This window comes from Stigmatopora argus, chromosome 10 (assembly GCF_051989625.1).
Source record: "Stigmatopora argus isolate UIUO_Sarg chromosome 10, RoL_Sarg_1.0, whole genome shotgun sequence".
NCBI classification, from domain to species: Eukaryota; Metazoa; Chordata; class Actinopteri; order Syngnathiformes; family Syngnathidae; genus Stigmatopora; species Stigmatopora argus.
In genome coordinates this window covers 8,408,576-8,527,828 of record NC_135396.1, presented here as the reverse complement: position 1 = coordinate 8,527,828, position 119,253 = coordinate 8,408,576, and the positions used below count along the sequence as shown (strand labels likewise).

Here is a 119,253-nt window from a genome sequence, read left to right as displayed (position 1 = left end):
TGACTTATGGTGCATTCGTGAGCACTGCGAGCTCAGTGCAGATGCATGAGCAGCAGTGGTCAACAGACCTTTACTCATAAACAGGCAGCTGCCTCAGATTCTGCAATACTGTATTTATGTAGTTATTTAGCATAACATTAGACAGACAGACGCAAACAATCTGTCCTACCTCAATTCCAGGGCTTGGATCAAGTATAAAATGGGAGATTCTGAAAGTGAATTATCAAATAGGCTCCCAAATTGTTTATCTGTTTTATTTAGGGGGAAATGTAATTATTTATGTCTCTTCTAATTGAATTACATGAATAAAAAAACTAAATCAAATTGCCATCGCTATGATGCGATGTAGTGCATTTGGGGAAGTGGCAGAATTGAGTGACACACACTGTGCGCCGGCAAGAGGGCATGACGAGGCCGCAAAGTCACTTTTGGTCTTTGCCCTATCGTTCACATTAAAGTCACGGCTTGTCATATTCAGAACTCGTCAGGTAATGATCCGCCTGCCTGCTTTGATGGATGGATGCCCAATCCCTGTCAAATTCCCTGTGAGGAGTAATATAGCAGCAGTAAGACTTTGGGTATTGGCGATATTGTAGGAATTATGTGTCAAAAGAGGCAAATTACTATTGTGAAAGATTGGGAAGACAACCTAGATAGGGTTCACTGCTACTGATAAAAATCTAACCTATTTTAACTGGAAGGGCAGACAATGTTTTTTGCACTGTTTAAAATGATAGTGATGAATCTCAGAGCTTGAGTAAATTCAATCGACTCTTTACGAAGGCTTTTATAGCGACAGGCAGCGATAATTATGCTCCATGGTGACACACAAAAGACTCTACAGGTTTCTCAAATATCCATGGCAATCACAGCATGTTTGGAAATAAAGTGGAATTGATGTAAAAGGGTAGTGATATAGGGTTGAAAAGCATATGTTTATCAAAAGAAGGCTTCAAGACCCCCCTCTACACCACACTCACAAATCTATTTTTAACATTGTGATAATTGCAGCACACACCACACCTGTGAATTTACAGCTTTCACTCTCCCATTTGACATCACGTTGCATATTTGGATAGTTGTTGATTTTGCTTGTTTGTCTGTTTTTTTTTCTTTTTCTAAATTGAAACTGATTTTCTTAGAAGGGGGAACAAATGAGTAATTGTTGCATTTAGTGCCTCTACAAGACCATATAAATGCTTATTTAGGTTGCTGACATTTGTATTCTTTTATATACTATACTTCTAGCTCGTGTGATACTGTAAAACCATTGGATAGTATATGTTGCCATAGAAGCAAAGGAAATGATGCACAGTCGTGATCCTGGATTGACACCATTACAAGAAGGAACTCAAGCTTCAAGCTGTGCTAGAAAAGGGAACGGGGATTTTTTTAGATTACTATACTCAGTTACATGCAGAGTGGCATTATACAGTTCATCCTGGATATGGCCAAAAACATTTGGCGCAGTTAAAGTAAAACATTTGTGTATGCCGCCACCTATTGGTCATAAGATGTTACGAATATACAATTACATCTACCGCTTTGAGAAGTATATAAAGGCAAAATCATATATATAATATTTTTATACAGTCATCTAAATTATAGATCATGTGAATATAACTTAGGGACCCAAAAGTCCCAATTTGTTTGAATAATTCACTTTAGGAGTAAGGCAGTTATCACCGTTGATTTAATGATATTAAATTGAGATTTATTGTTATTATTTTGCTCAAATTTCAAAGGTATGCATTGTGATCTTCAAGCACATTGTCAAAAATGATGAACATGCATTTTCTGTCCATCTTCCGCCCTTATGCCCTTGTGCGCATCCTTCCACTCTTCCTATTTAGCCCTCTTTGCAATCTGAAAGGCACATTTCCACATTTCAAAACCGCTGACCATTGTTTGTCGTCAAGGGCTTTTAACACATTTGTGTGTGTTTCTCATTCTATACAAAAATGGCATAATTTGAACACTTTTGGGGCCACCCAATGATGAAGTGGTTCTTTCACCTGACTTGGTTGCGGGCAGCCTAAGTTCAATTCCCACTCGGGGATGGTGTGATTGTCAGCATGTGGCTGGCAACCAATTCGGGGTGCCCTTGGTTGGCTGGGATAGGCTCCAGCATCCCCCGCGACCCTTGTGTGAATAGGTGGTACAGATGATGAATGAATGGTCACTTTTAAATAAATGATTTAGTTGATAGGACCTTGGAACAGATTAAGTTAGTAAACTCTAATTAGGAAAATTTTAAGTTACAAAAACCATTTCAGGAACCAATTTATTTCTTAAATAGAGGTGGCACTGTATGCACTCGCAATTTAGTAGTTTTGCTTAATCCATCAGGTGCTCGGATCCTGCAAGACAACGTGCGGGGCTTAAGCACTATCCACTGTAGCTATGGAAACTGGTTGCTGGCAACATCCACCAGCCCTCTTTTTTCTCGCTCTCCCTTTCTCTCTTTCTGTGTCCCCCCATCCTCCTCGTACCTTGTGCGAGGTGGCGACACTGGCGAGCGTGCGTGCGGCCACGAACGACAAATGAGACGCTGCAAGATGGCGATTGTGCGACTGGTCGCGTGTTGTGTGCTGTGCATCAACCTCGGTAAGCGCTCGATCCATATCGTGCATACGCGCATGTCGCCTCTACGCCGCCGCAGCAGCTGTTCCTCCGGCTAACATTCCGAGCAGCTGCTGCCGAGTTAGCTTTACGTAAACAGGTTCAAAGAGATGAAAGACACGCTGGAATTGTACGTTTGATACCCTCTGATCGTACGTTAATCAAAGAGGGCAGTGACGTAGCCTTTCTTTATAGTGAGGCTGAGTAGTGGTAGTTGGAGCAGTACTCCCCAATTAGGTTCATAGTATAGTTCCTCGCTGCTGATTAAGAGAAGGGAATTCTCACTGTTTTATTCATATTTTTGGCACGCGACGTGTTCCGATGTCAGCTACTCTGTCGTTTGGGATGGCGAGAAACAGGAGGACAACATCTGCTTTGTGCGCGGCGTCACTTTGTGTTGTCGTGTGCGCCTTCATGTGTAAGTACATCAATCCTCCATGCTGCTTGGTTTCACTATTATTGTAAATATGGATGTTTAAGTTAAGGACGAGGCTTACGCGAGTTGCTTTTTTCCCAAATGTGTTGTGAGAAAATAAGGGGGTGATGTAAATTTTTCAGAACGGTAGGTGCACCTGAGGAATTGGAGGAGAATGATAATGATGCCCTCACTGTTAATGTTGTTCGGTTGTTTTAGGCGTTTACTTGGTTGATGAAGTCTCCTTCAAATTCCGTTCAGAAATCGTGGATCAGTGGTCATGTATTGCATTTGGAATGATAGTGAACAGCAAGCAGATCACAAAATATTTTCCTTTTGTTCAAAGTGGTTAATGAAGCAGTTAATGAACTATTAAAATGTTAATAACTTCAAAGTAGATTGATCATTTTTTTCAAGGGTGCTATGAAATTTGGTTTGGAAAATGAAGGTCTAACTGATGCAATCCCTTAAAATGTTCTTTGATCAGTTTAAAAGATATTTTCTTTCCAGGTCCGTAGACAATGGCCGACAATGTGCTCTGGCCACTCCCAGTTAAGGTTGAAACAAAAGAAAGTGTCTTAGATGTGTATTAAAAATGACTTCATTGTCGACTATCTTAGTGCTAAAACCTATTGTGACATCCATAAATATGTAACATAATGTAGACATGATCGATAAGCCACAAACCAATCGCTATCTGAACACGGCGAGGCATTATGGATTATAGAGAGAACATTTACCATCTCACAGTCATATATTTTCATAATATTATCTTTAATATTGGTACAGTATACTAAGTCCGTTTTTTAGTTTGATTTAAATGTGGACATTTAAAATTGTGGCCATCATGTGACTAATGATACAGAGGTGAAGCAATCACAACACGGGTGGTGAGGTCTCATCTACCTCGCCGAGAACAACCAGGCAATGAATGTGAGTGGTATTGGAATGATGTGTCTGTATGTGTGCGGTCACCTTGCTGAGTGAACGCCTGTGGTGTCTTGCCCGGCGTCTATAAACGCTAGATTGCATCCGTACGGTTGAAACCTTTGACCTCAGTGTAAATCAACACGCTCACTATCTCCCACCCCTGTGGCTTTCCATTCGTTTTTGCATTCATGAATAATACAGATTAATCGATAATTTGCTATGTGGAATTATTGTCCACCAAGTTTTTAACTAGGCGTACCTTGTTTTTAATGAACTTGTTGCTTGACCAATCCATTTTAACTAGGAGGAATGGCAGTGCCAGTGACTATAAGGAACATTCAATCTAAGTCTCTTTCAGTCAATAGGTTTGAAGTCTAAAAACAATGCCAAAAGGCTCCATAATAGACAAATTAACATGATTTCAACCGTAATTACCAAAAAAGTGCATATAAACCCGGCTAGTGTTGGCTATTGTTTTATTGCATTGATATTTGTGTTAAGGTTGTAGTGAGTGACTCATCGCACCAATATAGATGTCCCCAGGAATTAATGTTTTTAATGAAGTTTATAGCTCTTGAGGGTAAAAAAAATACTCCTTGCGAATGACTTCATTGTTTCAAAATTAACTATTGCATTTTAGTTAGAATGATCGGCTGAATTAAAAGAATAACACATGTTTTCTCATCTCCCTCAAGATTTTAAGATAACAAACACATGGTCAACTCGCTAGTTGTGATACAGTATATCCCAGCGGCCCTGTTGCTTGCAGCATGTTTTCTAAGGAAGTACTCCATGGAATGTCTGGGAAAGGTTTTTTTTATAGCTGCGTTCATATTTTGGTGCGTAAGAGGATTGCGGGACATGACTACTGGAGTGCACATTTCCACAGACAGCAGAATGCCTATTGTATGACGAGTAAATGGAAGAAGACGGATTAAGGCGTGCTGGGATTATTGTCATCATTCCCTAATATATTGTCTTTAGGTTGACCCGCATTTTGACACAGAGGCTCCATTGTCACCTTTTATTTTAATTGTCAGCTTCATTTAACATTTCATTTCTACATTGTCTTTTTGCATTCCCACGGCCTACATTTGGTTAGGGTGACAACCTCTATAAAACAGCGCACTAATTTTACAGTCACTGAACAAATAAGGGATGGGAATTTAAAAGAACACTATTTCCTTGATCACAGAGCTCTCTGTGAATGTTCTGATCTCCTATTTCAAATACTGGTGTTGTGCTTAAACCAATGCTGTTAAGTTAAAATACAGATACCCTTCAAAATGAATGGAAATTTCATTAAGATGTTCTGCCTTCACCCCAAAAAATATTTTAAAAGTAATTTCACCCATTATGCTGTACTATTAGGACATACTTGTGTCAAAACAAGTCACAAACATCACAAAACATTGAGGTGTAATAGACGAACACCTGACAAATACTGAACCGAAACAGTGAGGACTTGTTATATGCTTTGTTCTCGTAATATTACAACAATTAACTCTTTAATTTATTCCATGGAATTATTATTGACCTGCAACAGATGATCCCTACTAGATTATCTGTCAGTTTCAAGCCATGGAGTGTAATTCAATGTTTATTTCATGTGTAGAAGGTACATAGTATGGTGTGATGTTATAAAAGCACTACATCCACAAATGTCATGCTTTGGATGTGCCTCAAAGGGGTGGGGGGTGAGGGTGGAGGTGAGGGCAAGCACTCATGCCTTTATAGCCGCTCTTTTACTGAGCCATAATACTACACCTCTGGCCTCCCTGCCTCGTACGAAGCTGTTAAAGGATAATCCACAAGTTGCGAGGGATTGTTTGCTGGACAAATTCGCCTTGTGTCTGTCCCTCAGGATGTCCAGACACAGCTGGAATAAAAAAAATAGCTCTCAACCCCCACCAACATGTGCAGGGTGGGAAAAGTCAGCGAGGGAGACAGAACCCGAGCCCTGGGAGTCATGTCTCATCTTCACACGATGGGGCCTTGATACGGCTTGATGCTCAGGCAGGAGCAGTGTTTTTATTGCTTCCACAGTCCCTCTGTGTGGGCCTGCGTGTGTATGTGTGTATGCGTGTGTGCACACGCAAGTTGGCGGCATCCTCAGAGGCAAGCGGACTGATGTCGCGTGGTAGCGGGCTGCTTTGAATAAAGACCTCTGAATTAGTCAGAAAGCTGCAGGGGAACAAGGAAAGGGGCATGTCTTGTGGTGTGCGCGGGTCTTTTACTTGTCTTAATTTCAGCCTCCATTTTGGAGCCTTTTATCCAACCCCCAGTGGGAGTGTGGAAACCGTCTTGACCCAGCAAGGGGTTATGTCCCATGTGTGGCCTTCTATTAACTAAATGAAAAGCATCAGACATGAATTAAAAGGCCCAGTGGATGATGAAAACATTCAGTGTAGCAATCAAGATTTTAAATGAACAGCATTTAGGGATAACACGTTGTCACCCTTGCCTAACTTCATATATTAAAGAAGTATGATAAGAAAATGATTGTCATATACTGTAAATAACTACGATTGCAACAAAAGTTGAGGTTTTAGGAGAATAAAGTAGAAACGGGAAATGATAGTAAACTTGGAACTTTTCATTTTACAATCGGTATAATGTACAAACTTATGACTCGAGTAATTTTATAAGAATAAACAATATTAACAGTTTTATAGCGCACTATGACTATCTAAAATGATCTAAAATAACTCGAGTATGTGAGTTGACCATTTTCTTCCTCCTCCTCTTTAATTTGATAGCAAAGCAGCCGTCTATTTAAAAGGAACTGGCATTTACTTAAATAACACAGATTGCTTTGAGGAGTCCACTCAAGCAAGGGCTGCTAAAAACTTAAGTTACTGTATGCTCTGTGTGCCCCAGGGCAAACAAGAATGATGATTAAATATGCAGCACATTTAAGCATGGTTAGGTAATTTGCGCTTCTGCTTTTTTGCGGCGCCCACACTTTTTGTTTATTGCTCAAAATCTACATGAATTTTAAACGAGAAGGACTTTACCTGCTGAGAAAACTGCCATTGTTGCATTTTAAGGCGTTAAAACAACAGCTGACACAAATGTATTATTTAGCTGCTTCAGTTTGTCAAGACTGCGCACCTGTCAAGGCGATGATACGTAATGGTTGCGATAATGCTCTGCTTTGAAGTCTTCTCATGTCATGTTCCAACATTGGGCTCGGGATCCTTTTTGTGGTCTTCTAGCTTTCTTCCTATTCAATATTAATAGACCGCACGTTACGTTGACTGTGGCTTTCCAGCATGCTGCACAGTCTCATACTAATAAAGAGCAGACCTTGTGAACTTAGACCTCAAAGTCTTGTGAAGAATTCTAGATTCATTGATAAGTCAGGTGTCTGGACATGATTTAGAAAAAAAAATGGTAGCTTGAGCTTTTAGCATATTTACCAGAACATCTTTACTCATACGACAACATGTACAACAACAACGTTGGGGAAATTTTATTTCCCTGATTGCCAGTTAAGCGCAGAGCACAAAAAGACAGTCAGCTTGACAGAGGGCAAAACCATGTGCTTTAATCAATTGGAGAAGCCAACTGCATCTGAGTGTGAAACACCACAGATGCTTTTATGAAGGCATGCCAGGACACAAGACGGTGCAAGACAGTCTGCATTTTAGCAGTCTAGAGAACCAGTTTTGATTCTTACAGCACATCACCAGCACTATCAAGGGCACTAAGAACATATCTATCCTGGCGTGTGACTGTTTCATGAAAAGACCGCTTGGGGCACGCTCCATTATCAACATCTGCTCATCAGCTGTTCAGAGCTGGAAGGCAAGTGAATGTCCATCAAAGTAGGCCGTAGAGCATCTGTGTCACTCTTAGTACACAGAGCCCCAAGCATACTGGTCAACACAGGAGAATCAAAGGCAAGAACCAAAATGACCAAGAAGACAAAGCCTCAAGATGATCCTGAATCTGGAGAGAAGGTCCAAAATGACAATGCAAACTGTGAACATACCAAGTTGTGACCAGACCGGAATGAGTTCGTATGATGCTGGAAAAACCAGAGAAGACAAAGAGACAATATTTGTGTGTGTTTTAGCTGTGAAAACCTAACAATATTATGTAGGGACAGACGCATGCTATTTTTATAACATCTAATGAAGATAAAGCTGTTATGTATCAATAATTCATCTGCCCAAAGATTGCGATGCATTATTTTTCCACACCTAATGAAGATTATATCAGTCAATTTGGCACTGCCAAGTGGTTATTAAAGTAATTGTCCAATGTATCATAGTGAGAGCAACTGTATTTCCACTGCTACTTTGTAGGGGTAGATGAGGTGACCAGAGTTTGATATAGAACTTCAATTGTGCTGGGGAGTGCTTCTGTGCCCGTAGCTAATAAATTGACAAATCAATGCCCCCGTAAAGCTCAAAGTCAGCACTCTAACCTCCGCTTGTGTCTGGAAAAAAGCCAGAACAATAAAAGGCCGTCACTGCTAGAATATTTATGGCCCGGTTCCATATCGTTATGGTTTTATGAGCAGCAATTGAACATTCGTAGCGTCCCCTCTCGTGACCCACCGTCAGCCGCATTATTATCCAATTAACCATCATAAAGGGAAGTGAGCGACAAAGTGGAAGTGAAGCTATGTGTATACCCTCCTTCGGTTTTGGGTTAATCTTCTCGGATAGGAATAGGAAGCATTTAATACTTCTCCTAGCAGGGAGCTTGTGTGTGTGTTTATCATGATAATCCGCTGTTTATAAAGCAAGCTGCCCAGCTGCTAATGTCTGCTAATGAAAATTCCATCACGGTGACTCAGCTTTAAATAATTTTTCTCCTGTCTTTCCACAGGCCACATCCCGTCATCGGTCGCAGTAATCCTCCGGACTACAGACAAGATTGTGTGGGCAAATGAGTTTGAGCGTAAGTTGCCGCAACCTATTTCCCCCAAAAAAGTAGCTTTTCATTCCCTCAATTTGCATTGCACCCGCCATCCCACCCACCTCTTTTTTTTTTAGCCGTTGAGCTGACCTGCTTAATAGAGTCCATCTCCACCAACAACCCGAGGATTGAGTGGAAGAAGATAAGGAATGGCATCCCGAGCTATGTTTACTTTCAAAGGAAGATATCAGGTATGGCGGTCGGTATAAACTGACGAGAATGAATGGCACTCTTCAGAAAACTCTGCTCTGGATTCCGTTCGTGACCTGACCCGAGCCATGCTGTGTTTTTCAATCAGCCATTGTAAAGTTTTCCCCACTCTCTCCATTTTTAAGGCGACTTGGAAAACAGAGCACAGCTTAGAGAGCCAGCCAACATTCTGATCTTCAACGCCACCCGCACAGACACGGCCGAGTACCGTTGCGAGGTGGCTGCCATTGACGATCAGAGGGACTTTGATGAGATTCTAATCAGCCTGGCTGTGAGAGGTGTGTGAAATTAAACAACTAAATAAACATGGCTGCCTTTAATACTAAAGAGTGTTCGTAACTATGCTACTTTGAATGCACAATTTTTCACAATTTGTCTAATTTATACAACACAACCGTCAAAAGTAGCTAGTAACTATCACCACGCAAAGATGTTCACAAGTCTGGAGCACAAATTTACACCAAATTTGTATTGTTGTGCACAGTGAAACCCGTGGTGCCCCGATGCAGCGTGCCTGAAGCAGTCACGGTGGGCACGTCGACCGAGCTCCGGTGTCTAGAGAATGAGGGCTTCCCGACACCCATCTACCGCTGGTTCCACAACAACGAGGAGCTTCCCCAGGATCCCAAGAACACGCCCAAGTTTATCAATGCCACATACACCATTAACACAGACACTGGAAGCCTGGTACGTACACACTTTTTTTTAGTCTATCCAACTTTGTGGGAAAGCACATTCCCTTTCCTTTTACGGCCTCTAGTCTTAATACTTTTGTATATGAAAACAGTCAATATTCAGATGTGAGCACCGGAAACAACATTTTAACATTTTGTCGACATTGCACTAAAGTCACTCAACTAACTTGACATTTTCTCTTGTCAGAAATTCCGCAGGGTAAGGAAGGAGGACGCGGGGGAATACTACTGCCAAGCCAAGAATGATGCGGGCCACGCCCAGTGTCCCTCCCAGTTGATGGAAGTTTGTGAGTGACATTTTATTGCATGTGCACTTTTGTCTACTGTAAGGAGAATGTTGACGTTTAGTACGTGAATGGCATTGTATACATTTAAAAGACAGCAGAATTAGGATACTGCGGATGATTGCAATTCTAAATGGAACTCATAATTCAGCAGTTTGTCACTAGGAAGAGCAGCCACACTCCTAATAGCATTTTCATACACATTTATGAGGTTGTTAGCATGAATGTGAATTTATGCCTGTTGAAGAAAGGCTTGCAAGCCAGCCATCCTCACGAGATAAGTCATTAAATAGGCCAGTGCCACTAATGTAAGTTTTGTTTAGTTAACAGTCCCAAGAGGACCAAAAAAAGTTTAAAACATGACCTGATGAGCAAAGTGCTTACTATATTCGTTAGATCAGAACCCTAATGTAAGGTTTACGCAACAGCCTAGTAGTTTTTCTAACGTTTAATACACCAGCATGTAATGTGTGCAATGCCGAGAACCAAAATATAAATGCAAAACTTTTGGTATTTGATCCCATTTGTAAGAGGCAGAAATCGCAACTCCCTTGTGGATGTACACAGATGGCTAATTTCTGTAGAGATGTTCCCATCATTTTAGAGTAGCATTTTATTGTGAGCAATCAAAGTTTGAGTCATTTGTAATAATAAGTTCTATTAATCAATATAAAAATTCTAAAAATTCACAATGTCACACAACTTTTAAGGAAATCTTGGAGGGTACTCTTGACGTTCATGCGGGCCACCAAGTGAGGTGGCCTCCGTAACAGTTAACACGCTGAGATATAAATGACCATGACAAATACCTCATAAAACTGGTTTGCTTAGATTGATTGTATATTTTGAAATAAGAATATCTTTCTATTGTTTACAGATGACGTTGACATCCTCGACATTGTCCTCAAGTCTATCGGTGGCGTGTTAGCAGTGTTCCTTGTGATCGGCTGCATTTGGCATTGTCTTTTACGCGCATTTTCCACCAAAAAAGGCCACAATGAAAACGAGTGAGTTACTAAAAGTGTAGTCTATTTTTCCGTGTAATGGCAACATACGCATTTATTGTGTATTTATCTTTTATTGCAGATTTAGTTGGCCGGCACAGAACGACGGGGTTGAATATGGCGATGCAGATGAGGTAAAAAAAATTAATCAAAATTGTTTTATTTTATTAAAGAGGTTATACTAATTATGTAAAATTTTAATAGTTTGCAGTTTGACTGCCGATTTTAGCAAGCTGTTTAGAACTTGCATTTTCGGGAAATATTTATAATGTGTCCTTCATAGCTGAAGTACTATTTTTTTTCAGGGACATTTTCGCCACAAGTCATCGTTTATCATCTGACAACCTAGGACGAAGTGGCGACAAAGGTTAACATGCAGCAACAACGGCACGGGTGGTTAAATTTAAGCTGTACCATGGCACACTCTGTTCTCTAATGCACATTAAAATAAACCAACTTGCCAAAGTAATGCTATATATGGGTTTGTGGCCCTAGTTCACTGTTTTATAGCGTCAACAGATTTTCTATTTTTTTGACTATCCAGTGTTCCTTTCATTATCCACCTTGCACTTTTAGAACGTTTTTTCCCCCCACGCATTTTTACTTGACGCATCATTCACTACCAAGCTGTGACATCTAGCCAATTGATGGTGGTGAGGCATGTGTTAGAACAGAATTCCATCACCAATTTTGGAACAAACTCTTTTTGTAATGTTTTTTAATACACTGAACTTGTTTTACAGAAGTCCTCTTGTGTTTTGTCTGTGATGATATAAGAAACACTGTTTTCTTCATTAAAGTTGGCAAGAGTTAAAAGCGGTATTGTTTAATTTTTTTTCTTCTTCCGAGTGGCCAAGAGATGAAAAGCGGTATTTGTACATAGATGTATGGGCAATAAATAGCTGACTGAAAGCAAAGGATAGATAATATAAGGTAAAATGGGGCACAATTTATCCACCTTGAGCGTTCAGTAGGAAAAAATACATCAGATGTTACATGTAAAAGTTACCCGGTGGATTTTAATATTATATATCCAACTTTGCTGCAAATTCAGTATTTACTTTAAAGGTGGCAATGTATGACTTACAGTGCTGTTTGTGTATAAGTGACCTTCTGTGTTTTACTACTGTTTTGGTTGTAGTTATTGGACATATTGTCCAGTTTTGCCTCTATATTGTACATTGATGCTAAAATGTTTTCCCCCAGTACCTTATTGTAAATAAGGCCATATGTAAACTGATCAAAAGGAAAATTTGACAGTGCAGTAATTACTGTCTAATGTTGTTTCAAACTTTTTTTTCTGGTCTTCATAATTTGTGTAAAAACTCAGGAACTGTTGTACAATGTCCACTATTCATGGTTGATTTTTGTCATGATTAAAATACATTTGAAATGTTGACATTGTGTGTGTCCTTTTAATGGCTTGTAGAAAGTATTACAAAAATGTGGACTGGGATATATGCTTATTTAGTTTTTATATTTGAATCTTGATGCTCAACTAAGTAAAAATATTTAACTAATATTTACTTTTTTAAACTGCATATTACAGCTTTGTGTTCAAATTCAATCGACCTACCCAAAAATTCTGATTTCTACTGTAAATAAAACCATTTTTTAAACAAAACTGCATTACCCAAATAGTATGCTTTTGTTTGCGCCACACTTCCGATACGCAAACGACGGTCCGTTTGTGTGCTCTTATTTTGTAGTAAAACTGACCCGGATATACTAGTGTCAAGCCAAATGACTTGCATCGTTAATATTTGACAACATTGGCGACATTCTCTTAACGGAACATAACAAACATGTAATTTTACGATAATCGAGTCGTGATCGAGTTTTACATGGCTAAAGATATTCGACTGCAAATGAACGGGAAAAATTGAAGGTACACTTTTTTTTTTAAATCGATGGGCATTTAGTTTTTTTTTCTTTTTTCTTGAGGCGCACGTAGCGTTGCTGTTTTCAGCTCCGTCGCTGCTGCAATCGGGCATGGACATTTAAAACGTGTTTGTATTACAAATACGTCTGCTATTTAATAGCGTGGCGTGCGGCCCTCGAAAGGAGGGAAATTTAACCTTTGGGCCTTCTTCTGTAGCTCTATAAGATAACAACAATGAGCTTCTTCAGTTTCGGACAAAATGCGGAGATCGACGTGGTGCTCAACGACGCCGACACCAGAAAAAAAGCAGAGCACAAGACGGAAGATGGCAAAAAGGACAAGTATTTTCTCTTCTACGACGGAGAGACCGTCAGCGGCAGGGTCAACGTCACACTCAAGAGCCCCGGAAAGAGGCTGGAACACCAGGGCATCAAGATTGAATTTGTCGGACAAATCGGTAAGCAAATGTTATCTATTCACCCATCTAGAATACAAGAGATACCCATCAGAAACCTGCGAGCTCCTTTACCCCACATCTCCCCATCTCATGCAAGAAGGAAAAATGAATGTGATTATTGGAAAATCTTGTCTAGCATACCCGCATGCTGTACAACAAGTACATTACAACCTACCCAATGCAAATAACCTACATAGAGGAACATTTACAATACATAGTGAACACCCTCTCAAAATGCGGTTGTAATTGCATATCAATGCCACATGATGGCGGCAATGAAACTAAAATGTATAAAGTATTGCCTTTACCACCCAGCTACTCTAGAACCTATGTTTCATAAACGGTTGTACTAAGTTGTAAAAAATCAATAAGCAAAAATTTACTAAAAAAAGGACTTAAGGTAGACTCATCAATAGTAATACCTAGTTTACTAGCTATATGCATTCATACGGTAGGTCTTGACACTCAGCCACTTAAAAAAAATGGCTGTTAAGACCTACCATATGCATGCATGTACATCTATCTATATGTATGTATATATGTGCTTATATACATGTATGCATGCATATATATACATATATATGTGTGTGTGTGTGTGTGTATATATGTGTGTGTATATATATATGTGTGTGTATATATATATATATATATATATATATATATATATATATTAGGAACACGCTTATTTATTTATATATTTATTCATGTATTTATTTATTAACTTATTACCTATCTATTTATGTCTGAAATGCCTTTCCTATTTCTGCATCCTCACCCTCTTGCTACTGTGACAACTAAATTTCCCGAATACGGGATGAATAAAGTTATCCAATCCAATATAATATGCTGGCACAAGCAGTAGTGCTACCAACCCAAATGTCGGTTTTCATTCTTGAAGATAGAGGAAAAACTGTGATTTTGCCTAAGATGTACTAAAGCGTGTCAAAAGGACTAGGATGGGTCAACATATGGCTTTTTGTTCTCAGAGCTGTATTACGACCGAGGGAACCACCATGAGTTCGTTTCCCTGGTTAAAGACCTGGCGAGGCCCGGTGAGATGACCCAATCGCAGACTTTTGACTTTGAGTTTACCCACGTAGAGAAGCCCTACGAGTCCTACACCGGCCAGAACGTCAAACTCAGGTAAACCTTCAGAAACTATAGTGACATTTCAACTGTTGAAGTGGACAAGCTACAGAAATGTCTACCTGGGTGCAGATACTTCCTTCGTGCAACCGTAATCCGAAGACTTAATGACATCAGCAAAGAGTTGGACATTGTGGTGCACACACTCAGCACTTATCCAGAACTTAACTCTTCTATTAAAATGGAAGTTGGCATCGAGGACTGTCTCCACATTGAGTTTGAGTACAACAAATCCAAGTAAGGATTAGTAACTTTTGCATTGTGGGCAAAATGTGGGTAATATAGATATCTCATTGGATTGTGTGGTACCTAATGTTGTAATGCAATTACTTTCTAATCCTTCTCTCTAACAGATACCACCTTAAAGATGTAATCGTTGGAAAAATTTACTTCCTCCTGGTGAGGATTAAGATAAAGCATATGGAGATTGACATTATTAAGCGCGAGACGACTGGGACGGGCCCCAGCGTGTACCATGAAAATGACACCATTGCCAAGTATGAAATTATGGATGGAGCGCCAGTCCGGGGTAAATACTTTTTTTTTTTATTATCTAACTTTGTTGTTGTCCCATTGAACTTGTCTGGAGGTTTGCAGCCCTGCTATTATATTTCCAGTCAAATTGTTGTAAACTTCAATGTGTTACACAATGACCAATGAGAGCTTTGTTCCTACCAAATAAACAAACAGGTGGGCAAAAGCAGATTTGATCAATTTATACATGTTTCAAGAGAGGTAGAGCATTTTACACTATAACTAAAAGAAATTAAAACTACTCGGGTGTGCTGCCATTCCCCCAAAATACTTGACAGAAAACCTATTTTTCCCCAATAACGAATGAACATAGTTCCACAATGTGTTGCTCGAACTTCATTCAGAAATATTTTCACTGTTTGCTCCTTTTAGGCGAGTCCATTCCTATCCGGTTGTTTCTCGCTGGCTACGACCTTACTCCCACTATGCGAGACATCAACAAGAAGTTCTCAGTGCGCTACTATTTGAACCTGGTGCTCATTGATGAGGAGGAAAGACGCTACTTCAAACAGCAGGTACTGCAGCCGTGCATGTCAAAGCATTACTATGACAAATATTTCCACTCTGAGGGGCTGAAGGGGGGGCTCAATGTGCCAAATAAGGAAAATGCTTTTCAATGTGATTGTCAGCTGCTAGGATCAGCGTTCAGCACTTTGCTTGCCTGGACGGGCAACTGGGTCACAGAACATGTCATTTATAATGCAGTGCATGTGTAGACCTCAACAGAGATGATACAGATGCTAAATGACTCATTCTATCGCTCAGTTAAATTGCCAGCGATCATTTCCGGCTGGTATTGTTATATAATTTACTCATTTACAGATGGGGGAGGCTTCCATTAGGTTGGAAGCCTTGATTTATACTAAGGCGTTAAACAAGTATATCAAAATTTATGTCATGTGAAAGTGGAATTTTAACTAGATAGAAGTAAGATTGAAGTGACAGAACATAAGAAGAAAAGATTTTTTCCTGTTGAGTAAAACATGACTTTTTGCTGGAAAATTCTTATACGTATAGAATTGGTAATTGAGAAATCATTTACAAATCAGGCACTTAAATTACCTAATTACCTGATAAAGTGGGAGGCTGTCAGAGAACACAAAACTAATGGTTGCAGTTTTCTGCAGGTATAATATGTATTCATTTGACATATATTTGCAGGAGATCACACTGTGGCGTAAAGGTGACGTGGTAAGAAAGAGCATGTCCCACCAGGCCGCCATCGCCTCCCAACGCTACGAGGGCTCGGCCGCCTCAGAGAGCGCGTTGGAGCAGTGCGCCAAAGAGGAAAGCGGGTCCGAGCCTCGCCTTAGACTGGATCGGGGGTCTCCATGAGGCGAACATTCATACCCGCGAGAGGAATTTTAAGGGAGACTGGACTGAGTTTATCTTCCCTCGCTTTGTTTTACTTGGATTTTGTTCGTCAGCGGTAAACTCAAACTAAAGCACCTCCCGCGTAATAATTCCTCCGATTTTCAAGCTAACGCCATTCCGTGTGTACTCCTAATGCTATTGCGGCTAAATGAGTTAAAACTTTGAATAAGCGACATTCCAGTTATAAAGAACTCAGAAATGTGAAATCTATCCAAGTTTTATTCTACGCATGTAGATGTGTAAATAAGAGATTCAAATCAGCATTGTGGCGGCTTAACTAGGTCGTCACTTCCTAGTGTTTCATTTGTTTAGACAAGTGTGTCCTAATACGCCCAAACATGATTTAAGTCTTTTAAAGCAGAGTTACGTTAGAAATATTTAGATCTTTTTGCAAAGAAAAATGTTTGTCCTCCGATTGTCAAATAAATTAATGCAAAATAGAAAAAAAGCCACACACTTATTTTGCATTTTGGTGTCTTATTTTTTTCATCCCAAACATTTCACAAAGAAAAGGGTCACTATATATCATATACTTACTTAAATGTACGTAATGAAAAAATGATTTCAACCCGTCGCAAAGTCACAGTGGTTCTTGTTCCTCCAAGCTTAGAAGAAAGTCAAATTCTTCTGTCGGGATAATAAATAGGCAAAGAGGATGTTGCCAAGTTTGAAAAGATCCAGTGACTAGATACTGACTAGATTCTAGTGAATTACCACTGGTGAGTGGCTGGACAGACAGCCTAGGCCGAGTGAACAGCATTGCATTCTTCAGAGGCCCCCCTTTGGTGCTATGCTGCAGGTGGTACTTTTTGAGTTCGCCAAGAGGAAGAAAACGCTTCAACATTCTTTGGTATTGCACGTCCACCTGAGAGTCAAAAGCTTTGTCATCCTTCCTCACCTATTGCTATCCTGCATTTGCGGTTGTTCTTGTGTTGTTGCCAGTTTTTGTTCGACAGCTATGAATGATGGGCAGGTATCTTTACATGAATCTTTACTTTTAAATGTGTTTTTTTAAAGTGCAATTGGTATTTTAATTTAAAATTGCATTTTAGTAAAAATGATAAATCTAATTTTCAAAACAAATTCAGATGTTATAGTTTAATGATAAAATATCCCCATTCAGGTGGTAGCAGTTTCAAGAAAAATAATTGTAATATATTTTTATTTTATTAAATAGATAGGACCTTTTTTTATTAAATCCTAATTATACATTTAGCCTATGTTGTCAAATATTTGTTTTAAACTAAAACTAATTTAAATTTGCATACAGGGTTAGATGTCAATCAAACCAAGTTTCAACGAGTTTGGGCGCCATACCAGTTCAAGTGATTTCATTTCCGTATTTACCGTAATAACTTAAAATTGACTTCCTTTTGTTCCCACCTTTTTTAACACTTATTTCCAATTTCATTTCTGTGCTTTGTCTTACTTACCATTCTCCATTTGGGGTTTTCTGTCGTGCTGCTGGCATCATAATGAACATCTTTCTTGTCAAATTGAGTGTGGTCCACATATGCTTCCTTCACTATCTGACGAAAGAAAGAAGCAACAAGTTTTAATAATTGTAACATGAAATCATTACAATCAGAGTAATGCCTTATATTAGCATTTGCATGAGTAATTTACTGAGAAAAATGCAATTCTCACTACAATTTATGGCTACACAAGCCATCATGTGATCTTACTTTAATGAGTCCAGCTATTCCAGGTTCTTTACAGTTGCTGTGGTAGAAGAATGCCAGCTGGCCCTCTTTCATCTGATGCATAAAGTTCCGTGCCTGAGAAAAATGCAGCAACAGTTGTGTGTTAAGGTCTCCAATTTTTTTTGTTCTAGTATTTAGACAATAGGAGCCTAGGAGTCTAATTTACCTGATAGTTGCGGACACCGTCCCAGCAGCTTGTCTGACTTGGTAAAGACTTCAGATCCTCAATCCCAAACTGTAGACATTTTGATGATATAAAATAAGATTACCAAATACATACAGAAGTAGTCTTCTCATATCGTACCTTGACATCAATGCCGTTCTCAAAACGGCTTTCCGGCTCAGATTTCATAAGCCAGTGGTTATACTGGTCAGTGCTTGCCTCCTCCGAAGTCTTACTGGAAGATGAAGTCTTCCGCTTGACGCTTGGCTTTGAAGGAGAGTCAAGGTTTTTTTCAGCATCTTGGCCTGTATTAACCACAACATGCTTTTTAAATGTGAATTGGAAGAAAAAAATCGTAGTCCATAACAAATGCTGCTTACCTAAATTTACTGTTTTTCTCGCTCGTTTCTTTGGTGGCATTGCTTCTTTACTGTAAGGAACACAATTTGTTTTAAAACAAAATAATAGCAACTATAAAAACTTAAAGCAGAGATAGTCACGGATGGACTAAAAGTACTAAATTTGTTAGACTTTATTCCAAACATTTAGTGGAAGGGAGAGGAGCAGTACATTAAGTGTTTAATCTGACCACTTCAAAAAAAGTATTATTTCAACTTTTGGGGCTTTTTAGAGCAACATTTTTTAATGTTTATTTGACTTTTTCTGCATCGGAAACTGAAAAAATGCATTAGATGTCCGTGTATGAGCGTGACTTTGTATTAAACAATACAAAACCATGTTCTTTGGAGGAAAACCATGGTAAACTCGACTAATAGCTCTTAGATTTGTACCATGTGATGTGATTGTTTGAACGTGTATTTTCTTAACATAATTTGGACGCCTATGTGATTAAAAAAAGTCAACTGTATTCAGTTAGTAAGCTGAATTGAAAAGAATGGGAATAAATCATACCTGTACGTCTGTATGGCACAAAATAAGCGGCCACTAAAAGCTGAGGAAAAGCAGCCGTGACACCGGAAGTTTTTTTGTGTTTCAGAACTACATCTCCCAGCAGCACCCACTGGTTGATTGTGACGTAACAATATAAACATGGCGGCTGCCTGGTTGTTCAGAGTTCCACAGCGGCTCACAGCGAACATCTGCAAAACCCAACGTTTAATCACCAGTCGAAGTTCGCAAACTCGAGGAATAGCTTCGTGCATTGACCGTAAGTTCCAAGGAAAAAGTATGCATGAGTTTTACGAAGATATAAAAAAATTAAATACATTTTCTGTAAGTATTGTGAAAGATGGTCAAGCTGATATCTTACAGGTGGATGAGGTCGCTGCATTTTAAATATACTTTGACTTTACTCAACTGTCATTGGACAAAAAGCCTCACACCCATCACTAACACCGCCCCCTTTTTCCTCCCCATTCTAAAGGATATAAATAAACAAGCGAAAGTAGTCATGCATTGTACATAATATAAGATGAATAACACAGATTGTGAAAACATTTGTCTTGCTTACTTATGTGTTTTTATAGACCAAATTACTTCTCAAATATGACTTGCTCTTGTCATATTTGACTAAAAATGTGGTCCATTCTTTCTACATGTAGAAATATACACATTTCTTTTAAACTATCTCCTTTTTTGTTTTTACCTGATGTTTATGATGTTACGTTACTATTTTAGTGATGTACCCCAATTTGTGAGAATTCACTCCTCTGTAGTCTAGCACTATGATAGGCTTACTCAGTAGAATGGTAATTATTACAGGATTTTTTTATGATATAATTTATATTTTTTATTTTCATATCATTACTTCAGCTTCTCATGGGCTCACAGATGAACAGAAAGAGTTCCAGAAAGTGGCCTTTGACTTTGCAGCCAATGAAATGGCTCCACACATGGCGGAGTGGGATCAGAAGGTAAGTTTGACACCCTTCAATAAGTGTCTCCCCCCTTTTATTATTATTATTATTATTTTTTTAAGGTATTAACTTTACGTCAGTTCACACATTCTTAGTGGACTCAAAAATGATGAGCAGATTTCATACCAAAACATTCCATAAAATGAACATAATTTCCATTCATCTCAAGGAAATGTTCCCAGTGGAGACCATGCGCAAGGCGGCCCAGCTGGGCTTTGGGGGCATCTATGTACAGCCGGACGTCGGGGGCTCCGGTCTCTCTCGCCTGGACACGTCCGTCATCTTTGAAGCCCTGTCCACTGGATGCGTCAGCACCACTGCCTACATCAGTATCCACAAGTATGTCAGAACTTTATACTGTGTATCCTCACTATTGTGTGTTGTTTGTGATGGTGCAATAAAACAAACTTTTTAGAAAAAAAATCAAATTCTGGCAAATTTATATAGTTATAATGAATTGCAAAATTATAGAAGTTGATCATGTTGCAGCATGTGTGCCTGGATGATTGACACCTTCGGAAATGAAGAGCAGAGGCAAAAGTTCTGTCCTCAACTTTGTTCTATGGAGAAATTTGCATCTTACTGCCTCACGGAACCTGGTCAGTCATTTATTACCCCTAGTTGAATTCTACGACTCTATTAAATGAAGGTGTCCTTGTTTATTTCAGGCAGCGGGAGTGATGCCGCATCGCTCCTGACAAGTGCACATCGCCAAGGTGACCATTACATCTTAAATGGCTCCAAGGTAAAACTTTTAATACATATATAACACCTTGCTCTGCGTAGTAAGGTGGGGATGAGGGTAGATATCTTCCCCATTTTAGGTAATGGTGTGACAAATAATGATCATTTTGAAATTCTTTTGAATGCAGGCGTTCATCAGCGGAGGAGGAGACACGGATGTTTATGTGGTCATGTGTCGCACAGGCACCAAAGGTCCAAAAGGCATCTCATGTGTTGTCGTAGAAAAGGGAACACCTGGACTCAGTTTTGGCAAAAAGGAACGAAAGGTAGCCAAATATGTTGTTGTTGTTCATGTAAGACTCCATAGCTCCACTAGATGTCAGAGCGGTGTCACAGAGACGTTGGTATGGAGCTGATTGAATGTACTCTCAGGTGGGGTGGAACTCACAGCCCACCAGGGCGGTCATATTTGAGGACTGCGCCGTTCCTGTGAGCAACTTGCTGGGACATGAAGGTCAAGGCTTCACAATTGCCATGAAAGGACTGAACGGTGGCAGGATAAATATTGGTGAGTGACCAGTGGAAATAATGTCTGCATACACGTACATATTCCTGTTCAAATCAACTCTGCTGAATATCAATCAGCGTGATTATACATCATTTAGACATTTGCTGGAAAGCAATAACATGCAGGGAAAAGGCCTGTCCTCATCAATTTTTGTTTCTTGTACTTTTTCAGAAAAGACAGAATTGGACTAACATTAAATTACTGGTATACATTTTTTTAACTCATGAAATAATTATTATAATTCATATTTGGTTATCAAAACTTTCCTTTAAAAAGAAATAATCACCAATTGTATACTATGCTCATAATACTGAGTAGTTTTGGAGCTCAATGTAAACATTTAATCTTTGAGTTTGGACATTTCATGTACCCTTGAACAGCATCGTGTTCTCTGGGTGCGGCCCACGCCTCCGTACAGCTGGCTCGGGACCACCTGTTGGTGCGTAAGCAATTTGGAGAGACACTTTCTAACAACCAGGTTGGTGCCACAGAACTGCCTTTTTTTCTACATTGGTTTATTAAAACTGACTTGCCACGTGTGTGTGTGTGTGTGCGTTTAGTTCCTGCAGTTCAAATTAGCAGAAATGGCCACAGATTTGGTGGCCTCTCGCCTTGTAGTACGCCAGGCCGCAGTGGCGCTTCAAGAAGACCGAGCAGACGCCGTGCAGCTGTGCTCCATGGCGAAGCTCTTTGCCACAGACCACTGTTTCAATGTGAGTGATGACAGTCCAAACTATATCACATTTCACTAACCATTTAGTGAAATGGGCCAGAGTTGTTACATGGCCCTTAGCCTAGTGCTTTTTTTTTTGCCAAATAAATTGAATTGAATTGAATTGAATTTGATGGTTCTTCTGTGTCCACTCAGATCTGCAACCAGGCTCTACAGATGCATGGTGGCTATGGTTACCTGAAGGACTATGCTGTGCAGCAATTTGTCCGTGACATCCGCGTGCATCAAATCTTAGAAGGTCAGCCATTATGTCATTTTCAATGTTCCTGATTGCACATAATGCTAGATTGCTCATTTCTCTACAGGAACCAACGAAGTAATGAGGATGATCATCGCGCGCGATCTTCTGATGGAGTCCTGATACTTGCATTTTAAACCGGAATTTTCTTGTATGGCAGTACTGTAGAGAGACTGGGGAAACAATTAGAGTGGATTGGATTGGAACATTTTGTCAACAAATCCAGACCAGTACAGTCACTCTGTGGAGGAGTTCTGTTACTAAAGCAGGTTGGAATAACAGAAATGGGTTAATCCTGTCAATATATGTATACATATACCTTTATTTGGGCTAGACAATGTTTATATCATATAACTGTAACCATTTTTCTTAAAGTGACTTTGCTCAGCTTTTTTTTCTTGCTGTTACTCCATTGTAATTAAGTATTGTATTTACATTATGCAAATATATTTGGCTGTGACACTCCAAATAAAATCTCAAACCAAAATGCTAAAATCTGTCATTAACTGAGAAGATCTGGAGAGACAACTGATGTACATATTCTTTTATTGAAAAAACAACTTCTAGCAATCAAAACTCAATTTCAAATGCTACATTTAGCTGCTTAACATTTTAAATAACATCATATTTATATGTACAATTATATCTGTCGTATAAAATCCCGACACAACCAGCATGGCCTATTATGGGATGTATCCTCGCCCTCTGTAATCAAGAAAACGAAAATGTCCAACACCACACACACACTGTGCTCATTTTTTTTTGTTAACAAATCTGTCTACCATCAAAAGCAACACATCAAATGCTCTGTAACCATTCATATTCATAGAAAAACCTGAATTTTGGTCTACTGTTTTTTGTTTGACTTTGCGCTTCATTGCCGCTTTCTTTTATTTTTTTTAAGCCTGAGAGACATCAATAGGAAATGTGTGAAAACTACTCCAACTAAGCCATTTTCTAATCAGAAAACTAGAATATTCCATTGTAAAAAAAATGGATGAGTCAGTGAGATGAACAAACAGCACATCCTTGCAAGAAGTCACGAAGAAGTCCCATTACAAGCAGAGAAATGTCAGACACCACCCCCTTTCTTCCTGTCCAATCACAGGCTAAACCAGGGAGCCCGCTTGGCTCTGCGCAGGCACCATGACAGCCACCGTGCCCGCTCGGGTCAGAGTGGACGACGAGCTAGCTCGCGTGGATGCCGTGAAGGCGGGCGGCGTCTGAGGCTGAGCCCCTTCGGTCCTGGCGGGGGGCACGCGGATGACCTGGGGCGGGCCCCCGTTGGCAACGGGAGGCCGCTTGTGTTTGCGCGACGGCGTCCCGCCTGCGTTGTAACCCGGCAGACCCCGCAGGGTGTTGGCTTCGCCCGGCCGAAGTTGATAAGTGTTGATGACGGAACCCGTGTCCGTGGTGGATGACGGCGAGTAGGGGTAGTGGTAGGCGGGCTGCTGTTGGTGGTCTGTGGGCCGAGGGCTGGTGGCGATGGATGAGAGTGTGCCGTTTTTGGACACAATATCCGAGCCAGTGTTGCTCTTGGCCCATGATACTCGTTTTGGAGCTTGAGCGTCCTCCCTAAAGAGAAATAAAACTAATGGTGACTTTCGGACGTAAATATTAGAAATCCATTGACAGCGAATGACGGCTGATCCATTTTGACAGGTTCAAATGAATTAGACGTCTATCGCCGTCAATGAGTCGACAGCCTTCTCACTTGATTTCGTTGGCAGTTTCCTCTTCAGTGTCCCGCCTCTTCCTCAGGACAAATAAGAGGAAAAGCACCATGGCGACCAGTCCAACCATGGAGCCCAGTGTGGCGGCTGCAATCATGCCCGCATTGGAAGCTGCACAAATAGCATCAAGATTCACAAGGTGTTAATCACACCAGCTGGAGTGGCAAGTGGGTTTTGAAAAGTGTGGGTGAGTGTGTGTGTACTCACAGGTGATAACCTCCAGGTTAATGGAGCAGCTGTCTGAGCCAGCTGTGTTGCTGGCCCGGCAGATGTACTTCCCTGACATGGTTTTGGTCAGGTTGCTGAGCCGCAGGGTGCCTTGCCTCTCGTCTGCAAATCAACATGCACACACACACACGCACACACACACACAGTCAGTATCACTTGTTCACACAGACACAATTAGAGGTAACACACCTTGACTACTGCAACACATTGGATATAGTGGCTCCTAAAGGAACTATGAACTGAAAAAGCAGGGTGCAAACATCAAACTAATACCCAATGGATTAACTATATGTGTTATATTTGAGTATTTTTGCATATTCCATCATTTTTGTACTTTCTTTAAAAGGCACAAGTATATTTTCATAGTGTGTATACATAATCGGGCACACACCCTCGTCGTAAAAGTGTATTTTCAGAAGCCAAAAACTAAAAGCATGTTATAAAAGAAAGGAAATACTTGATCAAAAGGCTTGGCCATTGATCTTAGTCTGAAACCACATCCATTTTGTTTTAGCATTTTGCATTTTGCTCTTCTGACAACTCCCTCACTGTGTCACAACAGAATAATTTTGTTTATATGATGCTCGTGTCGACTCATTAGTTACTGTTTCCTGCCATTAATCTCTCATTTAATCCACCCCTGGTGTATTTCCAGCAGCCAGGTTGGCAGCACACATACACACAGCTCCACATCGCACGAGTCTGTTCTCTCACCAGATTTTCTTTTCATATTTTCGCACACAAAGGTCGCAACGCCGCGGCCAGCTCGCATATCCACCGCGCTGCTTCCACAGTATTACCATTCAATTGTGTAAATGTGCAATAACTGCTTGTAAAACGCCACCATAAAAATAAATGAACACCATACTAGGAAGGACAAATCCTGCCGCGATTCAATTTAGGGCGACAAATCAAAGCATGTTGTCATCTTGCGTTATTTTTGTAAAACATGGCATATATGCTTTGTCCAATCTAATGAAAGTGAAGGCAAGCAAGGAATCGCACAATGAACCCTGGTTGACACCGGAGCAGATGACCCAATCAATTGCCTAAATCAACTGAAGAGGGCCCTCGAGATTTGATTGACAAGAAAGACGTGAGAGACAGATGTGTTGTAAAGAAAAAAGAATCGCAGACAACAACAAAATATATATACATCATTAACAATTTTGCTAGGGCGGCCCAGTGGATGAGTGATTAGCGCGTCAGCATCTGGGGTGCTGGTTTCAAACCCAGGTCGGTCCTCCTGTGTGGAGTTTGCATGTTCTTCCCGGGCTTACGTGGGTTTTTCTCCGGGTACTCCGGTTTCCTCCCATATTGCCAAAACATGCATGGTATGTTTGTTGAACACTCTAAATTGCCCCTAGGTATGAGTGTGAGTGAGCGTGAATGGTTGTCCATCTCCTTGTGCCCTGTGATTGGCTGGCTACCAATTCAGGGTGCCTGAAGTCAGCTGGGATAGGCTCTATCATCAAAACTGATAATTATTTTAGCACATTGTAGTATATAATGCAAACATGCAAGGAGAAAATAGGCTGTTGTGCAACACAGTTGCCTTCATGTATTCATTCCATATTAAATAAACTACTACACTTGAAACTATACTAGCCAATCATCAATCTGGCCTTGGAGCTAACAGGATGACCAAACTGTCTATATCAGGGGTGTCAAACCGGTCCTCAAAGGGCCACAGTGGGTGCAGGTTTTCATTCCAACTCAACAAGAGGATACCTTTTGCAAGTGTAATCAGTTAATTAAAGTCAGGTGCCACTTATTTTAGAAGACACCTGATTGGTTAAAATGTCAGCACTGGATCGGTTAGAACAAAGACCAGGACCCACTGCAGCCCTCGGTGGAATCGGTTTGAGACCCCTGGTCTACAAGGTCTATAATACACGGAACCACAATCTTTAAATACAAGTTGATAATTAATACAGAGCAGTGAATCAACACAAGACATACGGCAGTAGACAGTTAAATATTTAAAGGAGAAAATTTGCAGATTGTTCTTGTATCATCAAGAATCATCAATCAAACATGTGTGGATTTGATTTATGAAATAGAAATCTCAGTATTGTGATTATCCTCTAAATTGACATACAACATTGGGTTTCTCCTTTAAATCTTTAAAAATGAATCTATATTCAATCGGATTTGAGACAGGGGTGAAATAAATGCGGTGAAACCCTTACCCAAAAAACCCAGGACCAGTATAGGCTGAGGGCATGGCCTCCATTCTTTTGGGGGTGTTAGATGTTATTATGAGAAAGAAAACAAGGAAGAGAGGAAGCGAAAATAAACAAGAATGGAACAGTGTCATGCACGTGAGATGGGAGGGAGTGCAGAGATGTTCTCAGGCTGGAATCCAACTACGGGCTCTTAGAGGGGGCTGATCAAGTAATGACATGGGGCTTGTTAGATTAGGCACAAAACAAGAAACAAGTGTAGCAAGTGAGAGAGAGAGAGAGAGAGAGAGGGAGAGGGAGAGAGAGAGAGGGAAAAAGAGGGAGGCTGAACGAAAAGATAAGCAGTGTCAAAGGAGAGCACCCGTACATTAAAGTGCTGCTGAAAGGATGACATTTGGACTCAAGTGTTACATTTTTCAAGATTGCAGCCAAAAATAAACAATGTCAGTCAGAGCAGTAGCTTTCATTTGCTAAATCTAAAGACTTTAGCGTCTAAAGGGATGAACCCATGCTTAGTCCTTTTTGTTCAGAAGCAGATGGCCACAAATGGAAATGCAAGAACAGATTTAAATGCATTTGTTTTTTTTTTCATATTTCCGCTTTCAGCATTTGTGCCGAGGCAGCTAAAGTCCCGGAGCACTGCATCACCTCCCATTTGTTTGGATTTAGATAAAAAAGGATTTTTTTTCCCAAAAAGTTGCAGTCATGAAACTAACATACAAACATAAAATCGTTAAGAAGGCTATGATGACAGTGCTTTTTTTTCTTTTTTTCAATATACCACATAAATAGTATAAAAATAGTCTAAAAGGTATTCTTGGGGCGGGTGTTGTGAACTAAAAAGAGGGAGAAAGGTTACACCAGGATGTGATGTTGACGATACTGTGAGGGTCCTGACTCAACTAAGCTGTTAAGGGGTCACTGGCGAGGTACTATGTGACATTTACGACAGCACAACACAACTATCGCACTTCATGTTTTCCATTGCTTTGACACAACACACGCTGTCATTGACACTAAACGATTCATATACATTTGACTATCTATATAGTATATATTATTACTCTAAAGTCAGAAAATAACATGTAAAAGAATTAAAATGTTTAAGAAATTTAAATGGATTCGATAATTTTCTGACTTTAAAATATGAAAAATACAAATGAAAGCAAAATGTATCAATTTGAATGATCTGAAACTTTCAATTAAATACAAGACATCATGACATATGTGTGTAAAATAATGTGTGAAATAATACCAGATTGTTTAATACAAGAATGTATTATTTTTCATTGTTCATCATTATGATGATATAATATTTTTGCACATTGTTGAATATTCTGTTGTTGTGACTGTGAATATATGAACATGAGCCAAATCTGTAAATAAAAAGGATGACAGCCGGTGACTGATGCCAACAAACAAGATGAAAGCTCTCTAATTATCATGTCCATTTGTTTCATCCTCTTAAAAAAGCGGGTAGTTTTGACATATTGAATGTTATATCAGCTTCACATCAAATTTAAGCCAGGTTGATTTGACAAAATGTGTAGGGTGTTTTTGGGAAGCAGACCGATTCTGCTATGCAATAGTAGTCTCTATCCTCTTCCGTCAGTATGTTTATATTATTTACAAGCCACTGTCTAGCCAGTCCTTTCCACATATGATCCTCTTAAATCAGGCTTGTAGTCACTCTGGATACTCACCAAACGTTCACAAAATATTAATAGAATAAAACAAAACAGTCCTACACTGTTATCTTCTCATTCTAACTGCCAAACAATTGTCCGACCAATGGCTGCGCAGCATTTTTAAACCCCACGACAATTTTTTTACAGATCATGGAGCGCGGGTGAGAGGATGAATCATCGTCACGTTGGTCGGTTTTGGGGGAAAGTGACCTTTTTGGTGAAAACCAGTTGTCACTCACAAGGTTGCGATTTGGACAAATGTATATATAGACTTTTTTTTTCAGTTAAGATTCGACATAATCCCACAATTGCATTTTTGAAGACTGATAAGCCATTTTGTCCTAATACTTGCGTGACATCCATATCCGTTTGCTAATTAAATGATGCTTAATGAGTACTCACTCTGCATGGGGGAGAAAAAGACTTCCTGCATGGGAGCAGTCTTGGTCCACTTGTACTGAGGAACAGGCTTTCCATGAGCGGACTTGCAACTCAGTGTCACATTGCCATTGACGACGGGCTCACCCGTCATGGTGCACACTGGAGGCGATGGTGGGACTGGGAAGAAAAGATGTCACCGTGGACGATGTTAAAGGATCCACCTTGCGAAATGAGGAATTTTTTAGGTGCTTGTCAAGTGATGTTGAATTAAGTGAACGATTTCTATGGTGATGTTGGGGATGTGTCACCTTTCACATTAAGGTGCATTTGTCCAGAAATGCCAGCGCCTCCGGGTATGATGACATCACACACATAGCGCCCCGAGTCGGACTCTTGTGTATTGTTGATAAAGATGGAGAGGTTGGTGGAGGGCATGGCAGCGCTGAATCCTGCACGCTTGCTGAAGTCGTTCTGGCCGTAGCCCATCTCCCCAGAGCTGAAGTTGATCACCTTTGAAAAAAGGTGTACTCATGTAAGAGTTAACTTTCCAAAACCTGTTATACAACCCTAATGTCTCCAATTTTGTAAAAGTAATGGAGTGACTGAAGCGTGATACTAACCACCTGTGGTAATTAGTGAAGTGAATTACATAGCGCATATGATAACTTGATATTCTAATTACATTGGCCGTGGGGCATATTTGGTGCTGCAGATTAAGCATATAAACAGAAATGGGCGTCCGTTATAAAGATAATCCTGATGTGTGCAGATGGCAAGCGGCGACTTTTCTGATTTCTGTGCGAGATAAGCTGCCAGGCATCAGACACTGAAACTGTTTAGATTATATTAATCATACCAAGACTCACGCACATATACGCACATACTCTTCGCTAATATGTACAGGGGAGATGAAATATGTCGGTAGGTTTGCTTGCTTCCCGTATGAACAGGTCGTCAAACATGTTGCAAGAGTAATCTCTACCAGGGCAAGACCTGTGACACCCAAAGACGAGATAGAAAGTGCAAGTTATACTCCTACTTGATTTTATAGACGAGGGCTAAATAATAATCAATAATAAAAAAGCAAACCTGAAAAGTCTATATTATGATTAAACTCCTGCACTGCCATTAACAGACTGACTCATTTTGACTGTGATCATTGAATTTATCAAGTGTGAACTGGAAACGAAATCATTAAAAAAAATAAAGCCTAATGTCACAGATTTGAGATAGGAATTAATATGAAAAATTCAAGAATCAAACACACATAATGCCTGTATTACTGTTTACTGCATTTGAACAATAATTAAAATAAAAATACATTTTCATCACAGATGTATGAGGTGCTGGCATCATCATTTATTCTCTTTTTTTCCCGTTAACTTATTTGCTTTGATTGGCGTCGACAGATGTCCAATCCATGAGAACTGTCCAATCCCAGTTCAAATGGCTTCAACAGCAGCCAATGAATGCTCGCTCTCCTGTTCCAAAAGTATCACATTATTCCTACAGTAGATACCACTCATCTCTTCTTTAATCCGACTAAAGTTGATCACCATTGTCAAGTGGAGGTCAGCATTCGGTCATATGACACAATGACACAATAGTATTGTTTTCTTTGTCAGCCTTCTCACCTGTTTGGACTCATTCCCGGTAAAGTGCCAAACAACAGTGTTTTTGGAAATGTCCGAGTTGGGGCTGTACCAGGCGTGGAGCACCACCATCTGGCCCTTCACCACCTCCATCTCCTCCCGTGGGATTTCCACCTTGTTGCTGTCACCTGTTATTGGGGCACAAACATATATTACCGGTATGTGTATAAATATAGCTTGCCCTTTCAGATACTTACCATAACCCACAATAGGGCACGCATGGGAATACTGTAATTATATATAACATGGCCAGAGTTTGTTTCAGTTTTTTTCCGTATTAGCTTGATTAATTTTGTTTTTGATTCATATTTTGTTAATTTTTTCTTAGTATATTCATTCATTCATTTACTGCTTACCCTCACAATTAAAAGCACTGGGTGGGAGACACTCTGAATTTTTGGCCAGCCAATCGCAGGGCGCATTCGGAAGATAAATATTTAAAAAATGAAAATATAGTAATATTGATTTATAATAGACATATGTTCTTTATTATTCATAGTGTGGCCAACATAAGCCAAAATGAGTTTTTTTTTGTAATTAACAAAAACAGTTGCATGCTCTAAAGGATTTAAGGGACATTGAATGGGTTTAAAATTACGGCACGTGTTTGCAAATTTATATGTAAACAATGATGTTACTACTATTATTATTTTGACATATCGGCCACATCAATTTTCAAGCTGTCCGAGTGATGCTTTACTTTGGTGTCTCCAAATTGTGATTAATTGGAGTATTTCATTATTTCTTTTTTCTAATTTTCCTTTAATACATTTACACTACAAACTGGCATAGTTTAAGGTCACGACATTCAGAAATTAGCCAAAGTGAATTTGCAACAGTCATTTGATTCAACTTAATTCAAAGCATGTTAGTTTTATGCCTTTTAGATTTGGGAATCAATTTTATTAGAGTTATGTTAATTAGAGAACTGAAGAAAAATTGTGTAAAAAAAAATCACAAGACAAGAGAAAGATTTCTCAAAATGTGAGCGCATTTATAAGAATGAAAATCATAGTAAGGAAATTTGTAGTTTGTACTCAAATTTATTCATTTTGCTGCTGTTTCTTTTCAATTCAAATTTAGCATATGTGCACTTCCATATAACCAAAACACTTTATTGTCATATAGAATAACGAGATGGATGGAGCAACTCACAGGGTGCCCAGTCACCAGAACCAGACAGCTGGAGCTGGATCAGCTGATCCCAGCAGTCGGAGTCAGAGTGCGTCTCCAGTTTGGAATTTTAGGGATCGAAAAGCGACCCAGAGGAAAAAAATACAGGAAAAAAATCAATTCCGCCGGAAATCTTTGACGAGGTTAGCACTCAAGGGAAAATGGTCAATCAAGACCAGGAGAGCATTGTGAGCCACAGATGAACAGCTGGAGCGTCTACATCTGTTCAGGCAGGAACGTCTTTCCTGTTCTGCCTTTCCCTTGCATGTGCAGGGGCGGGGGAATTAGGAGATTGGAGCTGGCTGGGCTGGGCCGAGTGAGGATGTGCACATTCTGGACAAGTTGTTATTTTGACCTGAAAAAAGTTTACTTGCAGTGACTTGCTATTATTGTTTCTGTGCTGTCCCTGAGGGCAAAGTGACCTCTGCCTCAGTGGCGCTCTTCTTCCTTAATTTCTCAATCTGCTAAATCCTGTTGACTAATCCCCGAACAATCCGGAGCTCAATCCTCTCACCTCACGTGAGGGAAAGAGCTCAACGAGCCATGGATATGATGTAAGGGAACTACACACACACACATACACACCGTCATACTCGATTCACAAAATATTAACATGAGCTAATCACATTGCTTCTCATGATCTCATCACACGTCAGGCTATCTTGGAATGGCCTGTTTAGGAAGAGTCCTACTTCCTGGATTGTTGTCATAACAACAAAGCATGATGTAGGAAAGACCTGCCTATGAACGGAGGTTATTTTGAACAAAAAGTAGAATTGAAAAAACTATTTTGGTTACCTGAAATAGATAACTATGATAACTAACTGAATCTCTGCCATCTGTGCACAAAACTAACAAAAACACCAAAAATGCACTACTACTAATCCCTTGTTTTTCTATTTATCGCTCCTTTATACAAATTTAGTTTAATCAGTAAAAGCCTTAACATTTTTTTGCATTGCACTTTAGAAGAGGGATCAAAATAAAACACATTGCAAAAAAAAACATCGCTTTTCACAAATATTTTTGTCCTACTCTGTTACATATAGACCTAAATATATGTCAAATAAAATCACTTTGTCAGGTGATAAACATTATCAACATTTCAGGTAAGATGTATAAATTTTCCCTATGCTTGATGTCAACTGAAATATCCTCCAGCACCCCCGTGAACCTTGCCAGGGTAAGTGGCAAGTGAAGCTAAAAAATATATATATATCAGGTAGAAAATGTTATTTTTGCTGGTTGAGCGTTTCAGTTTGGTGTCATGATTTTCTTTTTGTTCTCCTTCTGTGAAAATGGCTACGTGAAGGCAATAGACGATCGAATGATCGCTGCCCCTCCTCCCAATTCCAATAGATTGGACACCTGCTGTGGTCAATGGCACTGATACATAAGCTGCCGTTTCCCCCCCTGTATTCAACCTTTTTTTTTTCTTTTTTATAAATCCTGTTAGCAATCCAATTTCATTTCCAGCTCCACCTAGTTCAAACCAATAAACAACCTCGGTTCTGCTGTAATATTATGTACCGACAAAATACAAATAAAAAAATAAAGGTTTTCCGAATGAGGTCGTCTGAAATTTCATCCTGAATAATCAACATGGTGCACACAAATCGGGGAGGATGATCAGGTGGACTGATGGCGGATGGTGTTATGATGATGAAGATAAAGGGCAAAGGATAATACTCTGGTGTCTGCTTCATTGAGCAGGTTTAGTGTGTCATTCACTTGTTTATGAAACGGAGGAAAATCTTGATTTAATCCATGGCTGTCTCCATCTGGGACGAGAGCAGACAGAGATGCTCCAAGATTGCAGCTCGAGAGCAATCTGCTAATAAATGTCGCCAGTCTATGCAACCTCTTTTAAATATCGTCCTCAATTCCACTTCACCCAAAAGGGCAAATTACACTTAATGTATGTTTTACTTTCCTGTAAACAATTGTTTGGAGTAGAAATGTTCGAATATTGACATACTACAATGAAATATGAAAGAAACAGACATGACTGCATATTTTTATACAAAAGAATTTCATAGTTTTGTGCAAGTAGTGTCAACGTATATAGGTTGTGAATCAGAATGAACATTTTAATTAGCATAAAGATAAATATTCATATTTTTGTTCTCAACTGTTACATAAAATATTAAATATATACTTATATGTATGTATGCACTCCTCACACACAAATACCACTATTGATATTTTAACCGGTGTGTAATTGTTTTAATTGAACTTTTATTAAACATTATTGAACACAAATTATAGCCTGAAGTAGTACCACATATTGTCCAAAGGAGGCAGCACATTCCTATGATACCACAGGGGGGGCTAACGAGGAGATTAGATCACATCATCATTAAAACAGTAACAGATAGGATCAGATAAATGGCAGTAAAATGCACATCAAGAGAGTATGGGCTTTTTTAGATCCCCCCCAAAACAGGTATGTCATTGTGTCATGTGTGTATTTAGCTCACTCTGTGTGTGTGTGTGTATATGTATGCGCTCAAGAGGAGGATAAAAAGTGTGTGGCTCAGTCAAAAGCCCTGAGGGAGCCATGTAAAGTCCTGTGTGAAGATAAAGTGATCCTCTTTAAGCGGCCCTACTCTATCTCATGCAGTAATCTCGGCTGCTTCCAAACCTCCTCCTCCGCTTCACCCTCTCATGTCACTTCCTCTCCTCGGAGCCAACTCTTCAACTGATACTCAAAGCAAGACTTACTATACGTCCATCTCTACATCTCTAGTTATGACATTTACCTCAATATGAATGAACACTGTCAACCCTCCCAGTCAAAATGGAGTTGACATGTAATGTCATCAATGGCAGCCAATACTCTTCAATGTGTCAAGAAACTCTAGCTCCCATTTTTTAATGTAGGAAAGGATGCCACAGAAGTTCCAACTCTTTCTTCGGATGACCTCGTAAATGCAACGTCACACATAGCAAACAAAGGGATAATACATTATTCAAGCCCCGGATTTCTATCCCCTTGTTATAATCTTTCACCAAAGCAGCCCAGAAATTGGGGTGACCTTAAAATTTCCACATTTTCCGAGAAGAACAAAAGAAGAACCGTTTCTTCTGGAGGTTTTTGACAAACAGGAAGGAAAGTGGAGAAATGTAGGACAACAAAATAGCTCTCTTGGTGTTAAATGGCGTGTTGGACTAACCCTACAGGCTTCAAAACAGATGGCACCTCAATAATAAATATTTGGGGAAGGCGCTTTTAAATTGGATTACATTAGTATAATCTCTGCAGCTATTTTCAACTATCTCGGCACACTGGCTTTAATCCCTCTTAACTTTTGATTGTGTTTTAAATTGATTCTCCTTGCACCCTCACACACACACACACACAAGGATATAAACATATATATATATATATATATATATATATATATATATATGCACATTTATAGTCATCATCATGAACAGGATTAGATCCACTGTCACAGCTGGGATTCATATCAAATGCTCCATATATAAAACAATAAATTGCATCATTTTAGGCAAGATACTATACAGTACTATATAATTGAATCTGAGGAAGGTTGACACTACTAAATGTTTACTGCAAGTACTGCAAAGCAACATTAATTTAATAACTAATAAAATCATTTAGTGTCATTTTAACTATAGGGCACATTGCTTTATTTGTTTTTTATTGATAGCAGTTAAAAAAAAATCAGTTTACTGTTATACAAGTTTGTCATCTATGTATGATCAATACCGTTATTCATGATTAGGGAAATCAGATATGATTTAAGGTTGGCATTTATTTTCCCAGGGTTAATGAATAAGCGAGCAAGTAATTGGGACACAGCAACTAACAGAAGAAACACAGCAGAATTTTTGTCATAAAGCATTAATTCTGTATAACTCTAGTGCAACTATTTACACGAACTATTTATAGCGCAGGAATGTGAAGTCATTTGAGACATTACTACCTCCATCTTCATCACCCGCTCCTCGTTATAATCACATTATTCACTCTGGAATTGACTACATAGGCCTGTCCTCTTTCTTTGTCCTTCACCTTTTTTGTCCAATCTTTATTTACAAGCGGGATGATGCAGAAACTGCAGCCATGGTATGTAACGCTTGTTTCTGTGTGTGTGTGTGTCGCTTTTGTGACGCCTGATGCCTGGCGTGTCTCTTGGCGCCTTTTGACAAGCAAACACATTTAACACAATGCCCGCAGAGCTGATGCAAACATGAAACACAAGAAATACAAATGGGGAATAGGGAGAATCTTGGGGGGGTGTCAGAGGGGGGTTCTTCTGGGGGAGGCGGGTAGCAGAGAGTGTGTTGGGTTTGCAGAAAAGCATGGGGAAAGTGGGCTGATGCTTTGATCACATGCAAATAGCACACACTGGGGATGTAGGTGTTTATATGGGAAAACAAAGACTGCTATTGTAGCCTAACTTTGCGAGAATGTGCAAGTTTGAGAATCGAATATGTGTTTGTCAGTGTCAGGTCATCTGTTGTCAGCAGGTCAATCTATTAAGTATTACTACTTTCAAATGAAAGATATGAAAAATACATTGCTTAACTCAATTTCTGCCATTGATGGAAACAGACACCCTATCAATTTGAACTAAGATAGCACTTTTAAATGCATTGAATGTTTACCACCTTCATTGGCAGTCATTGATTTAATGCACATGTAAACAAAGAAAAAACTACTGAACGTCACTCAGTAATAGGAAGTATTTTTTTTCACAGAATAATGTTAAATTGGGTGTCTACATAACATTTTAGCAGTTTGCTAGTATTCAGCATATGTGTAACCGGCCTGCCACCGGGGATGCAATCCGTCACCCTCCACCGGGTCAGGACTCGAACCCACGCAGGAAAGCAGCAGCATAGCTGCTAGCCTCTTTAGTCTCTAGAAGGCATCTAGACGGGGGTTGGCACAGCACGCAATGCATGCGATGCACCATTACATAAGCAGAAGACAAAAAATCAAATTCAGGGCTCAAAATTAGTATTTTCGGGTACTCACCAAAATGTCTGCTCACTAGTAGCAAATATTTTTGCCCTTCCATAATTTTAAATAAAATACATACAAATCAATGTCCTGCGATCGACTGGCCACCGATTCAGGGAATTGGCTCTAGCACCCCCCCGCGATCCTAATGAGGATAGAGCGGTTCAGAAAATGAGAATGAGAGAGAAACACCTTGTCAAGACTCAACGGGCTAGTGGAAACTGATTTCCTAACATAAGTGGAGAAACAGACAGACATTAAAAGTAAACAGCTTCAAGTGATTGACTCATAAGGTGTAACGATACATATATAGGACTTTAAAATGGGCAATTAGAGCAGGGGTTATATTCTTCTTCACTACTGCCAGTAACTTTGGATGCTGAGTTGGTCAGTCAGACTCGAACCAGCCATTGCCAGCTGTTTCTTCATCCCAGCTGTCGATCATTCCCAAATTGCCTTCCCTCACCAACATTTGGGCAGGCAATGAAAGGCAAAGTGGCAACTTAAATAGGTCTGCAATGTTATGCCACAACAAGCCGCCTGGTGTCTTTCAAGGAGATATTTATAAACCATTAGGGTGGCGCTCCACTGATTTAACTGGAGTGGCAGCACCCGACGAACCAGCTACATAGCCTCCGCTCGGCCGCTCGGAGGGTGACGCCGAGGCTTTATTGCGCTGGAAATGGTAATTAACAAGAGGAGTGATCTGATTTTAGATTTCCACTGGGCCTTGATCAGAGAGAACTCACAGGATGAGTTTTCTAATCTGCCTATACGGCATCAAATAATCCAATGACTCCAAAGTCGATGGGGGATGTAGGAAAATCACAGTCAAAGCCCAAACGTGCTTTGTACATCATGTCGCGTTATATCCTGTCTACACAGGGTATTTGAACAACCAGTATAAAAGAATTGAACTTATCACAAGCGTGATTTCATTTAGGTCCAGTTTGAAAATAAAGCAGAAAATGGTGTATTTTGAGTTAATGGTATGTTAACCATATGCTCTCTCCATGTTAAATTAATATACAGAGCTAAAAGCATTCCTACTATAGTAACATTTGAATCCAAATGAAAGCAGGCAAAAAAGCTCAACTGTGGCTTGTTAAATTCTTAATAACTTAAGATCCATTAGCAAATTAAATGTAAAAAATGTACTTGTATGAAAAATATAACATTATAGGGATAAAGAAAAATGGGTCAGATCTCTCTCATGATTTTTATTTACCAATTTTGCCTTATATTGACAGGCTTCAAAGAAACTGGCAAGTAAATAAGCATGGGGAATAAATTTGAAAATGTTTGTTTCGGCCCAACATATAATGTGGAGAGAATACTCATGATAAATTACAGCGTGCTACTTTATCTGATCACATTATGGCACGCCTGAACCTTGCTCTTTACCTGCTGCACTGAAATTAGCTGTTGCATAATTAACAAGATGTTGCATTGGTGAAATCAATATTTAAAATAAATATCTAATAATAGTGTGTCATTTTAACATGTATTTAGGACATGACAGTACGTAAAATGTCAGGAAGGAGTGTAGAAAACAGGCAGGTGGGGAAAAGTGGGTTAAAGAAGTTGATAATTTAAAAAGAATTCTTAGTTACAATACTACAAACGTCACACCGGAAAAGTTGGAAATGCGGTTATAAAATAAAAATGACATTGAAAGCTCCAAAAACATCCAAGCAAAGCAGTGATAGTGAAGCATGGGTGAAATGAACACACAAGGAAGCCCTCAATTTAAAATCAGTATTTTTTCCCAACAATTTTAAACACTAATAAGAGTATTTGTTGCCTTCTGCTGGATTCTCGCCGAGCCTAGATGACCGTGTCACCCCTAGAGTAATTTGCCAGAATGGCAATTATTTTGTAAGTGAATGATCACACTAAGACTTCCCAGGTCAAATGGATTTGACGTCAACCGCCGTCAATGGAAGCTAATGAGTTAATGAGTGGCCTGGCACTTCAGACACACAGCTATTTGTGTACATGCCATTAGGACGTTAAGACAGGTGTGCATCAACAGCAAATAACAAAGTATATGTCTGGACTCGTTCAGTGCAAGGACACATTAAAGGGCCAATTCGCACACACACACAACACCCCCACTTAACCTTAATTTCCTGATCGTTTTCCTTAATTGCATTTTCTGCTTGTAGCACCGTGGTCACACTTGCCATCCTTCTCCCCTCTGACCGAATATGTCACTATTAAGAAGGACCATCATGAGTAAAAAGGAGGGGCCACCTCATCAGTTATTAGAATGTTTTCACAGAGAGTAAATACTTGTTATATTAGTTGTTATATGTGCAGCTTGACCATTTGCCCTCAAATGTCCATCAGATACAGTTGGAAAACTCCAATTTTCATCAATAATCTTCATTTTATGTTAAGTTGTCAACTCCTTACTCTAGTATAGAATGGTGGACAGGTTTTGTTTCATAAACCAAGACATATAAAGCAAAGACATCCAAGCTCTGTGGATTTATACACGTAACCTTAAATGCCATTTGAATAAAATCAAGTAGTTATTACACCACCAGCTCTGTGCATCTCTGCAGCGGTTCCCCGCCGTCGCACGCAGCCCGTGTGACATTTAGCGGGGAGCGGGAGCTGCACTCATCTGTTAGGCACGCTCACAAATCAGAGGCATGATTAATATGGAGCAGCAATTTACGCAGGTAATTCTGCTCCCGCTTTGCCTCCCTGTTGTACATTAGCTGGCTAATGTGACGCTATATTGATCTCTGTAGGGGAAATGTTCCTTTTGGCGAGCAGGTCTAAGTGCAGATTCCGGAGGGCCGTTTTAAAAGCGGCCACGCAGCGAGTTGCTTGAGCATTCAGGGTGCTATGGAAGGATGCTCCGAGCCGACATCTGGGCTTGAAGGGTGCTCTGTGGTATGATATTACTGACCGTTTGCTTGAGACATTACGACTTTTTGGTCTGTGTGAACGCGCATTTGGAAATTCACAAGTCAACAAATAAAGTTGTTGCCCATTTGAATTATTTCACTGTCCAAGGGCTAGTTTAATGTTCACCTTGGTACTTTTTTTACACTTAACCTCTCTGTTTTTATTGAATATGAGCTGCTATTTTATTTATTTGAACCACGTGGTGCCCATATTAGGTAATTAGTTGATTTTTTTTGTGTATGTATATTGTTTAGAAAAGGTTGTGCAATTGCATATTCTGGCATGTCTTTTTGTGTATTGCGTGCCGGGGTGCAGTGGGTGGTCTTGCCCATTATTTTTCACATCATTGAACAACACATTACTAATGGTTTACTCATAATAAAAAAAATAATTTTATCAAATTGGAATGGGTAAGGTTAGACCAAAACCACTTTTCTAATTTGAAGTGGGTAGATGAAAAGAGAAGGTTTAGAAGACAAACTAGGCAAGATCACGGCTCCTCATACTGGTTTCAAACCCTTCTGATTCTTCTTCCACTTTTCTTCTTATGCACAAATGGTTACTGAGGAATAAGCGGGATGCTTCTAAAGCATTTTTACTCCCTGAACTTAAAGCCCATTTTACCTGATTGTTACCCCTCTGACTCAAGTGAGGTGCTTACGTCACAAACCGACTGCTCGGGGGAATATGTTAAGTATGTTTTCCTACCAAAATAAAAAGCTGAGCATATACTAGTAGGCTCGCACACAATGCTAGACCTCAATTTTCTTCCCCCTCAGCTCTTTTCGCCTCATGCCACGTCTTGTGGTAACAGCTCTCACTCAAGTGAACACACTGCGGGAGACAGAGGAGACGTCTCGCATTCTTCAAATTGGGTCATTGGTGGAAAAAAAAAGTCTGCCCTAAAGACACTGTTCTCCAGCAAGATGGCAGCTCACCTGATCAAGAAAATTGGGTCGCTCGCACTAGGGAGGAGGACGATGGGAGGGACAGTCAAAGACCTCCGACTGCAGTCAGTACCTGCGATCCGTGTACGCAGGTGGAATTAAATATTTACAACTAGTGTCTTAAACTGACAGTTAATTTCATTCATAGAACAGTTCACTTTGGCCTGTATCCAGGCTGACATTGTGCTTTCTGACTCCAGCAGAATTCTAGGTCTTAGCAAATCAAATACAAAATCAACACTTGCTTACTTGATTCTTCAAATGATTGAACAGAAGGGATGAAAGATGAGAGATTTGTAGAAATAGTAGGTAGATTGAGATTGTTTTTTATGTTGATCTCGGTGAATAAACAGACTCTAATGGTTGTCAGGCACTGTTGTTGAAGTGAACTGTGACATTAAGCATTAAAATATAACATTAGATTTGATTTTTTTTATGTCGAAGAGAAGATGAAGATTTGGTTGGCTCTTATTCTTGAGTCAACAGCAAGAGACTTTCTTAAAACCATCTATGGAAAATATCTTGCTTCTCTGAAAGTCTTGCGTCATTGTCATTAATGCAATATTCCTCTGACATTGCTTCCTGTCGCTGCACACTTTATTGCCATTCAAATTCAAGTTCACAGTCATTCAAGATCATCTGCCCTTGACTTTATCCTTTCCTGAAACCCTTTTCTCATGGTGTCATCATCCAAGGAGGATCCTGAAAATATCCTGAAAAATATTGTTTTATGATATTAGCATCATCACGAGAGAACATTAGCCTCATTTGACCAGCCTCAATGTCCCTACCAATTTTCTCACCACCGTTTTCAAAGCAGTATTAAATAAGTCCAGAGTCGACACAAAAGAGATGATCGTGTGAGGCATCTGACTCGTGGAAGTCCTGACTACTTGAAGTGATGCACTGCCCAGGGAGAGCGAGTAACTGAGGCTGGCATTTATTTGTGTGATATGAGACGTTCTCCCATCCCAGGGTACTTCAGTCAGCTCTAGTCCCTGATGGAGGATGACACAAGAAGTTGATCTGAAAATGATGAGGCTCAGGGCATAGTTGTGTGCCATCAGGCTGATTGTCTAAGGATACTTGGGCTCTGCTACTGATCTAGAATGGACATCCTTATTAGATTAATCTCATCTGCAATGGGTCAACACACCTATTCTAGTTATCTTTACGTTGTTACCTACTCTGACAATGACAGAGACATGGCAAAAACAATGTGGGATGAAGTACAAAAGTCCAACCCACAGATAATTCCAGACGAGCTACAAGATAATACGAGATCAAGTTCTGCTTAATAACATATGTGGGCGTGGATGACATGGCTCTAATAGGTTAAGGTATCAGACTTCCTGAATCTCACATTTTAGCACTGGACACAACAGTGTGACCCAGAGGACATGTTGACAAAATGAACTTTCAAATCTAAGTGGGAGAACGAAGTGGAGTGCTACATACTTGAGGTTTGTAGGCTGCCATCTTGACAGAACGATGCATGAGAAACTGTCTCATCTGCTAACGTCATCTACTAACTTGCCCTGGGCTGGAGTTCTCACCCTTCTCTTATACGTTGCATGCAGAAAATGACTGTCACAGCCAGTGTGCCAACAGACGCAGTGAAGAGTCCAATGATGATGTTGGTTGCGGGCCAGTTTTTAATTAGTGGTGATCTTGGTGTTAAAATTCCTTTTCACAAATTAGTGCAGCGCATTGGAAACTTTCAAATGTTTCAAATAATGAACGGGGGCAATAGTGGCATTCTTTCTATATTATTATAGAAACATTTCTGAAAATGTTGTAAACCCCTTCCTTGGAAATGTTGAAATGGTCTTATGGTAATCAGGAGGACACCTCTTTACCAAGTGTAATCATTTGATTGTAGTCTGGTACTACTTGTTTGAATGGAAACTTCATTGGTTAAACTGTCTGTGCTGGATTGGTGGGAACACAAACCTGCACCCATCGTGACCATTCCGGTCCAGTCTGGGCACTCTTGTACGAGGCCAGGGGTGTCAAAGCCATTCCACAAAGGGTAAGCGGTTTCTGGATTTCATTCCAACCAACACACCGCAGACTGTCTACCTAATGAATTTTCTGCAGAAACAGGCAGCATCTGACTGCAATCAACTGATTACACTTGTAGTAGATTAAATTGGTGAAAAGGTTCCTTCTTCATTGTTTTTAATGGAATCCAGGACTGTCTTTACCCTTCAATTGCTTTGACACCACTCGACTAGGCTGTGACAGGCTGAAATTGTAGACCCCAACCAAACTGAGTTAATTACTCAAACCCTTCCTGTCATACGCCAAACAGCCATTTCATTATCACCTCCAAAAATGTATCAATTATTCTACAGATGCTAGAAGAAGTCTGACAGAAATAATAATCACATTGTAGGAGCTCAAATAGACTGTGATTACATCTTCAAGCAAACCACAGTTCAATTGTGTTCTTGTGCAATCGACAATGTAATTCCGCTCAGAGCGCAACATCCTTCCTGGAAAGACAAACTGTATGCGATAAACTGTCCACACATCTAATCAGATCTTTTCAAGGCTTCTCAGAACAGGGCTGCCGTGTCATTAACCTACCAATTTCGGAGCCCCCTCAACCGTTAGAGAGGTGCGGGGAGCACAATCAGCATGGATTATTTCAAAAGTGAAAGGATTGGATGGCAGTGACACGCTTGACATGATAGATGGGCTGGCGAAGGCTCTTAAGGCCTCTCAGGGGTCTGCTCTGCGAATGCATTTAAAGGCACGCCTCACCTTCAGCGCTAGGATTAAGACGCAGACTCCCTCGAGGTCGAACAAATGGCGTTTCACCGTAATGACCGAAGACATAAGAAAGAGGTTTTATTCTGGTTTTTATGTAATCCTCTTGAGCTACTTTGCACGTTTCTCTGCCCCAATGAGTTGATAAAATTCGAGTGTGTTAAGGGCAACAGATTTGGCATTTAATCTGTGGGATGTAGAAATTCAGCAAATGCTTCAATCTGGTTAGTGGAAGTGGAGGCTAAGTCTCATTTGTTTTGATTGTCAAAACACTTATCTCCGGATTGGCTTTTTACCTAGCCTCAAAACATTTTCTTGCATTTCTTCTAGGACTTGATCAGGAGTGGTCATTCACTGCTAGCCGTCCCACTATAAATGTTTTCTGCGCCACAAAAAGCAATTTCCGGTAATTGCAATTACCTTACCTTATTGCAGATTACAAATAGGCCATGTTGACAGTGTAAACCACCAAGGCTGAACTGTCTGGCCGGATTGCCTCTGGCATGACACGGCGTGACCTGGAGCATTGGAATACGCATTAAATTGCCTCCCCTAAAGCTGTGACTCTGTTAAGATCTTTGGAGACAGTTGGCAGCCAAGGGGTTAAGCCTTTAATTCTGCCACGATTCCACAGAGCATTGATTAGTGGAGATGGATGAAGCAGTGATGGAGGCGAAAGGCTTTCTTTTTTTCCCCCTAATGTGTTGTGTAGGAGGTGTTTATAGATGGAGGCGTAAACGTGCGTGAATGTGCACCTCATTTGTCAACAGTGTACCTATGCATTCTAAAAAGATTTAAATTAGTCCCGATCCCATTTAAAAAGGGAGGTGTTTTGGCATGAGGGGATCCAGAACTTGACGGTCTATTCCACACATAGTCCCTCTCAGTAACGTCTCCATAAAAGCAACCTGACAGATAAATGATGTTTCTAAGGGCAGGTCACTAAGATGGCTCTTTACAATCTAATCTCATTATCAGCACAAGCTGCCTTTCGCAAGGGGAGGGGAGGACAGACGAGACGACTTCATAACACCACCACAGCTCTTTGACTTGGGAGGTCACCTGAAAGAAATGACTGCTTCTGTGCACAGATGATCTGGATGTGTGGTGTAAAGGGTTTAAGAGGAAAATGACTGCATGTGTTGCATCATAATTACTGTGATCAGGTGTATTTGACCAAAGCTGATAAATGATTGGGAGTTTATGCCTTAATTTTCCACCACCAAGGAAAATGAGAAATACAATAGTCATTATATACTCCACAGCATATTTATAAAGAAATTGAACCACCCAGGTACAATAATTAGTGCTAATAGAGCGCAGCCCATCAAAACAGTCTTTTGTTATTTAGAGTTATTCTGTATGAAATGCCAAAGATGTCAGAAAAACCGAAACATTCATAAAGCATCTCGCTAGCATGTACACAATTGTGAACCCACGTAACATGAACCAGTACTATTATCCAACCAAACCACATTCACATGAGTCTCATCAATCGTATTAAAATCTGAACACCAATTGATGTGACATCTCATAAAGGCAGACAAAATTGAAACGCTATAACATAACACACTTTTTTAAAACTACATTACAATACAATCATTTGTCCTAAATAAAAAGCATGTGCGCTCAGAGACCAATGATCTCTGAATCAGGCACACCACACGCATTAATCGAATCAAGTCAAACTGCAAATTAGGAAACTAGTCTATTAATTTGTCAATGAGAGGAAGGGATTGTTTTTGAATCATCTAGTCCAGACAAAAGATAGTAATCTCAGCCGCGTTTAATTTAATTGTAATTCATGTATATCTGCACTTAGAGGCCATATTTAGGGGCCACCAAAGTGCTCGTTTAAGCTTCCACTGAAAATCTGTTCCATAAAAAATGATAGCAGCACCCCCTGAAAGCATTTGTTCAGGCTTGCGGTTCCAAAAGAATATGTTACTTAGGCAAGTAGATCCTTTAACATCTTCGTTTGACTGAGACAAGACACGCTCGTTTTTCCCATTTCAAGCTACTTGCCTGACGCTCAGCCGATTGGAAGAAGATTAAAGGCATGACACTCATCTCCGCTGCGGGATTTGACTCAAAAGTGTCTCCGTGTTGGTCTTCGTTTGGGTAATTACCCTGCATGACAGCCAACAGATGAATAATGAAAGACACTTAAATCCTGCGAAATATTCTGATCATTAAAAACTTGCTCAAGGCTGATAATGGAAACCTTTTTTCAATATTCGGGCTAAATGACATATTTTTGGAGTGTCTTGAAGCTGCCTGATTCTCACTTAGAAGCTCCTTTTACAAGTCCAAAGATATTTCTATTTGCCCCTTTTAAAATATATAACATTTTTGATTTAACAAGTAAGCTTGAATGGAGTTTTTGGTCTTTTTTATTGAATAAATCAGAAAAAAAAATTCCGACAAGGTAAATCAACTTGTGTCCACAGAAAGAACACAGACACCTGCACCTCCTGTGTCTGCCCATCTTCAACATGTTTATGCATTCACAGATGCCTCTCCAAACCTGGCGTTATAACAAGAAGACTCTTAATGTTAATCTGTTCCAGCCAGTTTGCTGTCATTGGTTTCATTGGATTAACTTTTTTGATATATTTCTTAGTGACACTCAATTCCAAAATATCCAGAAAAAAAGCCATTTCTGACACAATTATGCCAATGACCATATCTAAATGATATGTGCCAAAATACAGCAGAAATTTAAAAACAAGGTATTCAGACAAAAAAATGCCACTGGTGTGACAATGTTTCTTATAACCTTCCAAAGCTTTAATTCTTAGTCCTCAAAAAAGATGTCATTATTCCACATGAAAAGTCCTTCATTTCTGGTTACTACAAACTTTGACTTTGACTCGCACATGAAAATCATCTGGGAGACCATCCGAGCAAATTTCCTAATTTAATACTGGTTTTATAATTCCACAGCAAGGGGAAGTCTTAAAGCTGAACATAAAAAATTAACCATACATTATGTCTGCAGAAGGTACGGTAGCTACCATGGTTACCAAGTTTATCAGGTGTGAACACCCCTCCAAGAAGCGGCACTCTTCAACCAGACCAATTTAGATCGTATAAAAAAGCCCCCCCCAACCCAGCCCTGGGCTGGAAATAGAAATGAGCCAAATAAGTACCTTTAGATTGCTGAAGAGGAGCATTTAATGTCATAGTTCAGGGACTCTGGTTCATTCTAAATAAATATTTGAACAACTAGTAGCTTGCACTGCTAAAAAGAACCAAAGGTTTCAGATTTTCCAACCCATTAGCAGTCAAAATGGTTGGATTTTTATTTACATGGTTTATGAACGGGGAAACCTTAAAAAGGAGAAGAACAAAGCTTCCTGAGGAACTTTGTTGTTTCAAATCAAGGTCAGGTTTTAGAAGATAGATTTTCAAATCAGGGTTAGGCTTTGACAATAAGGTTTTGACTTCAGTACTGGTTTCCATATTAAAGTCACTGTCATAATCCTTGTTTTGTTTGGATTTCCTTTTGTTTTCCTTTGCACCTGTTCTCATTAGCCCCGACCTGGAGCTAACAAATAAGCTTCTTCCACCCACTTCAGGTGTGTCATCTTGGATCATTACCTTGTTCTTTGTTGGCAATACTGCAAACAACTTTCTCATTGATTGGTATTTTGCCTGTCATGGCAAGTTAAGCAACTTTGAGGATTTCTTTCTGGGCTTTGTGTTTTTAAGTTACATTCCCACCTCAAGGTCTGATGCCCATTTTATTTAAATACATTGTTTTTAACCTGATGGGTTCACGTGCGATGTCAAGAAGCAAAATGTTCTTTTTGCGCATTAATTAGTCATTGCTTGTTCTTTCTATCGTTTGTTTTATGGAACTGTGATGTCCTATATCACACGTTGATATTTCATAATTTAAATGATTAAAGTTCATACTCCAGATGCATTGGATATGGTGTACCTATATCCACATATGAAAGAAGCCAAGGTCTGGTTTGAAAAGATTACAGTTTCCAGAAAATAACACATGTTGCATGTGGGCCAAAAAAAAATTGGAACTGACCAGCAACATAAACGGTGTTTGTATTTCTACTGATTTCTTGTGCATCATTTGCTTATTTGTTTTCTTTAATGAATACAAACGTATTTTTTCAGCCCTTCAGATTCCCTTTTTTGCAGATCCCTTAAGCTACAAGACTAATAAGTCAGGATAATAGTTTTAAACAAGGGATCAAAGTTTTTATATCGTTCAAACACACTTGTGGTGTGGTTGAAAGGCATAGGTGAATAAATAAGAAAAAATTCTTCCTCACAGCTAATCTGCCTTGGCTGAAATGAAAAATGGATCAAATGATAATGAAAGAAATCTTCCCACCCTGGTGGAACTAATCCCATTCTTATGGCTAACTCACAGATGTGGTCACGCGGATTCGTTTTATTGGAGTGTGCAAGAGAATTTTTTATTGGGACCAGTGTTATCAGGAATTCTTATCATAGCCATTACTTTTTTCTTCCTTTCCTCGGCTTTTTGCTGCCTAAACCATTTTCTGCTTTGGATGAAAATGAGGCCATTAGGCTTGCCTGTGTGGACATACCATTGGGTACGCTTGTTTTCTCTGCTGCTTATTAGGGTGGCAATGCTGATACTTGCTGTTGATAACTTTAGTTTTTCATCTCAAATGAGGCCACAATTTGACTTGAGCAGGTTTCAAAACCATAGAATAATTACACTTGTTTGGATCACGTATAAGTTCACATTCCTTTTGAGTCAGGATCAAAAACTTACACCAAAAGAACTATAAATTTAAAGCAGATTTTCTCATTGTGGACTAGATTTTTTGTAGTTGTTTTTGTATAAACTACCCAATGAATTATCTGCGGACTAAATTTGTCAACAACACCTTTTCCTTTTTATCCTTCTTTACTAAAATGTTTTAGTAGGGTCCCTGAAACTTATGTGTAAGTTTGCGAATTGAAACTGTAAATCTTAAATGATGAAAAACACCTCTAACTCCCATATTTAAAACAAACAATTCTAGCATACATCATCTACCATTTTTCACATAATGCTTTGTTTACCATTATCTTATTTGTTCAATTCATTCAAAGCATCATGTTGCGCCTTCACCAACCCACCTACACACCCGAGGTTAGAAATGTGACCCTGAACCGCATGACTTTAGTGGAAACATGTTTTAATCTTATTCTGCAGCCAAGTTCAAATATAGCCACCTTAAGGGGAAACACTATGTACATTTATTCATTTTCCTCATGCTCATTCCAGCAGATGAATAAAGACACACTTCTGTAGCCTGATGAATCCCACCTGGGAGTCCTGCGGACCGATATAATGACGCCGATGAGGAGACAGCGTTCTTATCAAATGTGTTGGTGGGCGCACACTAATGGCATGTGGAGACGCTTGCAGCCGGGAGTGTCACATCCAGCGGCGGCCAGGTCATTACTCTGGCCGCCTTCAAGTCACAGTCATTCCAATGAGCCAATTATTCCTGCCTTTGACAGATAACTGAACATACAAAATCGCTTTCATTCTTTCTACTTGCAGCATCAACAGCCTAAAGATATTCATTCTAAAAGCAATTTGCTTTGGAGCTAGACTGACCAAAACAAAACAAAATGAAATTGATGCTGCAATGTAGGAGTAAAAGAAGAAGAAAAAAACAGCAATGACTTTTAATGAACAGCACACCGGGCAACACGCAATCAGGTGACACACCAGCAAGCATTCCTTGTCAGGAGAGTTTTAATCTGACTAGCAGTGGATGATTTACCCCGAGGACATTCATTGGCTTCACGTGAGCTCGCCTGAAGCCCGAAACACCGGGTTTACACCTGCAGCTAGATGACAGCATTAATCTGGCCACGCTAACCCTCCCCTGCCATCTGGTGAAAGTCACAACCTGCCTCTTACCCCTTAATAAATTCTTATTTCAGCTTTCCCTTCAGATGGAGAAATGAGAGGACAATTCCAGTGCCAGGAAATCGGCAATTTGACCATCATATGACATTTTGAAAGTTACCTAGCTGGCAGGAGAAAGAAGAAAAACCCTCCAATTGCTTGACTATAACAGCCAGGACAATCATTTTCATGTCCTTCTCCAGATAACCCAATTTTCCTTCCAAGCTAGAAATGTTTTATTTTTGCACATACCAGCACTTCTTGCACCTCTACCCTAGAAAATGCAGTACATCTTCCTCAAGGGATAGAAGACAAACATTTTTACATCAAAGACTTACTGTCATCTTTTTTGAAATGATAATAATAAAAGAAACATATTCTGCCTGTCTCAGCAACTGTAGACTCATTTAAAAAGGAATAATTGTGTCAGGACGAATCTGAGAAATCCACTTCAGCCGGTTTCCTCGAGCACCAGCAGGATCTTCCAAGATGGAGATTACAGTGTAGCGTTAAAACGACAAAAAAATTGGAAAGTGAGTCTTCATGGAATCAAATACTTAAGGTTGTAAATCCTCGTTTTCATGACGATATGATACAATATCTAATCTGATACGATATTTTCCAGTGATCGATTCAATTCGATTTCTATCTTTTTGACAATCTGGTTGCTGAAGCATTCTATTCATTTGAACGAAAAGCATTCTATTCAGCAAAATGTCATGTCTAAAATATCACAATGTTGATCAATGTTATGCATTTTCACTATCATTACCCAGGCAGACTACACCCTAGACTGGTCGCCAGTCAGTCGTAGAGCACATATAGAGACAAACAACCATCCACACCCCCAATCATACCAACACCAGTGGGAATCAAACCCATGCCTGCCCGCACCAAAGTCAGGCAAGTGAACCTTTAAACCACGAGAGCATTATTTTTAATCATGTCGGAAAACTGTCCCAACTGTTCCTTTAATTTGATAGATTTCCTGTATACTGTGAATTTCTTTTTCATAATAAATCAAACCGAATCTTCATGAGAACAAGATATTAATAATACTTTATGCATGCTGGGTGTCAGCAATGGATGACAGCAACAACAACAACAAAATTAATGCGCTCTAACTCATGCAAAGTCCCTTTCTGAAAGCTAATGATTATTTTTCAGCAATAATATGATCAGGATAGGCCAGGCCCTTATTCTTTATCAACAGTTCTATACTCAATGATACATTCAGCCAATCGCCAGGCACAAGGAGACGGACACCATTCACATTCACATTCGTACCCAGAGGCAATATAGTGTTCAACTACCCTAGCATGCATGTTTTGGTAATGTGGTAGGAAACCGTAATACCTGGAGAAAACCCACGTAAGCCCAGGGTGACGTCACTTGAAATATATGGCACAATATACCTTTGTTTTCCAAGTTTTGACTTAAAAAAGTAGTCCATTTATTGCAAGTTCTCTAAGGGAAGTGTGTGGTTGTGATACATGCCTCCTCTTCATTTTCTTGCTGCGTATTTTTGCTTTGGTGGCGCCGCGTTTGCTTAAGATTCTCTTGGCTGATTAGCATTGTAGGCCAGTTAGATAATGTGTGGGCCACGGATAGCAAAATGGCTAATGCGGTGTACTGTAGCGAACATCAAAGCGAGCGATTCGCCATCTCAAAATGCTGATTGGTGTGTGAATATAATGATGGCGGCAGTTTGAGTCACATTCGCCTCCGAGTCGGCAGCGGTGGTGGTGTGGAAGTCGAATGCAGGGCTGGGGGGAAGCGTGCGCAAGCTAATGGGCATCGAATACGATGTTTACGGCCAAAATGTAATCGTATTACGTTTGTAAGTGCAGAGCAGAAGCAAGCCAACAGACTGTGACAAAGACTTTTTTTAAACTGCATCTCTTCAAGTGGCGTTTACAAGACAAGCTGTGCCGTGCCACTGCTGATATTCATCAAAATTCTTGCCTTGACCACCTTCTGAAAGCCACAATTGTTGCTATCACTTTATGCAAAACTCCCGTATCCATACGCAGAACATGCCTCGACAAAAAGGAATTTTTGTTGTTCTTGATGTTTTAATAATTTCAATACGAATGTCATGACGAGGTCGTTTTAGAAATTTGTTCGGTTGCACCAAACTCATTATACACAATGGTCTCCTAAATCGATTGAATTCAAAATCGTGAGGTTACCATGTAATCTCTCTTTGCAAAGAGTGTTATTTACATTCACTGCCTGTAATCAGCATCTCTTAACCTCTGCAGGGTCTGTGTGAGTGCGCATGTCCGTACGGTCTGTTAGGCTGCCCTGTGGAACACCCACACTAAGGTATGCGTCAGCCTAACGACTGCAGTCATGCATAGCATCAGGGGGGTAATTTACTATATTCTGAAGCCAAGATGACCTGGGCTCAATAAAGTGACAGCAATGATGTACAACGCTGCATTATCGTTCCTACATGAGATTGTGCGGTCGACAGAGAAGAAGAATGGGCATCATGTTACATTTAAATGTCACTTACTAGGACTTATAGACTGCAGAGATACGGGGTGCCGGTGACAAATGAGATAATTCTCCACGTGATCCGTAGAATCAAGAACACGTGGGTGTAAATATTTTCAAGGACAAAGGCAATTCCTAACTACTATATATGCTGATTTTATATACTAACTATAACGTCGCAGTAGGTCCACTAACGATATTTTGATGGTATTTTGAGAACAACCACGCTTACAACGTTGTGCTTAACATTGAAGCATGCAGGTCAAAATTGTGTGCTTACATGAGATACTAACTTTTGATAAGCTAAAATAGTATGAGAATTGGTAAAATGGCTGCCTTCATGTAAGGGTAGCCACCTGACAGAATGGCGTTAACAATATTTGTGTTCTTCTCTACCGTTACACTTTAGAAAAAAATAATTGTGTTTTTTTTCCATTCATTAAACAAGATCTATCCTGCTAGGATGCTCATGATATTGGTCTCATCTTTGCCTTTAACCAAGAGGGCCCAGTTGGAAAATAAACTGAACGTTTGTCACCATCAATGGCAACCAATAGGAAAAGGTCATCCTATTAGAGTAATGTTAAGTGCCTAAATGCAAACAGTGATGTCATTCGGCACCCGGGTGGGACCCAGTTTGTTTTGACACTGGCCTAATTTCAATTTAAGCTAATGAAGCACTACAAGATGATATGAGGTGACCCTCAGTGATGATGTGATGAGATTCCACGGGGTTGGCGAACACGAGGTCCCCGCCACAGCCGAGCAGCTCAGCCGAGGACACGGCGACATCGTAAGAACGCCATTCAAAAGAGAATAGTGTTACTAAGAAAAAAATGTGTTAATGATAAATTCAGTACTGCAGGCTCCAGTCACCTTGTCAGCGTCCTTAACCCACTTCAGCTATCAGTCATGTGCCACATACTGAAATATAATTGGAGGTGTTAATGGGTATTAAACATCTCAAACATGTCCTCCACACTCCAAATAAAGTTAATCAGCTAGACCAGGCCGATTGGCGTGTTTTATTGGCTTGTCAGCTACGGATGTCAGTATTTTTTGATTTGTAAAGTTGCTGTCAAGCAGGATTGGCCTCTGTAGTGTGGAAAAAGGAATCTATCATGTAAATTGAGGGCGGCCTTCTATCATCAGAGCGGGGGGTGGGGTTGGCCCTCAGAGTGTTTATGTTCATTTTTACAACTAATTTTAGTATCACTAACGGAATTTTACAGTATTTGCGCAACGGGGATCCCAAACCAAAACTACACTCTTTAGTTGAATTAATGCTTAACTGCCCAAAAGTTCACCCATTTCTGAAAAAAATAGAGTTGAAAAGATCAAACACTTTCTATAGTTTTCCCCATCATCACGATTTACCAAGATTACAATATGGATTGCAATAATCATGGTTATAATGTTGAGGCGGCCCGGTGAACGAGTTAGCGCGTTGGCCTCACGATTCTGAAGTCGAGGGTTTGATCCCAGATCGGTCCTCACTGTGTGGAGTTTGCATGTTCTCCCTAGGCTTGTATGGGTTTTCTCTGGGTACTCCGGTTTCATCCCACATCCCAAAAACATTCAGGGTACGCTGGTTGAACCCTCTAAATTGCCGTGTGTGGTCGTTTGGTCGCCGGTCTTTTGGTCGCCGGTCTTTTGGTCGCCCGGACCTAAACAACGGGCGACCAAAAGACCGGCGACAAAACAAGGTAAAACAACACGGTCTACGCATCAATAAAAGCCAACAATGGCCCTGAGCAGTTTCACTGAGTTGTCCCCATAGGAAGGGACGTCAGTCAGAGTCTTAACAAGTTCTCCAACAAAACACAATAAAAGTACGGGAAATTTGAAGCTTTTCTTTAGCCTAATAATTAATAGTATGACTAAATAGTAATTCGCAGTTTGTATTTAGGGAATTTGAGCAACGATTTAAATGGTAATTATCAATAACCTTCCGGGCGACCAAAAGACCGGTGACCAAGCGACCGCACATGGCAATTTAGAGGGTTCAACCAGCGTACCCTGCATGTTTTTGGGATGTGGGATGAAACCGGAGTACCCAGAGAAAACCCATACAAGCCTAGGGAGAACATGCAAACTCCACACAGTGAGGACCGATCTGGGATCAAACCCTCGACCTCAGAGTACCCTAAATTGCCCCTAGGTATGAGTGTGAATGGTTGTTTGAATCCTTGTGTCCCCTGACTGGTTCCAGTAGTTAGGTGGGATTGGCTCGAATACCCCCCCAACCCCGATCACCACCCCAACCCTTGTGAGGATAAGCGGTTCAGAAAATGAATGAATGATTATAATGTTGGTCATAATCATGCAATCCTGGATTGTTTCTTCAACAGGTAAAGTTTATTTATCCCCCAGACATTGAACATTTTCAAATTGCATTTCCAATACTATGACAGAGTAAAGCGACAATATTTCAGCTCAAGGTTATCATACTGGCATCAACTACTAGCGCTTCACTAAATTTGAATGTTCAACAAGAGCGCCACGCAAAAATGATGCAGTGCTCACTTGACTCAGAAGTTTGACGAGCCTTCGGGGTTTCTCCGAGAGGGCGCCTGAATTATACACAGTATGAGCTACTTTGGAGAAATAGGAGCAAATTAATCATATTTAATTCGTGCAAACGTTTGCATTCGCTTGGTGAGACAATATCACTTTGGTCTGCTAAATACTACTTTTAAAGCAGTCGCAATTAACTCTTGAGTTAAAAGCTCATCAGATAATATCAGCGTATTCATTGTCTGCCTGTGTGGCCTTCGTCATAAATAAGTCATTATGTGAGCATGTCTACCTCTTTCTTACAGGTAAATCTGTGCTTTTATGTCATTCCCTGGCTCACCGGGGACGATAAAGCAACATGGTTTGACGTCGTTGAAATTCATTTTTTGGAGCGTTCAAGCGTACCGAGACAACATTATGCCCTCTTAAGATGTAGAAGTGCTCCTCTGCTGTGTGCTTAAAAGCAGGACCCCCTGCTTCAAAACACAGGCGGCACAATCGCTGTGGAATTCAGCGCAATGAAATATAAAAAAAAAAACATATTTCATGGCTTGTCACCACGCTTGAATCCTTCATTTGACTTTCCAAAGAGTGGAATAAGAGTACCTTCAAGATGCCAGCAAAAATAGGGCACAGGAATCAGCCAAACGGGTTTCTAATTCTACCTTACAAGGAAATACATTCAATTATTAGCCACACTCATTCACTGCCAGGCTTTCCAGTTTGAATGTATTTTTTAAATTTAATTATTGATTTACTCTGGTGTTAAATTTGATGTATATTGTGATTATACCAAGTTTGCATGCCATTTCGTCTCACTAAATTGTAAATGTAATTCATTTACAGTCACCAAATAAATCTCAATGGTTAATTATTAGCTTAATTTTGCACTATAAATTGAAACAATCATAAGATGTGCGCACCATATATTAAAATTAAACTGTATATTTGCATACAAAACCAGGTGTTTAATTAATATTTTGGGTTACTTACAAAAGGCATGCAGCTCATACCCTGTAAAAATCAATAAATTAATCATATTGGACTTTAAGCCACAGGGTTCAAACCAGGGGAAAACAATAGCTGTTCATAGTCTGAAGATTTTCATAATGGTAATTTTTTGAATTGCTTTTTCCTTCTATTTGTGTAAATTTTGTCATTGTAGTCGTTTTAAAAATATTAAAATATATTTATTTATGTAAATGTGTAAAATTAAACTCCACATCGCATGTGTGTGGGTGTGAGGGTGTGTATACAGAATACGAATGAATATCTGGATATACATTTGGATTTGAAAAGTTTACTGGTGTAAATGTTAAATATTAAATAAACAAAAGAATACATGTTTAAATTACATGGACACACAAATATTTATTTATATTTGTATATTTGGCGCCACTGTGGATGAGTGATTCGCGGGTCAGCCTCACAACTCTGGGGTTGAGGGTTCAATCCCGGGTCGGTCCTCACTGTGAGGAGTTTGCATCTTCTCCCCGGCTTTACATGGGTTTTCTCCAGGTACTCCAATTTCATCCCGCATCCCCATCCCCAAAACGTGCATGGTAGGCTGGTTGATCACATTAAATTGTCCCTACCGTGAATGATTGTCCGTCTCCTTGAGCCCTGCGATTGGCTGGCCATCAATTCAGGGTGATCCTTAGTGCTGTCCTTAGTGGGCTGGGATAGGCTCCAGCACCCCTACGACCCTTACGAGTATAAGTACGGAAATTACAGTAGATGTTTAAATTTAATTTCATGCAAAGTTGTGAAAATCAGAGTGCAAATTGTAACAAAAATGTCCTCAAGGGCCTTTAAATATAATTTTACAGCGTGCAATTACACCAAAACAATCAATGATTTGACCTTGCTCAGCCTCAGTTTCCACGCAAGCTTAACTCACTTTTGATTGCTTCTCTTACCTTGAAGAATCCACCAGAACATCATCAAGGTTCGAAGTCTTGTGTGCGTTTCCATGGCGCCACATCCAGTCAGCAGGACCACCTTCAAAGTTCCCTCAAAGCACTCACACACCTCCGACGGGCTTCTTCAGGTAACTCCAGAGGAAGCTACAAGAGGAGCGACGCGTGCAGTAGTGCCCAAGAAAGCTTTCTCTCATGTTCCTCCTGAGCCAGGACTCCACGGCGGACATGGTGCGCATCCCACCACCGCCTCACGTCACTTTGCCAGGGACAACAAGCTCCGCAGCCGCGTTTGAGCGCAGCCACGTTCGATTCCCTCTTCTTGACTGTAGTTCGACAACAAGTGCAGCCAGGAGCAAAAGCCCAGCGAGATAGTGACTTTGCGTGTGCGTGTGCGCGTGCGTGTGCGTGCGGGTGATGGCTTTACTCTGACCTGATTGATTTGACTCCCTGGCGCTCCCTGCAGGATGCTTAGGGTACAGCAGCTCATCAACAGTAAACGTTCAACTTTTGACCTCTTAAAAAGCTCAAAGCAATTATGTTTCCCAGTGTTGCGTTTAAGGCCACCCAATTAAGCAAGAGATCTAAAAATAACCAGTCAACAGGGCAGAACCTCCATTAGAATAAACCTTTATTTGCTGATTTCAACCCGAGGCCGCCATAATGAGCATCTTCTTTAAGATTTTTTTCTTGTTATTTTCTTTTTTTTAATCTTAAGATTAAGGTTTAGTGACAAAGTAGCCTTGCAGAGGTATTCAAATGTTGACACAGAGGACCTTTAACATTTTATAACGCAAATGACTATTTTTGGTCATTTAAAAAAACAATGATTATTTCATTGTTGAGCTTTTAAAATATTTGTATAGATATAAATACATTTATAAATGAATACAATGTTAATTGAATGTAAATTAATGAAATTAAAACACACTTTTTTTAAAAAGCAATGCAATCAGAGGTTGAGTATGAAAGGGTTAAACAAAACAATTGAATGAAAGAAAAAGAATTGTCATATTAACTCATTTACTGGCATTGGCCGTAATAGACGTCCAATCCATTTCCTCCCAGTAAAGCCTCTAATAATGAGAATAATCCATTAGTGCATTTCTAACAAATAAAGCAATCAAAAGCATAAACAAACAAACTACAACAACAATAAAAAGCTGCGCTATCAAATTCTATCTTTGCAGCAAAGACTTTAAGTGAAAATAATTTTCCAATTTAATATAACAATAAAATTGCAATTTGGAAATAAGTCACTATTGTTGCTTACATCGCAATGTGGTGATATAAAACATCACAACAACAAATTGACCTCCTTGCGATGTAAACAACGTACTTTGTCACTTTAGCAACAAACACGATATGCTTTTGCGCCTGCTTACTCACATTTAGTACTTATTAATATTATTTTAAAAACTTTACTGTCTCTTGTCCTTCTTACTTATTGTCATCGCGTTAAAGTGACATTGTGTGAATGTTTCTAAGTGCCATTTTATGTTATTAAACATGAATTATAATGCACCTGACTGGGTCAATGCCCACAATACATTCTGCTGCTCCTATTTCCATTGTGAATTGCTAGTTGGAAAGGCCTTTTTCGCTTTGTTGCAAATGTCCACTCTGCCTTAAAAAACATCTTAATGTAATTGATTGCTTGAATCAAACGCACCCGCTGGGAAAAGAAAGAAAAGCCCACATTCTCAGATTGTGAACTTCAAATCAACCAAGAAAATGACTTATTGATTGATGTGGATTATGTGCTTCTGAATGCATCCATTGTCACACTTGGCATTGTGTTTATTCTTGTTGCTGCCAGAAGGTGGGAGTCCACTCCACAAGGTCTTTTTGATCATTTTTCCTTTCATATTTACAATGGGGTTGTAGTTGATCTTGTCTGCCCCCTAGCGACTTTCACTTGAAACTACACATTTATGATCGATTGGGGTTGGGCAATATTTTTGCACAATTGAACAATTTGTGGATGCATGCATTAGTTGTATTAATACACTATCATGTTTTGACATAATAGGGTCATAAGTTTCAAATGAAATAATCTCGTGAGAGACAAATGATTGGCAATGTTGATATTATTTTGTCATCCAATCAGATTTAATCCATTCTAAAAATGGTATAGTTATACGCTTTCTCATCTGAAGAATTTTTATGAATAGTTCTCCCAGTAGTTTCACACTTTTTTTTTGGTTTCTTTGTGTTCCAGTCAATTATAACACTTTTGATCTCTCACCATCCCACGTGAGCAACAGGAGAGAATAAAAATGTTGGTTTTCGGAGCTTAGTTCACACCCTCAGGTTTTGAATTTCCACCTGCAGTTAAAGTCATATTTTTAGAAATTCAAAGTGATAAAGTACATGTGAATGTTCATTTATCTGTGATTGACTAACGACCAGGCTGAGTAACACAAATTCCTCATAATGAGAAGCACGGCAGAAAATAGATGGAATGTTTTGTTTACTTTCATCTCTCATGTTGATAATCACCTATTTGCATTTATCATGCAGTTGCATCATTTTTCTTTCCGGAAGCATTTGCCCACATGACAACTAGTGTAATGTTTTCACAGGATTTCCAGTTTGAAAATGGCTTTAAAATGTTAACGTTTTACACCTTCCGTTGCATGTGAAATGTCGTGTGGAAAATCCGGCAGTAGCTCTATCGTAAAATCAAAGTGACACATTTTCTGTAGCGTGTAAAAACTTTACGCTAGCTGACTCCCCCACATGATTTAAAAATGAATAAAATCACAAAAGCAAAGCCTACACAAAAAAAACATTGGCAGAATGCGGATCTTCAACGCTCACGACTCAAATGTCAATGCCAATTAAAAGCATCCACTTCAGTGGAGTATGTGCAATTTACGTAATCTTTTTTGTTGTGTTTTATAAAGAAATTGGTGGGAGAAATGCTGCATGTTAAATTGTTGAACTGTTTTCTCAATGGAAATAATGGAATCAAAGGTCTTGTAAGGTCAAATGAGATCAATTAGGTCAAAATAGGTCTCAATTTGTGTGGGTGTTAATGAAATCGTTTTGATCTCCTCATTTTTAATAGTTTATGGGATAGATAATGTTTTTTCGTGTTTACAGCACTTATTATCAAACAGATTTCATGTGTTTTGGAGAAAATAATCAAAATGACCTTACAGCTTATATTGTAAACAATGTATTGAGAGATGGCTCAAGCTTTTGCCAATGTGGGATGTCATTGTAAAAAAGGTTATTGTCAATGCGAGAATAGACTGTTCTGTGCCGTCTCCTGGAAAGTATATTGAAAATGTAGGCGTCACACTGACATGCTGTTATTGTGCATGTCTGGGCCCACTGCTGTCATTTTAGCAGGAGATTACATTTAGGCGAGGAAGATGAAGTGTGACCTTGGTGAAATAGGACGTGAAACATCTAAGCAGATGACAGCCAATGTAAATTCAGGATCATCTTTTAATAAATTATCATGTTTGGTCATTCTCAGTAAGAAACAATATGTTTTCTAAGGAACCAGATCAATTGGAACGTTCAGTGTGATAAACAGGAGAAGAAAAGTGCATTTATATTGTTTTTTTTTCTTCATTTTGTGCTCATGATGCAACACTGTGAAAAGAATGAATAAAAACATTGTGATATAAGAATAGAGAAACCGCCTTGTAAAAAGATCTTCAATATATGCAGTGACCTTGAAGGGAAAAAAAATCTCATGGGATATAATGCGATCTGTTTAAGGCTAAAGCTGCTGCCATCATAAAACCATCCATTACTTGACGCGAACTATATATATTTTAACAGAAGGTTACCCGACCGAAAAAGGGCATAAAAACAACATCTAATAAAAAGATATTTCAGTGGGATAGGCTCCAGCAGCTGTGGGACCCTCGCGAGGATAAGCGGCATAGAAAATGAAAGAATGCATGAATAATAATAAGAAAATATTTAAGGTAGAGATGGCTCTTCATTGAAATTCTTACTCATTCTTGTAGGGAGGTAGTTCAAAAATGTTGAATTTCTATTATGTAGCTCTCTTTTTCCTTGGAAAAAAAATCCAATACGAAGGATTTTCACGACTTTCAGACACTTGAAAGAATCATCATTTTTCGCAGTTCTTCACCTTTCGCTTGTTTGGTTTTTTTTCGGTAAACCGCGAAAAATGGGGGAATACTGTGCTTTTTTTTCAGAGCCTCAACTGAAATTATATGTCAATCTTTACCTCTCTCAATCTTACTCAAATTGTGCGAGACCAATAAATTGCACAAGGGAGGAATTTTTAAAAAATCAAAGAAACATTAAGCTTTTGTACAAGAGCCTTTGGGCCAGTCATGAAATGTTCCAATAATCATAAAAAGGACAGAAATGGGTTCTTCAATATAAGTGGCAATCACATAGCAAGTCTATTTGTACTAAGCAATCACCAGAGGGATTTTTCAGAAGTGAAAACCTATTTTTTTCTTCTCTTCTCTTCTCTTCTCGTTAATTTTTCATACACAAGATGGATGAATTAGCTAAATGGAAATCATCCCAGCCAGCTGTCACTCATCTGTAAATCCCACTAAAAACAAGTTCATTTTTGCAGTCTAAGAAGTCCAAAGCTGTTAGTTAGCTTCAATAAATAATGATTTGGCCTTGATTAAGGGTTGACTCAAAATCAGAAAGTCTAGTATTTATACTCATTCATTCATTTTCTGAAACGTTTATCCTCAGTACTACTTATTTTTGAAAAGAGAAAAATGCTAAAATTCCTTTCGAAAGATTTGCGGAGTTAGGTTTGCCTTTGACTTGGTCTGACTGAAAGGCACAAGCACTCAGGATACACTGTTAAATGGGGACAAAAGACAAATGCACAACACCTTCACAGGGTCTAAAAAAGATTTGCTGCTTTTCCCCTTCGTGACGCATCATAAAGTCTCAGCCTTGCATGCTTGTGATTGAACTGGAGTGCAAATCCAGTTAAAACTACCCAAGACCACATTGACTTGCCGTTTTTCTTTGTACATGCTGGCAAACAGGTTCATCAATTGGTCTGGTTTAGCCTCAATTTTCATTGCCACCAATATATTTTTTTCTCAAGTGATGCCACAAACCAGCTTATGTAGACAATGTTTCTAAATGTAGCAAATGGGTACTTTTTATTAGCTATTTAGCCTCATTTATTCACTATTAGTATACACCTACAGTGATATATAGTATATATATCACTGTATATAGTATATAGTATCACATATATATGTATGTATATATATATATATATATATATATATATATATATATATATATATATATATATATATATATATATATATATATATATATGTATATACATATATTTGCATATATGTCTATATATAGTCTCCATATTAACTGACAAATATAAAATTCTACTTTTCTTGTTGGGTGACTCTTGCATTACCTCTGCTCAGGAGGAGAATGTTGTACATAGAAACCTACACGCTTACACACACACACACACACACACACACACACACACACACATACACACCCTCCTGCTTTATGTTTATCTCCAGGCATTTGTTTAATGAATATTAATCATGCACACCTCTTAATAATGAATACAGGATTATTAAAAAGTTATATTTAACTCCTCCACTCCTATACTTTCCCAGACATTTTTCTCAAGGCCGCATTGCCAGACACTGGCCCCTAAGACGTAATTAATAATGATTAATGTAGGTTTTCCTCCTAAGTAGGTCTCTGTTTTGATGAGTCAAAGTTTTATGCGGCTTTTTATGAATAGAAAACAGAAACATGGCAACATATTGGGCAATTTGTTCTCGCATGTTTTGCCCTGGCGTGACATGTTTTTGTTTAATCTGGCTTCCATCCAAAAAATGCAAAATAATTGTTGTGAATGTGAGCATGAATGTTAGGTTTGTGTGCTCAAACACTAGAATTCCATCCAAATGCATATTTAACATTGCAAGATTTCTGAAAACAAGCAACCTCGCCAGACCTACATTAGACTTATTGGAATTTGGACTTTTATTTAAGTTACACGCATTCATAGCCAGTAATCAAACACCAATAAATAACCATTCCCTCATATTTTAGGGTAGAAATGATTAAGGCACATAAAATACCCTTTTTTTAAAAGCTGCCTACTAAGCCCATTTCCCGGCAGACTGAGAATGAGCATATTTGCATTCAATTTTAAATATTTCTTCTTGGTTCAATTAGAGTTTTTGCGGTGTCTGCTTTAGTTCCTCCAACCTAATGAGGACAAAGCTCTATAAAATGGACTCAGCGAAAACAGCAAGATTTTAAGCAAAGACTCTCTCGCGTGACGGATAACACTTCATAGAGGCAAGAGCGGAAGTGGAATTTGAAATAGTGATATGTCCGGCAAATAGCCTCATTCCGGCTCATTATATCAGTTTATAACACAAACAGCAGCAGCGCCCCTGCGGGGCCTGTGTTTGCACGGATCACTGCAAACCATCCACACAATGCTGAGTGCAGTGAAGGAGCTAAAATGAACTGGAAATGAAATGTTGAGCGGCGCTTTAATAAAAGCTTGTCTCCAGCCCACTTACACTATAAATAAAGCGCTTATAGTTCATCTGACCGTCTCAAGGTCCTTTGCAAAACGCACGCAGACGTTCTCTAGCGAAATTAGCTGACGACGTCGGCACGTAGGTCAACACCTCAGACCTCTCGGCATGGACAGCGTGTTAACAGGCGCTAATTTGCACCATCGGACCAGTCGCCACACTTCGGGTTGCCAACTCGCCAAAAAAAACAAAAAGATGGCGCGACTTAGCGACTTATACACCAGTATGTTATTTTTTTTTAACTGAGTTATTCAACTCAAACCTTAATGAATTAAAACTCTCGACCACAGAACTGCTGCAATGGATTTTTAAAAAAAATAAAATGAATACTTGAACAAAATACAAATCTTTTCTCCTTAGTTTAAAAGTGTTTAACATGGCCTTGGTGTCTTGCTTTATATAATTCTTCTCAGCAAAACCTCCTCTCTACGAATTGGTATTATTAAACTATAACCTATTACATATTGTAAGAGCGATAAAAATGTATTTTGTCTGAGTGACCTAAAGTCAGACACATAAGGTCAGACCCTGGGGGCTTGAGGGGCCGGCAGCTGATCTCACATTCTTCATCCTACTATCCCAACCTCCCACTGGCCATGCCATACACACAGCAGAATAAAATACACACCGTACCCTGCAACGGCAACTTATGATTCCTTATCACACCCACGTGCATAAACAGCAATGACAAGAATGGTTCCTTTAGACTGCGCTTGAGGGGTTTAAAGGACTTTCCACTATTTTCAAATACACTACACGTACTTTACTGGAACGGGTGACATTTTGATGTGTACACTTTGTCACTAAGGTGCACAGAATCTGAAAATCGCATCAGCCTGAATCGAATGGGTAAAATTGTCCTTTTCACAAAGTCGAGAATGAGCTGCTCTCCATTTAAGTCTCTGTAATTTCTTTCCTCGCTACTTTACATGAAACATCAGATTTGATCATAACTCACTGCCTGGCATTGGGGCTACTCAAGTTCCAATCTGTTTACAAGAGCATAATAACCAATGTAACAGTCCATCTAAGAGGATATTACATGAAGACTTAAACGCAAGGCTTTGTCCACGAAAACAAAAAGATGAAGGGGCCACAGGAAAACACCCTCGAGGAAAGTAGCTCTTCCTCCGCTCTTATTTCAAGTTTAGTCACCTGGCCCCTGTCCCAATGGGGCTGACAAAAGCAGCGTGTATCTTTAGCTTCATGCCGGTGGGTAAAAATCCAATTTAAGCCAAGATTTGAACATTTTTTACTGACTTAGCCATCCTAATGTACAGTGACAAACATATGTAAATTCACATAAGAACGATGAAGAGACACTTAAATGGACGTCTATCAACGTCAATGGCACAGACAAAGGCTGTTATTCCATCACTCTTGAATTTTAAAAATGGTTTAAAATGTTAATAATACACTCAAATCCCGAGCAGTTTCTGCACTGTAGAAGCTTTTGAAACATTTAATTGCTAAAAACCGTATTTATTAGAAGGCTTCGCTCCGAGGATGGCAAAAGACTTGTATTAAACACGAGCAAATTGCTTTTTAAACTGGTATAAAATGCTTTCGGTAAAGAAAAGGACACTCATAATGGAATGTGGGTGCAAAGAAGTCACAGCACGTACTTTATATCGTCCTCTTTTCAGGCTTTTAGTGGCAAATAACACTTCTCTATTCAAGTGACACCCCCAAGACCCTCACCTCCATTTCATGCTTCTTTGCTCTCTGTGGTCCCTTATTAAGATGCACACTTCCACTAAAGCAAAGATGGCGGGGCCCCTCTTTGTGTCCCACTCGGCAACAGACATCTGGACTCTTCTCGTCCTGCCTACATCCCATTCGCATTCAGAGGGAACAAAGCCGAGTCAGCATCCAAAAGTCACCCTCCATCATGTCCACCTATCCCGCCTTGACACAGACACAATGAGAGGGAGGGGGGGAGACGTGCCGGCCGGGGTGGGTGAACCATTTGCTTTAAGTGAAAGTGAGCTTGCACCTCCCCAGGGAGATGTGTGGCCATAACACTCCACAGGAGAAACACCCGTAGACGCCAGCAGGACCAGATTGGGGGTGCGGACAACAGCTGGCTGTTAAATCAACAAGAGAATCCAGATAGATTTTTGCAATGCTACGACCCATTGATCCCTTTGTATGACTCTTTATATGTTTCGCATTATATAGAACAACAGTTGAAACAATAAAAACATCCATTGGCAAGGCTTTTACGGTCTTGATTGGAAAAAAGGAAAGGGATTGGAACAATTTGAGGGAAAAAATATGTTGAATTCGATTTCTGTGCTGATTATAGCAGAATTTGATGTGCTGATTGGAAAAGTGTTGGCAGTTATGTTCTAGCATGCAAGTTTGTTTATTTATATTTTACTTCACAGCTTACAATTTATAACACAAAATCAGTCTTACTTGCACACAAATATTAAACGGCATCTCTCTTGCTTTTCTTGCTTGTCTTTTTAGTCACTAAAATGGTTAACCCTTTGTTATATATGGATGGATCAGAATGAGATTTATTAGTAGGTTTATTCTAAGTAAATGTGAAATGATCAATCCTACATTTTTGTCTCATGGCTGATAAATTAATCACATTATTGCAACATTGTTCTTTGGAAAACCCTTCTCCATTATTTTTATAAGTTACATTCAATTCCATGGGTTCGCCATGGCGACCCCTTAGGGCAAGGGTGTCAAACTCGGGTTGGCGGGCCACATTAATGTCAATTCCATTTCATGTGGGCCGGACCATTTTAGATGTAATATCTAGATTTTTTTTGGTTTTTTAAAATTGGATTAAAAGAACTGGATCAAAATCCCTAAATAGTCCGTTTTATAGATCTAAAGCAATGTTTATTTGAGCTTTTTTTTTCTTAGTATTGGAAAATATCTTTTAATCATGTTTTTTTTATTTCAAATGGAAACAAAATATTTTTTTTAAGTGGAAAATGGAAAATATTTGTATATTTATTTTTAGATCTTACAAAATGCTTTTTGAACAGAAAACAAAAGAAAAAAAATGGATAAAAAAATTGCAATTATTGATTTTAAAAAGGGGAAAATCAGGAAATGTAATGTACATCATCTATCATCATTTGAATTTGATCCTAAAACAGAAAGTCGGCACTCATGATTTACTTTCTCGGGCCGCACAAAATGATGCGGCGGGCCAGATTTGGCCCCCGGGCTGGCACTTTGACACCTGTGCTAGGGGATGAGCCATGAGTCCCCCCACTACCAATGTTAAAATGATCAACACAAGCCTTGATAACAATAAAAATAACATGTTAAATGATACAATAATAGGTCAATAATTGCACATATAAGTCACACTGAAGTACAAGTCGCACCAAACTATTAAATACAAATCATAACCCGGAAAATACGATACTTATTACTGCCTGTACGTTCCGATTTAGCCAGCAGTGGGCATGCCCGCTCTTTGGGTGCACTTTGTCAGTTTTTTGGGACAATAATGTTAGGAATCGCAAAAACGGTGGGGGTCCCAAAGCAAACAATGGGAATCACACAGTGGGGAAATGTTGGGGAAATAGAGGGGTTGTCCATGTGGGAGGTGGAGTGGTCGCAGTGAGTACAGGATATCAACATTGGTGGCAGGTGGTTGTCAGGTTGCTGTTTTCTGTCACGGTGCAGCCAGATCAGGTCTTGGGAAGAAAAAAAAGACAGGTCAAAGGTCAATATAATTGATATGCACGACACAACTGACAGAGAAAGCAGACAAGCTGATCCGGTTGACAGGGTGGTGTGTGTCTATTGAACCTTTAAAGCTGCCTGATAATAATGGCTGTCAGCTGTGGTCGCTCCACTTGTCTGACATCCAACCTGTAATCAAGCTAAATCCCTTCACCTGCCTCAGTTGAGATAGGAAGAAGTCCATTGAATTGGAAGTGGCTGAGCCTGACAGTGTATCACTCTCAGGTCAAAAGGATTGGACATAAGTTGCCGTCAATGACACCAAATTAAGAGATTTACTGTAATATCATACTCAAAACAAGTAACAATGGACCACTGCATTGTTTTTCCCCTCCCAGTGCATGTGGGTTTCTTTATTGCCAACACACAAACCACAATTGTCGTGTCTGTCCCTTTAAAGAATGGAGCTTGCTGGGGATTTGTTGCAGGCATCAGGCAGAGTAGAGCTCTTGCCTCACTCCACCGCACACTGGCATAAGGAACACATGCATGGAACACTCTGAGCTGGAATGAGTTCATTCAACCCTTTGTTTGTGTGGTGATAGTGTTAAAAGAGGCTACCTGTGTAGGAGATCATGGGGGGTCAAGGGGGGGCTTTTGAGTTGTAGGTTCCTCCAGGCGGATGATGATTGCTGATGGTGATGATGATGCTGACAAAGCTCTCTGGGAGGGACAGTAAAGTTTGTTTGGGGGTGATTTCACGCGCTTGAAATCATCCAGCTGAGGCCAAAAAAGCTTCAGTTCTAAAACAGGAGCTGCTGTGTGGAAAGGAAGGATCGGGGAGAAAGAAAAATCCATTTGGCGCTTGAGAGACAAAGACAGCTCGGAGATGAACTTTGGACATCTGCTACTTGGGTTGTTGGCAGTATTCACCATCTCCAAAACATCAGGTAAGAAATGCAATGACATCATCCTGGTTTACAGGAGTATGAAGCATTTAACAACCTGTATTGAACCTGGGTACATATTTTCTCATGTGACAATATCGTGCCAGGCACACCAGAAAAAGAAAATATCCCCAAAAGGTGGAAAGTAATTTTAAAATGGAGTCTCATAGAAGAGCATTTCAATTGGCATGCCTGTCATTTTATCATTGCTCGCATATAGATAGACAGATAAAAAAGGTACAAGGATTTTAGTAAATATCTATAGCTTTCCAACCTGTTCTATACAGTGGATGATAAATCATTCAGTTGTTTTGAGATGGGACATTTTTAACATTTTATTCAGTTGAAATGTGCACAATAACCTCTTTTTCAGATGTTTATCATTTCAAGAGTTAATTTAACAAGTCCATGTACTAATCATCAAATTTCCATGCGTTCAGATGTCCGCTACATTATACCTTTTGGATGGCCATTTTCCACTTGTTTGATATTTTATTTGTATGAAAAATGATAATTCCGTTCCCAAATATTTTCTTCAAAAACTTAAAAACAGGCTATTGTTTATACATTAATGATGTCATCATTACAGTGCAAAGTTATTAACTACTACTACCACCACTTTACACTACACAGGTGTAGTCAAACTAATGAAAATAATAGAAAGATAAATTACATTGTCAAAACATACAGTATGCCGAGTCAGCGTATCTTGCGTGGGGCAAAAAAACAGTTGAGTAATATAGGATATATTACTCATAATAAATATATAAATATTGCCATGCAGGTTAAAAAAAAATTGGAATCAAGTTGTATATTTAATCATTTTATTTTGAAACAGCTTAATTTTAAGTGGTAAATCACATTAAGTAACAGAAAAAAGATCATGCTCCGTACTAAGAAATATATTATGAACAGTGACTTGTTGAACATACGAAACTGCACTTTGTTGTATGTGCAAATGTAAAATTTACAAAAAATAGATCCACAAAAAAGATTTTGGCCTTCCCTTGAAATGACCATCCCCCCAACTGAGCAAAAATGCTTTTAAACGCTTATTTTTTGATTACAGTTGAGCGCTGGATTATAAAGGCATTCCAAACATTGATTTAATAGCAGATTATATTTACAAAGGTTTAATCTGAATGCCAAATTAAATCTTGGAAACAATTCATGAATGCAGACTGTCTGTTGATCATTTTTCAGGCTTTATGCAATCAGGCATCACCACAACCATCAACAGTTACAGTTTAAAGTAAGAAAAACAATGAGATTGAAATATTTTTTAAGAAATAAGACAAATAGAATATAAATAATGTAATAAAACATTGTATTAACAATGTGTACAAATTGAAAGTGAAAATATATTATCACTGAACAACCGTTACTGTCATTTTCATAGCAAATTGCTTTTGTCCTTGGAAAATGTTAATTAAACACTAAGTGGGCAGTTACGGCTTGGTTAATCAATTAAAGTGAAATATAATTTGAAAAGTGCGTTGCTCCTGATATCATGGCCACTATTAACAAATCTTACCTCTATACCATTAGGTTTAATTAAGCTACATTTAGAGTTCTTCCCTGTTGGCCAGTACTAATCAGTACTGTTGGCTTGTGAGTCCGCATTTGCATTGAATTACCATCCATAATCATTTGAGTGTTTAGTGGTCACTGACCTTTCCCATTTTTCCCATGGGATGATTTTTTTTTCACGGCATCCCATCGGTTCTCATTGCTCTGCATTTCAGTCTCTCGTAACGTCGCGTGGCGGCAGCAGCTTTCTCGGCAAATAGTCCAACTTCTCGCCATCGCAGGTGCGATCCAACACCCACACATCTCGTCTGCCCACGTCCATTAATACTGTATGGCGTGGACTGTAGCTCGTTTGAATTGTATATTTCCCTCCTTACGCATTTGACTGGAAAGCACTCGGGCTTAAGTAGGTTCTGCAAGGTTTTGAAGAGGAGAGCTGGTGGCTCTCATTTTGGATTCATGTTAGAAGTCAGCAAAATATGTTAAAAGTACTTGGAAATGGATATGTTTGTGCAGGAGTATGTGGGAAACAGAGCCTCTTTGTTAAAAATTGCCATAATGGTGAAATTCACACCTATTCAGATCGTGCTTAGTTGGAAAAAAGGATTCATTGTTTCATTGTGGGTGGGTTTAACCATAGCATTTGAAAAACCCGACAGGAATCCTCAATTTTCTTGCAGCCCATATCTTTTAAAAAAATGATCGAGTCTTGCTCTCATTTGTTGCCATCGCTCCTTCAGAAAATGTTATTTGTTCTCTCATCTTATTTTCTGAACTGCATCATTCTCCTTAGGGTTATGGGGGGTGCTGGAGACTATTCCAGCTGACTTCGGGCCAGCAGCGGGGGACACCCTGAATTGGTGGCCAGCCAATCGCAGGGCTCAAGGAGACAGACAACCATTCACGCTCACACTCATACCTAGGGGCAATTTATAGTGTCCAATCAAACTGTCATGCATGTCTTTGGAATGTGGGAGGAAACCGGAGTACCCGGAGAAAACCCACGCAGGCCCGTGGAGAACATGCAAACTCCAGACAGGGGGACCGACCTGGATTTGAACCCAGGTCCCCACTGTGAGGCTGACCCGCTAACCACTCAGGTGCTGCCCTGGTGTGGTTTAAATATAATAAAATCATATAATCGTCACAATCTGACAATCGCTACCAAACTAAATTGGCCAATATGAAATTAAATCTGAACTTTTCTCAGCTTTGTGAATTGAATTGAATGCCTTTATTGTCATGACACAAGTATAATGAGATTCAAAGGCAAATAATACGACCTGAAATAATTTTGAAATGAATGCATGACCTCAAATTACTTTTCTGTATTTAAATGAATTGAATTGCCATTCATCCATTTCGAACTCTTGCAACTTTACTTTTTCAATTTTTTAAAAGAAATACCCTAAGCTGTGCAAAAGATGAAGGAAGAGCCAAAACTATAAAGAATTGGCATGACCACCCGGGGCAGTATAATACAGTCATGCAGATACAAAATGCAGAAGAATTTCACAACTACTGCAAATAACATCATTATTCTCATGTTTAAAAAACCCCCACATGATTTCATTTATCACATACAGTTGGTATATCAAAACTCGTGAGTTATCTGAAGATGGCACTGGCTGGCAAGCATGTTGGTTAGTTTACTAAATTAATTCATCCCTGCAGTTCTTATGCGGAGACATAAATCTGTCTTAATTCCCCTTTAGATCCTATTAAGATAGGAGCTCCCATGGCGCGTGTGGAGCTGAATAATGGCTTACAAATCTGCCCTGGTCATTTGTGTCCACTATCTTTGTCTTCCCGTGGTTGCATAGTGACAAATATAGCTGCAGGCTCACTCCATCTCACTCCATCCCTCCACACACACACACACACACACACACCCAAAGAAGACTATCGGATGATTAGGGCTCGGCACAAGGTGGTCCGTCCTCTCATCTGCTCCATTCCTGAGTCACGCTGACGATTTTCGGTTAGAGCAGGTGACGACATCATGGCCAAATCATTTCAGGAACGAAAGGAAGCAAACAATGGCACAGACGGCTCGGAGTGAAGCCAGAAGAGAATCAAATTAGACTTTGCTTTTAAATTTCTCCGGCAAACGCATTATCGCTATCCCACAGAGCGCATTTGGTAATGCTACCAACATGCAGCTGCCTTTTTATTGGCCTCAGGAGCATGTAGAAATGTGCTAAAATTGAATAAGTTAGTTGAAAATGTGTTGATTTTTAATTGTTTTTGTGTAAAGTTGATTCCTATGAAGGTCAGGTAACAAAAGAAATCAAATGGCATGCATCCTCATTGGCTCTAGGAGTGAATTTCTGCAACAACTTTAATAGCGATCTTTCATTGGGAGTCCAAATTGGGAAACAATATAAACAGTGTAATTGGGCATATGACATACACATTTTTGCAGTCAACATATCTAGTTTAAAAACTGTAGAAATTTTTAAATCTAAGGGGAATAAAAGTGCATACAATTTTTGTAAGCCATAAAATCTTATTAACTATTGACAGCAATAAGCATCCAATCCATTTGAACTGAGAGTGCTAGAAATACCAGCATGCATTGAAACAAATAAGATTGGATGGAGTGACCCTACTTATGAGTTTGAGATACAATTTGTATTTTGGACAATTTACTGGCATAAATTATTCATCAAAAAGTGATTGTTACAGTAGCTAAACTAATGACGTACCGTAGTTGTAAAAATCTTCCGTTTTTTTAGTATGCATTACTGTATTTTACCGCCCACCTGTGGCCAAGTAGTGCACATAAGGAGTTGTATTGAATTAGTCATGATGCACAAACTGAATTAATTTTTAAAATTCAATCCACATGAATTGGCACACAACCTCTCCCCCTGCACACACACGGCCGCACACCCAACATTTCATGACATTTAAGGAGCATTATTGATTTGACATCTTTGCGTTGTTCAAAATGTGAATTAATATTACACATTCTGAGCCAGACACCAAAATAGGTGCCATTAAATCTTTACACTGGCTTAGGTTACCCAAAAAGCTCAATTTCCAAGGACAAATCTGCATGTGGAGGAATGCCAAAAATCTGACTTGTATGAAATGTTCATATTATTTCAACTGCTTGATCATGGATAAGAGGTTTAATGCATCTCTCTGCCTGACTAATTTCACATTCTTCACTCTTTATCAGTTCGTCTTGTCCTTCGCAAATCATAAAATCGATTTCATGTGTTATTAATTTTCCTGTTAAATGTGTAATTATTATACCAGGGTGGCAAAACACTTGTAATCTCAGACCGTGGCCTTAGACCCTTTTACAAGGCCCATCAAAGCTGTCCTTTTCACGCTGCTGGCCTGTGAAAGCATCCCAAAAGCCCCGTTTTAAAGTCAAATATAGAAAGAGGGACCGAGTTTCGCAGTTAATAAAGATCTGCTGTTAAATTTGCAACAAAAAAAGTAAGTCCATTTATACTAAATGGGCCCGGCGACTGTCTGGTTAGTGCGTCGTCCTCACAGTGGGGGACCTGGGTTCAAATCCAGGTCGGTGCACCTGTGTGGACTTTGCATCTTCTCCCCGGGCCTATGTGGGTTTTCTCCAGGTACTCCGGTTTCCTCCCACATTCCAAAGACATGATGGTAGGCTGATTGGACACTCTAAATTGCCTCTAGGTATGAGTGGGAGTGTGGATGGCTGTTTGTCTCCTCGTGCCCTGCGATTGGCTGCCCACCGATTCAGGGTGTCCCCCGCCTCTGGCCTGAAGTCAGCTGGAATAGGCTCCAGCACCCCCCGCGGCCCAAGCGAGGATAAAGCGGTTCAGAAGATGAGATGAGAGATTTATACGAAATGTACTGTTGAGTTTTCAGCGAACAGCCTGTTCCTGCAGCTTTTATTTTGCCTGTAAACCTCTTGTGTTTGATGGGCCGTAAACACATCCAAAGACGGTATGTCACGTTACAATTAAGAGCTTGTCTGTCAGGACCGATAATGGTTTGTGTCCCGCATCCACTTCCTGCCTTGATGTATTTGTACATCAGATGTAGATGAATAAATCCTCGCAGCTTAGGTGCAATCAAGGCGATTAGTGGAGTCTAATCGTGCTCGCAGTCAGGTCACGGTGCGCGCAAAGTCAGCTGTGCTGCTAATAAATCACTCAAGTGGTGTTTTTCTGATGCAGCGAATGTGACTCTCGCTTAAAAATATAAATTAGAGAATAAATGGCTGTGATTTTGCCAGAAAATCTTGCTCTCCTCAAGAAAGATTTCTATACAGCGGCAATCTGCCAAGGACGCTAGTTCAAGGTTGCACATTTAATTGCGTGGATCGTCTGTGCTTCCTTCTGCCAATATCGTCCCCAAGGAAGTAGAAGAATGCAGCACATACAATACTTTAGTTCTCTCTGGTAAGAGAAATTGTCTGAGTACATTTACTAACATATCAAGTGTTAAACCACCTTACAAACTTCAACCTGAGGGCAGAAAAAATCACATCCTCATCATATCGTAAATAAAAACTGAGTTCACTATAGCACTTTATCTACAATATATGTTGCGGAAAGCATTTTATATAGTCTGGCATTCTTCTATCTGAGAATTCTGTTTTGAATCGGGGTATGTAGTACTTACAAGTTTGCCTGCTTTTTTTCTTTTCATTGAAAAAAATCCCTGTTTAACTGTGTCCAAATTTAGTAGAAGTTGGGTTTTACAAAGCTTGAGATGTTGTTAACTCATCGTAATTCGTCTTGTAGCAATGTCATCATGAATAGTGATCATTTTAATCTGGTTGTAAAACCGTCTGCCACAGTGTGCAAAATTTGATCACCATCAAACTAAATGGAGCATTTGACACACTGCGGAAATGAGCGTCATTGACTGACTGATTATTAGACGTAATGCTTCCTGGTATATCCAAGCAAAGTAGACATTAAGATTCAGTTTTTTTGTGTGCATTCACTCCCAATCTACATAGAAGTCCACATAATGTCATTGACAAAAACCTTACAAACACCGTACGACTCGTACGGTGTTTGTAAGGTTTTTTGGGGGTTTGTAAGGGGAATCATAATCATTTATAAGGGCAGTTATCAGCAGAGGTTGACAGGTATGCATTGTCCTTGTGTCTCAAAAATCAGCTAAGCAAGGCTCCAACTCTGATGACAAGTGCTTTAGAAAATAAATGAAAGCATCATTTACCCACAAGCGTTCTTTTTTTTTTTTGCGGTTAAGTTGAGTGGTGTGCATTTCCCAATCCCCTTCTTTTGCATTTGTACTGTATTTATCTTAAAAAAAAATAACATCCAGCAAAGTGCATACTGAAACACCTAAGAAAGGTATCTATTTTTAAAGCGTCAGAGCTTCTCTCTCTACCTATGCTTTCAAGCAATCATCCTGTCCCAATTGTTAGTGGGGGAAAAAAACTGTCTTTCTTAGAGGCAAAAAGCACCGGTGTGGTCGCTCAATGCCATCGACAAATGCCTGATTGCAGGCTTGTCACTAGAGCAAGCTCGGCAGCCGCACTAAGAATATTCCAGAATGGTGTCACGGTGACACCACTCTGACAAACAGCAAACAATATTGTGTACACACAGACGTCTGCCGTCTCTGAACAAACTAAAGAGCCCCAAGTCTCAAATGGCTGCTTACTAATGAGAAGCCGGCTCGTTTGTGCAGTTGCTGCGTGCTGTTAATTTAGTTCATTTAAAGTCGTTTGTGTGTGAATTACTTCCTCAGTTTTTCTGAGGCTCAATTGAGTTATTAGTCCAAGCGTAGACTGTGGAATTAAGCGCTCTCATGCTTCAGAGGGATTTACTAAAATAATGAATTTCTTTTCTTGATGGTACTTTTTTCAATGTTGTAGGAAGGTCAGGAGCGATTTCCGACAGTAAATTTAAGTCTGGGCATATTTATGGTTCATAACAGAAAATCCATTTTATTAGAGTTTAGGTCAGGATATTCTACTATGTGCTCTTGCACTTTGACCAAATGTAGACCAAAATTAAATCAGTTTCTTTGTCTGCTTGTTACCCGATTAAGAGCCATTCAAAATGATAAATCCATTTGAAATGGGAAATCTCAATTCAATTGGATTGGACGTCTGTCAGCATCATTGGAGCTAAAAATCATACATAGTGTGAGTTTTCTTTGTTTGACTGCTTGTTGAAGGTCCTCCTGATTGTTTGTTGGTATTAATGCTCATCCATTGTGTCCATGCCAATATTGGATTTATTATATTCCATCTTTTATAAATCTCCCTTTTTTTCAACTCAATTAGAGATGCTCTATTTATTGTGCCTCCATGAAAAGTCTCTCTGTGTTCGTTGAATGGTCTCCAGGGACGTTTTTCCTAATTGAATTGCACTGAATTGCTTTCATACACCGGACATTCTAATGAGGATAGTAGTGTTGAATGTGTCTGTTTTCTTTTCGCTCTGCTGTTTTTATCAGCAAGATATCTCACATTTCTGCCAAAAATCTAAATTGAATTGCATTCTGTTTTTATGAATACGTGCCATAACAAATTGACGTGTAAAACTGGAACGCACAGCAATTACGGCTAAACTGGAAAGGCAGAATAGTCCATAATTTGTCATAGATTCTGTGTTCAGGACTCAAATGTTTTTATATAGTATTGATAAGCAAGCCAACCAAATGTGTCAAATCTGTATCCAAAGTCAGAATCTGCCATACACATTTTATTGATGGCAGTAGATCCATTTGAAATATGAAAATATTTAAAAAGAAACACAAATTCTGAGGCGGTTTGCTTTTGAGGAAGGATTAATGCGTGGATTGAACGATAATGGGTTCAGGCTGTGGGCAAAAAGACACATAAGAACAATGTGCATAATGGTTAAGGAAGACAAGCTGCAGAGCTATGGGAATTGCATTTTTATGACCATATGGCACACCATGTTGAAAGACTGGTCAGCAGCCACTTGCATGAAGCCTATAGATGAAAAAAAAAAGAATGAAATAAATATAGGACTAATATGATGGGCTTTCTAGAATCACAGGAAAAATTGTGGGGAGTCTGAAATGTGGTTGCTTTGCAGAATGCAGAATGCTTTGCATGAAACATTGGTTTATATTTGGACAATTCCACAATTGCTGTTGGATTGGGTTCGACATTAGTTCTAATGTCTGGGTCAGCAGCCAGATTATCGTTACGGACACTGCACGACCTCAGAGTGTCAACTCTCGCGTGGCTCTTTTAGATTTTCACTTCAGGTCGGCCTACAGATGTCAATCTTCTTATGGCCAGAAAAATGCAGGATTTCCGTCTTTAAGTCAATCATACATTTGTGTCATTAGGTCACTCGACTGCTCGTTTCTAATCATAATGGATTTCTTTTTTTTAAGTCCAGATTACGTGCTGGAAATAATGCCAGTAAAAGCAACCGCGTGCGCATTTCGTTTTCTTTCATTTTTGTTGTTTTCATTCTGTGCGGACAAGACCATCTGTTCATCAGAATCCACCTAAAAGCAGCGGCGCTTTCAATTATTCATGGCGGAGGGTTACATGTTGTACAGGACGTCGGGTCCGCCGCTAAAAGCTTAGCGTAAATCTGCAGGCCTTTTTCTCAGCGCCAAGGAAGGGCCAGTAATGGATCCCCAGGGACATGCAGCAATGGACGAGTTATCTTTATCTTCATAGCTCACCTCTCATTTTCTCAATTTCCAGCTTTTGGTGCAAAGACTGCTGCAACAGGCTGACCACTGACAAAATAAATGACACATTAAATGCCTGGTTGCATTCTGAGTGCAGACCTTGTCCCCTCGTGAGACAGTTAAAGCAAATGAAGCGCTGTGGAACCATTTTACTTTTAGTTGTTGATTTTAATACTCCGCAAGTCATCATCGTTTAGTCATTTTATGGGTTCAATGTTTTTTTCTTATGAATCGTTGGTTTGCTAGTCATTTTTTGTGTCATTATGCCATATAACGGACCTTGGCTTATGAATCTAATTCCCTTCCCCAATGCAAATAAATGAAAATGGCAAACATCTTTTTGTCCTTTATGTTGCTGTCGATGCCATTGAATGAGTTATAATTATTTCTGTGATATGGTAATGTTAACTGCCTGCCTGTCAGTCTGTATGGGATATTTTACTTAACAATGGCTGTATAAAGAAATGTCTTTACAGGAGATATACTGTCTTAGATTGATTTTTTTCTGGCAGCTCATTAGTATTTTCGTTCCCATTTTTCTCAGGCTCCCGAGTTCGGTTCGAGGATAGTGGGCCTCGGATCGTGGAGGACCCATCTGACTTGATCGTCTCCAAGGGCGAGCCGGCCACGCTCAACTGCAAGGCAGACGGCCGCCCACCTCCGAGCGTGGAGTGGTACAAGGATGGCGAGAGGGTGGAGACGGACAGGGACGACCCTCGCTCGCACCGCATGCTTTTACCCAGCGGCTCCTTGTTCTTCCTGCGTATTGTTCACGGCCGACGCAGCAAACCGGATGAGGGCGTTTACACGTGCGTGGCGCGCAACTACCTGGGAGAGGCCGTCAGTCGCAATGCTTCGCTGGAAGTTGCAAGTAAGTTGCTATTGATCATTGAGCGTGCATGGTAAAATGTACTTTTCCCGCCCACACACTTTTTGTCCTATTTTTTTTCTTCCTGTTCTGTCTAAAAACTACTTTCCTAAAAACATGTTTTCAGAGCAATTTCATTTCAAAGAATTCAACATTTCCAAGGCAATCAATAACACTCAGCTACGAGTTACATAAATCCATCTTTTGCCAGGTTTTCTAGGCAGACATTTGAAATATCCCAAATGGCATTAAACAATAGTGGATTTAAGGGGTTCAGCCCATTTGCTTCATTATATATACCACAAACATTGAATTGCAATGTAGGCTTTTGTGCGTGTCCGTTTTCCAAAATACCAATACAATTTAATAAAGGTTAACACTTACCACTGAGGTTTGTAAAAAGGTCAGCTCTCCTTTCAACTCTTTATTACATTTTCATGGTTTATCATCAAAACTCTAGAGAGTTTAGCCTTTTTATGGTAATGTCATGCAATGAAGAGATTGCAGAGATTGAAAATGTGTTGGCACACAAATGTGCCTTTGAGACATTCCTATTTTGACAAAAAAAATTCTAGATAAATGCTATATTAATACTATCCTGTAAATCCCCCAAACCAGGCATTTTTTTTCTTCCAAATGTAATTTGATATTTCAAACATTTAATTGGATACATTAACTTGATCCCATCTGAACTGCTTTTCATCAAACAATGAGATATTATAACTTATAACCCCCCTGACCTAAATCCTAAAAATAAAAAAAATCAATGATATTTTTCTATTAGCCCTGTTCAGTGAGTCAATCTTGACATCATCCTTCAACTTAATCCATTTTCTGGCCAAAGATGGGGCATTTTCAAATATTACATGACACTATTTAGGTTATTTCTAAAGATAGTATATACTTTTTTTTAAACTTTCAAAATTGAGCGCTGCTGAGTATTGAGTTGGAGATTCTTTATCACAGCATAACAGTGCAAGAAATATGTTAAGTACTCTACTGACAATCTTTGAATGAATTGCAAGTCATTCTCACATACGCCTTGATTTGGCAAACCTTATATTTATTGCGTTAAAAGGCCACACACCTTATAAGCCGTTGTTTACTAACGTTTCGACGGGCAATCGGATCAACGGCTGAGCAAGAACTGTATTGATTCTGACTTACTTGGGCTCAGCGTGTATTCTACTGTTGCACAGAAACAGTTTCTCCAGCGTCTTTTATTCAAGTCCACCATGTTGGAACAAATCACATTGATTGTTTCTGAACTGTGGCGAACTTCCTCTTTAATTGCATCATTTGAGATTTGGTCCATGTGCACGCAAGTGTACGATTGTGTGTTCTTTGTCTTTGCCGAGGAACAGCACACGAGGCACTGGTTCGACTATTATTCTTCCCCGTCAACCTGGGACGCCCGCCATTCTCTTTCCTCCGCCTAATTGTGCCAGTGTGGCTCGGCCGCCGGCTGAACCGATGCTCGCTTTGGCACGAGGAACTGGATTAGTCGGTGCCTTGATTAGGGAAGCTGCAGAGCAGATTAGCAAGGTCGAATCCTCCTGGTTGGGGAGACTCAAAACAGCAGTTGGAGTCTTATCTCATGTTGAGGCTGGATGACTGGCGCTGTGTTATGCATGGCTGGCCTCATCTGTCTTTTACCAATAAATACACATCCTGCTGCCTCCTCAGGTGGTTTACATTGTGTGTGGAAAGTTTTCACAGCGTGCAGCTTTTCTTTATTTTGCTGTATAAAATTTAAAACTTATTGTAAAATACTGCCAGCGTATTTGCCAGAAATCTATTATGACAGAAAAGGCCATAAAATACTCCTAATGCTTTGGTAAATATGTTTGGGGTTTTTTTCAGTAGATTTTTGTCGACTTTTCTGACTGCAAATTGTGGTAGTAAAATTTGTCTTTATTTTGTAATGGTCACTACTATGTACTAATTTGTAAAATGATATGATATCGCCACCATCAAACCAATTACAGAAATTATATATTAAATTATAAATTAAATAAAACAACTAAAAATGTTGCTCTTTTTACAGGACTTAATTTACCATCTTTGGTTTTAATATAGAATAAATCTCAATTTTGCCATAGAAATTTTCATCCTCAATGTGCATACATTGCAGATTTTGTCATCTTTTAATTTTAATAAATTCAAGTAAAGGTACATTTTCCCCTGCAGATCCTGATTTACAAGCACATATCAACATGTCTGTTTGTTTGTAATCTCTCGTCCTCTAGCAAGCCGAGAGACATATGCTAAACCAGCATGGTGGTGGTCCTCTTAGGTCCCCTCCCCTCCCCATGAGTGCGGTGGCGCTGGCTGTGGGCTAAAAAGTGACCCCATTAGCTCAGCCAGTATAGATGAGGATGGATGTGTGTGTGTTAATGAGAGGTCAGTTTTAAGCTGGTGGTCTTGCACAAGCGTGTAAGTGTCTGTGTGGCAGTAAAACAGGTGGTGGGAGGTCTCCATTACAAGTCCCAGGAGCACTAATGAATACCCATACATCCGCTCCACATTTAGCTCTAAAGCTCAGCGGATCACTTGGCGACCCACTGACAGACTTCATCAAGATTGACACTCCGGTAGCAGAATATGAATACGACTAGCCTAATGTGATCCCCTCCATAGTTCATTGCTGTATATCCTCAAAATATACACCACATAAAACAAACTTACTGGTTCCCATTGAGAGCAATTGATGCCATGTGTATATCTGGAGTCTTCAATGGAATAACTTAACTATAAACATCTAAAGCAGGGGTGCCCAACTCTGGTCCTCGAGGGTCTGGTCTGTTTTCCATGTCTCCCTCCACCAATGCACCTCAATCAAATAATCAAGATCGTTATCAAGCTTCTTGACAGCAGATGTGTTGATCATTTGCTCTCGTCTGCTCTAAAGCCTTGAGGGAAAAAAAACAATCATACAATAATGAAACAATGAGGGGCAGACACAAGTGGTGTTTTCCTCTAAAGTGCTTGACTGTGACATAGCGCACTGCGGAGACGATATTGCCATTGCGATCGTCTCGATGGAGAGACAGTCACATGGCGTGGGAGGATTAGAGCAAAGTAGGACGAATAAAAAAGAAAAGTTGTTTTAAAAGGCTCTGTATCCAGATGTTCCTCTTACAACTGATAGGGGATTATGAGGGACTCTATCTTGGTTTGAGCGGAAGCTGCTTTCTCCTGAATTTGGACACTAATTCTTCATTCTAACCCTTAACTCATGATTTAAAACATTCACACACACACACAATGTAAGAACATTTTTCAAAGACCTACACTTAAAAGAAAAAAGAAGAGTTATGATTCAAAACCGAATACTGAGTGCTCTTTTTGAAAGCAGGATGACCAATTTAAGCTTTGCGATCGTGACAAATACAGACCAAATACATCCTAGTAGACAAAGAATCTTGTTTATTGAATTGAATCACAAAATTGTCTGATGTGCAAACCCAGAGGGGAAAAAATACTCGACATGGAGTAGCCATTTTTAAATGCGAGGTGTCTTTCAGTATTTCAGCTCCACTTAAAATTTCCTATGCTATTATGAACCAAATTTTGTTTACATGCTAGTCCTCAATTTTCTAAGTGCCTATACACTGCTGTTGCTGGAACAAAAACAGTTTGTAAGTTACATTCAGCGCAAAAGGAGTTCTGCAGATATTTGGCATCAAATTCCAAAATGTCAGCCCTGGGAGAATGTCATTTTCTTGGTTTTTAAATGTATTCTCTCTGTGATCGCAGTTAGAAATTCCTGATTTGTGTATTTAGACTCTTCAGGCAACCACCTTTCAAATGGTGTATTACATTTAAAGATTACAAATTCTTTAAAACGTGTTCATTTGAGTTTTGTTCCATGCAAAACTGACCTGTTTTAACCTCTCATCCTTAGTAGAAAAGTAGTAAAATCTGCTTGCTAAGCAACGCAGGTGTTGAAACCATTTGCATACAAGCAGGCTGTAAGAATAAAACAAAAGAGCACCACTGTGCTCGGAGATATATTAATTAGGTGTCAGACTTGCACTGGCGCCCCCAGCAGGGAGGCTCACAGTCCCATGTAAAAAAGCACCTGTGCAATTGTAGTCTTGCTGAGAGGCGGAGCGCTTTTCAGCTTTACGACTGTCATCCTCCAGCCGCACAATGAGACAATGCAAGGATTAAAGCAATCGCGGTCGGCTCAGAAGCCAACGTCTTCATTATTTTGGAATATGATCGCGTCCCGAATGCACGTAGTTCACTATAGGGCAGGGGCGGGCAATTGATCCGCAAATAGCCGCAGTGGGTGCAGGTTGTTAGTCTAACCGAATAACACAACAGTTATTTTATCCATTTGTCTTCAAAATTACAATCAATTTATTGCTACTTGTTTCAACAAAAAACTCATTTGGTAAACTGTGTATGTTGCATCAGTGTGTGGCTCTTTGTGGAATTATTGCCAACCTCTGCTCGACAGGATGTACCTTCCGAAACGACGCAATAAATTGCACCTTTTTCTTACGATTTTAAAGTGAACCAACACACACGCACATCAGCACAGACAGTTGTCTTGGGTTATTTTATTTTATCTTCTCATGCCAGTCCTCCATGTTTAAATGAATTGGATGTCTATTGTTGTCACTGGCCTTGATTTGGCCAGGTCGGTCCACCTTTGTGGAGTTTGCATGTTCTCTGCATGCATTCTCTCATTCTTCTTCTGCGTGGGTTTTCTCCGGGTCCTCCGATTTCCTCCCACATTCCAAAGAAATGCATGGTAGGCTGATTGGACACTCTAAATTGATCCTAGGTTTGGATGTGAGTGTGCATGGTTGTCCGTGTCCTTGTGCCCTGCGATCGGCTGGCCACCGATTCAGGGTGTCCCCCGCCTGTGGCCTGGAGACAGTTGGGATAGGCTCCAGCACCCCCCGTGACCCTAATGAGGATAAAGCGGTTCCGAAAATGAGATGAGAGGAGAACCTAAGAGTAATATTAGCGGGCATAACTGTGTGTATTGTTTTATTCATTTTGTTTTCGTTGGTGCCATTGGTTGTCAATTAATTTAGGGTGGTGCCCTCCTAGTGTCCATAGTTGGTTGGGATTGGCTGCAGCACCCCCGCGTCCATTGTGAGGATAAGCGGAATGGAAAATCACGATAAAAAAAAAAATGTATTCATGCATTTGTTTACTCGTGCAAAAATATATATTTATGAAAAAGAATATGATAATACAACAATGATGAACAATTCATAAAAATAAATAAAAGTACTAAAACAACACCATCAATTGTTGATTGAGTAAATGTGCAATACAATTTTATATTGTGTTGTGGTACTGCCTTATCACAATATTGTGTTGTACATTATGATCTATTATGGATGTGTAATGATAGATTTAAAAGGCCCTAACATTATAACACGAAAAATACTAGTTCAAATCCTACGATTGGTTGTCAACTAGTTCAGGCTCCAGCACATCTCGCGAGCCTGAAGATAATAGATTCAGAAAATGAATGAATGAATAGTTTAAATCTTATGAAATCATGTCTTATCAAATATTAACAAAGCATAATTATACTAGTTGGGTGCGTGCATTGGGTTCTTAACACAAAATCAGGAAGACATGGTAGGACAAAGTTTCCTCTTCACTGCACATTTTTTCATCCAGAATATGACATTGGAGCATCAGTTTTTTTCAGTGTGTCACTTACATCTAAATAGCCTGTTGACTAAGTCACCCCGCTACTGCTATTTTGTTTTTTCCTCGCTCACAATCAGTTAGCGTAAAAACAAATGGCCATCAAACAAAACTGCGCACACTTTTTTGCATTTGGATTAGTCTTGACCGCAGTCATTTCTCTGCAAATCCAAGTAGGCCTTTCTGCAAAGCTCAGCCCGGATATCAACATCAATCCTCCCCGTGTGGAATGATGCAACACCCATTTAGCCCTGTTATTATCTTTTATTTCATCGCACATGCAGGCTTTGCCCGAGGGACTTCATGTGGGAGGATTTGTCTTTCCGCGAGGCGGCAGGGTCAAATCCTCAGCCTGGACGCGGCGAGGATCACTTGTCCGACTCGGCGGAATTGTGTCGGAGAAGTTAGGAGGGGGCCCTGGGCGTCCAGCGCTGTCACAATGTGAGCAAAAGTAAGAGCAGGAAGGAGCTAATTAGCTGCACTTTAAGAGAAAGGATGAAACCACCATTAGTCATCTTTGGAGAAGTGCTGAGGAATAGAAGTGAGGAAAAGTTTTATTTGTCACCCTCTGGAACTTTGCTTTCCTCTCAAGTACCATCTGTCTCACCAAGCCCTCGGGCTGAGTTAAGTGTACGTTCTCTTATTTAGTGCCCGCTTTAATGAATTCCAATGGGATGTGTTGGATTGATAGCGGCATCAAAGGCTGTTTGTGTACAGAGCAAATGTCACATGAGTTTGTTTGGAAAGGAATCATCATATTTTGTCTCGCTTTTAACGGGAGCCAGAAATGGAGCCCTTTTTCTTTTTTTTTTTACATTAGTGAATTGGTGGGTGGCTGCGGGCAAAAACTAGTTGAAACTCTTTTGTTGGTTCAACACTCCGAGTACAGAGGTTGTCATAACACCGTTTTTTTTTATATCCCTCGCATTTCAAATGGATGGGCTGTCGATCACCATGAATGGCAGCCAATGAGTCTGAGAGAGTACACGGCGATGTGCCTCATTTCTTGAAAAGGTCACTTTTCCGCTGTCTGAAATCGTTTACGGTGCATCAGCAGAACATCGTTGGAATATTTATAGCAGTTTTCCCCAAACCTCTCGGTGATAGCGTTCCATTTTTACTACCCTAGTTTGAATATTGATGCTGCACAGTAGTTGTCATCATCATCAGAGTTACATGTGGATCGCATCTGCACATGTTTATTCAAATTTCTGCTCTAAATTTCAAAAAGTCAAGCAGGATAATAGGGATGGCTTTTCACTTACTTGGCCAACAAAGATAATTCCGTTTCATGGGATTACCCTTCTGCTATTACACAATGCAATATTATAAAGCATAGCTGCCAAAGCCAAGGCCTGGGGCTGGATCTGGCCCGCCTAATCTTTTCCTGCTGCCCCCAAAAGGAAAAACTGTGATAATTGTGTTTTAACCTTGTCTTTCATGCTAAAATAAAAGTCCTAGCCCAAATCGTGTGCGGTCGTTTGGTCGCCGGTCCTTTGGTCGCCGGTCCTTTGGTCGCCGGTCCTTTGGTCGCCGGTCTTTTGGTCGCCCGGACCCAAAAGACCGGGGACCAAAAGACCGGCGACCAAAAGACCGGCGACAAAACAAGGTAAAACAACACGGTCTACGCATCAATAAAAGCCAACAATGGCCCTGAGCCGTTTCACTGAGCGGACGTGTGAGTGCATAAGAGTTTGTATGTACATGAGTTGTCCCCTTGGGAAGGGACGTCAGTCAGGGTCTTAACAAGTTCTCCAACAAAACACAATAAAAGTACGGGAAATTTGGAGCTTTTCTTTAGCCTAATAATAAATAGGGCATTAAGTATGACTAAATAATAATTCGCAGTTTGTATTTAGGGAATTTGAGCAACGATTTAAATGGTAATTATCAATAACCTTCCGGGCGACCAAAAGACCGGCGACCAAACAACCGAGTACCGCCAAAATAATGACATAACCAATCTCAGATGTGTGCTCTCAGTTTACGGTGTAGAAAAAGACCTCAAACTAAATTCATTTCCAATAGAAACGTTCTGGCTTTAGGAAACGCTAAAACCTGTCAAAACATGACGATTCCCTGCCATTACTCGCAGTTCAAATGGATGACTTGAATTGCGTTAACTGATAACTTCTAAGAAAAATGGATGATGTTTAGGATTTTCCCCTCAACGTTGCAGCAGAGTATATTTCTTTATCATCTACGGGGTACTTTCAGGTACTTAAAGCTTTCCTGATAAAAGTTCTCCAAGTTGATCTGCACAGGGAGATTACAATGATGGATTTTGCCACGGAGAAGGCGGCTCTACTTGACACTGGAGCTTTGAACTGTCAATCAAAGCAAAAAATGTAAAGACACCTAGACTTTGGAAAGTCAAACTTCTTTAACTTCCAGTGGAAATGGAGGAATTTGGTCACATCGGAGTTACAAAATATTACTGATATATTGGGAAAGATAATGCAACGCTTTTATATATACACACACACAAAACACCCCCCCCCCCACTCACCCTCTTCACTATGAATTATGAATGTGGACTGTTATTTGTTTACTCAGCGCGGGACAAAAAGTTATGCATTATTCATTAGCTGTGACGGGACGGACAGCAAAGGAAAATGCAACAAGAGAAGTCACGCAAATCGAGATGAAACATTTTACCGCAACTATTTTGCCGGCCATGTGGCCACCCGCTTTTCACCCAGCCCACACGTGTTTTTGTTTTCCACCCACGCAGTTCTGCGAGATGATTTCCGTCAGGCGCCGAGCGACGTGGTGGTGGCTGCCGGCGAGCCCGCCGTCCTGGAGTGCGTGCCCCCCCGGGGACACCCCGAACCCCTGGTGTCCTGGAAGCGCAACAATGTCAGGGTCAACACCAAAGATGAACGCATCTCTGTGAGTTCTTACCAAATTTTAAATGCCTAGCTGCTAGATTAAATGTAGCTTTTAGTGCTTTTAGTCATGACTATTTCAAATCAGGAGCCATATTAGAAAATAGTACAACTATATGGCAAAACTATTTGTATTGATGAAATTAGTGCTATTGTTGAAATATTGTGGCAGTATTGCTGTGCTATTATTATTTTACATTTTAATCTTTTTCAATATGAATATATTGTCAGAATTTAAGGATTTTATTCGTGTAATATTATACATGAATAATATTAAAGAATTGGTTAAAATTCCCTTTATTCCCCAAAAGTTTTGCTTAATTTTTACAGTCGTATTATCATCACAATATTATAACCCTTTTAAAAAAAAATATATAAAAATGTATTCCTGTAATTTGTTTATTTGTATTTCAAAAAGTTCCTCTAAATTTTAATTTTATTCTCAATATTTTGTGGTAGTTCATTCAATTAGTATTCTCATTACTGTATGTCATAAAAACATATTTATAAATATTTTATTGAATATTTTTCAGTAAAAAAATCTTGGCTCTTGTTTATTTGATATTTTCCTGCAATTGTGCATTTTTTATAACATATAGAATTATGACTTTATTATATTTTATGCTCTTATGACCATTTGAATTTCTTTTTTATTTTCTCTGTCTAAAGCCCTGCTCAGATATGAAAAGTGTCTTTATGAGTAGCCAGTAATGCTGTTATTTTTAGGTGCGTGGTGGCAAGCTTATGATCTCGCACACCAGAAAAGGGGATGCGGGCATGTACGTGTGCGTGGGCACCAACATGGTGGGCGAGCGCGACAGTGACCCCGCTGAGCTGGTGGTGTATGAGCGACCCGTACTGGTGCGTAGGCCTGTTAACCAGGTGGTCATGGAAGAAGACACTGTCGACTTCCTGTGCGAGGTCCATGGAGACCCCCCGCCCACTGTGCGATGGCGGCGAGAGGATGGCGAGCTACCCCGTGGAAGGTAAGGAACAGAGACCCATGTTTTATATACATCCTGTATGTAGCTACTTGGAGTAATTATGTACAAGAATTTAAGTACTATTTCTGAAATCCAATTTTCAGCTGCCTGTTGCTAGGCAGGGTTCGTGGGGCTTAATCAACAGTTTTTGAAAATAGAATAAAATAAAATGTGTTTTCCTTTTCAAATGTTTGCTTGATTATATGCATCTCAAAGTGAGTAAAGAATTTGATATGGTCATAAGTGTCAAATAATATAAATATATATACATAATTGACTTTTTGTAGCCAAATGTGATTTCCATTTAAAAAAAGGTTATAAAAGAACTTGTTATCCTCTAAAACCTTGCAGGCTAACTTGTTTTTCTAAACTAAAGGAAATGTCCACATGTGACCTAGATGACATGCACTACATGAGAAGATGATGAATATGAATATGTGGATCAGTGGGCTGGCATACTAAATTAATAATAAAGACACTATAAAAGGATTCATTAGTCTGCAGAATTATCCCATGACTGATTTTCTCCCCGCTTCTTATTTCAACTCAATATCTGGTATACTAAGCTAATCCTATTAAATAATTATGGATTTCCTTAGTTTCTAGTTTAGTTAATATTTGAGATTAATTCCTGAGGATTAGTTCATCGTGTCAATGAAATGACTTTTTCCATACTCGGCAAAAAGCACTTCTGTTCAGTGGCCGGGCTTCTAAAGTGAATTCTAATGCTCACTTTCACTACATTTACTCTTGCCTTATTCATTTGTTAGGTTTGAGATTCGCAACGGCAACAGCCTGCGTTTATTCCGCGTGAAAGAACAGGACGAAGGGGCGTACACCTGCACGTCGGAGAACAGCGTGGGCAAGACCGAGGCCTCTGCTATGCTGCAGGTGCACGGTAAGAGCAACCACAATGCATTCTGTATTTTGTACAGAGGCGCGATTGCAGTGCATGATCAGTTATAGATAAAAAAGCGGGCCAGAAATGGGGAAACTAGGCTGTAGCATACCTAATTAATACTACATCAAGGGTACGTTGGGCGAGTGCTTAGCACATCCAAATCACAGTTCTGAGATCAAGAGTTAAATCCAAGGCTCTGGCCAACTGTCTGGAGCTTGCATGTCAAGTGTGGGTTTTCTCTGGGTACTCCGGTTTCCTCCCACATTCGCAAAAACACGCATGGTAGACCAATTTAAATCGTCCCTAGGCATGAGGGTGAGCGTGAATGGTTGTTTGTCTCCTCGTGGCCCGTGATTGGCCGAGCAATCAATTCATGGTGTGGCTGGGAGAGGCTCCAGCACCCCCACGTCTCTTGTGAGGATGTGAAGTGAATTGGAAAATGAATTTAATCTTAAAAACAATCATTTAGTATTTTTCAATCAGTATTTTTTTTCTACAGTATAATATTGTCTCTCAAAAATGTGATTAAAACTCAGTTCAAAAGACAAAGATTCTTAAAAGATGATTTTAAAAGAGTAACTAAAACCTGTTCAAAAATGGCGTGACTGGGATAGGCTCCAGCACACCCACGTCTCTCGTGAGGATAAGTGAATTGGAAAATGAATTAATTTAATCTTAAAAACAATCATTTAGTATTTTTTTCCAATCAGTATTTTTTTCTACAGTATAATATTGTTTCTCAAAAATCTGATTAAAACGCAATTAAAAAGACAGATTCTTAAAAGATGATTTTAAAAGAGTAACTCGAATCTGTTCAAAAATGAATTCTGTATTTTTTTTGTCACTGACGCAGAGATTCACACATGGGAGGGGAAAAAAAAATTCTGTTCATTTCTATTCATTGCTTGTTTTGGGCAAAGCCGGTGTCCACTGCATCTATCGAGATTATGTTAAATTGTCGGGATTACTCCATTTGACAGATGTTTGCTGGACGCGCCCTCGAACTGAGAGCTGTCCCTACATTAATAAGACATGACTCTTTTTCATCCTCTTCCTCCACTGTCTCTTTCCTGCATCCCAGTTCAAAAACATTCCTCTTCTTATCAGTCTAAATGAAATCCAATCCCAGCAAATTGCCGTTCACTCCCATCAACTGTTCGTGCTTTTCCTCTTTCCCTGCCCGCTATCGGCACTTTTGTGATGTCTCTGCGTGTTTCATCCATCTCATTAATTTTCCATCTCTCCCAGTCTTGTTTCAAACCCTATCATCATTCCAGCTGGCCGGCCCCGTAAATTCATTCCCCTTTTCTCCCATGTTGTCTTTTCATATTCTTATTTTCTTGCTTGACGGACACTGACACTTTCTGTTCTTTGTGGAACACAATGAACCTTCACACAAGCAGAAATCCAAATTGATATATCATAGACTCATAATCCCTTCTGTATGTGTTTCTCTCTCTCTCACTCTCTTCCTATTGCTCCAATTACATTGAATTTCTTTGGCTCCAATTAGCGCAACTATTTACAAACAAACACAGTCTGACCCTAAAATGGTTTATTTGTAATTGTACATTTCCTTTGAGTTAGACACAAGGATTTAGAATCGTAAGTATTGACCAGGTTGGTTGAACCATAATAGAACACATTATATCAAACGTGACGGCCTTCATACAAAGATATTTAAAAAAAAAAACAGTCATGATTTTGACAAGGATAACAGGCGCAGTTGACTCATTAGTGGAATAAGTGTTATTGCTTCTAAATGTGCCACACTTCATTTGGTCTCGAGCTGAGGCGGCAGCGTTTATTTTGTGTGCGTTTGTGGACAAGAGCAGGCGAAGCAAAAGAAACGAGCATGTGTGCCAAAGAAACAGGCGGTGGAAAACAACACGAGAGAGGTTCGTGTGACTCATACAGCCCATTTTCCATGCCATACCAAGAATAAACATGTTTACACTCCCTTTCACGTCATGCTGGCAATGTTAACGGGATCATTGGACTTCTTTGTTAAACATGACCCTTTCACTTTTGTTTGACATCCTGACATTCTATTGAGTGTGTTGGAGATGTCTAAGACATTTGAACTGAGTGGGCTCTTACCATTATTCAATAGGGTTTAGGTCAGGGAATTTCACTATTTGAATGGACTTTCTTCAAATGGATTGGATGTCTATTGCTTGTCTGATTCCGTGTACCATTGTATACAAAACTAAATGATGCGTTCATTTATTATAAGTTTTTGTTTTTCAGGGTTTAACATTAGCCTATTTATACCAATCCAATTATATGGATTAGATATCTGTTGCTACTAATGGCAATGAAAGGTTAATAATCCTGTTTGATTGCTTGTATCAATATAGCCTAAACTAATAGACCTATACATTTTTCAAAAGGATTTAGGTCAGGGATTATAGTTGCCCATTTGTGCCTACCCAATTCAAATAAATTGGATTTCAATCGCTGTCAATGACTGAAAGGTTAATAATCCTGTCTGATTTCCTGTACCGTTGTGTACTACGTTAACAGACAGAGGCCCAACGTATTATCTTTTAAAATGAAGCCCTGGAAATATTTGAAAAATTATGGGGTGGCATACATTGACCATTGGCTCCAGAGAGGAACATTTTACATTGACACTCCATTTTAAACTATTATTTAAGGCTTGGTACACACTGAGTTTGCATTGTATGGTGACATAAATATAGTAGTATAGGGGTTATTTTTTTGTATAAAGGTTATTAAATGTTATTAGATGTCCAAAAAATATTAATGATAATAAGCAGGTGGGGCAGTGAAACATGAAAAAATGTCCGTCTGATAAAAATTACTATTGTACACTACATTAATACACTTATAGATTTCTCATTAGGGTTATAAATAGGTGACTATATTGACCTGGTTGTACATTTACGTGATTTGTAGCTAAATGTGATGCGTTTAATAATAACTGATGTATTCTAACGTCACAAGCCTTCTTTCCAGAAGCTTATGATTGATACGAAAGTGTCCAAAGTGGAATATGAAGTAGCTCCCGTACATGATTCGATTGTCTCAGTTGCTCAAATTGTGCCTGCTTGCAACACACAGCCGATACACTAAAAGCCATGTGGTTTAAGAGCATATCCATCATTGATGAGTCGTACCGTCACGTGTCTTTAAAGCAATGATGACAACTTGGAAAAAGAATGTGCTTCACGGGCTAAAGTCTGCTTCTCCTCCGCAGTGCCACCTCAGATCGCTTCCAAGCCTCGGGACCAGATCGCCTCCCAAGGGAGGAGCGTGACTTTCCAGTGTGGCACCACGGGTAACCCCCCGCCTGCCATCTTTTGGCAGAAAGAGGGCAGTCAGGTGAGGAATTCTAAACACCGGCGTGACTTCAGGCAAAAACTTTTGTCACATCTTCTCAGAAGATAGCGTGGCATAAAATGGAGCGGATGGGAGGAGAGGTAGCTGAGGTACAGAAGTACAGCAGGTGTGTGGAGTGCGGGCATAACTTGGAGACAAGTGCTGTCCTCCTTCCACGTGGAAAGTGAAATAAACAGCTAGAAGCTCCTTCAAAATGTTTTTGTTTTGTTTTTCTTCCTCTTGCCATCTGAGGAAGTTGGGCAGTTTTGTGCGGTGGAGGGTTGTTTGTGAGGATTATGTGCAGCCGCCTAACCCTGGTCCTTCCACTCAAGTCTAAGCCTCTTACAGCAATGACATGCATGGATGTGCAAACACATCTATGTTATTTTCTGCCCTGGGAAATGAAAGAAATGGTGGGTAACATCTGTTGCTGGCCATCATATGGATGCACTAAAAGAGCCCTTGTTAACTTTTTTTTCTTTTCAAATATGATTTTTACTCATTTAAAGAGGGTAGTAACAGTAACTATAATAGTTCATCAACAGCGTTTAGATACTGAGCACGTCACAAGTCGTTGTGATGATATTTCCTCAAATAGTCAACTGTAGCAAATGAGTTAAAATCAATGATAGTAACTTCACTGCATTTCATCATTTGAACTTTTTACTTTTTTGCAAACCAAAAATAGTACTAGATGTAATGTGCATTATGGCATCAAGGAGGATGGGAGTGGAATTGCACCTATTAACATTTTGGTTGCTATGCGATTGGTGTTTTTTAGATATTGCTGTTCCCTGGCCAACCACCATCGCAGTCAGGTCGCTATTCCGTCTCCATGCGAGGAGAGCTGACTATCACCGACGTCCACCTGGAGGATTCGGGCTTCTACATCTGCCAGGCCATCAGTGTGGCGGGCAGTGTGCTGAGCAAGGCTCTGCTGGAGGTGGAAGGAGGTACGTTTTACCAGAAACAACTCAAATGTTTTATACATGTTTTTTCAAATTTCTTTTTTTAAATTTTTTGCTACATGTTAATGAAGACTCTTATTAAAGGCTCAATTACCTTTGGCTGGCAAATCTGTATGTCAGCCAACTGTTTTGCCACATGCTCTTGCTAACCAGGACGGCACATTTTAATTGGCGTTGTTTAATCTGTATCATTTATGTAAAGATAAAAAAAATTATATATATTTTAATCATATGATAACTAGAGTTACACCAATGGCATTTCTTGGATCCTGATACCGATAGCAGCTGTGTGATATCAACTGATACATATTTTTTTTCTTTTAATACTAGATTTCTGCATATTAAGGTACATGCAAAGTAATTCTATTGTCTTGGTCAGACAGTGCTTTACTCATTGGCTGCCATTTAGGTGTCTAATCCTTTTTAGATGGGAATGATGACAACAAGTGAACAAACAAAATACGTTCCACTTATAATATTCACCTTTGATTTTGTTTTTAAATACAATTGTTCCCACGCTTACACTCCCTGAAACAAATAACACCCCCAAAAATCACATCTCATTTTGAGTGATTTATAGGAGATTCAATTTGGCTATGGGGAGAAAAACCAAATAAGCAAATATTTTCAAACCATCTTTTTTATGAATAATTACTTTTTTAGATTTGGCCTCACGACAAGCAAATTTACTCGGAGACTGCATTTGAAGGGTAAAAAATGTCCTCCAACTCCAGAATGGCCCTTGAACTTTTTTCCTCCATGGTAGGACCTTCTGGCCAAATCCCCCCGATTATCCGCCAAGGCCCGGCCAATAACACGGTGCCCCGTGGCGGTACGGCTCGCCTGCAATGCCGCGTCATCGGAGGACCTTCTGTCAAGATTTCATGGGAGAAGGACGGAGACGGGATCAAGGGCAACGATGCCCGCCTGACATTGGAGGAGAATGGCACATTGGAAATAAGAGACATCGAGGTAAGTAAAAATCAGTGGCGGTCTGTGCATTATCTCGTAGCGCCTTCAACGAATCAATCCAACCCCCAAAAACTATTTTATGGCTATAAAACCTCGACTGCAGCTACAGCTCCGACACATAAAAAATAATCAATAAATCAATGCACAAAAACGGGGTAAAATCCACTTCCTAGCACCATTTAATGATTAAATACAAATACTGGAGCTTTTCAGACATTACAACTGGGTCAGGGGGGTGATTTTCCCGGGAAAAGACAGCGATGAACGTCAATGGCGTACCGGCAAACATTGCCCGAAAATGGGGTAAAATCCAGCCGAAAAGAGCATTTATTGATTAAATACAAATACAGGAGCTTTTTAGACATCAGAACCAGGCCCGGAGTATCATTTCCCCGGGAAAACGACAGCGATGAAGGTCGATACGTCCATATATGTCCACACGCAAACGGCAAAAATTGCACTAAAATGGGGTAAAATCCACTTCCTTAGTGATTAAATACAAACATTGGAGCTTAAATACAAACACAGGAACATATTTCATTTGATGGCAGTAAGTGCCCAATCCATATGAAATGGGAGGGCTGGCAGCGAACAATCGATGTTTGCCATTCCCGTCCGTGCCAGTCGAGGCTTAAAACTGTCTGACTCATCTCACATGCTAAATTCCATTCCTACAACAAACGTTAGTTTCAAAGAGTCTATTGTGGTGCATATTTCTCCACATTGCAATTATGTGTTCACTCGGTGTATAATTGTCATGGTAATGAAGGTTTCTGTTTGCAAATGCTAATGCAACCAGCTCTAATAGAGGAGCCAGCTATCAGCACCGTAATCCTACCTGGATCCGGCGAGGCGGCGTCCTTTATTCTTAATTGACTGGAGATAGTTGATTAATCATCTAACTGACTTCTAATTAAAAGGCCGGCTTATTCGCCAAGCTTGCAGATTTAGCATTAAGGCTCGCTTTAGTGCACCACAGAGCGCTAGAGGATGATGTAGATCTGCCATGGCAATGTGCTCAATGGAACAGAAGAGGTGCATTAGTATGGCGACGAGGGAGAACAAAAAAAAAAAGAGTCGAATTGGAGATGACGTGTCAGGGACTAAAAATATTTAGCTCGCCGATGCTTTGAGGTGACATCAATATTTTATCGGTGAGTTGAAGTCATCCAAAGATGTTCACCTGCTTACAGGCCAGTGAGGTCAACACTGCAGAGCATGATCTTATTAGGTCTCTGGATCTTTGCAGTAGTGCGGTGAGAAAGAGATTTGCATATGGTGTTACATTAGTGATGCAAAAAAGGGAGTCAAAAGAAACGCTTGTCACAGCACTAGCAAAGATATTTGGATGCGATAATATATATCAAGATAGTGTATCGCCATAGGTCTTTAATATGCTCCTCCTCTTAGCGTGTGAAAAAGGTATGTTTCTACCAAAATTTTCCATGAGAAAATAAATTAAGAAATGTATTTACCTCTACCTAAAATCTTAATTGATATTTTTAAAGAGTTGTTTTTACCTTATTTCTCTTTTTTAAAAGTGTCTACTGAGAGGTATTGCTTTTCTGGATCAGCTCCACACAAATGCTAGTATTAATGTTATTTTTGAGAATCTAATTCATTTGATCAATTCCACTTTAGAATTTAATTTCTCACGATTCTCTTATTGGTTGTCAATGTGTGATTCAATAAAATGTGGTATTATTAATATGTATGATCCCACTATATTAATTTCAGTTAAAAATGTGCACCTATTGTTGCTATGAACTTGTCACTAAGCCGTCAGCTATTTTACTTTATTGTTAATGTGCCCTTAAGTGACTGACTTTGCTTCAACAGGAATCAGATTCGGGCATGTACACATGCTTGGCTTCCAGCCCTACAGGAGAGTCAAGCTGGAGCGGGATGCTAACTGTGCGAGGTACTTTCCCCTCTCCGTCTCTGTTACTTCTTGCCAAGTCCACATTTTCCAAACATTTCCCCTCCCTCAAACAGAAGGCCCCGTGTCTCCCCCTTCCCGCGTTTCTGAGTTCATCCAGCTTCCGGGACCACCCCAAAAGCCCGTGGTGACGGAGGTGACTAGAAATGGCGTCACTCTCACCTGGCAGTGCAACCCGCACGAGGGCGGGGCCGCCGTCACCTCCTATGTCATCGAGGCCTTCAGGTATGAAAACAAATATGAGATAGATATCTTGGCTCCTGTTTACTTGTTGGTGTTAAATGTATTTATTTGTGGGTCGTCGTGATGCATTTAGCTTTTTTTCACCCTACTTCTAGAGGGAAAATGTGACTAAAAATAAAACCATTACATATTTAGTATTAAGCTGCTAATAAAAAAGAGGATTTGACCATTTTTAGGTCTAAACAACTCAACTATCAAAATAGTTGTCGATTAATTTGCTAATCCTTGATTAATAGAGTGATCGGGCCAGACCTACTTGGCGGACATATTGGCCATCTAAAGTATGAAAGTAAATAGTGAAAGTAAAAAGTCTTTCAGTAAATACAAGTAAAAGATATATCATGTAAGAAAAAGCAGCTGCAATAACAAAAAAATATCATAATAGCGCTTAATGACACTTGATTTAAAATGTCATTGCCTCTGCAACTTTCATCCCTTTATCAGGATTAGCCTGTTATCGGCAGATACTCTGGCAGGGGCCGTGAAACAATGTTAACACGGGCACACAAAGGGCATTCTTTTTCAGATGTAGTGCATTTTATTATCAGCATCAGCAAGCCTCCTCCGAGGTTCACCTTTCGGCGTGACATTGTCTTCATATTTCGCATGCCGTCAGCGCATTTGCTCATTATGCTAAAGTCACCGTAATGCCCTCACCGCATTTTGTTTTTTTGTTTTGTTTACAGCCAATCGGTGGGCAGCACCTGGCAGACAGTGGCCGACCACGTGAAGCAGGAGCGGCACAGTGTCTCGGGGCTCTTCCCCAATACCGTTTACCTCTTCATCGTCAGAGCGCTCAATTCTTACGGCTTGAGCGACCCCAGCCCCATTTCGGAGCCAGTCAGGACCCTGGGTGAGAATTGATACAAAGTAACCGCATCTCCCTCTTGCAAAGATCTCTACGAGCACTGGGCAAAGTGTTTTTCAGGTTTTTTTGCGTTAGTCAGTGCAGAATTAAGGGAAACACAATGAGTCCAAAGCAAGCCGGTGCAATGAAGGGTAGTGCGAAGAAAAGGCGTATGATGACAATCGATATTAAGCACGAAATAATCGAAAAACATTAGTGTACGCATGACTGAGCTGACTCGCCAATACGTATGGAGAAGCGGAAGTTTGCCTCGAGAACCACGGTGGATTACATTATGCTCTTTGCCTTGGTTATTGCACAAGAAGGTTTAAATTTAGTGTAATGTAAGATTTTTGGTTCACCGGATTTCTGTTCTCCTTTGAGTAATGTTTGATGTCAATTAAAGTTCACCTTTGGTTACTTACACAAGTGTGTCTTCCAGATGGGCGTCCTCCAGAAACAGGTCTGGACCACCGTCAAGTGCAGCGTGAACTTGGCGAGGTGTCAGTCTACCTGTCCAAACCTGCTGTTCTGTCACCCACCAGTGCCAAAATCTTTTGGACCGTGAGTCGTTCGTTCAGAGTGTAAAAAGACGCTAATCTTCCCTAAGGCTTCTCTACCGTCTAATCGGATCACCGCATTTCCAACTTTCTGCAGGTGGGCCGTCATTCCCGCTACGTTCAGGGTTACCGCGTGTTCTACCGCACCGTCGGCAGCTCCTGGCTTGTCCGAGATGTGGAGTCCACGTCGGATCACAGCGCCATCTTAGCGGATTTGCTTCACGACAGCGAATACGAGGTGAAGATACGGCCTTACTTCAACGAGCTGCAGGGACACGACAGCCTCATGGTGTTGCTGCGTACCCCGGCGGAAGGTGAATGGCAACCCACGCAATAACTCCATTCAATTATATTGATTAAGCACCAATCTGGCGTATAAAGAGACTCCCCGAGTGCTGAGCGACAGGCAGCAGGGAAAAAATGGCCTTTAAGGGAACAACCTCAAGGCAATGGCGGAGAATGAAAATCCCAATGAATAATTATAGCAATAACTTTTGTCTCTTATCACTCTGCAGTGTTGAGCGCAGCGCCACAGGCGGTTTCGGTGGTGCAGCTCACCAACAGCTCCAGTATCAGCGTGTCCTGGGAGCCGCCGCCTCATAATGTTAACAGTGGCATCATTCAAGAGTACAAGGTGATATCTATTTCTCTTTTTATATTTAAACTCAGTGCCTGCCACTAACGGCGGTGGATGACTAAGTCATTTTGTCTAAGACACGTGTCAAAGTGAAATTACAATCAATAGTTGTAATTTTTAAATCATTTTTTTAGATATGACATCACAAAAGACAGCTTAATAATAAATACGACAAATATACAAAATATTTTAGAAGAGGTAAAACAAAAACAAAATTTAAAACAAAAACAGCTCAGGCCTTGGACATCATTGGTATTGAACATTAATTATGATGGTTTTGGAAGAATATGACATTCAAGCACTCCAAATGTATTTTGTACTCTGAATGAGATTGTAAAGTACGCATAAAGTTCATTTTAAAACACAGGAAATCTGGCCCACCGCATCATTTTGTGTGGCCCGGGAAAGTAAATCATGAGTGCTGACTTTCTGTTTTAGGATCAAATTAAAATGAAGAGTATAGACGTATATTAAATTTCCTGATTTTTCCCCCTTTTAAATCAATAATTGTAATTTTTTAATCAATTTTTTCAGTTTTTAGTTCAAAAATCATTTTGTAAAATCTAAAAATATATTTAAAAAAGCTCAAATAAACATTGTTTTAGATCTATAAAAACGGAATATTCAGGGCTTATAGTCCAGTTCTTTTAATCCATTTATAAAAAATCTAAATATGATATCTAAAATGGTCCGGCCCACATGAAATCGAGTTGACGTTAACGCGGCCCGCGGACCAACCCGAGTCTGACACCCCTGCTCTAAGAGGTTCGGCAGCGATCAGTCACTGCCAGTCCAAATGAATTGGACGTCTGTCATCATCAATAGCAGTGAAAGATTAATAATATGCTCTTGCTACATGTACTACTGTATCTTATAGCATTTAGATTATGTTTTTCAGTAGGGTTTAAGTCAGGGAATTTGCATAATGCACATATAACCTCAATGTGTTTATTTATTTTTTGAGGAGGAAAATGGGATGAGTTTTCTTCTTGTTAAATGACTGGCTGTTGGTGAAGGCGACAGATGTCCAATCCATTTGAACTGAGGCTGCCACTCGCTTCCAGTCAAAATGGATGGAACGTCCATCACCATCAATGTGATCGTTACTGCCAGTAATCCCTGTTCAAATGGCTTGATGGCTCACTGTATACTACACTAACAGACACATATTTTTTCCATATGCTGCGTTTCCCTATTTATAGCTTACATGAACTGTAACAAAATGAGGTGGATTTTATTTCCCTGTTAACTCATTATCTGCCATTCATCGCAACAAATGTCCAATCCATTTGAACGGGGGCTGCAAGGTAGTCCTATATTTATAAAATGGATTGATATATTTATTATTGTCAGTGGCACTTGAATGTGGCTGCCCTCCTAGTTCATAAGACTAATTATCCTATTTGTCTTCGCGGACCACAGTACAATAATATACATATATATTTACACTTTTTAACTGGGTTCAGTTCATGGATTTTATATTCTCCTATTTGCACCAATGACATGATGTGTACCAAAAACAGCAACAACACAGCATTGGACATAAAAGTAGCACTTTTGCTCACCAATTTGTAACTCCAAGGTTTTTTTCTGATGGGTTATTACAATTTAGCATGGGCATTGACTCAATTGACTTCGGAGCTCGTTATTGTCACAGTATCCTTGGCTGTCCGGTACACATTGCATAACCAATTTGGCCAACTTGGTCAGCTTGTTGACATTTGTACTCATGTCCGCTTGCATTCATCACGGCGATGCTATAAGGGGAAAGTGCAGTCATTCCTTTTCCGCGCTTTTATCGCGTACATTCGAGGGTTTGGCGGCAACATGAAAATGGACCAAACTCTTTTTTTTTTTTATCCACCTTCACTCTCTTGCTAGAACTCTTGCATTCTGCAATTAGTGATTACTCTCGGCCTTTTATCTGCCGCCAGAACGTGCTGTCGTCATGGCGTTATCAACTCCACTGTGCCTGTCATCTTCCCACGGCACGCTGATAAAAAGGCAGCGTTCTGATTATCTACTCTCTCTCAGCGTGCGCGACGAGCGCCATGCTGATGACTCACAATTCAGGCCGCATTTCTGGCACCCAAAAAACAACAACAAAATGAGAACAGAGTATTATTGTTTTGATTCAGTTTTCCCATCTGCGTGTGATACAGTAATGAGAAGAGCGATGGTGATCAGACTCAGGCGAGGATCACTTTTAATCCCCTTAAACCACGTACCCGCCGTGTTTGCGGCAAATCTCCCTCTGGCTTTTAAAAGAGGAGAGTTGACTCGGGTGGAAATTCAGCATATTTAACAGCAACCAAACTCCATTTTCGTCTCTTTTTCATGCCTTCATGACAGAAACATCTAAACAAGTCGTGTGCTCATTAGTTGTACTAGACACCATTCCCATGCACTTTGTGAAAAGATTCTGTTGTTGCAGTTTTCAAAGAAATAATTCTGGCGTTTATAACAAGGAAGTTCACAATAGGCGACTGAAATGAAGGCAGAATAAGGGGCTCTTGTTACTTGATGGGAGTAAAAATATGAAAGAATGTCAAGTCTCACGTGTTGTGTACAGGTGTGGTGTGTGAGCAGTAGCTCGGACCCGGAACAGCACATCAACCGAACGGTGGACAGAGCCGTGGCGTCTATCATGTTAGACAACTTGATCCCTGACGTGCGCTACGCCGTCAGCGTGGCCGCCGTCACCGGCCTGGGCATCGGCGCTTGCAGCTCACCCGTCCAATTCGTTCTATGTGAGTCTGGTCATGTGACACAGCAACAGGTGGCTCTGTTCTAGGTTCTCGGTTTACAGTTGTAATGATTTTTATCATCAGTTTAGTCTTTTTTTAAGTACTTTACAAAAATTGATTTGTAAATATGTTTAGATTTTGTCTTTATGTTGTTTTTTTGTTGTCTAAATGGTTGTGCTCATTTTTCCAGCCCGACCAGATGACTTCAGTTCCACACCCGTTAGGACAGGCAGAGGCGATGTGAGCATCTCGGAGCAAATCACCGTGGTGGTGCGGCAGCCCGCCTTCATCGCTGGGCTTGGAATGGCGGCCTGGCTGGCTTTGATGGGCCTCAGCGCCTGGTTCTATTGCCGCCATCGTCGTAGGAAGCAGCTAGGCCACTACACTACGTCCTTTGCGTACACACCTGCAGGTGGGCCATGGAAAAAAAGTTGTACAACCCACCATTTTCTGTTCTTTTCAAATATTCTCCTCATTTTACATGAGTTTGATAAATGACAAGACATAGTCAATATATGTCTTAAGTACATTACTATTCCATTTTTATCCATGGAATGTTAGTGCAGTGTTAATGCTGAAAATGTGGCTTATATATCTTTTCTCACTGTGTTTCCGTTTCCGTAACACTTGAGCGCAAAATGTGAGAATTTAACCAGTGAACTCCACTTGAACCTCTGATATGTAACACTTTTCATTTCAGGGCAGAGGGCGTCGTTCAAAGTAAAAAGATTAGTGTGACTTAAGGAAAAATCCAAATAGACAAAAAAAGCTGGATTGATGCATTTTCTTTAAAAATTCCAGTGGGAAAGCTGGCGCTCAAAGCTTTATGTCATTGTCGTCTTATACGAGCATACTTATCTCCACAAGAGAAAGAAACAATACTTGAGTAACCTGCGACAACTTCAATTTAGAATATGCCTTATGGGTTGTTTTTCTCATCGACATCTCACAAGATTGTACTACTTTAATATTAAATAAAAGGCATATCTTAATATTGTCTCTTGCACCTAAGAGCTCAAAATTGAATGTAACATTTTTGTTGTCATCCTTTAGTTGGCTTTGCTCATGGGGACGGATCTGAAATCATCAATGGAGGGTAAAGAATTTGCTTTTAGATTTTTTTTTCAAATTATCCTCACATTTTCTTGCTGAAACTTGACTCGAAAATTATAATATTATTCTTGAATGTCTGCTAAACATAACCCAGTTAATTCTTTACCTTTTTTTGGTTCAGGCTGGGCATGTTAGGCTCCAACATGGGCAACTTCCCCTGGCTGGCTGACTCGTGGCCCACCCCCAACTTGATCCGCAACAGCCAGGATTCCATCAATTGCTGCTCCGGCAAACTGGACTCGGAGAAACTTTACAACGGTCAAGAAACCGTGGGAGCTTGTGGTTTTTTTTTTGGTGTTGTTTCTACCTCGTAACGTTCCGCTTTTCCACACAGCTGTCAGTATGGCCAACTACCGCGCAGAGAAGCATGACATGGCGTCCACCGACAGTCCCATTTACAGCACCGTCAACGCGGTGGCTGAGGACGACCTGCTGAGCTACTACGACACTTACTCCAGCGCCTCCTACAAGCAGGGGCCCGACCCGTACAGCAGCAGCCCAACGCTGAGCAATAATGGCTTGGTGGCTCTGGAGCAGGACCTGGACCTGTGGACCATGCAGTCTGGACACTCCACCTCGGAATACGCCAAGTTGCACTACTCCAAGAAGAGCAACGGTAAATTGATTATTGGTTAACATCTCGTGTTACCCACAACGATCTTACTTCCATTGTTGCAAAATGTATTGGTCGCATGTCAGTTGCCATAGCAACCAAGAGAACACTCTGATAAGAGCTTAGGGCCATAACAATGATCTGTCCTTCCTTTGCCTTTACTCATTGCGCTCCGTTCTTGCAAGCCTTTACCAATATGATGTCAAAATACTAGCGATAAATCTATCTGGATTAATATATTGATTAGACAAGCACCATGGGATTGAAATATATGAAAAAGAGGGATCATTTGTATGCAGGTTAGCCGGAAAATAACGCCACGAGCACTCCCGTCTGGAGGCGGGTAATCAAAATCCATCCAGACACTGTTGAGCCACACATGAACAAACTCTAATCGTTTACTAAGCTTTTCCTGTGCTGTTTGGTACGCCACTTTGTTCAAATAAATCATAATAAAAATTGAAATATGAAATGTTTTGGCAACAAAATTGCACGAAGCATCGAGATTGGTTTAAAACTCACTTCCTAATATCATATTATTTCAATTGTGGTAGACTTTAAAATTGATAAATATCGTCTATTATTTCATCAACAATGTAGGGGATTTACAGCTCTAATAAATTCCTCTTTTATGGTCTCAATTTTTGCTTGCCAAAATAGCTGTGAAAATTATGAAGTGCAAAACATTATGAAAAGTTAACATTTTTACGTCCTTCCAAAGTTCAGATATAAGTTCATGACCGTTTCTGTGACATCAACTAACTAAGCACTATTATAACACAAGTAGTTTGATACGCGCATCTCCCAAAGAACATTTTAGAGGTCCTTGATGGTTTAAAAAGGAAAAAAAAGAAAGTTGCAGTGATAAGTGTGTCCTTCATGCTCTGACAGGCCAAGCACTGAAGCATGTTATCATTATTTTCCATGTACTCTCAATAGATAAGATGGTCAAGCCGAGATCCGCTGGGTCGGTGTTGCCGCCGCCTCCGCTCACCTGGGTGGATGTTCTGTCTCTTCCACTTCCTGGCAACAAGGACGGCCACGGCTCTGAGATGGACCGCCAGGAGCGGCGCAGGTAAGATAGTATATTCAACTTTTGGCTATTGTTAAGTTCAATTGTAAGCCTCTGTTTCAAATCTAAGATAAACAGTTATTTTACTCGTTTCTGATTAGTGATAAACCAAAATAATGATGTAGCCAGCAGAGAAAAAAAAGATTGACACTCTTAATTTAATCGATTTCAGGTCCCCTCACCTGAAAAGTCCATACGTTTTTATAATGTATTATTTTGGCTTAACTTCTATCTAGTCACTGCCATTGACAGCTATAGACGTCCAATCCATTTGAACAGGGATGCTTGGCATTGAGTGATCATTTTTCAGTGCCGCTGAGGGCAATACTTTCAACCTATTTTAACTCTCACAGTCAAAATGGATTGGACATCTGTTGTTGTCAATAACTTACCAAGCAAAGAAACTTCTTACATTTTGGTGCAAGTCAGATTGAAGGGGAATACATTACATATATATGCACAATCCCCAAACTTCAACCCTACAGAGAAAAAAAATGGTTTGGGCATCTGTGCCCGTCGACATTAGTTTGTAATTTATTCAATTAAATCAATCCAATTCAAACTGCTTTGTTAGAAAATGTTGTCGTAAATAGTAATGTAAAAACAATTCATTTATGGAGCTGATCTGATTTGTGTGTTATTGTCAATGACAATGAGGTGAACAGGCTTTTAATAGCAAAATTGCCCTCAAAGCCTGTTTTATAAATGCACACAATAGCAGCAACAAATCCAACTTTTGAGTGTGACTTGAGCAAATGAACATGTGGCGGTGTCTGCAGGCACCGCTTTGTGGATTCCAGTGTTGTGTATTTCCCGTAACCACATGTGACAGGTCGGATCGCAGACATAACGGCAGGGCCGGGCCGCTCTGACCGTGCCGTGTCTTTACTGATGCCATTAGCCGCAATATGACAGCATGAATTAGCTGGCCGCATTTTGCGCTGACATGTCTATCATTTAATTGAGCCTCATGGCATTGAAAATGTTTGTCATTGAAGTGCTCCAGGTACTTTACTATTAAAGCACTGACATTAGTTAGTTAGTCCTCGGTCATGTAAAAACAAAGGCTGGCGGTATACTACCATATGAATGAAAGTCTGTTCTTTATGAAAAAAAAAAGGTACAATATTAAAGCAGGCATTTTTGTGGTTAGTGTTTTTCCTTTATTACAGTGACTACTAGTGGCCACTTGGCAACTAGTGTATGTTTTACTTTACATAAAGTTGACATTTTCAAATGATTAAAAAAAGCTTTTTCATGAGGAAATGACATTGCAGGACTTTAACTCACACTGGCAAGTATTGAATTTGACTCAGGTAAAGAAAAAAAAAAAGCTTTTCTCTGAGTAGTAATTGAAATAATTAAGTATTTATCTGTGATTGGCTGGCCACCAATTCACGGTGTCAGCTGGGATGGGCTCCAGCACCCCCCACGATCCTAGTGAGAATAAAGCGGTTTAGAAAATGAGCTGAGAAAGTGTTTATTTATTACTGATTGCACTCTGATTTAATGGATGAACTTGCCTGCAATTGGCAAAAACTTTATAAATGATGACCATAGCCTGATTTCCGTGGTAAAGCAGATAATTCCATGATAGTAAATTAGTTAGTCTACTTGGAGAAAAACAAACTACAGTAAGTCAACATTGTGTATGATTCCAGTCAGTGAAAACATGTCAAATCCAGTTGATTAACATAAAGCCATTGCAATGTTCCTGCTTGAGTTAACACAAGCAGTTTGCATGATGAATATTCAGCCCTCACCACTCATGTCGCATCTTTGTATTCTCCAGCTTGGGGGAGGAAGACGAGGACTGGTGCCCCCCACTGCCCGCCAGAACCTACCTGATGGACGACCACCCCGCCACCCTCCAATCTTCCCACTCGGCCACGTCCTCCCCTCAGCGCGACACGGCGAACCCTGGCGAAAGTCCGAAGCCCCGGCACGCGGACCTGCTCGTCCGCCAGCACTCCCACTTCTCCCAGTCCAACCCGGATCTGTTGGCCAAGACCGCCGAGGCGCACCACGGCGGCAGCCGTTGGGCGGAAACCTTGAGGGGCGACGGCTTCCACAAAGGTTAGTGGGAATCGGGCCTCCTGCGAACCAAAAAGATCACGTCACATTCATTTTTAAAGATCTCCCTATCCTCCGGGGTGCTTAACGCGCTTTCTTGTCAGGACAATCTCCTGGCACGCCTGGTGAATTTAGCCCGGCGGCTCTGTCACACAGATGCAAGACCAAGAAGAAAGCCCCTAAGGACGCGGCATTCAGACGGGAGTCGCACAGCCAAGCAGGTATGACGCACACTTGTCTGCATTTTGTATACTTTGGCACAGTTTTAAAACAGAGGAACATGTCTAACGAAGACCTGTCTGCCATTTTGTCCTTTGGCGCCCCATTAGACTGAAATGTAGGTCAATGTATCTAATTGAGTCATGAGGGAGCACACCGGCCTACCATGCGAAAAGTAGTTGGTTCGAATCCAACATCTTCCAAGTTGTCCCTTTTTACCTGAAACAGAATAATAGTGAGCCAGTCTGTCACATAGTAGTGAGGTGGGTGGGAACTTAGCTCCCGAGGGAGAGCGCCAGCCAAAATGTCCATGTTCCCATGACTGTTTATAGCCTTACTACTTATTTAAAAAAATGCTTACAACACATATAGAATATTCCATAATAATTCTAACAATGACCATGTATATTAAGGGTTTTTATTAAAAAATGACCATGTATAGTAAGGCTTTTTTATTAAAAAAAACGACCATGTACAGTAAAGCGTTTTTCTTAAAAGACGACATAGTATAGTAAGGCTTTTTTTCTTAAAAAATGACATAGTATTGTAAGGCTTTTTTCTTTAAAAAAACGACATAGTATTGTAAGGCTTTTTTTCGTAAAAAACGACATAGTATAGTAAGGCTTTTTTCTTAAAAAACAACATAGTATAGGCTTTTTTCTTTAAAGACGACATAGTATAGTAAGGCTTATTTTCTTTAAAAACGACACAGTATAGTAAGGCTTTTTTGTCTTTAAAAACGACATAGTATAGTAAGGCTTTTTATTTACAAAAAAGACCATGTATAGTAAGGCTTTTTTCTTAAAAAATGACCATGTATAGTAAGGCTTTTTTTTTTAAAAAGACCATGTATAGTAAGGCTTTTTTTCTTAAAAAAACAACATAGTATAGTAAGGCTTTTTTTCCTAAAAAAACGACATAGTATAGTATGGCTTTTCCCCCCTAAAAAAACAACATAGTATAGCATGGCTTTTTTTCTTGAAAAACGACATAGTAGAGGAAGGCTTTTTCCCTAAAAAACGACATAGTATAGTATGGCTTTTTTCCTTTAAAAAACGACATAGTATAGTATGGCTTTTTTTCTTAAAAAACGACATAGTATAGTAAGGCTTTTTTTCTTAAAAAACGACATAGTATAGTATGGCTTTCCCCCCCTAAAAAACGACATAGTATAGCATGGCTTTTTTTCTTGAAAAACGACATAGTCGAGGAAGGCTTTTTCCCTAAAAAACGACATAGTATAGTATGGCTTTCCCCCCTAAAAAACGACATAGTATAGTATGGCTTTTTTCCTTTAAAAAACGACATAGTATAGTAAGGCTTTTTTTTCCCCTAAAAAACGACATAGTATAGCATGGCTTTTTTTCTTGAAAAACGACATAGTAGAGGAAGCCTTTTTTTCTTAAAAAACGATATTGTATAGTAAGGCTTTTTTTCTTTAAAAATGACAGCAAGTAAGGCTAAGAGAGTCGGAGAATAAATCTGACTTCTGATTCTTCACCTTCTAGTTGTTGCTGTGGTCCACTGGCAAAATCATTGGGTCAGAACTTGAGGTGGGAATCAGGAGTGAGTTCAATTCCACTCGTTGCAATTCTGAAATTGTTTATTGAGGTAATGAAAAGGATAAATACAACTTCCAACTTTACAGTGGTGCAGTGGCAAAGACAATGGGTCAGAACTTCAGGTGGACTCAAGTTCAAATCAGAAGTGAGTTTGATTCCACTCTTTGCAATTCTCAAATTGTTTATTGAGGTAATTAAAAGGATAAATATAACTTCCAATCACATCATTTCAGAAGACACTGTGGTCCAGTGGCAAGAACAATGGGTTGAATTTGAAGTTGGACACAAGTTCAAATCTGGAGTGAGTTCAAGTCCACTCTTTGCAAATCTCAAATTGTTTATTGAGGTGATGAAAATGATAAATATAACTTCCAATCATCTCATTTCAGAAGTCACTGTGGTCCAGTGGCAAAGACAATGGGTCAGACAGACCTCAAGTTAGTGGATTTGACTGCCATGTGGGAGACTGGGGTTCGAATCCCGCTCTCGTTTGACTGATCACTACACTAGTAGTTCAGTAAATGGGTAATCCTTTTTTCATTAAAATAAAGACTTAGTCATTTTTTTCAGCAAAACTATATTTTCCGGTCAGCCTTCGGCTGACCGGAAGACAGTTGGGAGGGGGGATCCCTGGTGGCGTTCGACAGTCGGCCTGCGGCCGACTGCCGACACCACGCAGTCGTTGACTGGCGACACCGGGACGTGAACCATCGACACCCACGTCGCAGGCAGGTGACTTACCCACTGCACCACGAGGCGGCCCGCCTATACATGATTGGAAGTTATATTTATCCTTTTCATTACCTAAATAAACAATTTGAGAATTGCAAAGAGTGGAATTGAACTCATTCCTGTTTTGAACTTGAGTCCACCTGAAGTTCTGACCCATTGTCTTTGCCACTGGACCACAGTGACTTCTGAAATGATGTGATTGGAAGTTATACTTATCCTTTTCATTACCCAAATAAACAATTTGAGAATTGCAAAGAGTGGAATTGAACTCACTCCTGATTTGAACTTGAGTCCACCTGAAGTTCTGACCCATTGTCTTTGCCACTGGACCACAGTGACTTCTGAAATGATCTGATTGGAAGTTATACTTATCCTTTTCATTACCCCAATAAACAATTTGAGAATTGCAAAGAGTGGAATTGAACTCACTCTTGATTTGAACTTGAGTCCACCTGAAGTTCTGACCCATTGTCTTTGCCACTGGACCACAGTGACTTCTGAAATGATGTGATTGGAAGTTATACTTATCCTTTTCATTACCCAAATAAACAATTTGAGAATTGCAAAGAGTGGAATTGAACTCACTCCTGATTTGAACTTGAGTCCACCTGAAGTTCTGACCCATTGTCTTTGCCACTGGACCACAGTGACTTCTGAAATGATCTGATTGGAAGTTATACTTATCCTTTTCATTACCCCAATAAACAATTTGAGAATTGCAAAGAGTGGAATTGAACTCACTCTTGATTTGAACTTGAGTCCACCTGAAGTTCTGACCCATTGTCTTTACCACTGGACCACAGTGACTTCTGAAATGATGTGATTGGAAGTTATATCTATCCTTTTCATTACCTCAATAAACAATTTGAAAATTGCAAAGAGTGGAATTGAACTCACTCCTGATTTGAACTTGAGTCCACCTGAAGTTCTGACCCATTGTCTTTGCCACTGGACCACAGTGACTTCTGAAATGATTTGATTGGAAGTTATACTTATCCTTTTCATTACCCAAATAAACAATTTGAGAATTGCAAAGAGTGGAATTGAACTCACTCCTGACTTGAACTTGAGTCCACCTGAAGTTCTGACCCATTGTCTTTGCCACTGGACCACAGTGACTTCTGAAATGATGTGATTGGAAGTTATATCTATCCTTTTCATTACCTCAATAAACAATTTGAGAATTGCAAAGAGTGGAATTGAACTCATTCCTGATTTGAACTTGAGTCCACCTGAAGTTCTGACCCATTGTCTTTGCCACTGGACCACAGTGACTTCTGAAATGATGTGATTGGAAGTTATATCTATCCTTTTCATTACCTCAATAAACAATTTGAGAATTGCAAAGAGTGGAATTGAACTCACTCCTGATTTGAACTTGAGTCCACCAGAAGTTCTGACCGTTTGTCTTTGCAACTGGACCACAGTGACTTCTGAAATGAAGTGATTGGAAGTTATATTTATCCTTTTCATTACCTCAATAAACAATTTGTGAATTGCAAAGAGTGGAATTGAACTCACTCCTGATTCCCACCTCAAGTTCTGAACCAATATTTTTGCCACTGGACCACAGCAATAACTAAGAGAAGAATCAGAAGTCAGATTTATTCTCCGACTTTCTTAGCCTTACTATACTATGTCGATTTTTTAAAGAAAAAAGCCTTACTATATACAGACGCTCCACTACTTACGGAATTATTTAATAAGTATTGATGGACAAAATATAACATATGATTCAGATATTTCTTAAGCCAGCAGAGAAGGCCTTGAAGGCCCTGATGGCACACCTCTGGAAAAATGTAAGCAAGGATGAACAATCCTTGGGAAACTATCAGATGTCAACTCTAGCATATCAATGCAAAGAAGTAAATTTTTTCAGAAACTGAATGTTTTCAGTATTAAGTCTATCATTTTACAATTTGTATGGTGGGATGTAAAAAGTCTTTCTTTTCTGAAACAATGCCTTACCTTTCCCACAGAGCTGCCCCCTCCTCCGGCCCCTCCGCCTGTCGACGTTCCAATCCTCGCAAGTGATGACCACCAGAGAGGCGCCACAAAATGGTCGTCACAAGGTAGGTGGCTGTAAACCAAGCAACACAACAGCTGAGCCACTTTTCATGTTATTGTCTTTTAAATCCCTCTATTAAAATGTACCATCACATCCTATTTAAGGTTTAACCTATATATGTATATGCATAAATATTATCTTCTCAGATGAGAATGTAATGCAGTTGGGCCCCTCCAACCAGATGTCGAACTACAGGTCGCTTGGTGGCAGATTGCCAGCTTCTACTGGACACACGAGAGACCAGGTCAATTTCTGCCTAGCAACAAGGAGTAAGGAACAGAATTATTTATAAGTGGCTGCCATTGACAACATTTTTTTCTACGCAGAACCTCATGTGAGCTGGCAACTTCTCCGTTACATCTTGTGAGCTAAGGTCTTCACTTCCGGACCGCCTGTAAAAAATATCCAGACTCAACCCATGGGAACCTTTGGCACTTCTAACACTGTTTTGTCGACCCAATAAAGATGAAACGTTATATTATGTACATATTTGCTCGTGTTGCCACCATAAAACTGTGCGCGAATGAAACAGAATGACCGCTGGGTGTGAGGGTACTTGATTGTGTGTTTAGTGTTTGCGTTAATGTTGGGCCAAAAAGTCATGAAGCCAAAACTGTGATTTGCTTTCCACTTGTTATTGTAATCTTCAGCTGCTATTTCAACACACCAACATCTAAAAAAATCAAAGTATAGTATTAGTGTACAACAGCGCCTACCAACGGACTGAACGGATATTACACCACATGTTTACATGAACGAGTGGATGAAAAGTAAATGTTGCTGCTATGATAAAAAATATTTTGACTAGCATTCAAAAAAATTAAATCCCCACGAATTCACAAATAATATTAATTAATGGTTTGAAACATAAACAGGTTATTTTTTAAGAAAGAAATTCCTTTAATTAAAAATATTTTATGTTGTATTTGTTCATCCAGGAATAACAGAATAGTAGATAAAATATCTGACTATACATTACCATCGTTTGTGGGATGAATTAACAGATATTTTTTGGATTGGATTTAAAAGTTCAGAAATTTAGTTTAATTTATATCATTTTTTGTTTTAACTACAGTATTTGTTAAATAGTGGAAGACAGAAAATGTAGTCCCGTTTAAAAGAAATGTGAATGCATCTAAGACAAACAAATGCAATATCTAGCATTATATCAGAAATGTCAATAATTTCCATATTTTTGCTTAAAGATATATATACAATTATTACAATACCGCAAAATTAAATGTATTTTTTAATATATTTTAAATCAAATAACTGTGATGGCTGGCTTCCCATTTAGTTATATTACATCTGGTTGCAAATTAAATACAGCAATTTATTCTTTTTTTTTGTCAGAGCAACTCTCACATTGTACAGAAGATTCTTGAATGTAACTGAGAAAATGATGTGATATACAAAGCGAGCACAGAGAGCATGTGTGTAAATGTTGTTGTGTGTGTGTATACTGTATTGTACTGTGACACCATTGTACATTGCCACTGCTGCTTCCATTCATTTTTTTTAATAAATGCGGTTTGAAAATTCTGATGATTGTTTTTTTTCTTCCTGGGAATTTACATTTTAATCATTAAGAACATGTTTTTGGTTTGGAAAATCTTAAAACCATTGTTATTGCTTTCAGACATATTGGTTTAATTTTTTTATGTTGCTAGTCAGCTTTAAAAATGTATATAGTGATAAATATTTCCACAGTAGTCCCCCGTTTTTCGAGGTATACCGGAAAAACGAACAATCGTAAAAAACTGTGAAAAAAGGGGCAATACTGTATTATGTTTTTATGTCAAATCAATTGAAAAAGTTCTCCTCAAAAGAGACAAATCTAAGCAACAATGATAAAGCTGTTAGAAAATTCAAAATAGGATGAACAAAACCATTCACTTTGTAACAAAGTCTAAAGCCCAAATCATATAAATGTAGACTAAAAATGTTAATGTATGACAAGGTGAATGCAAAAAGTAAACAAGCTTAGTGGACAGCAATTGTACAATTAAGTCGGTGTTTGTGTCGTTTCCAGCATTTTGAAAAGAAAGCGCTCAGTCATCAGTTCCCTCAAGCGAGTGTGGCACGCTCTGAACATTTTGTGTTTTCAGCAGATTCCCTCCGACAAAAAAACAGCACGGCGCTCCGTGATTGGTCGCATCGCATTGTTCCGCGCCTTGCCAAACGCAGGCTGGCGGTTCCTTTCGGCAAACAAAACTTTTCCGGCACTCGGCCCGAAAGAATCGCACCGTCTCTCCGTTTGGCTTTTGGGAAAGGAAACAAAGTGAGCCAGGTAAGAAAGTCAAGAAAAAAATTCTTATTCTCCCGTGGCGAAATTTCAAGAAAACTTTTGCAGAGGCATCTTTATATTTTCCTTTGGATTTTTTTTCATTATGCCACAATCAGGGAGGGGATTATTTTAATATTACAAATGTTACATGTTACAATAAATTTTCTAGAGATTTTTTCCATTAAAATGTTTTTTTTATATTAAAAGGGAAAAATAGCTTTAAAATGTTTTATCTTTCCTCTCTACACAAAGCTATGAAATGGCTTAAATCTTTCAAATTTACCCAACTCAAAAGACACTAATATTATTGTTGTTTATATCCGCAACAAATTATTTTTTCTGAATTTAAATATATTATTTATATTACATTTTCTATTGTGATTGTTTAGGAAAATTGTGTTTTTTTGTCCCTGAAAACTTTTTCTCCGAACTTTGAATAAATTAAATCTATTTTTTTTACTACTCATAAAATGTGTCTTTGTACTATACATATATTGTCCTTCCAATAGTATAAAACTTCTTACGTATTTTAATTTATTCCCTGACTATTCCAAATGATCAATTTTTGTTTGAAAATTTCAACCAGTTCCTAAATGATCATAAAAAGATGGGGGTGAAAAAAAGTTTCTTCTTCCAATTTCAGTATGTACAGCTTCATGGGAGGTGGTTTGTTCTGTGCCGGGGTGGGCAACATCCTCCTCATCGTCTCCACGGCAACCGACTATTGGATGCAATACCGCCACTCGACCAACTACATGCACCAAGGCCTGTGGCGCTACTGTGTGCCCGGCAAGTGCATGACGCACACCGACAGCATCGGTAAATTGAATTGACGGACGGTCCTTCTTATTCCGATTCCCCAAACTCGTTGATAATCGAAGCCTATTTCCCCTTCGCTCTGGTCGTCAGCGTATTGGGACGCCACGAGGGCGTTCATGATCCTGTCCCTGCTGGCGTGCTTCATTGGCATCGTGATCGGCGTCATGGCATTCATCCACTACTCCTCCTTTGACGGCTTCGACAAGACCTTTGCCGCTGGCATTCTTTTTTTCATCTCCTGTGAGCTCTGTTACAATGGCGTCCTCCCTAGCTGCCCTTTTCAATTATTCTAATGGCCTTAATATAGTGTTTTATTTAAAAGTTGTTTTTTTTAAACATTTTCAGAGCTTTAGTCAAAACAAACAACCTTTTTTTCAGAAAAAGAATCACAATTCAAATATTGCCAGTTACACATTACTTGTCACATCTGAAAAGTTACACATCCCCACAAGAGGGCGCTGATGACTGGATTAAAGTAGGAGGGGCCCAATTATTTTTATTTATTATTTTCAATTTTAAGTTTTTCTTTCTCGGGGCTGTAAGTGGTTGGAGAAGAAAATAATAGATAAAACGCACCTGAGTATTAATTTATTTAAAAAAATGCAATTTATAGTCCGGAAACTATGGAAATCTAAGAACTGGAAAATCGCTTTCTCCTACTATTACGATATAAATATTTTTGTGTCAATACATGGCAAACACATAGCATCTTTGCGCTGGTTATATATAAAAAGAATTTAAGGTGAGCGATGTGGCCTCTTACCTGTCGTGCGTGCAGGTTTCTTCGTGCTGTTGGCCATGGCGGTATATACCGGCGTGACGGTCAACTACTACGGCAAGCGTTACGGGAGCTGGCGCTTCTCTTGGTCCTACATCATGGGCTGGGTGGCCGTGGTGCTCACCTTCTTCTCAGGTACAGTTCGCCGTCCTCATCGTCAGCACGGCAAACTTTAAAAGTTCTTGTTTACAGGAATCTTCTACATGTGTGCTTACCGCATGCACGAATGCCCACGGAACTCAAACTCGCGCTGACCTCATACGTCATTTCCTCTTCCGCTTCTGGCCTCATGAATATTCATGAATAAAGCACAGTTCATCTGAATGCTTTCAATGTTATCAAGAAAAGACGCAGTCAACTGGGGACTCGACTCTCACCCTTGACCTTGTAATATCAATAAATATTGGCTAAACATTGTTATATTGTATACCAAAATGACAGATAAGCATTTTTTTGGCAATTCATGGTCAGACTTGGAGCACCACTGTAAGATACATTTTTGGCATTCAACTACCAAGCACAATTTCCTTACACACCTTGTGTTCTGAATTGGAAAGCAATTTTTCTGGACAAAATGCATATGTAGCTGGCACTGAAGCACTACCCAGATGTAAATGTCAAACTATGACCTGCTAATGTTGATTTACAAAAACATTCAAGCTAATAAAATTTAAAGGTTTCCCTTACGGAAATCTTTGAGGAATATTTTGGCACTGATTAAGTGTCATGAAACAACAATTTCATGTAGTCCCGTGGATAGACAAAAAATGAAAAAAGGAAACTTTGATATGTTGCAGTTATTTTATTGTTTAAACATGGTTGGTCTATTGTCAAAAGATGAGGAATGGATTTCAAAGTGCAACGACAAAATACATTTGTGTGCAAAGAGCTCGTAGCCAGTGAAAGCACCGAGAATAGCGTAACGTCCAAACAAGCAGTGTTGACTTTTGAAGGCAAATATTTGACCATCTTCTGGATCTTTGGTTTAATCCACCTCCTCAATGGTAGGTCCGGAACCAGCCCCAGCTCCAGGGGCTCCGCCCGCACCAGGGAAGCCTCCACCTGGCATGCCACCCGGCATGCCACCTGGCATTCCCCCAGCTCCCTGGTACAGCTTGGTCATGATGGGGTTACAGATCTTCTCCAGCTCCTTCTGTTGGTGGTCAAACTCTTCTTTTTCAGCAGACTAAGAGGGGGGGGGAATAAATTTATTTCCACGATTGACAGCAACTGAATTCTAAAAACATTAGGACCATCTATTGCATACCTGGTTCTTGTCAAGCCAATTGATGGCCTCAGTGCATTTGTCCATAATGATCTTCTTGTCATCTTCGCTGATCTTGTCCTTCAGCTTGTCATCCTCCATGGTGGATTTCATGTTGTAGGCGTACGCCTCCAGAGAATTCTTAGCCGCCACCCTGTCCCTCTGCACATCGTCCTCCGCCTTGTACTCCTCTGCCTCACGCACCATCCGGTCAATGTCCTCCTTGCTCAGACGACCTGAGGTTAAAGAAAAAATTGTCAAAAATAGTGACATTTTCCCTCTGGCAAATTCTAAATTGTAGTGTATCAAAATGTGTCTGACAAATGTTCTCAATCTAGGAGACCCCATAGGAACCCTGACAATTCCACTTCAAAACCTTTGCAGCATATACCTTTGTCGTTGGTGATGGTGATCTTGTTCTCCTTGCCAGTGTTCTTGTCAGCTGCGCTCACGTTCAAGATGCCGTTGGCGTCAATGTCGAAGGTGACCTCAATTTGGGGAACGCCACGCGGGGCCGGGGGGATTCCGGCCAGCTCGAATTTCCCAAGGATGTTGTTGTCCCTGGTCATGGCTCTTTCGCCCTCAAACACCTGCGGAGAGATTAATTCAGCCTTCCATTCTTTGGGGCTCTTATAGCTCAGAATGCAGGTGGAGAGGGGGCCCATACCTGAATCAGCACACCAGGCTGGTTGTCAGAGTAGGTGGTGAACACCTGCATCTGCTTGGTGGGGATGGTGGTGTTCCTCTTGATCAGGGCCGTCATGACGCCACCGGCAGTCTCAATGCCCAATGACAGGGGGGTGACGTCCAGCAGGAGCAGGTCCTGAACGTTCTCGGACTTGTCGCCGGAAAGGATGGCCGCCTGCACAGCTGAAACAGACACCAACCAAATAGATTACAAACTGTAAAAACATTTCACATAAACCTATAGATTTCTTGATTGCTCCTTTACTGTGATGGAAACAGCAGGAAGAAAAGTAGCTTAGGTATAGATTCAATTTGCGATACCTGCACCGTAGGCCACAGCCTCATCAGGATTGATGCTCTTGTTGAGTTCTTTGCCATTGAAGAAGTCCTGGAGCAGCTTCTGGATCTTGGGAATTCGAGTAGAACCTCCAACCAGGACAATTTCGTGGATGGCTGACTTCTCCAACTTGGCGTCACGCAGAGCCTTCTCCACGGGGTCCAGGGTGCCGCGGAAGAGGTCGCCGTTGAGTTCCTCGAAGCGGGCTCTGGTGATGGACGTGTAGAAGTCGACGCCCTCGTAGAGCGAGTCGATCTCGATGCTGGCCTGCGAGCTGGACGACAGCGTGCGCTTGGCCCTCTCGCAAGCTGTGCGCAGGCGGCGCACGGCACGCTTGTTTTCAGAGATGTCTTTTTTGTGCTTGCGCTTGAACTCGCTGATGAAGTGGTTGACCATGCGGTTGTCAAAGTCCTCGCCACCCAGGTGAGTGTCACCCGCCGTCGACTTCACCTCGAAGATACCATCCTCGATGGCCAAGATGGACACATCGAAAGTGCCGCCGCCAAGATCGAAAATAAGGACGTTCCTTTCAGAGCCGACCTGCCATTGGAAACGCACAGCGCCAAAGTTATAACGAGTAAAAACAGACCAGCTGACATTTTTAAAAGAATATACACAAAGGTACTTTCGCCAAACAAATGCAAGCATATCAGACTTTGCTATCCATTGTGCTGTAATCTTAATCCTAATGAATGCATTCAAATCATCACCTTTTTGTCCAGACCGTAAGCAATAGCTGCAGCGGTGGGTTCGTTGATGATACGTAAAACATTGAGCCCGGAGATGATTCCGGCGTCTTTGGTGGCCTGACGCTGAGAATCGTTGAAGTAGGCTGGCACGGTCACTACGGCGTTTGTTACTGGCTGAGAGGGGAAAAATAAATGCACAAATTCAACAACTGTGCAACAGCAGGAGTCTAAAACACACAACTTGATGATGCAGACATTACCTTTCCAAGGTAGGCCTCTGCAATCTCCTTCATTTTAAGGAGAACCATGGAAGAGATCTCTTCAGGGAAGAATGTCTTTGTGTCACCCTTGTACTCCACCTGTACTTTGGGCCGCGTGTTATCGTCAACAACGGTGAAGGGCCAGTGTTTCATGTCAGACTGGACCACGCCGTCAGTAAAGTGACGACCGATGAGTCGCTTTGCATCTGAGAGGAAACAAATCTCATTTTGAACTGGGCGCAGCATGGACTACACATGAAGTGGACAATAACGGGGTTTACCTACCAAACACAGTGTTGGTAGGGTTAAGGGCAACTTGGTTCTTGGCAGCATCTCCAATCAGCCTTTCTGTGTCTGTAAAAGCAACATAGCTGGGTGTGGTCCGGTTGCCCTGGTCGTTGGCGATGATCTCTACTTTGCCATGCTGGAACACCCCCACGCATGAGTAGGTGGTGCCCAGATCAATACCAACTGCTGGTGCCTTGGCCATGTCTTTTGGAGAGGAGTGGGAGGGGAAAAAATGGATGTTATTAAAGAGGTAGGTCAATTTGAATTTCAAGTCACATCACCCATAAAAACATACAGGTTTCAAAATGAGAAAATATTACAATACTAACGTACCTCAAAATGAGATATGTAATATGGGGACACCCAGTGTTTAGTTTTTTTAAAGACCCCCCCTAAAAAATGCTGAAAACAAGTTACAACTTGGAGGCTATAAAAGTGGAGGTTTTGTTGAGTCAACAGTAGTCAGCAGGAAAGAGGGTGCAATGCTGCCACCGTGTGGTGAAAACGACATTTGCAAATTTTTAACACGCAGTCGTGACGTTAGCAAATATGCAGGCCTTAAAAAGGAAGTTGACATGTTTTAGATTATAACGGTAGATTCTACCTATGAAGCCTTTATTTATAGGAGTCTGTTTAAAGTGTTACATAATTACAAAGAGTATTCGTTACGTAATCCGAAAGAGGCAGCTTGATATTTAGTGCGCATGCGCAACCAGAAATCGTTAGCTAGGTGGGGCGCCAAAATTACACAAGGCCCAACATTTTATGGAGAATTTTTTATCGTTAGAACTCCCTCAATGTGTAACAACACTCACCAATCAAATTCATGTCCAATTTCTGAAGGTTAACATGACTCGACCCCTTTAAGACTAGATTCGACCCCTCCACGTCCTTAGACAACGCATACATAACTGCCGTCGATTCAAAATACGTATCAATTCCTAACCAGTCACTAAATGTGAACAGACACGATAACCAATTAGTCATTGACAAACATTTGTCGCGGACCTTAACCATTTGATAACTAGAAAAACCGCATTCTTCGAGTTTTCCCCTCATCCCTCGTGGTCAATTTCCGCATTGTCGCCTACTCGGTTAAAACAAATAATCTCACCTACTCACTAGCTAGTAAGAGACAGAGGAAAAAAAACACATGAAATTGTTCATAATTACCTGTTTTGTGAAGGGGTTGTTGTTGTTTGTAGGGTACGATGCAACTGGAGCGGCCAAGCTCACCAACCAGATTCAAGAGTACTTGAAAAAGAAAGAAAATGTCCGCGCCGGCTTCCTTAAGTACTGGCCGACCATAGAATGATCTAGAAGGGGCGGGGCCACAGACGCTCTCGTCCTCTCTTTGGTTAAAAAAATACCCGCTGATAAGGAAATTATTGTATATTTGTGACGTCTTGACCGACGTTATGCAATGACGGAAAAGTACAAATGTATTGTACGTATGTATATTTTGCAGACAGTGGGTGCTGCAGTGGAGGGTGATGCCGAAGGGTAGGATCGCTGTGGCGCCCTCTCGCGGGAGAAGCCGAAACTGTAGCATTAGACCAGACTTAGTAGCTCAATCATACTGTACATACTAGTGGTGGGTTTATAAGGCATCACGTATCGTTTCGACACTGTGTTGACAGTGCGTTGCTGAACACTGACACCTGGTGGAATTAAAAAAAACGCTGCAGGAAACATAGTTAGTTGATAGACTCAACTGACACTGATTTGATGAGCTATTGTATCCAATATCATTATTTACATACTATTTCCATTGACATTTTCTTATTCCATACTTGTCATGTCATTAAAAAGGCTCTTTAAATATTTGAGACACAGTTGATAAATTAAGTGAACATCCGTCATATTGTCAAAAAGTGCTGTGAATAACAATGGCAATGGAATCAATGCTTAAATATTTTTATTTAAAAAAAATGAGTTTCTCCAGTGTTTTGTTATTGTGGAGAATATGAATATATATTGAAGGACCACGTGAAAACAAAATATAGATTTGTCCATTACTTTTGTCTACACTTGCAACGAGGTCACCGTTGCTATTTATGGTTTTCTTTGTTTACACTTCTCTTACAAAATATCCTTTGGTCATATAGCCTCATTGTGCACACATCATATTCCTCCAGAGGTGCAAGATTTACTGCTCTGGGACATTTGGTTGCGTAGTAACGCTTCAAAATAATATATTTTTTCATTTGGGATGACAAAAGTTATTAAAAATGGCATTTGAAATGTGAGCCATCAATGTGCTTTGCTTCCAAGTACAGCGGCAGGGTATTGTGGCGGTAGCCGCGGGGGAGCAGTAAAGCTAGAAGTCCCCCGATGCTGAGACCAAGATCAGGATTTCGTCCACACGGGTGTGGCCTTTCATAAAAGTCACAACATTCTCTTATATTTTTTTTTATTTAAAGTGTACGGGGTAGCTTGGAGACCACAACAAAAGAG

At 39.9% G+C, this 119,253-nt stretch overlaps 7 protein-coding genes and 1 long non-coding RNA gene across 11 annotated transcripts; 5 read left to right on the top strand and 3 right to left on the bottom strand.

The window, feature by feature from the left end:
- Positions 1-2,396: 2,396 nt before the first annotated feature.
- On the top strand, positions 2,397-12,489 carry jam3a (junctional adhesion molecule 3a). 2 transcript variants are annotated; one of them, XM_077612211.1, is made up of 9 exons: positions 2,397-2,607; positions 8,810-8,881; positions 8,977-9,090; positions 9,235-9,387; positions 9,594-9,796; positions 9,992-10,091; positions 10,966-11,095; positions 11,175-11,226; positions 11,398-12,489. In XM_077612211.1, the coding sequence occupies exons 1-9, from the start codon at positions 2,544-2,546 to the stop codon at positions 11,431-11,433; spliced, it is 924 nt and encodes a 307-aa protein (XP_077468337.1). In that variant the 5' UTR covers positions 2,397-2,543; the 3' UTR covers positions 11,434-12,489. The 2 variants fall into 2 exon arrangements, with proteins under 2 accessions (XP_077468337.1, XP_077468336.1); XM_077612210.1 differs by lacking the exon at positions 2,397-2,607 and adding an exon at positions 2,669-3,040.
- Positions 12,490-12,810: 321 nt separating this feature from the next.
- LOC144083509 (vacuolar protein sorting-associated protein 26B-like) lies at positions 12,811-16,945 on the top strand. Its single transcript, XM_077611424.1, has 7 exons — positions 12,811-12,980; positions 13,191-13,431; positions 14,418-14,574; positions 14,650-14,814; positions 14,931-15,106; positions 15,484-15,626; positions 16,273-16,945. Exons 2-7 carry the CDS (start codon positions 13,209-13,211, stop codon positions 16,444-16,446), a joined length of 1,038 nt encoding a protein of 345 aa, XP_077467550.1. The 5' UTR covers positions 12,811-12,980; positions 13,191-13,208; the 3' UTR covers positions 16,447-16,945.
- Positions 16,946-19,362: 2,417 nt separating this feature from the next.
- On the top strand, positions 19,363-22,956 carry acad8 (acyl-CoA dehydrogenase family, member 8). Its single transcript, XM_077611425.1, has 11 exons — positions 19,363-19,519; positions 20,125-20,225; positions 20,398-20,567; positions 20,718-20,827; positions 20,897-20,973; positions 21,101-21,238; positions 21,345-21,480; positions 21,861-21,958; positions 22,041-22,193; positions 22,349-22,451; positions 22,519-22,956. The coding sequence occupies exons 1-11, from the start codon at positions 19,402-19,404 to the stop codon at positions 22,572-22,574; spliced, it is 1,260 nt and encodes a 419-aa protein (XP_077467551.1). The 5' UTR covers positions 19,363-19,401; the 3' UTR covers positions 22,575-22,956.
- A 24-nt stretch (positions 22,957-22,980) lies between these two features.
- esamb (endothelial cell adhesion molecule b) lies at positions 22,981-56,348 on the bottom strand. 3 transcript variants are annotated; one of them, XM_077611421.1, is made up of 8 exons: positions 55,976-56,348; positions 30,302-30,447; positions 28,976-29,177; positions 28,689-28,844; positions 26,605-26,649; positions 24,392-24,514; positions 24,166-24,295; positions 22,981-24,026 (listed from the first exon to the last, which is right to left on the bottom strand). In XM_077611421.1, the coding sequence occupies exons 1-8, from the start codon at positions 56,028-56,030 to the stop codon at positions 23,561-23,563; spliced, it is 1,323 nt and encodes a 440-aa protein (XP_077467547.1). In that variant the 5' UTR covers positions 56,031-56,348; the 3' UTR covers positions 22,981-23,560. The 3 variants fall into 3 exon arrangements, with proteins under 3 accessions (XP_077467547.1, XP_077467549.1, XP_077467548.1); XM_077611423.1 differs by lacking the exon at positions 55,976-56,348 and adding an exon at positions 31,475-32,119; XM_077611422.1 differs by lacking the exon at positions 26,605-26,649.
- A 10,330-nt stretch (positions 56,349-66,678) lies between these two features.
- LOC144084004 (roundabout homolog 2) lies at positions 66,679-110,929 on the top strand. Its single transcript, XM_077612239.1, has 25 exons — positions 66,679-67,163; positions 76,897-77,223; positions 85,640-85,797; positions 86,520-86,779; positions 87,547-87,674; positions 90,901-91,025; positions 91,804-91,975; positions 92,757-92,962; positions 94,802-94,883; positions 94,958-95,126; positions 95,831-95,997; positions 96,434-96,555; positions 96,649-96,865; positions 97,067-97,185; positions 99,761-99,938; positions 100,126-100,347; positions 100,989-101,031; positions 101,170-101,306; positions 101,383-101,664; positions 102,601-102,736; positions 104,526-104,809; positions 104,911-105,027; positions 109,299-109,391; positions 109,534-109,631; positions 109,714-110,929. The coding sequence occupies exons 1-25, from the start codon at positions 67,103-67,105 to the stop codon at positions 109,723-109,725; spliced, it is 3,915 nt and encodes a 1,304-aa protein (XP_077468365.1). The 5' UTR covers positions 66,679-67,102; the 3' UTR covers positions 109,726-110,929.
- Positions 104,198-113,531, bottom strand: LOC144084007 (uncharacterized). Its single transcript, XR_013303680.1, has 3 exons — positions 113,257-113,531; positions 109,288-109,399; positions 104,198-104,829 (listed from the first exon to the last, which is right to left on the bottom strand). It is a non-coding gene; the product is annotated as an uncharacterized LOC144084007 (long non-coding RNA).
- LOC144084006 (lens fiber membrane intrinsic protein-like) lies at positions 111,533-113,698 on the top strand. The gene is made up of 5 exons (XM_077612242.1): positions 111,533-111,677; positions 112,318-112,493; positions 112,584-112,733; positions 113,272-113,406; positions 113,464-113,698. Exons 2-5 carry the CDS (start codon positions 112,319-112,321, stop codon positions 113,523-113,525), a joined length of 522 nt encoding a protein of 173 aa, XP_077468368.1. The 5' UTR covers positions 111,533-111,677; position 112,318; the 3' UTR covers positions 113,526-113,698.
- Positions 113,699-114,053: 355 nt separating this feature from the next.
- Positions 114,054-117,022, bottom strand: LOC144084005 (heat shock cognate 71 kDa protein-like). The gene is made up of 8 exons (XM_077612240.1): positions 116,794-117,022; positions 116,509-116,714; positions 116,270-116,422; positions 115,544-116,099; positions 115,203-115,405; positions 114,927-115,125; positions 114,539-114,771; positions 114,054-114,457 (listed from the first exon to the last, which is right to left on the bottom strand). Exons 1-8 carry the CDS (start codon positions 116,996-116,998, stop codon positions 114,257-114,259), a joined length of 1,956 nt encoding a protein of 651 aa, XP_077468366.1. The 5' UTR covers positions 116,999-117,022; the 3' UTR covers positions 114,054-114,256.
- Between the last annotated feature and the right edge of the window lie 2,231 nt (positions 117,023-119,253).

What these genes read in the sequence shown, in the direction of transcription:
- LOC144084004 (XM_077612239.1), top strand. Translation starts at nt 67,103, where the DNA reads ATGAACTTTGGACATCTGCTACTTGGGTTGTTGGCAGTATTCACCATC. An exon ending in GGAGCCAGTCAGGACCCTGG is followed by an intron (nt 95,998 to 96,433) that starts GTGAGAATTGAT and finishes TGTGTCTTCCAG; the next exon opens with ATGGGCGTCCTCCAGAAACA. An exon ending in ACCCGTCCAATTCGTTCTAT is followed by an intron (nt 99,939 to 100,125) that starts GTGAGTCTGGTC and finishes TCATTTTTCCAG; the next exon opens with CCCGACCAGATGACTTCAGT.
- esamb (XM_077611421.1), bottom strand. Translation starts at nt 56,030, where the DNA reads ATGGAAACGCACACAAGACTTCGAACCTTGATGATGTTCTGGTGGATT. An exon ending in AATGCACCTTAATGTGAAAG is followed by an intron (nt 28,845 to 28,975) that starts GTGACACATCCC and finishes TTTTCTTCCCAG; the next exon opens with TCCCACCATCGCCTCCAGTG. An exon ending in CTTTTTCTCCCCCATGCAGA is followed by an intron (nt 26,650 to 28,688) that starts GTGAGTACTCAT and finishes CACCCCCAAAAG; the next exon opens with AATGGAGGCCATGCCCTCAG.
- jam3a (XM_077612210.1), top strand. Translation starts at nt 2,944, where the DNA reads ATGTCAGCTACTCTGTCGTTTGGGATGGCGAGAAACAGGAGGACAACA. An exon ending in TGTCGTGTGCGCCTTCATGT is followed by an intron (nt 3,041 to 8,809) that starts GTAAGTACATCA and finishes GTCTTTCCACAG; the next exon opens with GCCACATCCCGTCATCGGTC. An exon ending in ACACAGACACTGGAAGCCTG is followed by an intron (nt 9,797 to 9,991) that starts GTACGTACACAC and finishes TTCTCTTGTCAG; the next exon opens with AAATTCCGCAGGGTAAGGAA.
- LOC144084006 (XM_077612242.1), top strand. Translation starts at nt 112,319, where the DNA reads ATGTACAGCTTCATGGGAGGTGGTTTGTTCTGTGCCGGGGTGGGCAAC. An exon ending in GACGCACACCGACAGCATCG is followed by an intron (nt 112,494 to 112,583) that starts GTAAATTGAATT and finishes TCTGGTCGTCAG; the next exon opens with CGTATTGGGACGCCACGAGG. An exon ending in CATTCTTTTTTTCATCTCCT is followed by an intron (nt 112,734 to 113,271) that starts GTGAGCTCTGTT and finishes TCGTGCGTGCAG; the next exon opens with GTTTCTTCGTGCTGTTGGCC.
- LOC144084005 (XM_077612240.1), bottom strand. Translation starts at nt 116,998, where the DNA reads ATGGCCAAGGCACCAGCAGTTGGTATTGATCTGGGCACCACCTACTCA. An exon ending in CTTACGGTCTGGACAAAAAG is followed by an intron (nt 116,100 to 116,269) that starts GTGATGATTTGA and finishes TTCCAATGGCAG; the next exon opens with GTCGGCTCTGAAAGGAACGT. An exon ending in AGCCTGGTGTGCTGATTCAG is followed by an intron (nt 115,126 to 115,202) that starts GTATGGGCCCCC and finishes ATCTCTCCGCAG; the next exon opens with GTGTTTGAGGGCGAAAGAGC.
- acad8 (XM_077611425.1), top strand. Translation starts at nt 19,402, where the DNA reads ATGGCGGCTGCCTGGTTGTTCAGAGTTCCACAGCGGCTCACAGCGAAC. An exon ending in ACATCTTAAATGGCTCCAAG is followed by an intron (nt 20,974 to 21,100) that starts GTAAAACTTTTA and finishes TTTTGAATGCAG; the next exon opens with GCGTTCATCAGCGGAGGAGG. An exon ending in CCACAGACCACTGTTTCAAT is followed by an intron (nt 22,194 to 22,348) that starts GTGAGTGATGAC and finishes GTGTCCACTCAG; the next exon opens with ATCTGCAACCAGGCTCTACA.
- LOC144083509 (XM_077611424.1), top strand. Translation starts at nt 13,209, where the DNA reads ATGAGCTTCTTCAGTTTCGGACAAAATGCGGAGATCGACGTGGTGCTC. An exon ending in TGAATTTGTCGGACAAATCG is followed by an intron (nt 13,432 to 14,417) that starts GTAAGCAAATGT and finishes TTTTGTTCTCAG; the next exon opens with AGCTGTATTACGACCGAGGG. An exon ending in TTTGAGTACAACAAATCCAA is followed by an intron (nt 14,815 to 14,930) that starts GTAAGGATTAGT and finishes TCTCTCTAACAG; the next exon opens with ATACCACCTTAAAGATGTAA.